This window comes from Alligator mississippiensis, chromosome 2, assembly GCF_030867095.1.
Source record: "Alligator mississippiensis isolate rAllMis1 chromosome 2, rAllMis1, whole genome shotgun sequence".
Classification (NCBI taxonomy): domain Eukaryota; kingdom Metazoa; phylum Chordata; order Crocodylia; family Alligatoridae; genus Alligator; species Alligator mississippiensis.
In genome coordinates, this window is record NC_081825.1 from 192396332 (window position 1) to 192508097 (window position 111766).

A 111766-nucleotide genomic window follows, 5' to 3' on the forward strand; every position below is an offset into this window, starting at 1 on the left:
AGGGTGATGTTGTAGCCATGATGGCCATAAGAACATAAGAACTGCCATTTATTGGGTCCAACCAATGGTCCCTCTAGCCCAGCATCCTGTCACGCGCAGGCAGAGAGAAGATGCTGAAAGGGAGAATGAACTAGGTACAACCAGGGGTTTTTTTGCACCATTCCTCTCTCACTTGCAGCCTCCAGCATTTAAAGGCTAGGAAGTTCTAATTCAGGGGCTATATCCTGAACTACCTTGCACACTAGCTACTTATACACCTATCTTCCAAAAAATTGTCCCATCCCTTTTTGAATCTGGCTAAACCATCAAGTTCTGCAACATCTGGAACCAATGTGGTCCACACTTCAATTATATGCTGTGTGAAATGAGGTCTACCCTTTAATTACATACTGTTAGTTTGCAGGGGTTTAGGTTGTAGCCGTGTTGGTCTAAGGATATAGGCAGACAAGGTTCCTTGGGTGAATTTGATATCTTTTATTAGACCAACCCAAATGGTTGGAGAATAGTTATTAAGCAAGCTTTCGGGTTCAAAAACCCTTCGTCAGGCTAAGGACGCTGCAGCAGTTGCTGCGTGCTCTTCCTGGATGGAATGAAAAGTAAACAAGCCAGGGGCTGGGCTGGGCTGGGGAGTCAGTTGCCAGGCAGATTGTAATGTATCAAAAATCCAATGTCTGTGTTTAGTCCCTGATCTCTAGTATCCAGCAGGTTGATGAAATGGAGCTCATAGGCTCGTCTCTGGGATGTGTTGTGTAAATTTCCCTTGAGGATCAGGACTGAGAGATTGGAGAGAGAGTGGCCCTCCTGTGAGAAATGTTAGTTTTACATTTACTGCCTTCTAGTTTAATTTTGTGACCCTTAGTTCATGTCTTATGAGAGAGAGTAAATAATAAATCCCTATCTACTTTCTCTTTGCCATTTAATATGTTGTAAACCCTCCTCCTCTCTCGTGTCTCTCTTTCAAAATTGAACAAGCCTGGCCTCTTTAGTTTCTCCTCATGTGGAAATCCTTTCATACCATTCATAATCCTTGCCCTTTTGTAAGGCAAAAAATTATAGTCCAGAAATGAGGCAAGAGGCAAAGATGTTTTAGGGTGATCTCTTTTTTTTTTATTGGCCGATATATGTAGTTTATCCTGAAATCTACCCAGTTGGTCCCATAAAAGGTATCACCCTGACAAATCCTTCCCTTTTGCATAAATGTTTTACACACACACACACACAACACACACACGTACATGTGTTTATGTGTAAAGTATGTGTTTATATATGTATATGTGTATTATATAGTATATTCAATATACATAATTTTAATTATGTGTATGTGTTCTATATTATATTAAATATAAGGCATATTAATATATATAATTATGTTATGTGTATATTTATGTCTATGTGCATATATGGATGTATATATATGTGCATGTGTATATGTTTGTGCAAGTGATTTTATTAAATATGAATCAGATTATATATAATTACATTATGTATGTGTTATACATGTACATGTGTATATATTTATGTGTGTGTATGTTTGTGTGATTTGTATATATATTAAATATAAATCATTACTTATGTTAATGATATATAATTACATTTCGTATATGTGTATATATTTATGTGTCTGTGTATGTTTGTGTGACTTGTATATATTAAATATAAATCATTACTTATGTTGATATATAATTACATTTCGTATATGTGTGTATATATTTATGTGTGTTTGTGTGATTTGTATATATTAAATATAAATCATTAATTATATAGTTACATTATGTGTACGTGTACATATGCATGTGTATATATATGTGTGCATGTACGTGTATATATGATTGCGTGCATGGGTTATTTATGTGTATCATATCAATCATATATACATGATATAAATAATATTAATATTGAATATAATGCAGATAAATAATACGCACACACACACAATATATATATTTGTGTGCATGTGTTATTGATATGCACCCTATTCAATATAAATTTAATTAACCATATATATCATGGGTATATATGTTTGTGTGAATGCTATTGATATATGAAATATAAATCACATTAATTATGTGTTGCGTGTATATGTGTGTGTGTCCATATGTGCGTGCTATTTATATATCTCATATGAAATATAAAGTCTATATATCACCTTTTATTATAAACCCCACCAATCATATTAAATCATGTTAGTGACAGCCTAATAAAACCCATCCATGACACGTGTTAGCGCCCCTCGAGGCGCACGCTGGACTCCGCGGCTGCTCCGGAGCTCGGCGGCCCGGACGAAGCCCCGCGGGGCCCGGCTCCCGCTGCCGGCCGCGCCGGGGCGGGCCAGGAGGGCGGAGAAAGGTGCCCGCTGGCGCCGCTCCCCCTGGCGGCGGCCGCCTCCCCCCGCGGCCCGGGAGCGGCAGGAGCCGGGAGCAGGGCGCGGGCAGGGCGGCAGTGGGCATGGAGCGCAAGGTGGCCCGGGAGTTCCGGCACAAGGTAAGGGCCGGGCCTGGCAGGGCGCTCCGTGGAGCACGGAGGAGCGCGGCTTCGCCTCGGTGCTGCCTGGTGAGGGGGAAGGCGCCTCCCGCCCCGCACCTGGCCCTGCCATGAACTGCCCGGCAAGTGAGCTGGGAGCCAGGCACTGACAAGCCCCCGGCATCCTCCTCCCAAAGAAGGGCAGGCGTTTAAACTGACCAGAACTTGTAAAGAGAAGACAAAAGAAGACTGGGGATGGGGGAAGCATCCCTTGGGGTGCGTAAGGGGGAAGAGCTGCCCTTAGTGAACAAAAGCCGCTTTGTTATGCGGGAAAAGGAAAGAGAAGCAGTCATAGCAGCCAGCTCTCAAAAGGGGAAGTGAAAAGCGAGGCCCAAAGTCCATGGCTCGGCCGTTTGCAGGAGAGCGGCATGAAAGGGCAATGTTCAAAAGGGATTCGGATCCGCCTTGACATTTGTGTGGGCAATGGTGCGTGCAGCCATCGGCAGCAGACGCTCTTGAGAAAGCTAGCCGGGCACTTGGGGCAACAGGTCACTTTGTCCCGGACCCAAGCAAAGCCTCAGCGAAGGCCATTTGTTACTTGGTGTGCAGCCACTTTTGAAAAATAAAGGCTAGCATCTAGTAAGCAAGTTCAGCCTGAAGCCTCTGCCGAAAAAGACTCTTTCTCAAGTTTCCAGTTGAGATTTTTCTTTTTCCTCAACCTTCCTTCAAGATCTTCTCTACTAGGCAACTTGGTGTTTTTTTTACCCGGCTTCTGATGAGAACATAACTGGATGTATCTGTATATTTTTATTGTTAAGCATAAACATGTCCTAAAAGCTTTTAGAAGCAATATCTTAAAATGAGGTAGAGGGACCAAGAAGAAACCTTTATGGAGAAGCAACTCCAACAACATAAATGAAGACTGGATACATTTTGCAATTGAAATTTACGGCTGACTATGGTTGTCCAATAAAAATTTCCACGTCACTAACTGGCGTGTACTTATCACAGGGTTGGGTTAGGTTAGGTAGAGCCTGAGCTTCTGAGTCAATAATTACCATCTTGGGTCTTTTACCCTATTCTCTTTCATGTTATGTATCATTTATAAATAATCTTGGGCATGAAAGTAAAAGCAATGCATGTGCAAGTAAATATTACCTTTTATTAGGAATTCAGGATCTAGCCCTTTGCTTAAATCAGCCTACAACACCAACATATTAGTCTGTTCGTTAGTTCAGAATTTTATATATTTACTCTTTTGAGGTACTGTAATAAAAATATCCAGCCATAGCCTCTGACTTTCTTATCCGTTTTATGCAATTTATATTTGATTTTTGTAATTTTATTATTTTCTCCCTTTCTGCCAGGCAGAATTTATAACAGTTTACTTGCATTTCCCTCTATGTTCCTAGGAAACCAAAAGGTCCATACAGTATCTTGAAAGCTGGTGTATCTGGGCTGTTGCTTTAATTATATACCATTTCAGTTACAAATGTTATATTACGCAGTTCAGATACTGTTCCCATGTTTTTGTTCTATTGAAGAAACAAATGTATGCCAGATGCTAAATTACTCTAGATGGTTGTGTTTTGGGGTTTAATCATTATTATTACCGGAAATTAAAAAGAATTTTGCAATGAAATTAACTGTCTTATTTAAACATCCTCAGGCAAATAATTTACTTAGTAGTATTCTACAATTCAGAGTTACACAACCACTATAAAGATGTCCTTAAATGAATGTGTGCCATTTCTGTATCAGTTGAGTTTATTTTGAATCTATATAAATAGTGTTTTATTTTCTAATGAAAATATCTACATTTATTTTTCATGTCATTCTCTGTAACTGGTGTAAGGTGATATGTCTCTTGAGACGCACAATACTGTGACTCTTGACCCTTTGGGTAAGAGCCCACATAATCTTGTAGTTCTAAATGACTTGGGTTAAGTAACCAGGCTATATATTATTTGTACAAAGTCTCCTTAAAATTTATTTATTTTCCAATCTAGGTATTTTTTCATAGTGTAAAATTGAGGAGATGTTGTAACGGCTTGTTCATCTCTGGTTTGTTTGTATCCTCCTAGGCTTAAAAGTATAGTTAATGAAGTTAAGGAAAGAACAAATTTTGCATTTATGATGTGTGTTCATACTTACATGTAGTATCCTTTGTCTCCACATCTGTTTATTCATAATGCATTTGGATATTAAACCTATATTGACTGCAGAGATAGAAACAGGAACTATTAGATTGAACTAAACCAGTGGTCAGGTATTCTGTTTCTGATAATAGCCAGTACCAGAATCTTTTAAGGAAGGGGAAAGAAACTGCAACTGTAGTATAACTTGTCAAAAACCTGTCCATAACAGCACCTAACACTTTCCAGAGGCTAGCTCACATCCTGAAATAGGAGTAGTTTATATTCTTTTTATATTTTTGTCTCCCATGTAACTCTGGATGTTCTCTGTAGTCAGATAAATGTCTCCTTAATTAAAATCTTCCAAACTTTTGTCTCTAGTGTCTTGTGGTAGAGTAGTGATTCTCAACTAGAGTGTCGTAGCAGCCTGGGGTGCCTTGAGATCCTTTCAAGGGTGCCCCAAGGTACCACTCAATGTTAGTACTATTAGGCGTACAAATATGATTCACAAAATAAAACCAGAGTTTTTAAATAGGAATTCATAATGTTAAAAACATTCTGACCTGTTGTGGTCTTTCTTAGCTCTTTGCAGCAGATGACTTGCTTCATTATTTCTCTGTAGTCAAAAAACAAGTGAAAACTAGAAGTTGGAATTGTCAGAGGGGTGCCTTGAGTCTAAAAAGGTTGAGAGGCGATGTGGTAGAGAATTCCTCAAATTAACTATGCAATGTGAAAATAGTATTTCCTTTTATCAGCTTGAAATCTTCTCTTCAAGTTCATGGAATGTTACCCGGGCCTCAAATTATGAGGAAGTAAAAATAGGAGCACCCCACTCATATTTTGCTGGCCATTATTTTCTACATCTCTATCCTAAATCTCTCTAAATCAAGCTGACAGTTCTAATCTGTCCAGTCTCTCTTCATGTGGAAGTTTTTCCATGCCTCAAATTTCATCATCTGAATACCCTCTCTATTGTTAATACCCTTTTGAGGTAGGGTAACCATAACTGAACACAGCATTGTAGGTGAAATAATGTCTTTGCCTTGAACAATAACATTAAAATTTTAATATGGCTACAACTTGTTCCTTATGCATCTTAATATTGTTTCTCTGCTGAACTTTTTTATTGCAGTCGGGCTCAGTATTTAACTGAGCTAGTTTTTATGTTGATAAATGCTCTAAACCAGTGGCTCTCAACCTTTTTAGAGTCAAAGACACCCATCCTTTGACGCGAGGCACCTTTCAATAACTTCTGTGAATTGAGCAGTGGCACCCCATTTCTAGAACCAATTGATTTATTATTGTGCTTGCCTCCTTGCAGAGGGGCTAGGCAGTAGGGGTTGGGGGACAGCCAGGCAGGAAGAGCCTGAGCCTGCCCCTATTAGCTTATCTAATCATACTTGGAGCCTGAGCCTTCCTGTATCTGCTTATCTCCTCACATTTCCTGGGGCACCCTTCAAAGGATCTCAAGTCACCCTGGCTGAGAATCACTGTCATAAACCAATGATGTGTGATATTCCTTTGTCTCAATGGTGTCTCCTTTGGCATTTAAAAGCAACCCATGATTTACCATGTGTGCCCAGCCTCCACCCCCCCGCAGGTAAGTCTGTGGGGAGGGAACGGGGGGGGACGGGGGGCACAGATCTAGGCAGAGGGAGAAAAAATTATTTGGGGGAAAGCCTCCCCAGCAGGTAAGTCTGTGAGGGAAGGAGCTATTGTGGGGGGAGGAGGGGGAGGCAGGGCAGATCTCTCCTTACTTTTTCCTTCACTGCTTACGACTTTCTCCTTCACCATTCATCCCTCACCCCAGCTGTGCAGGGCCTGTCCCTACTTCAGCCCCCTTCCCTCTCTCACTGCTGCTGCAGCTGCCAGTGCTGCCTAGCATTTGGGGGGACCACGTGCCCCCCCCCATATGTGCAGGCTGGGCTTTGCACCCCATGCCCAGCTTCAGCTGGCCCAGGAGCAGCCCAACGCCACGTGCATCCAGCCACTGGAATGAGCCTCGTCCCTTACCCGCCCAGCAGTGGGACTTGCATGGTGTTGGGCTGCTCACGGGCGGGCTGTAGCTGGGCTCGGGGAGCAAAGCCCAGCCCACAACCGCAGCTGCCTCCACCTCACACAGATTGGGGGACACATGGCCCCCAGAGCCTCCACTGGGTGCACACAGTGGCAGGAACCACCCTGCACCCCTGGATGAGTCACCCAGGCTCAATACTCCCACCACCCGCCTGGTTGGCGGGGGCCCCACTCAACTTACCCTTGTGTCTGCCTCTGCAGCACTGTCCCTGACTGTGGGAGTCTTGATCTGGCCCCCACCCCTTCCAGCCCCCATAGACTGACCTGCTGGGCTAGGGGTTGGGCACGCGTGTGCATGCATATGCACTCAGTCACCAGCCCCAGCCTTGGATTAGTTCCAAGAGGCTCTGAGATCTACCAGTCAATCGAGGTCCACTGGTTGGCAACCACTGAGTTAGACCCATCTGGGTCATGTGGTAAAGTGGGCTTGCTTGGAAAAAGGAAATTTTAATACAGCTAAATATAAGAAAGGTAAAACAAGGAACCAAGAATGTAAATCACATTTCCAAACTTAATCTTTAGTATAATCCTTAATACAGGGTAATATTTTACAAAGCACTGACTCAGAAAAGGAATTAGAGGTTAGAATACATAAACAATTGAATGTGTTTGTGCAGTGTCCAAGAGAGTGCATGTGATCTTTGGTTGCATCTGCAAGAGACTGTCTAATAGAACTAGGAGGTGTCAGTGCCAGCATGTACAAGGTGATATATCAAGAAGCGTGGTAAATGAGTCTGCCCTGAGCTAAGAGCAGCTGTGGCCAACTGCATAGTAGTAGCAGTCTGTCTAGTTTAAAGCCAGCTAGGCCTCCTTGTACTGTGCTGAAGATGGTTCTGTAAGCATGCCCATAGTGACATTGTGGCTGGAATACTCTTTCTAAAGTCCCTGCCATATATTACTTATATTATGCAATTAATTGGTTAATCATGCAATTAGTTTAGACCAGACACATGTACAAAGTAATTATCATGCAATTAACTGTTGAGTCATGCAATAAGTTTAGACTGGCCACACATGCAAAGTAGTTATCACGCCATCAAAATGTCCATCCAGCTATTAAAAGATCCACCCAGCTGCAAAGTTAGTGCTTGAAAATGTGTAGCAAGTTTATAGCTGGTTTCTATCCAATATTAATTTGAACATGTGGTAGGGCGCTAAACACTGCTCATACTTGAAAACAATATTGACATTTTGGGTTAAAAAACTGGATCTGAGGTTTAGAAAATCTGCTTTACAGTGAGAGTTTAAAGGAGGTTTGCTGGTTTAGTTTCTCAAGAGAAAATGAGGAGGTAACATGATCAATCTGTAAGTTCTTATACAAGAAAGATATTTTGACAATAAAAGGTACTTTAATTTAGCAGATGAAGGCAAGGCATAACAAAATCCATTGCATGAAAATTTGTGCTTCACACTGTCTAAAGACGGACATTGGATTTCTCCTGGGGCAAAGCCTTTTATCCTGGGATCCACTGTCATGCATTAAGTACGTGCAAAGTATCCAAATTAACGCTTCGGGCTGAGGCAATAGTAGCTAATTCTAGTTAACTGGTATTCAAGCTGCAATTGTAAAGACCATTTTTCCCTCCTTCCCCCAATATACATGCACCAATTTTTAATGCGAGTCAAACCTGGGACAATCAGCTCAGGATTAAACACAATGTCTGTTTTTAGCTTTTCAGACTACAAGCAAGAAACAGGTGTTTAGCAGTGGGAGTAAATAACCTATTAATTTGTATGATAGTTTATTCATCATGGGAACTGCTTTCAATCAAGATTGGCTGTGTTTCTGAAAGAGGTGCTATAACTTGGCCAGGTTGATTGTAGCAGCAGAGTTTTGACTTGTTTGACAAACCAAAAAGGATGAAGTTGCAGTAGTTAGGCCATACAATTATTAGGGCCTGGATAAGAGGTTTAGCAGTGTGCACAGAGGGGACAGGATGGATGTTGTGGAAGAAGAAACAGCAAGATTTATACTATGTACACTTCCCACCGCTGAAAATTGTGAGGAACAGCGGGCATGCCATTCCAAGGCCTTAAATAGGCCTATGGCTGCTAGACTCCCAAGCCACACAGCAGATTGAGAAAAAATGTGCCATTTTTTCAGGGTCACACAGGAGGGAGCAGGTTGAGTTCTGGCTCTTAAGTCTCCTGAAGGATGTGTCGGTGTGTTTTGAATACCTTTCAGAAGAGGGCTTACATTATAATATGACAGTTGCTGACTGTAAGTTCCTACACAAGGGGAATATTTGACAATCGAAGGTTCTTTAACGTTGCAGATGAAGGCATGACAAAATCCAGTGTGTGAAAGCTGGTGTTAGATGCTTTCAGGCTACAAACAGAGTATATTTGTTTCCTAACACCTGACCTGCAAGTGGCAGTTGGGTCCTCTGGGCCAGGACAGATATTGTGTAACACTAGTAAAACCAGTCTGGTTGTATGAGTGTAGTCCAATGGTAAATTTGGCACCATCTGTATTATCTTGAGTTTCCATTATGTATAATTAAGCTGAATCAAAAAGTTTATGAGTACAAGCATATGGTTTTATTTTTATGCACGCTTTGTCTCTGAAATTCATAGTTGCAGAGTGCTTATTAGTATGGTTTAATCAAGCAGTATTACCCGGTGCATAATTAAAACTTAGAAATTATATACTATAAAAAAAAAAAAAAGAAATACTATAAAAGTATCTTCTTGGAGGGAGTCATAGGAAAGTACACATAAAAGGAGAGCAAGAAGTAGCATACAATATGGTGTGAAACATTTAATAAATTTAGGATGTGACATCAGTGTTGTGAACCTAAAATAAAAATTGTTTAAATATACAAATTTGTCATTGAACTTTGTTACAGTAATTTTAGCCTGTAGATTAGACATAAATTGTTTGCCTAAACATTAAATTTATCTAAAAGCAAAACTGGTGGGATGTTTTAAAAGTCTATAGGTTTTATGGGTTTTGAAGATAGACTCTGGCTTATGGTGTATCTAAACTCTGTACTTTTAAATTTTATTTTAGTGCAGCTAGCAAAATGAAAGCCTTGTAATCTGATGCTAGTTTAAGTGAATGCCCTATTGCAGAAGGAGGAAAGAATGAATAGCAAGCAGCAAGCTCTGTCAGAATACTAAAGCTAGGAGGAGGAATCTAGTCCAGCATGGGAGTTCACGTAACTGTGTAAGAGATGCTGAAATCAGTAGTCTAAAGCCACTAATCAAAAAGTATAATTGTCTTGTGACGTTTTTGGTTGGGAAAGCATGTGCTATATTAATGAATGGCCGAAAAGGTTTCTGAAAATATTTATTCAGCAGTACAGTCATTATCAGGTAAGATAAGAATGTGATGTTATAGTATATTTTTGGAAAATTCGTATTAAAAAATATGTGATAGCAGGAATTTGACTTGGTGGTCAGTATTGTAGCATTAATAAGTTTCAAATGCAAAGATCCTATTTAGGTATGAAAAGAGTTTTTCCCATGGAATACTGTCCTTTGCTCAGGAATTTGGGACTATGCTCTGACTATTTGGTAACAGACTTAAAATGATACAATTGTATTTTCAGGTTGACTTCCTCATTGACAATGAAGCAGAGAAGGATTATCTTTACGATGTACTGCGGATGTACCACCAGTAAGTTCTAACTTCCTACTTTTCAAAGCTGCCATAGCACTACTGCATCGTTTATTTAAAGATGAAACAGTCAAAAATGTAATTAAACAGTAAATCTAAGGATAGTCGATAGAAAATTAGCTGAAGTACTAGTTTTCAGTTTTATTTAACAAAGCCCTTTAGGTTTATGATTTAACACACAAATAAATGGATGTTTAAGTTTGAGCATAGCATTAGGATTAGTTTGTCTTTGGAGACTTACAAAGTATTAAATTAATGAAAACTTCATGGATCTATAAAGTGAAAAAAATCATGTACATAATAGGCCCTTCACTAGAAAAAAAACTGTAGTATGCTTGGAGATGGTAATGATTTTACTGGCATTGTTTAACTAGTCATCTTGCTTGTTATGTTTGATTCCTCATTATTACAGATTTCTCCACTTTAGGAAAGGTACTGTATTTACTCAAATCTACGATGTTCCCCTCCCCCCCCCCCATCAACAAGGAGGGGGCAGTGAGGGGAAGAGCCTTGTCTAAGATTCAAGTACTGGCCTGGGGCAAGCCACTGCTCAGGTCCCAGCACTGGGCATGGAGATGAAGCCAGAGCAGAGCTGCCACCTGCCTTGAACCCAGATGGCTTGTGTGGACGGGGTGCACAGCAGGATGTCCAGGGGGTGGGGGATGTACGGGAGACCCACAGTGTGAAGCTTGGTGGGGAGTGTAGGGAAGACCACCCAGCCTGCCCCTCCCCGCTACTTACCTCTGGCTCGGCTGGGCCTGGGGGCTGCCACCACTGCTTCTGCCTAGTGGGCTGGGCTAGGGCCAAGGCCAGGGCTACCACTGCTCACTGCCTACAAACTGGAGCCAGAACTGGACCAAGAGCTGCGCAGAAGGTAAGTGGTGGGGGCAGGGGAGTAGATGGGAGGGGGGGGGGAGGACAGGTTGCACAGAGACAGGCACAGAAACAGGGGGAGGAAGGGAAATGGGGACAGATGGTAGATGACCAGGGACAGGCACTGGGGGGCAAGGGGTAGGGTAGGTAGGCAGTGGGGGGCAAATGGAGGGGGCAAGCACAGGTACAAGCACAGGCATGGTCCCTACCAGCACTGTTTTTCCCCACTGTAGCAGATAGGGGTGGAGAAATTGAATACAGCCTTCCAGTAATTAGACTTCATATGTGGAATATCATAAGTTTATTTATAATAATCATTTTATTTTATAATTATTTTATTATAATAAACATAATTTTCCATTTATGGAATCTAATTATTGGGAGTCATCTTAAATTCAAAGTTGTCTTGGATTTGGGTAAATATTGTATTTTAAACTGTCACAGTAGAAAGGCACTTAATGCATTTGAATGGAAATCTGCCTTGCACATTCCAGCATTTTATGACATTATGGCAAAAATATCAGTGGTGAGATGTTAGGCCAGGTACCAGTTCCATGTGTTTTGATGTTAATCAATGGTGAGACTTTGGATTTATACTGGTGAAGTGGTGGACAGAATCTGAGCTACTGTTTCTTAAGGAAGATGAGAATATTTTTTCCACTCTTCATAGACAGGTGACTCTAGACATTGTTTCTGTTCATATCTTAATTAATAGCATCTTAGTGAAGTGAAATGGAGACCCTTCCATGTGGTCTTTGTACTGAGATATAGTTTTGTATACACTCAGCTGCATATCTGATAGGATTTCACTCAGGCCTAATTGCTTCTCCGTTCATAAAGCTTTGCCTGTTACTTGTGAAATCGGGAGGAATCAGTGGTTGTTAATTATTTAAAACTTTCCTACAGTCACAAAATTAACAGATACCTCAAACATTAACTTTTCCCTCAAGTTCAGAAGTTGTTCTGCATTTTAAATAAATTATCAGACATTGCTACTGAGGTTTACTGACTGATCATAATAAAAAAGAGTGAATTTTTTAGGGGAAAAAACCCATGTCATAGCCAGAAGTTAAAATCCGTTAAATCGTAAATACCATTTTCAAGTTGGTTTGAATATTTGGGGATCTGACCTCATTTTGAGGTGTATTTAATTTCTGTTAATGTTAACTGGCTACAAGTAAAGACAAGTAAAATGCCAGGAAACCTAAATGCTATGATGACAAGCACCTTACAAGGAACAGGCAAATACTATGGTATAAATTCTTCTGCCCATTGCACTAAAGTAATTTCTTTTACACTAACGGAATCAATCTAGATTTAGACTCATAAGTCAAAAAACACAATGTGGCCCCATAAATATATCCCAGAGTTGATAAAAGCAGTATCAAGAACTGTTAGGCATGAAAATCACCAGTGTCCATTCACACTGGTTTCAGTTTCATTATAATTTTGTTTTATATGGTTTATCATCTTTTAAAATTTCACTTTGCAGCATAAGTTGAAATGAGCCAGAAAATTCAAACAAAATCTAGCTCTAACTTGGAGCAGCATGTGTCTTTTTGGATCAAAACTATAAATCTGTCCTCTGAATCCAGGAAAATGAAGACATTTACTCAAAACCTGGCCCAGATTTACTCAGAAGTTTTTCAAATGTGGGAAGAATTTCAGGCAGTTACCAAAACCCAGTAGACAGGTTAGACATAGAGATGATAACTACTGTACCTCACTTGTCTCTGGTCTACATTAAAAATGTTTTTATCAAGTCACATATGCAATAGAACTGGTTTCTATACTAGTGTTTATAAGTTACAAACAAAACATCATTTTAGTGAGTGTATTGTTCACCCAGTCCTGTGCTTTTGATGTATTTTTTAGATCCATGGATCTTCCAGTGCTGGTGGGAGACCTAAAGCTTGTGATAAATGAACCAAGTAGATTGCCTCTTTTTGATGCCATCCGTCCTCTTATCCCATTAAAACACCAGGTGGAATATGATCAGTTTACACCAAAACGGTCAAGGTAAGGAAGTTTAGAATATAACAGATCATTTCTTGTGAACACAGACCAAGAATTGCTTATTGATATGTAATTGATTCAGTTGTTTGGAGGAATATAAATATTTATATTCAATATAAAACTGGGATCAATATTTTAGTTATCAGTATTTTATTTGCCAAGAACTGCAGTTTTGGTTTGACTGAAATTATTCATCACATTTTACAAAATAGTTGTAAAGGGGGAAAACAATAGAAGAAGTGTTTAATTTTTTTATTGTAGAATAACAATTTTATTTTCAGTTTTGAATTCTAAATAGCAAAAGACAGTAAAATAAATACGAGGCCACAATGCTTCGTTCCTATAAAACAAAATATTTCAGTCAGCTAGCAAACTGAAAAAGCAAGTCAGTCACACAGGTCTAGTCATATGTGTGCCATTGCAAACAACTAACATTGCCCTAGATATTCTTTTAGGGAATAAACTCTAAGGAATGGACACACAGGAAACTTACTGTGGAGTAAATGGGCTATTTTTCAGTAAAAATGAAGTAGACACATCACACAGCATTAATACAGAGCCTACTGTATAGTAGCGTCTCATAGCAGAAACTGAGTCACAATGCTTCTGCACAGTCTCGGGCTGCTGCGCAGTCAGCGTCACAAAAAAGCCATTTGTCAGTGCTACTGTGCAGTAACGGGTTACTGCACAGTCATTTAGTACTTACTTATACAAGTACTAAATGACTGTGCAGTAACGACTATTCAGTCAGCATCTCTTGTACATGCTACCAGTAGCTCTTTCTTCTCTGGAGTAAAGTTACCACCAAAAAAATTCTAGCAAGTGACTCCTAGATATGGTTATTAAGTTGTACATTTTGTGTATTCTCTCCTTTCAGCAGTTTCATCTGGAGTTAACCCTTTCCTCCATGCAAATTGGTTCTCTATTTAGTGCTAAAATGTTGTAATAACATCTATGGAAGGAAACTAGCTTTGGAAAGTTAGTCATGTGTACACTTCTTACGATGGGGTAAAATTACTGCAGAAAAAAATTGGATTAAGTTACTCCATAACAACTGGTTTGTTTGGCCACACTATCTAAGTGTAGCTTTAGTAGTTTTTTCTTTCTCAAATCCAAGTATGATGAGTGAAAAATACTTAAACAATAAAAATGAAAATTCACTTGTCACAACTTATTATTCAATTCAATGCTATGAAAAATTCCACTTTTGCAGAAAGCTGAAGGAAGTGAGACTGGATCGTTTGCATCCTGAAGGGCTTGGAATAAGTGTGCGAGGAGGACTGGAATTTACCTGTGGACTCTTTATCTCTCAGTTAGTTAAAGGTGGACAAGCAGACAACGTTGGACTTCAGGTGAGAAAACAAATTCTTGGACGTGCCACTGTAGAAAGGCCTCTTATCATGGTTTTAGGAAAAAATCTAATGAGAAATGTTCTTTAATCTCCTTAAGCAGATATCACTTAATTACTTGTGCCCTGTAAGTCTTCCTTTTAATCAAGCACAGGAAAGTTGGCAAATCAAGCAGTGCTTTTAAAACTTTTTCCACCATTTAAGGTGACAAACAAAAAATAATTTTTTTGTGTTTGCCATATGCCTGTTCTGAAGACTGGCATAAAAGGACTACTTGAAGCACTAGTATTCACTTTATGCCAAACAACATGAAATATAAAGTGTGTACAAAAGAAGATCTTCTCCAACGAGAATGAAGAGGAGCTTTGCGAGTGGCTAAAGCCTGATATATGTAGGTCATAGCATACAGAGGATAATAAAAATGTAAATTCCACCTATTGTATTTACTTGATTCCAAGATGAGGGTTTTTCCTCATTTTAACATGGGGGGGAAAAGAGCCTCATCTTGGAATTGAGTATGAAGGGGCGGGGGGGGGGGGGGGGGGGGGGGGGACAGGCAGCTTCTGCAGCTCTGTCTGTGCCCCCAGCCTTGGATCAAGGCTGGACCTGGAGCAGCTGCCTATCCCTCCTCTCCTGCCCCCCCCCCCCCCCCCGCACCCCCTGCTCTCACCCCATGTCCCATGCTGTTTCTGCCCCACTGCAGTCTCGGGGGGGGGGGCTGAATGCACCCCTCCTCACTTATCTTTGCACTGGCAGACTCCATCCCTGCTCCAGCCTGGGGCTAAGAGCTTGGCCCCTGTTCAGACCCATAGCAGTGGTGCCAGCTCCATGCTTCCACTGCAGAGCTGGGCTGGGGCTGTGCTCTGTGTCCCAGGCTAGAACAGGGGCAGAGCCTGCCAGTGCTGAAACAAAGGTAAGAGGTGAAGGCGGGGGTTGTAAGAGAGGGAAGGCAGAGGTGGGGGTGGAGACAGGGGAACAAGGGAGGGGTCCGAGGCTGTGGGCAGGCAGAAACAACATGGGATAGAGGAGGAGGGGAAGGAAGGAGGGCGGGGGAATGGGGTTCAGGGACCCTAGGTTTCAGGGAGGCAGAGGCTGTAGTGGGACAAACACAAGGAGGAAGTAAATGGGGGGACAGGTGGTAGGGGGCAAGTGGCCTCCCCCCCCCCCTCGCTTACCCATACCCCCACCTCCTCACCCTGTTTGCCCTGTCGCCTGCCCTACTACATGCTTCCCCACCACTTTACCCACCAATTACTGCCTCTCCTCCCACCTGTCCCCCCTCACCTCCTCATTTACCACTACTTTCCATGCTGCAGTGGCAGTGGGGATGAATTTAAGATGATCCTTCAATAATTAGATTATGTGGAAATTATAACACATTTGTAAATTTACTACGTATCAAATTTTCCATCAGATTATTGGAAGGTTATCTTGGATTTGGGTAAATACCATAATAAGGAAATAATTTTTAAGTATAATTCTATTTTATGGTAGATTGCATGGAGTATTTGTGCCGAAAAGTAACAACCACAATGGTATTGGAAAGAGGTGCCATTGGACTGTACTGGAAACAACTAATGGGAATGAACAGAAATTAATTAATGGCAATTGTGTTAAACTGCCCTGAAAGGACATTCTATATAATCCATGGGCATAACAATTAGTTTCTGCTCCATAGGTAGCAGTGGTCAGCAGCAATGACTGAGCCTGTGGTGGGAGATGTCACTATTTTTGCACCTCTCCCTGTTAAACAGCACGCAGGGCTGGTGCCCTGTTTCCCCTCCCCTACGTAAGCTACTGCCTTCAGCCATGGTGCTGCTAATCATTTTTCTGTTTTGCACTTTGTTTCAAATAATAAGTTAGTCAGTTTAGTGAAGTTCTTCAGTCAGCTGGAATCTTAAGCTTGGAAGTTGTTCTTGGAACATCCAGGACCGTTAAGGTGACAGCACACTTGCATGGTGACAATGCTGGTGGGAAGGACCAAGATGACATCACCTGATATTTGCTTGCCATGGCATTCTATGCCGATTAAATTAGGATAAAGGAAGCTGACTGGAACTCTGAGCAGTTGTGCTAGTCGTACCATAGTTCAAAACTTTATTTGTGTTTCCCAGCCAAAGGCAAAATATGAACAAAGAAGGAAAATCCCAGAGGTTTTTATGGTGAATTTGTTAGACTTGGTTATATGTATTAATGAACAGATGGTGCTTTTGGCTAATCTGTCTGGCTCGCGTTTGTTGGTATGTGGTGTTAAGGATCAGCTCGAGGTGCCTTCATAATAGGCGGTACTAGACACTTTATAAAACCAAGTGAATACAGAGAGTTGACAGGCAACCCATTGTTCTAAATTGCTGTCTCATGGTAAAGCCAACTGCTTCTGAAATTTCACCCATCTGCATTATTTTACTAAATCTCTACGCATTTTCTAACCTGAAAATGCTGTCTGAGAAAGGTATAATGATCTTTTATCATAACATCAGTTTTTGACCCTGCTTTTTTTTATTCTAATTCATTTTGCATGATGATTATTCCTTGAAATGGTCTCTGTATTACTTAAGATGCTTGATTAATCAGGGCATTTCATGGAAGCATTTGTAGTCTTGATCTTTTTCCTTCAATTTTTCAATTTTTTTTGAATGGAGAGCATTTAGTCCTTTCATGCATTAATGTATTTCATCCCTCTCTTGTACTGCTTTCTCAGATAGTCATATCTATGGGGATTCTGTTGAGTACAAAGGATTTGAGATTAGCATGAATAAAGAATATACAAAGCTGGAAATTTGAAACACATTTTATACGATTATGCATCTTGATCACTGCGCAAATTCTTTTTCTTGAAATGTAAAAGCAAATGAAAGATATTATCTCATTCCATGCCCTTCGAGTCTTTTTTAGTCTCTTACTTTATTAGCCCTAATAAAGTCGCTTTGCACCTTTAAACAAGCTCTGTCACTCTTTTGCATTCACTTTACATTCACTTTTTACTCTAAGGCCCAAATCCTGTTTTGACTAAGTCATTTAAGTATGACTTATCAGGTCTAAATATGGATATGTGAGAGGCACTTTGTTTCTCGTAAACTTACTATTTTAGATTCTGTTTCCACTTGTGCAGCTAGTCTTGCCCTTCCAGGCATGCTCAAAAGAAATGGACTACTGCCACTTAAGTTTTGTGGCAGTGCTATTCCATCTGGGAAGGTATTTAAGTCTGTAAATTCCCAGGAATTTGGTCAAAGGAACACAAAGGTGAGGAACCCCCATTATTTAGCCCAGTAGTCTAGCCAGTAGTTAACCTTTTCAGGTTGCAGGCCAGAATGATCCAGCTCAGGTTAGAAGTGGGAGGATGGTAGGACCTGGCTGCTGCCATTTCTTCCCACCGTAGCATGCCACAGCTGAAGCTCCCCTGCTGCCAAATGCCATTGAGGCCCCATATCTGTGGGCTGGATCAAATGACACACAGGCTTTAGGTTACTAACACCTACTTAGGTTAGAGGTCTAAAGAGTAGGAAACCCACATTTTAACCTCTTCCCCCATCAATGGGCTTTGAATCCATGTCTGCCACTTCCCAGCAAAGTGCATTAATCACCAGGCAGTTGGCTAAGCAATCCAAAAGTGCTGCTCATCAGCCCTTCTGTTAAAGCTGACCCACAGGGTAGACAAGAGGGGAAGTTACATATAGCCTGAAGGAGACCAAGTTGGATGGCCTTTTATAGTTAGTGGAAGAAAGAGCATGCTGCAAGCAACTGTCTGAGAAACGTTTTCTAGGTCCCTGTTCTTGGATGTGGCAAGTTCTACTGAAAGAAGCCATTCAGTTTATTGCCTTTTCATCCCTTCAACATTCTTGGGCTGGCTATCCCTGAAGTAGCTGCTTGTAACCATATGGAGCTATAGGGGTAGATGGAGAACAGAAGGGCTTCAGTAACACTTACTCCGTTTCTGCCAGGTGTCTCAGGAATGATGCACATTTGACATGGTTTTAATGTATTTATAAATATAGCTGGCAACTGAGCACTGCATATGATAGGAAGAATAATCACTATTGTTTATATACTACTACAAATCTGTGCTGTACTACTGGAAAAAAAATAACTTCAGGCTTTGAAAGAAATATCAGGGCACAATTTTTTTATAACAGTTTCTAATTAACTAAAGATCACAAGAGGAGGAGAGAAAGATTTGAATATGTGATGGATATATACCAGTGTAAATAAGAACTGGACAGATGACATAACCCTCCATATCGGTATAATTTGCATAAATCTTCTGTAGCAATGCTATAGGAAATATCAAGAGTTACACAACACTAGTACAAGTCTTGTGTGTCCACAGTTATCCCAGGGTAGACATAAACCAAAGACATCAAAATCATCTGGTCTGAGGGGCATGAGGCCAGTCTGCAGACAAAGTTGAGCCTCCCACGTGCTGAATCCAGTTTGCAGGGCCACACCGGTACAGGGGCCACATACAGCATGTACCCTGGACTGGCCTGTGCATAGTATTTGCAGCATGTGCGCCAGCTGCAGCCTTGCATGCCATATGTAGTGAATGTTGGCCCTGGCCTTGTGCGTGACAGTTCTTGGGGCTGGTCTGGAGCTTGTGCTACACACAGCGTGCAGCAGTGGTATGGGATGTGCACTGCATGTGGCACTTGCTTTGAACCAGCCCTGTGACTGGATCTGGGATGTGGGGCTGGTCTCTGGACCTTAGCCAGAATGTCCCTGGATCCAGCTTTCAGGGCCAGTCCAATGCAGGTGCTGCATGCAGCTCATGCCCCAGACTGGCTCTGTGCCATGTACAGCTAACATCAAATAGGCTCCATGCACTGTATGCAGTGATTAGGGCCAGAGCCAGCAAATGCTACATGTAGAGGCAGCACTGCAGGCTGGATGATACTGCTCTGCTTGCTGGATCTTTGACCCCCTTGTTGTAGACAAACAAGCTTTTATCCATTATCTAGTAGCAAGGTATTATAATAGCACCAACTGCCAGCAGCTATCCTTGGGTAGCTGCTCATCTGTCCATACCAGGCACCAGTGTAATTTTTCATCAGCCCATGACACTGATGTGATTTACAACAGTTTAAATGTGTTAGATGTCCAGGCCCTCAGTGATTGGGGAGCATGTCCAGAGAAAAAGGAAACCAAATAGCAGTAAATCATGTTTGATTTTCCTCTCCTATAGCATGTGAGTCAAGTGCTCAAGGGAACACACAGCAGAGACTCATGTATTCAGAGGTTTGGGACAGAAAGGAAAGGGAGGTGCATTAAAAAGCAAAACAAGGCAGCCTGATTATCCTCCTCCCAAACCCAGCATTAGTGATAGTCATACAAAACAAAAAACAGGGAAGAGCATCTATCACATTACAAGCAGCTAGCTCACACTGGCTTCCCCAATATTATTTGTCAGTGTAAACATCTCTGAACAGGAGTGAAGGTGACCAATGTGATTACAAATGGGAAACTAAATGAATTCTCAGACAATTTCAAAATCATCATCACTGGTTACTAATTTTCATTTGAAATTCTTCTTTAATGGGCAGTAGCTATTCAGTTAAAACAAGAGTTTCCTGGAGAAATATATGATTGAATGGAAAATTTCAGAGTTTTAATGTAAACCCTCATGACTCTGGTTTTCAGCAGCCTATAGATATACTGATATCTATTGAAAACTGATAATTTTAGAGCTGCAGATTAAACATTTTGGTTGCCGACAACCATTGTTGTCATTATTTTTTAAATGAAAAGCTGAGGAAAATATAAAAACAAAGCCAGTTTTCTTACTATTTCCCTCCGAATCAAAGAACATTTTTTTTTCTGTCAGTGGTCTGTACCAGTACGTGGTTCCTCTCATAAAAAAGGGAGAGAATCCAGGGTCTTGCCATTTCTCAGGATGCTGCCACATCATTCTACTCAATAACAATAGCAAATCTTCCATGTCTCAGGAATGATGCAGATTTGACATGGTTTTACTGTATTATAAATATAGCTGGCAACTGAGCTCTGCATAAGATAGATAAAAATAATCACTATTGTTTATATACTGCTATAAACCTGTGCTGTCCTACTGAAAAAAATAATAATTTTGGGCTTTGAAAGAAATATCAGGGCACAATTTTTATAACAGTTTCTAATTAACCCAAGTAGGTGTGAACTCTGGTTGAATATACAATTGCTGTAATATAAGTTTGTATAATTGTTATAGTCTCTGTACATAAGTGCTCTTAAGTTAGGCTGAATATGAGAAAATCTTTCACACTAAAATTAACTTTTATTTCCTGCTGTTCTTCTATTTTGCTTGACCTACCAATATCTGGCCTTTACTGCTTCAGACTTAAGGCTGGCCTATGTTGATGTTTGTGCTGACTCCCCTCTGCCTTTTCACTGTCCGTTAGCCAGGGAAATTTCATTGGGGTGGTACACAGAAAACATTAGGGTTGTTCCTGCATTTCCTTCCAGGCCTGAAGATCAGTAAAGGAGAGCCATAAAGGGTTAGAAGTGAAGACCCCAGTATTTCAGCATGCTGGGGGTGGTACCAGATGTAACTATTAAAAAGAAAAAGTTATAACCCTAAACTGATATTATTTTAATGGCACAAAATTATGTAGGGACCAGAGCTAGCTCACCAGAGGCTCTGGAGTTTGTTGTCACAGAGTTAAGATTTTTCACTGTGACATTGCACGGTAGCTTAATCCACTCTCTGAAAACATGGGCTTCCCATGACACTAGGCCATTGCCATGTGTGGCTCAGTGCAGTACTATGCCTGAGGAGTTTCTATATCAGTCTTTCTTATTTTTCCCCAAGGCTCAGCATTTGACCCTTTGGAAAATAACTTATTTCACAAGAAAATTTCTGTTTACTTTTTTACTAATTACTCATGAGATGCTCAAATTTGAACATGCCAACTGAGGTTAAAATTCCATATTCATAGTTAAATAGCTGCACATATCCTAATAGTTACACATCCTAACCTACTAAAATATCTATGGGAAGCTGGGCTAAGTTGGAGAAAAAACCTTTAAAAGCTCCTACTGCTGAGGCTTTCTAGGGTTATTTTAGTTCACTGACTTTCCCCCACCATCTGCCTAGAATAACCAGGGGTTTCCTGCACAATCCTCTGTGGGTTTTTTTTCCCTAAGGACTACATGGGCTTTAAAGGTACCTATACACAAGGAGGCTGCTCCGATGCACTGGAATTCCAACGCATCAGAGCAGACCCAGCATGGACCCAGAAGTGGACTAGAAGTACTTCCGATCTATTTCCAGGTCCACCCTTGAGCATGTGGGGGACTTGTGCCTCCTGGGTCTGGGCAGGGCACCCGCTGTCCCCCTGCAACCAATTGCTAAGCTGGAGGGGTGCGGGGGCCCCTGCACTTTTGTGGGACGCTCCATCCACTCCACCATCTCAGCACTCTTGAGCCGCACCTGGTACCTTGAGGTACCTAGAAAAAACATATAAAGCTGTGTCTATGGCTGAATCGCTGATTCTCTGAATAGGAATTGAATCTTCAGATTCGGCTAAATCGAATCAGGACAGTGATCTGAATCAGCAAATTGAATCACTGTTCCCTGAATCAGGCCAAATCCGAATCAAATACTGCCTGCTTCTCACACCCCTAGCAACTACTGCACTCCAGCAGCCTCCTGCATCTTGTGTATCAGCATTCCCACACTTAAAAATAATGGGAATAACATTTAAGCTCCAACAACCTTTGATTTAAGCGCTCCCACTGCCATTTTTAAGCATGTGGATGCTGATACGCAAGGCGCAGCAGCACTTTAATTAGAGCGACTCTCAGAGCCGCTCCAATTAAAGTGCCAGCTCCCCCCCTTCTCAGAGCATGTGTAAAAGTCCCCCATGAGACTTGAGGATCCCAGGTCCCTTTCCACAGAGGCCTCACATCCTGACATTACAGTACCATGGCAGTGAGTTGCAAAGCTTAAATCCTGGCCCCAGAATTTTCCAGAGTTGAAAGTGCTTCCAAAAAAAAAAAGCTCCAAAATTCTCTCTTAGGATAGGCAGGAGGCTGAGGATAATACGATCCCACACCTCAGCCCACTCTTATCTAGCCCTGAATCTTCAAGGAGGACATGGTGTTCCAGAACAGATGCCACAACCCTAACATGGGTCAGCTCATGTGGTTTGGAATATTTCAGGAACAAGTTAGACTAATATTAAAGGTAACTATATGCAGAGTATTATAAAAACTGCAGGAGGCCAGAACACGGGCCCCACCTATTTGTGTAGTCATTCTACTGTGTATGGGATTTTCAAAGCACTTAGCTCTGGAATTGTAGAACAGCAGGGTTGGAAAAGAACCTCTGGAGGTCATCTAGTCAGATCGCCTGCTCAAGGTAGGATTGTCCTTGACTAATCGTCCAAATCAAGTTTCAGTCTGACCTGCTCTTAAAAAATCCAAGGATGGAGATTCCACAGCCTCCCTCGGTAGTCTGTTTCAGTGCTTAACCACCCTCATAGTTAGAAAGTTTTTCCTTATCTCCAACCCAAATTTCCCCTTTTATAACTTGGGGTCATTTCCCCTAACCCTGTCCCCTTCAGCTACAGAGAGCCTGGCTCTGCTCCTGTTAAGAAACCACACCAAAACTCCATTGCTTTTACTGAAGTGAGAGTTAAGCCAATACTAGTTCTTTTGAAAATTCCACGACTTGCCTTCCCATCTTTTATGATGTTGTTTGTCCAGTAGGTGGAGTGAACACATCAGTTTAGAGCCATGAACAATGAGAATCAGTTCAATTCCATGTACGTGAACATTTATTTCTCTTAGGAAACCTATACTTCTATGAACGAGATTGTTTAGATAACAAAGTGGAGCACTAGAAGAACATACAAATGAAAAATACAATGTTAAAAAGTACAACAAAGAGAAGATCAAGGTGGTTACGTTCAGAATAATGGAAACTGTCCATGTTGTTTCTGTGGTATCATAGGATTCCAAGGTACTTCACTGGCCTTGAATTCCTAAATATATATATTCCCCAAAAAGATTCTCAGATATAAAGATGTAATAATATTTATCACATATGATGGCTTCATAGATTTCATAGACATTAGGGCTGGAAGGGACCTTGAAGAGGAGCAGGAAGTCGGTTAGGGTCAAAGGATCCCAGCAAGATAAGCATTCAAGTGTTTCTTGAATGAGTCTAGAGTAGGTGCATGCACCACTTCTGGAGAGAGTGTATTCCAGGTCTTGGGGGCTCGGACAGTAACGAATTTTTTTCTTATGGCCAGCCTAAAATGGTCTTGGAGGAGTTTATGACTGTTGGTCCTTGTTTTTCCTTGGGGTGCTCTGGTGACGAGATGTTCTCCCAGGTCCTGATGTACACCCCTTATGTACTTATAAGCAGCCACCAGGTCCTCCCTGAGCCTGCGCTTTTCCAGGTTGAAGAGTCCCATGGCTCTCAGCCTCTCTTCATAAGGCCTATTCTCTTGCCCTCTGATCATGCGCATGACTCTCCTCTGGACTCTCTCAAGCGTCTCAACATCCTTCTTGAATTGTGGAGCCCAAAACTGGATGCAGTACTCCAGCTGTGGGCTCACCAAGGCCGAGTACAGTGGGAGGATAGCATCCTGAGATTTACTTGAGAAGCATCTATGAATGCAAGCCAAAGCTTTGTTTGCTTTACCAGCTGCGACATCGCATTGGTGGCTAATGTTCATCTTGTGGTCAATCGTGATCCCCAAGTTTCTTTCAGCAGTGATGGTAGCAAGCGTAGCACCGCTGAACCTATAAATATGCTGCAGGGTTTTTTTCCCCAAGGTGGAGTACCTTACATTTATCGGTATTAAACGTCATCAGGTTTGTATCTGCCCACTTGCTAAGTTTATCCAAGTCAGCCTGGATCACTAGCCTGTCCTCTGGTGTGGACTCTATGCCACAAAGTTTAGTGTTGTCAGCGAACTTAGCCAGCACACTTCTGACACCAATGCCCACATTGTTGATAAAGATGTTAAAGAGAACAGCTCCAAGGACAGAGCCTTGAGGGGCACCACTGGTCATGGAGCACCATAATGGTTTGCTACCATCGACCACTACTCTCTGGGTCTGACCTCGGAGCCAATTTCCCAGCCAACGGACTGTGGTGTAGCTGAGGCCACATTTGGCCTTTTTTTCCATGTGGAGGTCATGGGACACCAGACCAAAGGCTTTTTTAAAGTCCAAATATATGACGTCAATCTCTTCTCCCTTGTCCAGGTAATATATCACCTGGTCGTAGAAGGAGATGAGATTTGTCAGGCAAGACCTACCCATGACAAACCCGTGCTGGCTATCCCTCAGGATGTTGCCCTCAGCCAGCTTATTCAGAAGGGTCTCCTTGATAATTTTCTCCAGGATCTTACCAGGGATTGAGGTCAAGCTGATTGGCCTGTAATTCCAGGATCTACTTTCTGCCCTTTCTTGAAGATAGGTACCACATTAGCCTTCTTCCAGTCTTCAGGTACTTCACCTGAATGTCACGAGTTTTAGAATATTTTTGCTGATGGTTGGGCTATGACACCTGCTAGCTCCTTGAGTACTCTAGGGTATAATCTGTCAGGACCAGCTCACTTGAAGGTGCCCAGCCTCTCAAGGTGATTCTTTACTAGATCAACACCGATACTGGGTATAAATATGCCCAGCTTTGTTACACCTTACACCGTGAGCCACACATGTTGATAGGTGTTAGTGTTTGCTCAGGTTTGGAGCAGCAGGGGCCTGGAGGGCTGAAAAGTAAGGACTCCACATGCTGGGCTTCCTCCTGTCATCTGGGACTCCCCTCCATCCCTGGGGTGCGTCCTGCCTCCCCCAACTCCCAGGACATTACTTACTTGTGGCTGCCTGCTCAGTCTGTCCCAGGGGAGCAGACAGGGAAAAGTTATACTGCCTGGCCGGCTGCTGTTCTTCTGTCCCAGAGAGTGGCTGTGCAGGTAGGTTAACCCTTCCCTGCCTGCTCCCCCTGGGACAGACAGCATGGGCCACCACAAGTAAGCAGGAGAAAGGCAGGGAGGCAGTGAGTGGGGATCTGGATGCTGGGGAAGGCAGGGGGTGGGAGGCAGTGGCCCTGATCTCGGCCAGTGGGGGAGGGGGACAGGTGGAGTGTTTACAATAAGATGTAGCCTAGAGTGCCTGTACCTTAATGTAACATGAGCTGGGTAGCACAGATCGGAGAGAATCCTGCCCTGGAGTAGGTAACTTTGGGCTGCAAAACAAGTGCTTAAAACCTGCTTCAGGAGTTAATATGCAGACAATCCAGGGGTTAAGAGCTCCAGGAGCTGCCCAAAATTACCATGTAACAGGGCCCTGAGAGGGAATGGATTCTATGGTCTAAATCTTTTCCCACTTAACACGAGTAGCTCCACTGATGAAAACTTGTGTGAGGAAATGTCCCCTAGTGTGAACAAGGGTTGCATCGTTTTAATCTGTGTAGCCAAATTGTACCAGATTTACAATGTGAGTATACACAGTAGTCTTATCATACTCTGATAATACTCTTAGGGAAATCGGAAAGAAGCTAATTCTCCGTAGGTGCATCTACATGTTCATTAATGTGCCATACTTACTGCACATTAAGTTTAGTACTTGTACAACTAAGCATTAATTAATGCACAGTAACTGGTGCTACTGCACAGTAGCACCAACCACGGCTTTTTAGTGATGGTAACTGAGCAGTAGCCTAATACTACTGTGCAGTATTGTATTACAATAGTTTTTGCCTTGCACTCTACTGTGCGGTGTTATTAGGCTACTGGCCAGTTAGCATCTCGTGTAGACGCACCCAGTATGAACATACGAAGAAGGATAATGAAATCTGTCCTGTGGACCTGTTTACTAGAATAGTACGTGCAAAAAAAGCTACATTTAAAAGAACGTTATTGTTTTGCAAAGTGAAGTTCTCAAAAGTAAGGAAGTACCAGAACTAAGGTTATTTGTGCAATTTTAATTCATCTCCCTTGTGCATCATCATTTCGGGATCTTCCTGCAATCTCTAGCTGTCGTCTTACCCCTCTGGATTCCAGATAAGCTTATTCCTTCTCCTCCACACTATTGAGGGATCAACTATAGTAGAACTTGGAGTTGTTCTCAGTTTCCATGCCTGGAATTGCATCAACCCTAGAGACTTAAGAGGTGCAACTGCAGGAAAAGTCATACTTGGTCCTTGCAAGCTTGCAACAGAGCAGGTCTAGTACAGCTAGAATCTTTAAAGTTATAATAACCTATGACTTGCAGAGGTGTATAGCTTTAAAAAGATACTAAAATGGATATTAAAACACACATCCCTAACCCTTGATGAGTTTCAAATACTGTTCCAAATCACATGGGCACTAGGGCTTCTCAGAAAAATGACTGTTTTATTCATGGTTCCAAAACCCAGTTCAGTATGAGGTAGACATAAGCATGGAAAATATCAGCCATGGAATAGAAATTTGGCAAAGTTACAGATAACTCCATAGGGCAGGGGTACTCACCTTCCAGCCCATGAGTTGTATCTAGCCCATGGGTTGGGAAGCTTGGTGGCAGGAGAACAGTGGCAATTAATATTACCATCCCTTCTGCTGCCAACTTCCCAAGCCTCACCAGGCCAGATCTGGGCTGGGTCATACTCCCTCTCCCTGTGCAGCTGGCTCAGGTCTTGGCCATGCCCCTCAACTCCCTGTATGGCTGGATCAGGGCCGGGTGACCCCTCGCTGCCCAACCCTACCCAACACAGCCGGATCAGACCCCTACCACACCTGCCCTGTGTGTCAGATCTGGCCCGTGGACACATCATGAACCACCCACCTGGCCCACAGAGCCAGAAGTTTGGGCACCACTGCCATAGGGCTATAACATGGTTACAGTGCTTCCTTTCCAATGATCATAACTGGAAGGAGGAATGTGTTGTGATTGTGGCATGGTTTTATGTGTGTGTTTGACTGGCAGCTTTTGAGTGTGTAGTTATCGTAAGTATTATAGATGGCCTGAGAAATCAAGAGTGTTTACACTAGCAGTGAACTAGGCTTATTATGCAAATAAACACTGTCTAACAATCTTAATTGATAAGAGAGTATTATATTTAAAACTGGGCTAGAGTCCTTTGAAAGAATGTATTGTCCTTCTATCTGTAATCTAGCAAACTCATCTGATTGAGTTTGGTTTCCCACCCATTAAAATAGCAAAGAAGGTATTTGTAATCAGCTTCATGAAAATATGGTGAAAATGAATTTAACCCTGGGTTGATTTTAAAAAACAAAACAAAACAAAAACCAAACAAATGAAACTCCAAAAAACCCTAATGAACTGAGTTCAAACACTGACACCTCCATCTCATATGGTCCGTATAATAAAATAAGTCTGATCCTTACAGATATATCTGCACCTCCTCCGTTAGCTAATATTTTAGAATGGTTAGCGTTGTTGCCTGAATGTTATATACCATTCAAGTCAATAAATAAATCTCATTCTAGACTTTGTCAAGGTCCTGGAAGTATTTAAGATGTTCTGTAAACCATCCAAAACACTTTCTTTTCCCTTTATACAACCCATGCACAAAAGGATTGCCAGGTAACAGTGGTGCTTAGCTTTTTTTAATCAATTGCTTTTAAAACACTGTGTATAATAATTTTTCCTTATACCTCTTTTGTCTAAGGTTGGAGATGAGATAGTTCGGATAAATGGCTACTCCATCTCTTCATGCACTCATGAGGAAGTAATAAATCTTATCCGCACAAAGAAAATTGTGTCCATAAAAGTAAGACGTAAGTAACACAAAATGCATGTACTGTCAGTGTAAAAACCATAGCAAAGTGCCATGTAGCTAATTGATGGTCTGTGGAAAGTGTTATCTGACTTACATTTTTTATTTTTGCAGATGTCGGCATGATACCTGTCAAAAGGTAAACACAGGCAGTCTATTTTCTAAATTCATATCCGTACAAATTAAATTGTATGTTTCCAGGTACCCTCTACAATCTCTAAATAATTCTCTAGCAACCTCCATTAATACACTTGGAAAGTTTATAAACATCTACTTTACAGATGACTAAACTGATATCTACTTGTTTGTGTTTGATACTTTTCATTTCCAGTCTGAAGTGAGCCAGTGTGTTTCTGAATTATCTGTGGAGTTTATCTGGGACTCTTATAAATTATATCAATAAATTCATTTAATGAAGAGCTCCACTTCCTTTGCAGGGATATCAGCTTTTACTATTTTTTCAGAGGTAGCAGTTATTGAAATTTTTCAAATTTTGATTATTGGTCTATGCTCATTTTTATCAAAATGTTGAATCTCAATAGAAATAAAATTAAAATGTTTTATGAGAATTTTCCTGTTGTATACTTGGGTGGGTAAAACAGGTATAAGGGCATGAACTGATAAAGATTTTTGCCTTTCAAAATTTTTTTTCAAAAAACAAGCAAAACTTTTCCCAGAAATGGTTTATGTTCCTTTTTTTACGGACCAGCTTTACTGTTATAATTAACTACATGCTTGCCTGGTATCATTTAGGATATCTTACTACCTAACTTTAAAACAATATAAATTTTTATGAGTATTATTTATTTGTAAGTTTAAAATAGGAGGTTATTTGGAGGTCAGTTTTAATATCAGATTCTCAATGCATGTTAAAGATGGTTTCCCTATTAAATATAAATATTTTATTTTTACTTCCAGCTCTGCAGATGAACCTCTTAAGTGGCAATATGTGGATCAGTTTGTGTCAGATGCTGGGGTGAGGCACCTTATGTAATGAACCTTCTAGGAAAACGCTTAGAGAAATTGAAATCACATCTTCCCCTGTGCTTATAGGAATGATTGCTTCTATTTGTACAGTACAATATGTATTTACAAGTGAATTACCCACCATGAATGCTGGGGGAGGGGGTCAGGCTGGGATGGAGTACCACCACCTAGCACCCCATGGCACTGCCACCTCCCAGGAGCAGGCAGGGGAAGCTTTCCCCACCATCTCCTCCGTCCCCCTTTGCCAGCACCCCACACCGCCGCTGCCTCTGAGTGATGGCCTCGACCTCCCTGTCCCCAGCCCTGCTCCTTGGAGGTGACAGCGGCGGTGGGTGGTGGCAGCGTGGCACTTGCCTCCCTCCTCTCCTCCCTCCCCCTCCCCCCTGCTCTGTCCCTACCATCATGGCAGCACTCCATCCCCGCTGTCATCCTTGACAGGCAATTTGCTAGATGATGGAAGGGACAGAGGGGCAGACGAGGCCAGTGCTCTGCCACCACCACCCTGTGCCACCACTGCCTCCAGGGAGTAGGCCCATTCCATCCTTTCTATCCCCGTGGTCATGGTGGAGCTCCGCCGTGTGTCTGTCTGTGTGGAGCACTCTGATTGGTTGTTTCAGTAAGCATTGCTATTGGTTGTGTAGACAACCAATCAGTATGCTCCAAGAGCATTAAGGCAGACACACAGAGGGATAGACTAAGCCCTTTATAGATGAAGAATGTATGTAATCCAGAAGAAATAGTTATCTCTAGACTATTTAGAAACAAAAATGTGTTATAGAAAGGAAATGACTTTTACTCATGAAAATAAAAATTGGTTCTTTTGCTTAGATTTGATAATTCAGCAAGCTGTTTTATATTGCTAAAGGTAACTTTTTTAACAGGTTACTTGGTGTAGCCAGGCTGTTCAGTTAAAGTTTAAAATTCTAAGAGTGAATGTGAATGACTTTTAACCTCTCTAGCATCATAGAGGGGTTTCAAAGCAGCAGTAAATTACATTTATACTTACTGAGCACTTCTACACAAGACATTTACTGCAGAGTAGACTAATTGGTCCCTCAGTTAACATCCTGCATCTACATACGCAGCCCTATTAAGCTGGGATTACAGAAGAAAGAATCAGTTAAAAAAAAAAAAAAAGGTAACAAGCATTTTCCAAATACTTTTAAGTAATTTTTTTGTCAGGAGATCAATATCTGATTTGTTTTTCTTCTGTCCTTGCTTTTAACTTTTCTCCACTTCTTTCATGAGATGTGGCTCAATCCTTTTGATGATCCTTCCAATAATAAAGGGCTAAATTCAGTTCTGGCTCAACTGTTCTGAAGTTAGCTGTACTTGTTCCACTTTTATATTGGAACCAGATGACATCACCTTTAAACATATAGGCTACGGACAGAAATTACACATAAACCAGTATAAGTGATTGGAAACTGGTTCAAATCTGTAACCAGAGGAGTTCAGTGGACATTAACTGCTTCAAAAATGGCCCAAACCAGTTTTAGATAAACCTGGATGGATGTAGTATCAGACTTAACTGATTTAGGTTAAATTGGTTTATTGAACTTCTGTCCCAGAGCCCCTCCAGATTCAAGTTAACGCACAGTCCCCCAACATCCCAGGATGCTTTGCACCTCCACTGCAAACCACTCCTCACAGGGCGGGCTCGCCTTGGCCCAAGCTGCCTGCTCCAGGAGAGCAGGGAGGCATGCTCTAGCACCCTCTAGCTTCTAGCCTGGGCCAATGTAGGCATGTGGCTGTATTTCCAGAATCAAAAGTGAATGTCTATTCACTTGCTTATTGGTTCAATCTAAACAGCTTAGACTAACCTACAAAGATTGAATAGATTCAGCCTCGGGCTTTTGACTGTCTGTACTTGGCTATAGAGTGTAATTCTGAGTTGTTTCAGTCAGCAGTGACTTAACTACAGTAAAGATTTCACTCATGGCCTTTTTTCTTTTGATGCAGGAAGGAAAAGGCAGCATGGCAGGGCTTACTTCATCTGGAGGAAGAGACAGTAAAGAGAAGAAAGTCTTCATTAGTTTGATTGGTATGAAGGGTATGGGATGCAGGTAGGTAGACTTAATATGCTTTGCAAGAAGCATGAGTAAATTTGGAGTGAGGAAATCCAAGGCAGTTATTACTAATATTTACATTTGTGTGTTATCAGGAAATGTATTTTACTAATATGAGATAATATTTGTTACTAAAGTATTCCCCTATCTTTGTCATTGTGCTATTTAAACACAAGTGAGATGTCAGTGTAGGTGCCTACATGCTAAATTCTTGCAGTCAAGCTCTTAGCATCAAAATAATTAAAAAAATGTATTACAAGTGTGGCTGGGTCCTGCTAGAGCCAGGACTACTGATTTGCTGATAATCCTTAATAGCTATCCTGTTTGGAGGCAGACCTCCAGACAGCACACCCTGTCCCTTTAGGGGTGTCTCTAAAGAGAAATCAACTCCTTGAGACCAGATATAAAACAATACAATGGTCAGCTGGTAAAATAAGTATCATGATAATACAGACATTCCTCATTTTCTCCACAAAGTGAATTTAAACTGAAGTAATTTTTTTTTTAGTGAATCTTTATGTATAGACTAGCCATTGGATAGGCAAGTAGCAACCTGTGATTGGATTAGTACAGGCACAGTTTGAAGCAACTCTCTCCAGGGATCCTGGTTTTCTCTGATTTAAAAAAATCCCCAATTTTCAGTTAAAAAAAGTAACCCCAAATGCACATTTTCCCATGATTTAAATGAAACACCACTAATATATAGATACATATATATCAGTGTTTTGTATATACGGGTTAGTAAAAGCCTGAGCATTGAATGAAAAGCATATAACGTGAGCATATAATCAGTATGCTTTTTACATTTTCAGTTTAGTATAATCCAAGAGCCAGTTCCCTTGATGTTGTAGATCATTGTAGCTTCATTGACTTCTGTGAAGGTACACATCTCCTAAGGATCTAGTCCAAAATGTTTTTATTAATGATGATAATTTTTTATTCAAGTAGTTATCATTGTGAAGGCTCCTTATCCTGCAAAACAGACACCTTGAAAAGGAGAGGGGCTATTCAGTTCCACAGCACTTAAAGCATTCTGTACTTAATGAGCATTGTTTACATTAAAGCTGGATATGTGAATCCCTCCATAAGCATGTGGCGAGGGTTTTTTCATTATGTCTTTTATTGGATCAGCTGTGAATTAGCTGTAATGTAACTGTCTAACACCTCTCCCAACTATAGAGTGGGTCCAATAAAAATCCTTGCCTCTTGTGTATTTCCTGGGCCACCATGACTGCAACATCACTCCAACCATAAGCATATAGCTTTTTTTTTCAGTCCAAAAGCTATGCACTTAGAGTACATTCTATATTCTAGTGATGATGACATTAAATCCAGTGGGGCAAATCCTTGGCTGGTATTATTGATACAGCCTCCCTGACTTTATTGTAGAACTTCTCCCATCATGTTTTCCTCAATCATTAAGTAACACAGGAAACAAGTAGGCAGATTTGCCTAAATTAGAGGAGAAGAGCACTCCAACAAGCATGGCATTTTCCTTGTATTGTGTTATCCTATAACGTTGTTTGTTTTTTCTGTTAATTTCAGCATTTCCAGCGGTCCAACGCAAAAACCAGGCATCTTTATTAGCAACGTTAAGCCAGGTTCTCTTTCTGCAGAAGTGGGGTTAGAGGTGAGTATATTCTGCTCCAGATAAGATCTTGTTTTGCAATTATTTCTTATGATCTTTTTCAGAAGCCAAAAATGCCACGCAAAACGGTAAAGAATGAAGTGAGTGTCATTCATTATTTTTAATTGTTTCTTTTAGGTTGGTGATCAGATTGTTGAAGTAAATGGAGTGGATTTTTCAAAAGTGGATCACAAAGAGGTAGGGAAAATAATTTTGTTTTAATTTAATTCAAATGTATTTTGTGTATAGAAAGTCTCTAACATTAAAGTGTACACTGTACCTTACACTGCCCACCCCCAAAGCATGCATGCCCTGTAGATGCCATTTAGCAAGGGATGGACGTATGAATGAATGCTGCATAAAAGATGTAGACACTGAACTCCCATTGACTCTAAGCAGATCTCTTTGAAAATCCAAGCCCCACTCACTCTTCAAGAAAGAGAGAGGAGATGAAACTATTTAGTGTAGCAAAAAGAAGATGGATATGTGACTTGATTGTGATACTTAATTAGATTAATAGGGAGAAAGTACTGGGTACAAAAGGACTAATTCAGGAGAGAAAGTCTGAATGAAAACGAATAGTTATAAGGTAAAGCTAGACAAATACAAATTAGCAATAAGGCAGAAATATAGTGATTAACCATTGGAACAAAGGGAGAATCCATCAGTTCCCCTCTATCTTGATGTCTTCATATCTGTCAAACAGAACTTTTGGAGCTCAGTATAGGGATAACTGGATGAAGTAGCCTGGTCTGTGATGTACAAGAAGTCAGATTAAGTGATCTAATGGCTCTTTCAGGACTTGAAACTATGAATATAGAAACCCTTCTACTTATTCTGTGTCTGTCATCTTTATATATCAAACTGATTTTTTTTTTCACTTTCTTTTGCAGGCTGTGAGAGTGTTAAGAAGCAGTCGTACGCTGACTATCTCTGTAGTAGCAGGAGCTGTAAGTAATAAGTGTATCAAAACAGAAGTTTTATACAAAAGTATTAAATAGGTCCTGTGGGTAAGAATTAGTAAAGCAGTCTTTGTTTCAGGATAGTTCATATTCCATTTGTTGAGTCTTTAACCTAAAATCTACTGAAGGCAGTGAGTCTTTCTGTGAAGTCATTGGTCTTTAGGGTACAGACAGAAGTGACAATTTTCACCTGATCTGGACACAGTAAGCAGCCTATAGATGTGACCAAACACAAGTGCACGGCTGCAGACAGCTTAAAAAATGGACAGTCAGGTGAAAATCTGATCCCTCATTGCATGAGGTATCAGATAAAGATGTTTCAAAATGAACATCTTCTGTAACTTGTGTTTGCACTGCCTTCCAGCCTGTCACTGTTTTCAGAATGGGACGGGGGAAAGAGAGCAGAGGGAGTTCAGTCTGGGGATTTTTTCAGTCCCCCTGGATGGTAGGGCGGTTGTATTGGAGCCCTACGCATCCCCAGGGTGGGGGGCGGGGTCCAATTCACCCATCCCACCCTTCAGCCCCAGCTGGGGAGCCCCAAGAATGAGCTCCCTCTGTTGCCTTTCCCTCTCCCATTCTGAAAACAGCCAGAACTGGTACAGAGCCATTGCCACTGGTATAGGAACCTGGCTGCATGCTCCCAGCCTAAAGCTAGATTCCCCTCCCTCTGGAACCAACAGTGAACTTCTGTTTGGTCTGGGATAATGTAACTCAGGATGCTTGGCAGAAATTGTTCTGGGTTACAACTGGGAGCTGCACTTCTGTCTGCAAATCATATCTATAATCTTAATCCAGGTTTGCAGGCAGAGACAATAGCTAAAACTCTGAACTGAGGTAGTGGCAAGACACCAGGTCAAGTTCTACAGTCAGTTGTACCAGTCTCAGCCAACTGATATCAATCACTCTGATTCTTCTTTCATTGGTATAAATCACAAATATCTACACTGAAATCAGTCATATTGAACTGGTCCACTGGAGAGAAGATTCAGACTCCTATGTACTGAATTTTCTAGTTCACTTACAGCTGTTTTGTAGGCCTGTGCAAAGCGGCTAGTATTCGCTTGAGATTCAGATTCAGCCAATTCAGGGGTAGTGATTCAATTTGTTGATTCGAATCACTGTCCCAAATTGATTCGACTGAATCTGATTTGAAGATTCGGCCGTCGCCAAATTGGCTGAATCTCCAAATCAAACAGGCCCCACCCCCACCTGCTCTCCCAGCCCTGTCAATGGCTGCCCCGCCCGGCCCCAGCCTCCTGGCTCTTTATAAAAAAAAAAAAAAAGCCCAGCATTGACCATCTGTTGCCAGGCAGGGGGGCGATTCCCACTGCCCCATGCTGCATGGGGGGCTCTGTCACGAGCCCCTATCCCCCGTCCACTTTCCCAGCATCCCAGCTGTTTAAAAAAAAAACAACCAAAAGCCCCCACTTACCGGCTCACGCCAGGTGGGGGCACAATCCCCACTGCACTCCGCTGCCCCACTCCACCCCTTGTGGCTGTCCCACCTGGCCCCACCTCCTGGCTCTTTAAAAAAAACAAAAAAACAAAAAACTCCAACTCGCTGACTCCTGCCAGGCTGGGGGGGGCTATCCCTGCTGCCCCCTAATACCCCATGCTGTGTGGGGGGCTTTACCATGAGCCCCCATCCCCTACTCTCTCTGGGAGAGTGGGCAGGGGTTGGGGGTGCCCATGGGGGCTGGGAGAGCAGGCAGGGGATGGGGCCTGGTGGGGTCCCCCCATGGTCCCTTCCCCTCTCCCCCCTCCCCCACCACCTCCTACTTACCAGCAAGGTCCAGCTCCCTGGTGGTGGTGAGCAGGGACTGCCCGAATCTACGAAGATCTCTGAATCTTTTCTGAATCGATTCAGACCTTTTTATTGTTCTCTTGATCCAATTCGGATTTGAAGATTTAGCCGCCGAATTGGACCGAATCTCCTCCTAATTGAATCAGCACTTGAAACTTCACACAGCGCTACTGGTTTGTGCTGCTCCAGAGGAATGAGCTGTAGCAGAATAAGGCCTCTTCCTGTGTCTCAAAGACTCCAGTGTGATCTGGAAAACCTAAGGTCCTAAGGTCAAGTGGCTCCCTTGACCTGCTGGCCCTCAAGAAGCATACCCACCTTTGAAAAACAGAATACGGATCCTACACTTCGGGAAAGCAGAGTTTTCTCACTCGGAGAACTGATGGGCAGGATCCCCTGGAAGGCCAGTCTGAGGTAAAAAGGAGTCCAGGAGAGCTGGTTATACTTTAAAGCAGGGGTGGGCAAAATGCGGCCCGCAGGCCGGATGCAGCGCACCAGACCATTCTGTTTGGCCCACAAGGCCCCTAAAAAATGTAGAAAATTAATATTTATCTGCCCCTGGCTGCTTGTCACATGGCCCTCAATGGCTTGCCAAAACTTAGTAAGCAGCCCTGTGCCTGAAATAATTGCCTGCCCCTGCTTTAAAGAAACCTTACTGAGGGCACAGGAATTAACCATGCCCAGGAGGGGGAGGCCTGCCTCCTTCCCGTGTTCTTTGCCTGTGGAGCCTGTAGCTGTCTATTCCAGTGCTTTCCCCCTTAGGATCTGGGGCTTGTGCCCCACCTTGCCCATCCTTACTTACGCTCTGCCACAACTTCCCCACTCCATGAATATCCCATCTTTCTCTTGATGCACTCTGTGCATTATGGGTGAAAGAGAAGCTGCAGTAAGCGCATCACAGCTTTTTCAAACTTCCCACTTTCAAAGAGTTCTCCAAACTACAGATAGTTGCTGGCTATTTTTGCCTAGGATCTATCAATTCTGAGCGTGAATGGAGTGGAGAATACAGTTCTCCTAAACAACAAGTACTGTTTAGTTGAAACAATACAAATCCATTTTGACTAGGTTTTTACTGTTCAAAAGGTCTGAAAAATCAGTTCCGTTGTGTTTGCTCTGATAACTTTAGATGAAAATGTTCCATACCATTTAACAGAAAAGTAAGTTCAAACAAGAACTGGGAAAACAAAATAGCTAAGATGTGGTGATTGGTCTAAATTCTGCAACACTTCTGCCCCTCTTAATTCCTTGTTCACTCACACTGAATGTAGATGCTGGCATTTGCCCATCCACTCGCTCACAGCACCTCTGATGCTGCCTTCTGCTGTTGCCATTAGCTTTAGTAGGAACTGAGGTTGCACAGCTCACAGGAGGTGCACAGCACACCTCCACATTGAGTTTCAAGTCATTTAAAATGACTGTAGCAGGGATGTAGTGATCATGACCGTTTGGTTCCAGTGGTATAGATGTGACTAGGAAGAAACAATGGGAGGAAGCTCTACAAATATACAACTGCCCCAGCAGCTTCAGAATGATTTGTTAGGGGAGCTAAGTGCACTATAATTTTTGTGATTTCTGTTTTAATGGATGGATTGCAGGGAAAAGAGCTTTTCATGACCGAAGAAGAGCGGCAGAGAGAGGAGCGCCTTCATGAACTGGAGCGTCAGGAATTAATGCATCAAAAGCGGCTTGCATTAGAGACAAATAAAATCTTCAAAGAACAGCAAGAGAAAGAGAAGCTGTAAGTACTTTAGAGGAAGGGGTTATAATTCACTGAGCTTTGACTTAAAAATGGCAATTATGACCAGGGAAAAAAATGTGAGAAGACTCTAAATTCATGTTAACTTTTTCTTGCTTCTAGAAGATTTTCTCCTTCCAATTTCCTTCTCCCTCAGCCCTGTGGACATTTTGGAACTTCAAAACTAAAGTCATTCAAGGGTATGGCTACACTACAGTCTGCAGAGTGGTGTACAGATACTTAGGGTTCCTAAGCAAGCCCAACTACTGCAGGCGGTTCAGGCACAGAAATAAAAAGCTCTGCTTGGGCTAATTTACCCAGCTTCTCAGCAGACTGCACTGTAGATGTGCCTGAAACATATCACCTCCATATCCGAGGAAGGTACCAATGACATCTATATAAAACCATTCGATAACAAATAAGAACCACCCTTGTCTTGCACTTATCACACCTGAATCTCAATCCTTCACCTATTGTGGGGGGAGAGAGCCAGCAGCAGTTGAGAGTACATATGAAGTTTCTAGCTGTGATCCCTTCTTGGCAGTGAGGATATATAGCAAGAGGAGCTGGGAAAAGACTGGAATCTGGTATGCAGGAGAGAGGTAGGGGAGGGGGTAGGTTAGTAGAGTCAGAAATGGTGACAAATAAAACCACAGCAGGTGGGAGTATGTTGTGAACCGATAATACAATAAGAAATAGCTAGACCATATTTTAAGTTAGCACTACCATGTGGCCACAAACCATGTTAAGTACTTGTTATGCTTGTTTCCTGAGCATGAGTTATATAAGGATGAATTGAGCAATAGGTATCCATGCCTAGATTATATTGTAGAGAAAATGGTTGTTTTTAAGCACTTTCATTTACATTTACCAAGGTCTCTCAAGAGTACAAAACCACAAGGCTACAATTTTCTTGCTATCTGAATTCGGTACACTGACCACAAAATGAATTTCTTCAATTGAATTGTTTCTTAGCAAACCAATAAAGCACTTCCCTTGGTCAAATTACCTTTTTATATTATGCAAGACATTTAGCAAGACAGCTAAACGTGAAAGCTTGGCCATATCAATCCCCTGGCATTTCTTTGAATGCTAAGGACAGCCAAATCCAGGCATTGGTGGCTCAGTAGCTATTGGTGATCCACAGGAACCTTGCAGTTTCAATTGAAGCTAAGATTCTAGGATTTCTTTGTTCAACAACAGATGCATGAAGGTAGGTGGTATCCATCACGGCAGCAGTGATTTGTCACTTTGTGTGGGCAGCTTACAGTTATAAACACGAACATAGGTATTGGGGAGAAAAAAATGATTCTTCAGCTTCTTTGGCCTTCCTCCTCTGATCCTACCTCTGTTCCCTAATATTCCAATCCCCCACTGCCTGAACTGTCAAAAGGAGAATCATATTATCCACTTACTGTTCACTCTTTTGAAGCTTCCTTCATGGTGTATTTGTGTTCTCATTTTCTTTGGACTCTGTTGCCCCTGAATGCCTTCTTTCCCCCTTTACCTTCTTTTCCTCATGCAGTGTGAGCATAGGCAAGTTCTAAAGCCTGTATCTTTCCTTACCGACTTTTCCCATCCGTGCTCCTTTTCCAATGGTCTTTCTCATGCAGCTCCTTCCACTTCCTTCAGTTTGTCCAAAGCTATTCTAGTTCTTCTAATTTAGATGCAATTTCTGCTTTACTCTCAGCAGTGGTGTTAGGCTTGCTGTAGGAAAAAATGGATAATAATTATTGTTACATGTAACTCACAGAAAACCTGAGGCACTGAGTAATTACGTTATTTTCCTTAACTTAAGAGCCTGATTTCTCTTTAATATTGGGAACCTTTTCCTCCAATGTGGCTGTATAAAGGAGGCTTTAAAGTGGGTGCATCTACATGTGCTATTAGCACACAGCAGTAAACTGCGGCACATATTGCACTGGAGTTTATTGCTCCTAGGCCCACTGTTTGAACATGCACCTAGGACTGCAGCATGTTGAGCCCAGTTGGAGTAGCCCCATCTGGCAGGGGACCCTGCTGAGTCAGCCTGCCAACCCAGGGCTGTTCTGACTTGGCTCAACATGTTGCGGAGGGGGTGGCTGGGGCACAAGAGTGCTTTGGTGTGGGAGCCGTCTGCTGGCTAGCCCCAGACTGAAGCATCCTTGTACCCCAGCCAGCCAGGTCAGCATCTACATGTGTGTTGCTGTGCATGAAAAAACTCTGCAGCAGCGTAGTACTTGTACTACCCTTTTAGTACTTGTATTTACAAGTTCTACCCTGCTGCAGAGTTAATTAGTTTACTGTGGCCCAATATAGATACGTAAACATGTAGATGCGAGACATTAACTGTGGAAATAATTAGTCAACTCTGCAGTAAATGTCATGTGTAGATGCACCCAGTGAGTATAAATGTAATTTACTGCTACTTTGAAGCTCCTCTGTGATGCCAGAGCAGTTAAAAGGGCTCATAGCATAAATAAGAATGAAGGCCACAAAGTTGGATATAGAGTCCCAGTAGTCTGACTTTCAGACAAAGTTAAAAAGTTTTATTCTTGCTTTGCATCTGTTTACTATGACTTTACTAAGCTTGTGGCTGCATTTAGTACAAGGTATGTTTTTATTGGCTTCTGAAAACCACAGGAAAAAATTATAGGTTTTTTCCCCAGTTAATATTAAAGTTGTTTGAGTTAAAAATCTCTGAATTCAAAGCCTTAAGAGCTACACACCTGACAGAAATGCCACAACTATGGCCAAGATAACTATTGGCTCCAAAACGTATCTTGGTTATCTATTTATGTTAAAAGTAAGCCAATTAATATGGGAGCAACAGGGTCTGAATTATTGAGAGACATGTTGGGTAGGGCTTGATGTGGTGATTTCTGTTGCAACAGAGTACTTGGTTAAAAGGTGTGGAGGCCCACATTCTCTTCTCATCACTACTGTCTTCCCATTAATTGACATATTGTGGTGATTTTTCTCCGTTTGCTAGAAAGAGGTGAACTCTCCAAAGCCAGATGAAAATTTTCAGTCAAGTAGGTTTTTTTTTTTACTGAAAACTGCACCTTTGGATTGAAAGTATTCTGAATTCAGACTGAGTTTGGTAAATAATTTCAACAAGAGAAAAATTCATAATAGTTTGACATTTCATTTTTTAAATGTTAAAAAAATAACAAGAGGCAAGGATTTCTTAGGGTGATATCTTTTATTGGCCCAACTGTATGGTTGGGATAGAGTTAGACAAGCTTTTGAGTATCAAGTCATTCTTCTTCAGGTCCGAGGAGACAAGTTAGTACAGCAAAAGTAAAAACATTTGGAAGAGGGGGAAAAGAAATTCCCAGGGGCAGCAAACAAACAATTAGCAGAAGAAATGAAGCTGAAAACTGGGAGATCCAGGTCTATCAAAAGGAAGGATGGTCATTATCACCTTTCTTGTGTGGGAAGAATTTAGGAATCAGGTGGATATAATGTGCCTTAAAGCCAATATCAGTGTTAAATCCTTGGATCGTAGTGTTCAGCCAGCTTATGAATTTTTGTTCCCCACTTACCGTTTTAAAGGTATTAGGTAGATTTCCCTTGTGCATGAGAAAAGTGAGGTCAGAGAGGGAGTGTCTGTTCTGTGAAAAAATGTACTCCTAATGGTGTATGTGTGTGTCTGCCCTTTATATTTTTGGTGTGAGAGTTCGTTCTGATGCATAGTTGCTGTTTAGTTTCATCTATATAGTTGCCACGAGGGCATGTGGTGCATTGAATCGGATACATCATATTTTGGAAAAGGCATGTGTAGGATCCATGGATTCTGATGGTTTCATTATGTGGGATGTCGATTATTGTAGCAGTGGAGATGTATTGACAAGTTAAACATTTCTTGATAGAGCAATGCTGTGCCCCACTTGATGTCTGTTGAGCAGTGGAGAGTTTGCTTCTGATGATGAGCTGGGTAAGGTTAGGGGGTCGTTTGAAAGCTAGGAGTGGAGGGGCTGGAAATATTTATCTAAAGGTGTGATTTTTGTCGCGTATAGGCTGTAGTTGTTTAATTGGTTCCAGTGTGAAGTGGTAGGTGACCACCAGAGGTGTGCAATCACTGGAGGGTTTGCTTTGGGTTAAAGTGGCGTATTTGGATAGCTCTTTCAGTTGTATAGTTTATTTCTCTACTGGAGTGTCCTTGTTTTATAAAGGAAGATTTTAGACTGCAGGTGGACATCACAAGTGTTCCCCTCAGAGCATTTGTTTTGGTACCTAAGGGTCTGACTGTAGATTACAGCTTTATGGTGAGCTTGGGATGACTCTTGGTCTTGTAGGCATAGGAGTGGTGGTCCCTGGGTTGTTTTATATATATGTAGTAGTTTGTAGGTGCCATCCCAGTTGCGGATTGTGGTATCTAGAAAGTCACTATTATTGTAGGAGCATTCCAGAGAGAATTTGATTGAGGGGTAATAGTTGTTAAACCTGTGGTGGAAGTCAGTAAGTGAATTTAGTTCAGATGATGAAAATATCATCTCTGTAACACAGGTATGGGGCAAGGTTCATGGTGCAGTTTCCTAGAAATTCTTCCTCCATGAAGAGGTTAGCATATTGAGGAGCCATCTTTGAGCCCATAGCTGTGCCCATAGTTTAGGATGGGTTGGGAGAAGTGTCAGTTTTTGAAAGTGAAGCTGTTGTGGGTGAAGATGAAATGGATGATATGTGCAACATATTGTTTCAAATCTGTGTGTGCCTCACCTCAGTCCCTGGAAAAATCATGGAGCAGGTCCTCAGGGAACCCATCTCTAAGCACTTAAAGGAGAAGAAGGTGTTTAGGAACAGTCAGCCTGGATTCACCAGGGGCAAGTCATGCCTGACCAACCTGATCGCCTTCTATGATAAGATGACTGGCTCTGTGGATGCAGGAAGAGCAACGGACATGATATACCTCACTTCAGCAACATATTTGCAAGCAAGCTAAGGAACTATGGATTGGAGAAATGGACTTCAAGGTGGATAGAAAACCAGCTGGATCATTGGGCTCAAAGGGTGGCATGAACAACACATTCCCCCTGGCAGCTGGCAGGGCACAGCTGTGCTGGCGGCGGCGGGAGCACAGCGGCGGTAAGCACGGAGCTCCTGCAGACGCTACCAGTGCTGGTGGAGGTGGGGGGTGGTGAGCACTGACCAGGGGTCGGCGACCACTCACAGGTGCTGTCAGCAGCAGCCATTAGGGATTGCAGACCACCCACACACGCCACCAGCAGTGTTGGCAGTGGAGTAGCCAGCAGCGACCGCACACAGGTGCCGCCAACACTATCAGCGGCACCTTTTTGTAGGGGGTGCACGCACCCCCTATGCATCACCCCTGAAGGGGAGTAATCAATGGCTCAATGTGTAGTTGTCAGCTGATCTCAAGTGGAGTGCCTCAGGAGTCAGTCCTGGGGCTGATTTTGTTCAGTATCTTCATCAATGACCTGGAAGTTGGGATGGAGTCCACCCTCAGCAGGTTTGCGGATGACACCCAGCTGAGTGGTGTACTAGATATGCTGGAGGGTAGGGCTAGAATTCAGAGACCCCAACAAATTGGAGGATTGGACCAAAAGAAATCTCATAAGGTTCAGTAAGGAGAAGGGCAAAGTCCTGCACTTAGAACAGAACACTGCACCACTACTGGCTGGGGACCAACTGAGTAAGCAGCAGCTCTACAAAAAAAGACCTGGGGGTTACAGCGCACCCTTGTTGTGAAAAAGGCTAATGGCATACTGGGCTGCATTAGTAGGAGTGTTGCCAGCAGATTGAGGAAAGTGATTACTTCCCTCTGTTCACAACTGGTGAGGACACATCTGGAGCACTTTGTCCAGTTTTGGGCCCCTCACTACAGGATGGATTTGGACAAATTGGAGAGAGTCCAGTGGAGGGTAGTGAAAATGGTTAGGTACACCATGTGGAATTATACAAGTATGCATTTGTGCAAATTTGCACATAAAAGGCATGACCATGGATAAGTGCATAATTGTGCTTAATTTAACTGTGTCAGGCTCTATGCCTCCACCTCCATGATTGTGGAGCACAGAGCTGTGCGGCTGGACAGCCTGTTAAGTGGGGAGAGGAGCTCCTGCCTGCAGGAGGGGGTGGACATAGGGTTTGTTGGTGGGTGTGGAGGTGTGTGTGGGGTTTGTGGGTGGATATGGGCTGTGTACCATTGGGCCAGGCCAGCTGACTCAGTGCCCCATATGGGGCTTCCAGCTCTCCAGTGGGAAGCCGCACGTGGAGGCAAGTAGGAGCCTGCCTGGCTACAGAGGTGAAGTTGGGGGAGGGGGGGGGATGCAGAATCAGAGTCAGAGCTGCAACAGCTGCCTGCTTCCTCCTCTGCTTTGTATGCGAATATAACTTAATGATTTTTTTTTCCCCAGGCTAATTGTGGGGGGGAAAAACACCTCCTCTTATATTTCAGGTAAATACTGTACTGTTTCTGTGTAGCTGTCTCCTCCGGCCTGAAGAAAAAAGGCCCGCATTTGAAAGCTTGTCTAAATCTTTCCCAACTACAACTAAAGAAATCCTTGCCTCACATACTTCCTGAGCCAGCATGTATAGAGCATCCCTAAAGCTATGAAAATATGCTAATTCTTTTTTTTTCCTAAGTAAAGTTTTGAGACCATATTCACAGAATCAAACTAAGAACATTTTTAAAATTGGGGGAAGTTTGTTTTGGCCAAAAAATTTGAGGCATTTTTATTTTGGGTCAGTGGCTGCCTCCCATGTAGTTTAGGCTCCAAATGAAAAATCGGGTTTTTTGTACAACCATGATTTGCAAATTTCACACAAGCAAGTAGGGGAAATGACTACGGATCATGTTTTTAAAGGTATTTGGACACTTAACTGTCATTGATTCAGAAATTGATTAAAATATGTGGCCTTTGCAGAAGTTCTAATTTTTCTGAAGTTTAACCTACAAGTTTATTACTAAAAGCCTAGACGACTTTCCTAAAGTTGTCTAAATCTGTGAAAATAGAAACTCATCACAAAATATGTCTCTGAACTTAGTGACTCTTTGAATAATAAAATATTTTCCTATATTGTACACAATACTTTGGCAGTAAGCAGAATGAGTCCTACTCTGCCAGTACTGGATGTTTTCACATCAGTGCATCATTAAGCCATATGCATTTAGCACCTCTCCTTTATTTTGTTTACAGGATTAGAAAGAGGAATGTGTCTGTATTATTTTTGTACATATTTTTTCAAGATCTGTCATTGTGCCTCTTCCATTGCCAATTTTGTAACAAAGCATATGGTTCCTTAGCTTCTATTTTCCTTAGTTAGCAAAATTACAGCATGAATTCATTTTGGACCTCTGGTTTAAAGTTGCAATTGTGGCAATTTGCCTTGAGTTTGATAGGCCATTCTGCTTCCTAGTTGCCAGTCCACTTAGAAAGAAGCCATTCTTCCATGCTTGTAATGGGGAAAAACACTGAGTATTACTTTCCAGTGTCGATTTATCTTTAGGCTGAACTGCACAGAATCAAAAATAGCATAAAGAGCTTGTTGAGCAATGAAGAATGAGTTCTGAAGGTAGTTGACAGGGCAAAGTGACTTCAGAATTTGAAGATCTGCCTCTGTCCATAGAGGCCCCAAGGCTTCTGAACTGAGGCAGTGAGGGCCAGGGATTGTAAAATAGGCTTCTTTTAAATTTTGGTATTTTACCATTCAGATTATCCCAGTGCAAGATTTTCTCATCTGTGTATTTAATTTGTTTTATGTTAGTATCTATGTACGAGGGTGGTGTATTTTTATCATAGTATGTCAATTGTTCTGTTTTGCAGAAGAAAACAGGAGATGACTCAGAAGACTGCAGAGGAAGAAGAAAGATATCATAAAGAAATTGGACAGTAAGTAATTGCCTAGGTACACTAAATACACTACATATAATGACCAGTTAAATATACTAGACTTCATGAAAAGAATTCTGGCAATATCTTTTAAGCAAACATTCCTGTTTTGTCAATATGCAAATCTTTACTAGTTTTTTTTCTTTTTAACAAAAAAAAATTTCAGTGAAGACTAGAAAGCTGATTTTCCTTTCCTTTCCTTTCCTTTCCCCACTGTTGTCAACTGCAAACTCCAAAATTAAGGATGAACAGGTGAAAAAAAATTCAGTAAAACTCCAAATTATTATTCAACCAGCTGACATGTATTATTTATTATAGCCTGTTTGTTCTCAGTGGTGGCAGATAACAGAAAAAGGAGCAATGGTATTAAGTTGCGGCAGGGGAAATTTAGGCTAGATATTAGGAAAAACTTTCTCACTAGGAGAGTGGTAAAACACTGGAAAAGGTTACCCAGAGAGGTTGTGGACAGCGTTCCCTCTAAGCTGTGCGGCGTGTGTGGTTGTGCAGGCATGCCTGGCAGTGCTGTATGAGCATGTCTGCGTGGCCACGCATGCCACACAGCTTAGAGGGAATGCTGGTTATGGACTCTCTAGCCAGGTCTTAAAAACCTACAAGGATGGAGAAAGCCCTGGCTGGGATAATCTAGCTAGGGATGGTCCTGCTTTGAGTGGAGGGTTGGACTGGATGACCTCCTGAGGTCCCTTCCAACCCTAATTTCCTATGATTCTGCTCACTTGGAGTAGTATTGGATTTTCCAGCATTTGCTTCTGGGGACACTGATACACGAGACGCTCCAGGCGCTTTAATTAGAGTAGCTCTCAGAGTGTCCGTCCCTGCCTCACCCCCAGAGCATGTGTATAGACAGCCTTAGAGACTAACGGATTCAGAGAGGCATAAGCTTTCATGGGCATCTGATGCATCTGACAATGTAAGCTGTTGTCTGTGAAAGCTTGTGCTTCTCTGAACCAGGTGGTCTATAAGGTGCCACCCTACCTTGGTTTTTATCCAACTTCAGCCCAGCATGCCTAATTACTTCTCTAAGTTAAGATAAGATAGCTTTCTAAAAGAGATGTTACAGCTCAAACAGAAGCTCATATAAAAAATTGTTGATGGAGTTTAAGTTCTTTAACTTGTCTTGTGCAGAGTCAGACTAGAGGATCCATAAGTATTTCTCCTGGCCTTAAAATCAGTCAAGGGTGCTGAGAATTGGCTTCTCCAGAGCATACCCCAGTGTGACATCAGACCAGTTCATGTGGTTACTATGCATATGTAACTGCAGGGACTTGAATTTCCTTCAACTTCTATGAACCTTTCCCTCATCTAGGTTATTGAGAAAACTATTGTTACAGGCCATAAACAGCATCAAAATGGCTAGTTAGCAGATTTGCACACGTTTTACCATAAGTCATGTGCATTAGTTCTGCTGGTGAATAAAACAGTAGACACAAATATACAATAAGAGTTATGCTTTTTAAATGAATTGGATGGAAATAATTTGTAATCAAAAGTAACAAAATATTCTTTGAATTACGTAATATTTTAAAAATCGGAACATTAAGCAATATGTTTTGTGTTTGTTAGGATAACAGCAGAGGAAGAGAAATTTAAGAAACAATGGGAAGAGGACTGGGGACCTAAAGAGCCACCTAAAACTGTAAAAACTGTGACTGCTGAAGTTCACCGTGCCCCTTCTCCTAAACACAGAGGTAAGCAACAGATTCTGTCCTGTTCCCTAAGGAAAATGGTGCTGGAGGAACAGTATCAGTCTTGGATATATAGAATATTTCATCAGTTCAATTTTAACATGTTATAGACATGAGTAAAGGTTAATACTTCTTAATTGTTTGCAAACCTATGAGATGTGTGCTTAGTGGTATCTAGGTTACAAATCCTACCACCAGGCTTAACTGTAAGACTTGTTACAGCCTCCGCAAAAAAATATGTTGGCCTGGAAACTGAGCTATGCCACCTAGAGATACTGAGTCTTCCCAGCCAGGACTGAGGTGCCATTCCCAGCCAGGACTGAGGAGAGGTTTACTTTGCTGTTGTCCATATTATTTTTATTCAGCAGGTTCTGTAAGCCTCAGAAATGTCAACCTCTGGCAGATTTCCCAAGTAGTAATGGTATAATTTTCATTGAACTGCTCTCAATTGGAGATGCTTTTATGCTGAACACTTAAAAAAAACAAACAAACTGGTGCCTCAATGGGAGCTAAGCTGTTTTATGAAAGTCTGCCCCAAATGCTTATATGCTGGATGTATGCACATGTATGTGTAAATCTGAGAAAATTTCATAAAATGTGCTACATGCTCTAATTTAATATCTATGAAGAAAATATTTTCTTCATAATAGATTACAGGATTTAGGGGCATTTTGTTACCTCAGAGCCTGATGTCAGTATTTTAACTCTTTATCTAGTGAGTAATCAGCTATGGGGACATCATTTTCATGATTGGTGTCTGACCTGGGAGAGATCTTGGGGAAATGGAGTGGTTGAAGGTAGAAATTTAATAGTCAGCTTTCAAACTGAGGTGGAGTAAGTGGATGCTCTCAGTTCATGTTGGGGAGAATGGGAAGATGGTAGTCTCCCTCTCTCATATTTTTTCCTTAAAAAAAATAAAAATAAATAAAAATATGGAATTCATGTTTTTGGCTCAGAGGGGTAGAACCTCTTGCTAGACAGTGCTCCTTCAGTCTGCCTAGCAACAGATGGCAGCAGTGCACAGGGCAACCCTGATTGGCCGACCTGGACTGCTCAGAGTCAGCCTGCGCCTTCCTGTAGCACAAAGTGGAATTGTTTTGCTTCCTACTTGGCTAGAGTAGTAGGGCATTTTTACACATGTAAGTGTCACTGCAACGCTTGCAGTTGTATAAGCAGTGAAATGTGTGTCAGCGCTGAGAAAATGATGGCACTGCACTTTTGAACTAAAACACATAGAGGTGCTTTAGTTCAAAAGTGCACTGCCACCATTTTCTGTATGCTGGCGTGCATTTTGCTGCTTATACAACTGCACGTGATGCAGTGCAACGTGTGTCAGCTTGTATGCAGAGCAGACTCGATTAATCAAGTCTGCTTCAAAGCGGCGGATCTCCAGTGCATTGCAGGACAAAAAAGTATGTGTATAAATGTCCATGGAGTCCAGCCAGAATTACACACTATTGGGGTAAGTGAGGAAGAAGCAGGAGCAGTGCATCCTGGGATGCTAGAGGACTGCTGTGACTTCTTTTAGAAGGGTAAGTTGTACAGACATTCACTGTCCCAGGTGAGAGTGATTTAACACTGGTTGCTCCCAAGTTATTTTTTCCCTGCAGCAGTCCAAGTCTTGAACATCTGTACACTCATGTTTTCTTCTGAGAGACCAGCAGCTCTCCCAAGAAAAAGAGAATGTCTGTATGTGACTAGTTTTAGCAGTTTAGCTTTTTTGGACTTAGGTGATGGAAACTTCTTAAGGTCACCCAATAGAGAAACACATGTATGGGAACAAGCCATTGACCTACTCAATAGTTACTTTGTAGCTACCATTCTTCGAAAAGGGCAAGTGGGGTAACCTTGGGAAATCACTTTGCTTCTCAATGCCCCAGTTTCCTCTTTGGTTAAATAGGGGTGATGTTACTTGCCTCCTGCAGAGTGCTTTTGAGAGCTATTCATAAAGAGCATAATGTAAGAACTAGATTTCATCATTATTACTGTATTTACTTGAATCCAAGATGAAGTTTTTTCCCTCATTTAGCATAGGGAAAAACAAGCTTCGTCTTGAAGTTGAGTATCAGTGCTCTGGCTCTGGCACCAGCTCAGCGCCATGCCCAGGCCAGAGATGCAGCCTCTGCCTGCACCAGGCTGGACCTGGGGCCAGAGCTACTGTTGCTGTTGCTGTTGCTGCTGCAGCTGCTACTGCTGTGGCTGCTGCGGCTGCCAAGAGTCAGCAGTATCTGTGGTGACTTGGGTCAGGAACCACTAGCTAGGGCCAGGGTTTAGGTAGCAGCGGGGGGTTGGAAAACAGGCAGGGATAGGGCAGTAGCACGCATAGGGATCAGAGGGGTGGGGATGGGGCAGCAGCATGTATCGGGGATCAAGCAGTAGTGCATGTCATGGAACAGGCAGTGGATTGGACAGCTAATGAGATATGGGGGTGGGTGGCAGTCTAGGGAATTAGGCAGGGGGATTGGGAGGTAATAAGAGTATGAAGGTATCAGGGAATCAGGCATGGTATTAGGCAACACTGGAAATTTGGGGGATTGGGAGGCAGTGAAGATCTGGAGGCAGTGGCAGTGTGGGTTGAGGATCAGGTATGGAAACAGGTGGTGGGGCACAGGGATGGGGGGTAAATAACAGGGGGCAGGCTGCCTGTTTTTCCCCCCTCCCCCGACCCCCCATGATTGGGGGCAAGTTTAAAACAACTGTCCAGCAATTAGATTCTATAAATGGAAAATTATAACCAATTTGTAATTTTTCATTTATAGAATGAATTATTGAGGTGTCATCTTAAATTCACAGTCATCCTGAATTTGGATGACTGTGAATCATCCAAATACAGTATTTGTTTTTCATGCAGTAATATGGATCTTTTTCATGTATAATGCAAGCTCATTTGTGACTGCATGCACATTCTATCCCCTGACTAAATACTTGGCCCCTAAATAAGTCACATCATCTGGTACCTAATATTCCATGCTTTTGCACCTTGTAAAAATAAGCAAGGCCCAGGTTTCAGCAAATACTTCTGCAGTTCTTGTGTCTTATGCACAAAGAACAGAGGCACCTGCTTAACTTTAAGAAAATGAGGAGACTGTCAGGCTCACTCTTACTGGGCCTACTTTCATGGTTTTATTTAAACATGTTTGTAAGTGTTTCTGGGTCAAGGGCTCAAGTCCATTTGCCAGCTTCTCAAACAGATTCATTAGCAACCTACTTGAACTAATCACTAGAGTGGAACAAATGTCCATGTCTCCTAGATGGGTTACAAGAGGTTTTTTGATGCACATGCTCTTTACTTTTCTGTTATTGAATTCCTTCCTGTTGTCCTTACTTCTTTTCTCCTCCCTGTTATTCCCTTCTTGTCACTTTTCCACCACTGAAGATTTTCAGCCCAAATTGTACGCTCTCTACAGTCCAAAACTCCATTTAAGTCAGTGGTCATATTTTCTTCGTAGGATTTGTCAAGGGAACAAATCTCCTCTGTAATAAGGTGCCATTTGTACACTAACTCTTCATAGAAGAGTTGTGCATTAGCGGTAAGAGTGGCTCAGCTCTCTGAAGGCAGTGGAAGTGCTCTGAAGCTTATTTTTAACTAAGAAACTAAATCCAGTGGTGGGGGTGGCAGGGGTGTGGCCAGATGCTGGCTGGCATGGCAGGGAGGGGATTTATCCCCCTCTGCCCGCTCTGCCCCCAGGGGGCTGCAGTGGGGGGCTGCCAGCCCCGAGTGCCGTCATTCTCTCCCTGCACAGGGCGAGTGGTGGAATAAGCTCCTTCCCTGCTCCCTCCACCAGATGCCAGAGGGAGGGGGGAAATAACCCCTCTCTGTGCCCCAGCACCTAAGGGGGCCATGCTGGCTGGCCTCTGGCCATGCCCCCACTCCTGCCGCTGGAGTGGTGAGGGGGCAGAAATTGTGACAGGGCAGCACCTGCTGTCATGGTTTCCCAGGAGCGCAAGCCTCTTCCTGGCAGGGAGCTGCGCTGCGGGCAGGGGTGGGGCAAGTAGCAGTGGTGCTATGGGAGGTTTGGGGGGCTATGGCTGCCCCTTCAAGCCCCGATGTCACCACTCACCCCATGCAGTCTGTGGCAGCTCTGACTGCCCTGCCCCTGTCTGCAGCGCAACCCCTGATGGGAAGAGGGTTGCGCTCCTGGAAACCTTGACGGGGGTACTGCCCCCGTCACGGTCCCTGCCTCCTCACCACTCCTGCAGCAGGGATGCGGGGTGGCCAGAGGCTGGCCAGCATGGGTGCCAGGGCACGAAGGAGGGTTATTTTCCCCCCTCCCTCCAGCATCTGGTAGAGGGGGCAGGGAAGGAACTTATTCTGCTGCTTGCCCCATGCAGGGAGCAATCGGTAGCGGCAGTTGGGGCCGGCAGACCCAGGGCTGGCCACCCCCCCCCACCCCATATCACAGATTCCCTGCAGCCGAAGATGCATTCTAGCACCCCCCAGCTTCTGGCCTGAGCCAATGCAGACATGTGTCTGCATTTTCTGAATGTCTGTTCACTTGCAAATTGGTTCAGTCTAGGCAGGTTAGACTAACCTGCAAAGATTGAATCAATTCAGGCTCTGGCTCTTTGAATGTCTGTCCCTAGCCCTGGAGATCGGGAGATCTGGGTTCCATTACTGACTCTGCCACAGCATTCCTGCATGACTTTGGACAAGTTGCTTCATTTTGTGCTTTGATTCCCCAGCTAAAATGGGGAAGATGACACTTCCTTTCTCTCACTTGTCTATTTAGATTGCAAACTTGGAGGCAGGGTCTTTCTCTGACTACATGCCCTCCTAGAGCTGTGCCACAATTGGGTAATATTGTCATATAAATGTAATACTGCTGTTTTATAGGAAGGGGAAAGGGTAGTGTTTTCCTTTTAATCTGGACCAGATCATTGTTGATGGTCAAATTTGTGAGTAGTCACCATGATCCTCCCCCACGATGATCCTCCCCCAGCTTCAGTGCACTGCAGGTGCTTGAAGCTGCTTGGAGATCCTTTATTTCATTTAGGTAATTCCTGATGTACCTAATATTGTAATGGCATGTAAAGCCTTACATCATTGCTTCTTCTTTATTTCATGGAAGCCTCTAGTTGCACTCTCATTTCTGTCTCCTTATTTCCTTCCCCCTTTGTTTCTTTAGTAGATTTAAAGGGAATTGCACGTGACCAGCTTACAGCGGATGACATGGATGGAATGAGCATGAAGCAGGACAAACAGGTTTGCTGTTCAGCCATAGCTTCCTGTCCTGATTCAGATTCTTCCTATACTTCACTTCCTCCTGACAGTCTGTTTTGACACTGAACTGAGTGTTTCCTATTTTTCTCTGTTTCATGGGTAGGATAGTGTCCGTTTTATTTGAATAGTAAATGCTAACATAGTTACAGAGCTGAGAATATATATTGCCATTATTGTTCTCCAGAGATACCTGAAATGAATGCAAAGACTGTGGAGAAGAACAAAAATGAGAAATCAGTGTAATTAATAGTGTTATTTATCAACATCAGATTTATTAATAAGTCAATGGATTTCTTGTGTGGTTCTAAATGGCTGTTTATTTTTACTTTAAGGATGTAGCTTTTAGGAAAGTATTTTAAAAAGAACATAAAGATTGAGAAATGGAGATTTTTTTTCTCTCGGTGTTTCTCTGCAGCACGCAGGCTTGAATGTTGTTTAATCAATAACTTGATTTTGTTCAGTAGGTTATGGCTAAACGATTGTCATGATCACTCTAAAGCATTGGGTATGACTGTAAATTATGGCACTAAGAGTGACTGTGTCTTGAATAACTAGCTCATATAAAATATATCAATAAAAATTAAGATGAACATATCAGTACATGTACATATAAAGCCTTTTGATCAATGCTGTTAGAAAATAATTGTCATTTCTTACCAAAGTTTTGTTTTTACTCCTCAAATAGTTTTTAACCTGTTGCAAGTATATCTGGGTTGTTCTAAACCACTATTGGACTTTTCTTCAACAAACAATTTTCTTTGCATTTTTATAGCTTTTGGATGGTTTTATCGGTATGAAGGAAAATTTCCAACAATCCGCAAGGTATACAGCATATAGAGGTGTAAATTAGAGTTTGCTGTGGGTTTTGTGTTTACCTTTCCTTCTTTCTCTCTTATTCTTCAAATAAATGGTATAATAAATGTACATTTATTTGTAACCACTGCGGCAAGTATCAAGCTCCTTTACATCACATGGACTCAGAAACTTCAATTTTTTTTTTTTACTTAATATATGCATGTGTAGATGGGTTTTTCTGGAGTGTGCCTGTGAGGTCTGATCCTTTTGAAGTACTGAGTGATTTCAAGGGGAATTGAGAGCTGGCAGCTTCTTGAAGGAGATGCTCATCCTGTTGTATGTCTGACTCAATAGGGTAGACAGCACAAATTTCACACTATCTGTAAGCCATCAAAATAGTGCTTAACAGAGATCTTCCAGAAGCAGAAATTCAGTGAGAATTGACAGCTTAGTTTTTATTATTGCTTTTAAAAATCTCCCAGTAAGTGGTGTCCTAAGTGGTGAGTAGGCTTTTGTGCAGGAATAAATTTCACACATAATGGATGAAGATAATCAAAACATGCTTCTAAAGTTTGATTAAAAGGATAGTATGGTTTGAAGTATTACCTTTAAGTCATGCAGTACTGTTTCAAATAACATCCTATTCCTGTTCTCACTTTCTGTTTCCAATATTTTTTGACACTTACAGAGCTTCTGCCATTGTTGTCTAACCCAGAGGTTGTCAACTGGGGGTACACATACCCCCAGGAGTACTTGGAAAGGTACCTGGGATTATGCGCGGGCAGACGGGGATGGAGTACCACCACCCACCACCCCGCGCTGCCACCTCCCAAGAGCAGGACCGGGGGAAAGAGGACAGTGGCTCCCCTCTGCAGTCTGCACAGGTGCTGCCCAGACGCAGTGGGGGGCTGGAGGGAGCTCGCGCGTAGCTGCTGCTGCTGCATGCAACCCCCCACCTTCTCCCCCGGCTCCGTGTCCAGCTGCTGCCACCCTCCCCCCCACTCCCTGTCTGGCCACTGCCACCAGAAGGGATACACTCCTTAAAAAAGGTTGAAAACACCTGGTCTAACCGGTTGATGTTCAGAACTGGTGGTGCCATCATATGGCCAAATCCTGCATTGCTCATATATCAGTTCTCTTACAGTTCTAGGTGTGCAGAGAAGTCAGGATAACAACTTTAATGTGAGCTTCATCTATCACGGACACTATTGAGAACAGGGGTGGCTAACCTGCAGCATGAATGCCACAAGTGGTGCACAGTCTCTGTGTGTGGCCCACAGCAGATAAGGGAGGGAGCAGGGTACACAGGAGCAGATAGGGGAGGAAGCAGAAAGCAAAGTAGCAGTTTTGTCAGGGAACACAGGAAAGGAAGCAGGCATCAGAGCAGCAAATCAAACAGGGAGCACAGGGAAGCAGAGAGCACAGGACGCATGAAGCACTCGGAAAGGGTGCAAGTCTAATTTGTGTCATGTCTGGCAAAAAGGTTGGCCGCCTCTGATATAGAGGATCCTATTTTACTACCCTGCCAGAGGAGAGATGTCAGAGTTATTTCCCTATGCATAAACCAGGTAACAACTGCACATTTTAGATATCACTTAGAACTTGTATCTCAGATGCAAATGACCACCATTTATACAGTTAGGTTATGTAAGAGAAAAACATGATTCTGTTTTGAAAGTGCTAACTTGTTAGAATAAATAAATGACTCCCCTGTGCACCTCTACATTGATATTCTTTAAGCATCTACATTGCTTTTGTAGACCTTCAAAACAATTTGAAAATATTAATAAAAGCCTAATGCAACTCTCTTGAAGTATATTGCACAGTGGGTATGTCAACATGAGATACTTTCCTGTGCAATAAACTAATCTACTGCACAGTAAAGTGGCACTGTCTACCCATGTGCACCATTTACTAAGCAGTAGATACTGCAGAGTAATATTCATGTAGACAATGACAAATTTGCTCCTTGTCAGCCTAAGCAGCAGGGGGCCACAGGGGATAGGGAACTCCCTCCATGGTCCTGGTGCTGCTCAGCTCCCCCCAAGAGCTGGGAACCAATCAGCGCCAGGACTGGGGAGCTCTCTGCCCCCTGTCCCAGCTCCTGGCTCAGAGCTGGCTGCTCTGGAGGGTGAGCGAGGGCTGAGAATCCAGCTCTCATCTGTCCCCTGGAGCATAGAGTGCACCATAGTTTCATAGTAGTTTCATAATAGTTAGGGGTCAGAAAGGACCTAAATAGATCATCTAGTCTGATCCTCCGCCACTGGCCGGAGCACATGCTGGGATCACACGACCCCAGACAGGTGTTCATCCAACCTCCATGTGGGGCTGCTCTGGGGGACAGGCAAGGGCTGGATTCCTAGCCCCCACCCACTACCCAAAGCAACCAGCTCCCTGCCAAACAGGGCAGATGCTGGTGGCCCTGTTTCTCCCCCACCTCCTCCCACCTACCCAGCAGGAGGCTCACTGGCAGCTATTCCACACTCGGGACAGCTCCTGGCTGGGGGCTTCCTGGCAGCTATGTCCCCCCACAGGCTTGGGGCCAGGAGAGCTCTGCTAGCTGCAGGGGCAGCTCTCTCCTGGCCCCGTGCACATCAGATCCTTTTCTAATGTTCATGGGGCCAGGAGACAGCTGCTACTGCAGCTGGCAGTTCTCTCCTGGCCCCATGCCTGCTGGGACCAGCCCTGTGCCCCCTGCCATCCCCCAGGCTAGCACCTGGGGGAACCTGGAGCTCCCCTGGCTGCTGCAGGGGGGCAGAGAAGGGCAGGAGCCACCCTGTACCAGGCTGGTCCTATTGGGAGCAAATCTGCTCCCAAGAGGGAGCACGTATAGATTTAGTCCCAGGAAGCCATACTGCTCAGTAAACCTACTATGATTTATTAGCACATGTAGATGCGTCCAGTGTGAACCAAAAGCCTAAAAAAGAGTATGATCGAACCAGTTTTTGCTTTTTAAAAGTGTTTTTAAAATATTTGAAACTGGGAAATATAATTCATCTTGCTCAAAAACTGCAAACTAATTTTTATAAAATATTCACTTCCTCTTAAAGATATTTTTAGTTCAGAGCAAAACCCAAGGAACAAATTATGAATCCATAGGAAAAAATGGAAGGGGTAATGCTAGTCTTTTTTTTGCTTATAATAATGCATTTGGCTAGTATTGGTGGGTATTTGTTTATCTTTTCTAGTACTAATAACATACACAGTTCAGTTCAGTGTAAATCTGTATAATCAGAAATAAGATGTTAACTCCTAGCACATAGAGAAGAAAAATGTGTGTCTTTTTGTAAATAATGAGCTAATATCTTAGTAACTGTAAGGTGCAAACTATAGGTAGTTCTACACAAGACATGAAGTCATTGTAGTACAAATGGTAAAAACACAGGCACAAGACATTGGTTTTGACTGAAGAAGCATGCAACTACTGAAACATTTGGAACACATTAATCTTACCTGTTAAGACTACTCTTTCCATCAATAATAAAATTAACTGAAGCAAATAAAATATAACTTCATTGTACTCATCAGTTTAAGGTACCAGTTATTTGAATGTGGTAATTCCTTTAGTTTTTTGTTTTGACCAGAAAGTAGAATGTTAGAATCCTTCCAAAAGTTCCTTGCCAAGATTAGACATATGACCCAATACCTTTTCTCCAGTATTGTACAAGGAATGGCAGGGTGGCACCTTAGAGACTAGCTGGTTCAAAGAGGCATAGGTAACAACCTACTCTGTCAGATGCACAGTTAACTACCTGTTTCCAGTATTGTAGGACTGTTAAGTTTATCCTTAGTTATACAGAGATTGATTGTTGCATGCTTTTTCATTGCACCCTTGGGTTCCCAAACTGCTGAGAAGTTCTGCTGGCATAAAAGAGGAACAGCTCATGCTTTCCTCAGTATACTGCTTGTACTCTTCCAACCAAGCCTTGCTGCACTGGAAGCCACCTACCTGTAGCAAGCCAATTGATTCCTCTCTGCTGCACCTTGGTCATGAACATGAGCACAGCAGGGGTCCCCTGCCCTACCAGTTGACCTTGGCAAAGCCAGCTGATAGTCACTAAACTCTCAGCTGGCTTGCAGGTTTCATGTAACACAATTAGGACACAAACTTCAGAGCTTCTATCTGAAAGTTTCCATTGTATTAAAAGAGACTATTTTTTTCTCAAACGTGTAAGCTTTAAGATCATTTTGTACAGTGTTAGCACTTATTTTTAAGGGGCCAGTACATATGAGGTACCTTTTAATCCTCTGGCTGCCATGAATGTTCATTTGTCATCCCTAAAATTCACCACAGTCTTCATGTTGCAGTCTCCTTGCTTGGGGGTGATTCAGTTCCCTCTGACTGAAATTTCTCTTTACAACTGCTTGTTCTCTCTCTTGTTATGCATGTCATGTAGTATTTTTACTGTGTGAAGCAAGAAAGGCTCTTTACAAAGTTTTGACTTCTGCCTGTAATACATGAGCACCTATCATGTGAATGCCTTCATTGTATCAGACAAGGTTCTTTGGGTAAATCTGATATCTTTTATTAGACCAAATAAATAGTTGGAAAAAAAATTCTTAGAAAACTTTTGGGCTTAAAAACCCTTTGTCAGGCTGAGGAAGCATCTGTAGTTGGTGTGTGCTCTTCCTGGATGGAATGAATAGTATCATGCACTTACTAAAAAGAAGTAATTTATGAATAGTGTAGTGCTTCTTTCAAACCAAATATCCCACGCTTCAGTTTTTTCCTCTCCTGTACAATATTTAACTGCTTTGACCCATGCAGGAAGACATATAACCTCTCTGAATAGGGGCAAATTTCATTTCATGTATCAGAGAACTTAATTCTTCTAAGACAGGTGCTTATGTATCTGAAGGCTCAATGAAGCTGAAAGTTTGTGGTGTTTTTAACTACCATTAAATAGACATGCTGTACTTTTGTGTAATTAACAATTTCCCAGAAGGGGAAAGAAAAAAAGAAATCAAAGAGTGACGATATGTGTGAACAGAAGAAAAATAAAAAGGAAATGGAGTTTGAGCAAAAACTTGCCAAAGAAAAAGAAGGGATGTTGGAAAGAGAAAAACAGCTGAAAATTAACCGGCTTGTACAAGAGGTATGTTGTTTTAGGCTCTGTGCTATGTTTCTTTACAATTTCCTTCTTCTTGTTCCTGCTTTCCTTGCTGAGGAAAAAAACCCTTTTGACTCTAACAAGAATATTGGCCCCAGCTTAGTAAGTAAAGCAAATACCTTCAGGCCACCCCTTCCAGCCCTGTGCATGTGTGAGGATCCTGTTTCACTAAAATGCATCTTATTTATTACATTTAAAATATCTTGCTTAACTGGGACCTTGTTTGTTTGAGGATGGTGGTACCTCAGCAGAACCCATTATGGATGTTCAGTATACCTTGCATCAGAGAAGACTTACCAAGCAAATGCTGGAAATGGTGCTCACCACTTTCCTTTTCTTATTCATAAGAACCTACCGAGTTCACAGCAGAAGTGGGCTGTGTGGCAACTCTTTCAATCTTGCAGGTTCCCCTGCGTACCTCCCTCCCACCCCCCGTTGCTGAGGGGCTCTGGTGGTCCTGCTGCTTGTTGCTGACTGGCTGGGAGGCAAAAACAGTGCCATATTTAAAACAGTGTTTTTTGCTTCCCTGCCAATCAGGAGCAAGGGGCGGGGCCCCTCTGCCAATAGCGGGGTATAGAGGTGGTGGCGGGGCACACACGGGGGAACCTGCAGGATTAAAGGAGCTGCTGCACAGTCCACTTCCACCATGAATTCGGTAGGTTCCTACTTATTCATATTTTGTTGCCCAGCTGCCTACAAAGATGAAAAACGGGAATTTCGTGCAAGAGAATTATACAAAGTAAAGAATTCCTAATAGGAAAAAAAGGATACAAAGAGAATGTTTAAATTGAAGTAACAAAGCATAAAACTCTGCTAACCGTAAGCACTAAAGTTGTGACAATTATTTAAAAATAAGTATATGACAGATTTAAGAAAGATAGAACCTTAAGTCAGGAGACATGAGAAAAAAAGAAAGTGGTACTTTTCAGGTTATTTGAATAGAAGGATCTTATCTAAGGATCTACATTTTTATAAGTTAAAAAAAAATGTATCCTCTTGACATGTCAAAAAGAGACAATGGGTCAAATTTTTGCTGTCCTAACTCTGAGCTGAATGGGGTATAATTACCAGAGAATGTGTTCCAGTGTCAGAGACTTAAATAACGTACAAGAAAATTAACTGTGCTGTTGCAAACATATAATTGATGTGAACCTGCACTTCCTAGTTTATGAGATCGGTTCTCACCCTGATGAGAAGTCCAGTTGGTTTAAAGATTACTCTGTTGGTGCACGTAAAGGTTTTCATGGATGAGGCTATTGGAACAAGTGAAAGAGGAAGTGAACTACCTAAGCATAAGTAGTTTTGCAAAAAGGATTTTAAAGTACATTTTCCATGTTGAATCTTATGTGTGTTGTAACTATCTTTAACTTTTTTCTGCAATTCTGTTATAATTAAGGTCTCTGAGACAGAGAGGGAAGACTTAGAGGAATCAGAAAAAGTGCAACACTGGGTGGAAAGACTTTGTCAGACACGGTTAGAACAAATTTCCTCTGTGGAGAATGAGTCTCCTGAGGTAAAAACAAGCTCTTGCTTATTCATCACTGCAATAACTGAATGCCTTTGTATTTTTTCCTGTGAACTCAGTAAGATTTCACACAGTGTAACAAAGCAGAATCTATCCCATTCTTTCCATTTTTAGCTTTGTTTGTTAAAGATCGACATACATACTGTTAGACATTCACAGTTTTTTTTAGGGATTGTCTTGTGTGAGAAATATATTACCATTGGTAAATTTGACCATATTATATCCATTGAAAAAGCAGCATGACCACAGCTCAATGTACTGTTAGATGACTGCTAGAGTAGCTGGAGAAAAGCCATATTGAAGCTGGATACAAGGATTTTGCCACATCTTCTAATGAACTTTTTGGGTAAGATGGCTTTAAAGAAGATATCCTGGGTATTCAGGATTTTGACTGCATCCTAGTATTAGGTAGAACAAAGCATAACAAACAGCTAGACCATATCCCTTTAAAACACTTACAAGAGAGGCTTAAGAAACACCACAAGAATTGCTTGCAGCATTTCATTCAACTCTTCCCCCTCAAAGAGAAGGACATTGATGGATAGAGACAGTAGGCTTGTGGCCTTATGACCATAGGGATCTACATCCAGGGAGGCTTTCCCACCATCCTGCTGGTCTGGCTCTCCTCCCAGCACAGCTGCTTCAGTAGGAAATCTGCTTTTTGTTAAGTTCCCTTGGGGAAAACTAAGGAACTGCAACCGCAGAGGGGACCTCGAGGGATTCTCACTTAGCTATTATTGGGTCAGCTTGGAACCAAGTTCCAAAGAGCAGCTGGGTCCTCTGCTCACGCTGGCCCTGGGCTCAAAAGCCATGTGGCTTTCCAGTGTTCGAGTCTTTGTAGGGTCTCCACGAGAGGGTTGGGATTCTCTAAAGATGCCTCAAGCATTCAGTATTGACTGTGTCCATCTGGTGGATCTTAGTTTCTTTCACTGGTAGAAATGGTGGGAGCAGGATATTGGGGCCAAACTTGCATGCATTGTTAAAGCCTCCCTTTTTCAAGATAAACTTACTGTACTATAGTTGTGCTACCACTTAATTAGTCTATTACTACTTGAACAAATTAAACTGATATAAAAAAGCAAAACAGGATGCTTCTGATGAATTAACATAGCTGAGCTTTTAACAACTCTTCTATAGCATAGCTACCACTAGGTATCACACATCCACTTAAACAGCAGCAGTTCCCAGGGATTATTGATCAGCTAAAGAGATGTTAATTTTTATATGATAGTGATATCTTTTGGTACTGAGAAATTTAGTTGAGAGTATTCTTTTGTACAGAGATTCACCTAAAGAAGTACAATCAAATACAAGTAGGATACATACCTTAATTTCTATAGAGGCAGCTTGTGCCTCTGTAGCCACTCCTCATCAGAGTCCACAGGATAGTGGATAAAAGAGAATATTGGCTGACTGGACTTTCAGAAACAGCTTGACCTGTAAATAATAACCAGAATCATATACATATAGAATTCCTCAAATCTGAATTAATTACTCACTTCTGCAAAATTTGTAATTCCTATATCTGCTCTCTGGTTCATAAGCCCCTCAGCGGCATATGCTCTGTACGGACAATCTAGACCTTGTACAGCTGCATAGATTGTAAAAGAATGTAGACAGCAGAAAATCCCTTAGAATGACAAGCACATGAACTCTTCCCATATACAGCTCACATGCACACCCACACTCAGATATCTGAGACCTCACCTACATCACACATGCCATCCAGGTGGATGTATTCTGGCACATACAGGGGCTTCTAGTGCACAACTGAATTTTCCAGGATACCATAACTCTGAAATCCCTGCTATTTTAATTTTCATAAACATTAGTGCTTTTTAAAGATTCTCCATCCTGCTCCCCTTATTGATAGCCTTTACAAGCTTTTCTTCAGCCTCATGGCTTTTTAATTGCCTAGAAATCCATTTGAGAAAAAAAACTGTTGGAAAGCAAGATTTTTACTTTTGCTTTCTGTGATTACGCTATAGTTTCACCTTCTGAAATGTTAATTTTTTTTTCTTTTTCGGAACTGCAGTTATTACAGCATTCTGTGCATTTTAGCTGAAATACCAGGGAGGGTTTTCTGTATATAAAAAAGCTTTAAAAAAATATATGTGCCTATTTTGTGAATAAGAACCTGAGAGCTTATAATACTGAGTTAGTTGCATCTTAGTACATGCCATTAGCTTCTTCAGAATCCCCCTCATGAGAAGATGCACAGTTAAGACAGATTTCTTTTGTCATTACACTAGTTGACAAGTGGACGGTCTTCTGCTTCTCCTTCTGCCACATCAATGCGGAGGTTTGCAGGTGGCCTGCAGCTTCATACCACAGATCTTGATGATATTAATTTAGACGAGATTGACAAGCCTAAGAAACGTGTCCCACCTCCCCCTCCGTCACCCCACACACCTTCTGCATCATCTGCAGCTCATCCACTTTCTTCATCGAATGTTCCACTTTCAAGAGGCCCAACCCCCTCATCCTGTGCAGCTTCACAGGTGACTTCATCATCTGCTTGGATGCATGCACCCCAACCTCTTCGACCACTCCCACCTGCCCCCTTGTCTGCTCCACCTAGTGAATCTCTTCATCCACCACCCATCCTCTTAGAAGAAAGAGTGGGCAACCACAGCTACACTGGTGGCCCTACAGAGTCCTTGAATGAAGCCAAAAACTACAGTGGAAGATCTACTTTTGATCCTTTTAGCTCTCAGAATAGTGAGCAGACCTACTTACGAAGTCCAAAGGTATAATTTGACTACTTTTCTCCCCTTGTTGCATATATGTACCTCATGATAGCAATGTGTACAAATAACAAGTGGAGAATCTACCTGTGTGTGTTCTAAATCTGCTGCATGCAAAAAAAAATGTGCAGAATGCATGAGCCAATAGTGCTTTTGTCCCCATTACTCAACAAATTTTAAATGCTAAGAAATCATGTGGCACATTTAAATCAATCCTCCCAGCTATGAAACTATTAAACTAACTATGAAACTATAAAAAATAGGAGCATTGTTCTTTCTAGCAGCTGTAGGTATAATGTATGTGTAGAGTAGAAGATTTGTATCTAGATAACTTTATTTAAATGCAACTCTGATTTGTTTTTCTCAGTAATGCACAAGAACATTTAGCTTGAAATCAGGCATTCACTATTTCTTAATCTCAGCTGAGCCCCAGTAGTAGTGATCTTTTTAAGGAACATGCTTAAATAATCTTACTACAAATTCAAAGAGTTTTCCCTTTTTGAAAACAGAAGATATAGTTTTTCTGAGGGAATATTCTGATTGATCTCTTATTGAGAGAGAACTCACTAGATTCACCCCCAAGAAAGATCGTCCATGTTGAATTGTCTTTAAAAAGAAAAGTCATACATTGAATCCCACTGTGAAAGGGAAAACTTTCTGTGACTTGAGTATAACAGTGTTGTACTTTTTAAAGGACTGTAATATCAGGTACATACTGAATTTTTGTTTCAAAAGAAACTTCTGCAAATATTTCATATTAACTTCAAATAGTTTGAGTGAATTGTAACACTTTTCTGCACACTTTCTGCATGGAAACTATATATTGTGTTTGCTGTGAGGTTTTTTGCATGATCACATGGAATAATGATGATTTTGGATATATTGCAGTTGGGCAGGGGAAGGACATGCACAGAGGATCAAAATGACTTGTTCTCTCTGGAAATCAATTTAATGGAATTGCATTGGAAGAACAAATTATGAAACATTGTTATAATCACAGATAGATCAATGAGGCACTCCACAGACACAGTTTATGTTGAAATTTCAGTAACACATTGACATTAGGCGGAAACTAAGGGATCAAGTAAAGGAAACAGATAGGACTTGTCTCCCCAAAACATGAAAAACATAAATCTAGAAGTGGCAGTGTTCAAGTGATGTTGCAGCTGTTCATGGTTGCTCCAATAAAAGATATTGCCCACAAAAATCCTTACTTCCTGCCTAAACATAGAAGCCTGTTCTTTCCTTTAGCGGGGACTTGGTGGCAGCCTATATTAGGGGCATACATCAGGGCCTGGGGGACCATCTGCTCACCAAGGCACCCCAGGGAAGGACAAAAAATAATGGGCACAAAGTGATTGAAGATTGCTTCAGATTGGACATAAGGAAAAACTTCTTGAAAAATCAAGTGCTGAGGATCTGGAACAGTCTCCCCCCAGGGGTGGTACAGTCACCTAGCCTGGCGATCTTCAGAAAGTGTCTTGATGCCCACCTTACTGGGTTTATCTGACCCCAGAAAACTTTCCTGCCCAAGTGCAGAGGGGCTTGACCTGATGCTTTTGTAAGATCCCTTCCAGCTCCTAATATTCATAAATTCATAAATGTTAATAGGAAATTCCTGTATAAAAAGAAACGTAGGACTGGTCAGACTGGACCCATCCTAAGAACTGGACATCTGTTCCAGTACTCTGTCTCTGAGGGTGTCCAATAGCAGATGGTTTAAAGTAGTTGTAAGAACTCTGAGGTTGGCAGAACTCTTAGGTAGATAATATATCTAATTTTAGCGATTTAAGATATTTAGTTGGTCTAATAAAAGATATCAGATCTACCCAGAGAACCTTGTCAGCAATTAAGATATACATTTGTGCCAGGACTTTTAAAAATGGATGATTGAAGTTAGGCTTTTAAATCCTTGTTAAGCAGCAAAATAAGCTGCCTTATTTTCAAAAAATCAATAAACTGTAGATCCAAGAGGAGGTTTTAGCTCTTAGTCCATACAATATTAAGCCAAGCCAACTCTCTTTATATGTTCATAATCCAGTTGTCTTTGCAGGGTTTCACACATGTAACTGGTTGAGGATCTGCCTCGTTGCTGATTACTTTTTCAATAGCATAGTTCATATCTTTGTGGTGAAACGCACACATTTTATGTTAAGAAAAAGTTGGGGGGGGTATATCCCATCTTCTGAAAACATTAACTCAGCTATTTCTGATTTACTGAATAAATCTATCCAATTTTTAAAAATGATGTATTATTATCCTAGCCAAAGCTAATGGAAAAAAAAGATTTATTGTTGTGGCCTCACAAGTAGGCTTTTCTAATATTTATCCAAATAGACTTCCAGATCTTATCAGTATCAGCAGCTTTCTTCCCTGGCCTATTTAATTTCAAGTCTTGCCTGCTGCTTGCTAGTGCTATATGAGTGAAATTGCCTGTTAAATGTTCTTTGTCCATGAACTGTTCATGGATAAATTAAGAATTGATCTGCGATTCATAAGTATGATAATTAGCAATATGGTGCGAACCCTGTACTAAAGCTATTATTATTTAGGTTTTAAGAAACGCCTCTCATGTCAGCAAAATGACACCTGCATCCAGCAGTTCACTGGTATGTTATGTACTTTTAAGCATGCATGTAGTTTTTATAAATTTCCTGTGTAATGTTCATTCAAGGAAATTAAAAATAATGGTGACTATAAATAGTTGCAAGGTCTGATTCTATCACCAAAAAACATGCCCAGTATATCTTAAAATTTATCAAGTGGCTTCATGCAAGGTACTCTCTGCATTTATAGGATACTTACTCTGTAATATCACCTATGTATGCCAGAGGTAGGGTTGGCTCACAAATTTTAAAAAAACCCTCTCAAGAGTGAAGCTTCACATTGCAAAGTCTTCCAGTAATATATGCTCAGAACAGGTGTGTTCCTTGTGTAGCCTGGGTTCCGTGCATGTTTCTGTCCAGGCAGACAAACTGCACATGTATAAGAACACCCTGTGTGTTTTTATTACAAATTGTGTTAGTTTCACAGTTGAATATAGAACAACATGACAACACTTGGATTGTGTTAATGAGAAGGTACCTAGAGATTAAGTCATATTACAAGCAACCTGTCCTCAGAAAAGATGGTCAAATCTGTAAACAAAACTTCCAGTAATACATGAGTATCATGTTAATGGAGGTGGTTCTTCAACTTCTTCCTGTGCAGAATTCACCAATTGCTACCCTACAGATGGTCAGTTAGTTGTCCATTTCAAACTCCATATTGTAATAGAGATATATTGGCTGCTACTGCTGAATAAACCCTGAACAAAATGCGCGCCCAGTTTAGATCAATGGTTATATGAAGTGACATATTTGGAATCTGTTATGGGCTTCCACCGTCAGTGGACAGTACATATAGATATTGTGTAGAAGAGAAGGCATTGATGGAGAATCTTTACCTCTCCCAGGGGCAGCAAAAACAGATCCTTCAGCTCACAGGACTCAGATGAGGGAAGTCACAGCTGACACACTAGCCCTTATTACACACCCACAGGCTTACCAGGAAATGTGGCATAATGGATGCCATAAATTTGATTGGAAAATAGTGTCTCTGTTCTGTATTAGTTAAATTAGATCCTTTAATAAAGTTCAGTGCAGTGTAGCAGTTGTGTGAAGTGTCTATGCAAAGTAGTAGTGCAGACATTTTTCCAGGATCTCATGCTGGGAAAGGTCTGTCAGTGACAGGAACTGTTGAATACCTCCGTGATTCCAAGAACTTAGCATAGAATCTTTTCCTATCCTCTTGAAGTCTTTACATCTCAACCATCAGTAGCTTGCGATGAACAAATTAAACAGAAATTCATTCTCTTCTCTCCAAAATAGTTTCTTAAGAGGGTGTAGTAGAAAGTTCCACATCGAGAGAAAATACATATGCCTGGCATCTATCCTTTCTGGTTTTGATCCAAAGGTGCTCAAGATCTGAGTGTTCTCCACTAGGTCACTCTACAGAGTCTAGTCTCAGCAGTGTGCAACTCCCAGAGGTGTCGTTCTAATAATGGTAATCCTAAAATTTCCATGAAAAGTTTCAAAGACCCAAGTCTATGACTTTTATTCTGAATTCTAAAAATATTCCCTTTTTCTGTTACAAAACGTGTAGGGGGTGAGGCAGTTGTAACCTGCTTAGCAGAAATCATTCATATAATTTTCATAGTAGCAGCTTCTCCTATATGGGATCCATTATATTTCCTATAAGAAATGTCAACAAGACTCACTGTTGCTGGGACTGATTCAGGAGCTAAACCCATAGAGTTCCATTCTGAACTCATTACTTCCATTGGCTTTGGTGGGAATGTTGCACAAGTAAAAAGTGTAGGATGAGGCTCAATGTTTGTATGTGCCAAATGATTATTCCTCAAATGCCTCTGGTTATTTACTGTATTGTGCAGAGCCAAGGGACTCTAACTAGTGTAGCTAATGTTTGCACTTAGTCCTAGGATAAGTCATTTTAAAATACTTCTTGTGGAATGATTGTAATTACAGACCTGGTAAAGTTTTCCTTAAAGGATCATGGTACATACCTTCCTAGGGCAGAAATGTAATACTTTCACAATTCCCATTCAAACTTGCTATGTGTTTATAGTCATGGTTTTAGAATTTCTTCTGTTTCTCATTGATCAGTTAGTTGCTTTTATGGGATAGGTGCCAAATACAAGGTTAAAATTTTCCATCAGCGCTGTGGTGAACTCAGAGTTTAAGGAAAACAAGTAATTTATTAAAATATAACAGTAATTATACTGTGTTCTGGTTAGTTAACATTACAGGTCAGTTTAAGTACCTCTGAAACTTCTTTATATATTAGTGGCCATGAGTTCATAGCACTGAAGCAATTGTAATTGCATTGTCTCTGTTTAAATGATTGGTTTACAAAAATGCATTGTCAATCATAATGTTCTTAAATTGAACCCCTATAGCAGTTTGCTCCAAGTCCACCTACCCAGCATCGACCAGGGATACCAGTAGTCTCTAAGCCAGTCATGCTGCACCCTGAGTCTAATTCTATTGTCAGGCCAACAATCAAATCCGAGGCCCTGGTAAGCCTTTTGAATGTTTTATTTTTCCTGAGTGCTGCAATGTTGTGAGGTTTATTCTTGCCCAGTTGTCTTCAGAGGGTCAAAGTTTTCTGTGTATCAAACACACATTGACTTCTTCTGAGTGATCAATAGAGGTAAGTACTAAAAGTCTCCATCTGGTTCTTGACTGAGTCTCTTTCTTACAAAGGCAATTTTTAGGCTTCATCTCATAGCAGAGTAATAAGCTCTACCTCAAAGGGCTTGTAGATATTCTTGGGGGGGGAGGGGAGGGTTATACATTATATTTATTCTGCATTTCTGTGTTCATGTATCAAAAATTTAAATAAAGTCTGTAAGTGATGAAGCTAACAATGTTAAGTTTTGCCTTTACAAGGAAACATAAGCATATTTAAAATATATAAAACATAAAATAATTCTTCCCTTCCCAAGCAAAAATATATGCATTGTTAAATCGTACCCAGCTGTATACTAATAATGTGATTTTTCCTGTTAAGCAAATTACAGATAAATTATTTTTTCCCATCTGGTTTAAATCTAAATCAAGATAAGATCTTAGGCTGCTTACAGACATTAAAAGAAATAAAAAAACCCTGCACTTTACCAGAAGAAGCCATGCGTTACTTCGACCCGACTCTGTAGCGTCTGTATAGATTGGGTGCTTCAGCAGAGCTTTTTGGCGCTTGTATCTAATAACTAATTAGCTATTAGATAAAAGCACCAAAAAAGTCCCACTAAAGCCTGATCTATACCGATGTTGGGTAAGCCGGGTCCAACTAATGCAGTGAGCCTCTTCTGGGCATGTGCTGGGATCAGCGTGGGAGTGCACCTAGTTTAGTAAAGTGTTGGGTTTTTTAACGTCTGTAAGCAGCCTTTAAATTAAAAATCTTTTATCCAAATCTTGCACCTCTCCTAAAAAAAAAATTATAGCAAGGACTGCAAGTTTGGGCTCTTTTTAAAGCACCAGAGATCATGCATAGTTTTGAAGGTGAGGACTTAACCTTAAAGTCTTTACTTGGGGAAAAAACTCCAGTTAAAATCAATGTAAGTTCTACCTGAGTAAAAACTGGTGATCCACATCTGACACCATTATCAGCACTTACTCACATGAGTAATCCTATTGCATAAATTAAAGTTGCAGCTCTTCTTTTTTGACAGCATGAGTGGAGCTGGTGTAATCTCATCTTCCTTGTAGCCAATGGAAGGTCTCCTAAACAGTGCAAAATGTCCCATTTCCTTTCTTTTAATTACAAGCTCATGTTATGAATACCAAATTCTTCAAAGTTAATGTGCATTTTGGCTCCAATTATGTCTTTTATGAAAATGGCTTATTTCTACAGAGAGGCTTCGCCTTTAATAATTTATTCTTCTGTCTCAGTTTTCAACATTACAGTTAGTAAAACAGATGCAGTAACCATTTAATGATTGGTTTTGCCAAAGACTCTCTGCTGAGGGCTGCTTTATTATACATGGGCTGAAATTACTATGCACAATATTGAGCAAGCTGATTTTACAAGACAAACATCAATTTCTGCCCTCACATGAGTTTATAATTTACACTAGTTAAGATCCTTCCAATCAACATATTCCTTTCAATTGTATTAATGCATAGGCAACACATAGGGGGGGCATGGAGGGGCATGTGCCCCCCCCCCGCCCCAAGAACACTGGTACCCCCGTGAGAGCAAGGGCTCTGGCTGGTAGCGGGGCACGAAGAGTGCCAGTGCCCCCCCTGAAATTGGGTTCACTGGAGGCATGGTGGCAGGCCGCTGGGTGGACACGCCCCCCGCCAGTCGTTCCCCGCTGGTGCTCCCCCGACTCAGGAGGCACCAGTCGCCCATGTATTCACGGAAGCTTGTTTAGCTTTTTAATGCGTGAAATAGATCATTAGTTCATTTGTTGTCCTCTCCAAAGCAATTTGAAATTGCTCAGGAGGTCAGTCATCCAGCATTAAAATCAGGGTAGAACATACGGTTATAAAATTGTTCCTTTGTAAGAGAGAGAATTTACTGTGAGCATGCATCATTAACGTAAGATGAAAAGGATGCTCAAATAGTATAGTTGCCTGCTTTCAATCAGTCTTCAAGAACTAGAAGCCTCCACAGGGACCATTCATATTGCTCATTATGTAAACACACACATTTTCCAAATCTCAGAACTATTATCATGTTGCAGATGTCAGTTTCCTTTAGTCCCAAAATGCTTAATAACTAATTGGGAATTCACAGATGGAGGGACTGCATATTTTTCTGATGTGATATCATATTTTTCTGATTTTTTTCTAAAGTAAATTGCACTGTAAATTGCATTTGTCAGTCCTTCCACCCACTAACTTGCTATTATGATTTGGTTTGTTATGATTGTTTGTACTGGTTGCAGCTAGGTTCGTGATAAATTATAAAGTAGGGCTTACACAGCTATTTAAAAAGTGTGAAAAAGGAAGAAGTCTTTTTTTATCCAAAAAAGAAAAGCAGGCCACTCTATGCTCCAGAAGGCAAAATTTATACGGGCCATAATTCTGCAAATTTTAAATATTTATTTTGAGTTCTGTGCAGAAGGAAGAATGTTTATTGTCTTTCCTGATTCACGTAAAGGCTGGGATGTAGGAAAAGTTCAGTAGCTCCTTCTCTTAAATATGTGAAACAACTAAAGGCAAAATAGGTTTTATTTTCTAATACCTTCCCCCTCTTCTTGCACATGGCCTCCCATATAAAATGTCTACTGTAGTTTGATTAGTAAGACCTACATAATGCACAAGTCATCGGAGACTAATGTTGATGGATTAATTAACAGCCCAAATGGGTGGTAATGAAGCCACCCATTAGTTAAATCACCAAAAGTGATTGAGAAATAATAATAATAATAATTATTATTATTATTATTATTTTAAAATTGCTGACCATGGGCAAAAATGCCTTCCATTAAAGAGGAAGCAAGCCTCCAAGCAGAGAAGATAGTCTCTCATACTTGAAATATCACATTAATTATATTCTGACTAGGAACTCTAACTCTTCCATCTGCTCATGAACATATAAATTATTCCAATTCGTGGCTGGAAAAACATTCATAGGAGTTGAATCTCAAAAGGAGGCTTTGGTAACTCTCAGCATATGTAAGTCTGGTAGCAATGGGAATGGTATGCTTGTGCTGCTCTACAAAGCAGGGCAAGAAAAGGCCCCTGGTGAAACTGTTCAGTCTGGTGCAGAGAACTCTAGTCCTTTGTTGGGATTAGATACATTAGGAGGAGCTTCACTAAGGCAAGCCATTGTACCTGCTATTTTCTCACCAGTGATTTGATATGCAACTGGCGAGGAATATACAGGGAACAAAATGGGATTCTATAAATGCGTCAAAAGTAAAAGGGAGACAAGGAAAACCATAGGTCCCTTACAGAATTCAGAAGGCAATCTGGTTATGGACAATGCAGAGAAAGCTGAAGTATTTAAGGCCTTGTTTACTTTGTTCTTCACAAATAGTGGAGCTACATGATGATGAGTGCAGTTGGCAGCAAAGATAGGGAAAGAGACAACTTAGGGAGCAGGCAAAAGTGCAGCTCCCTGCTATAACGCATGGCACGACTTGGGTACTGTAGAGAAGGTACTGTGGAGGTTACAGTGAACTGTAAACTGAATATTAGTCAACAGTTTATTCTTGTTGCAAAAAAAAAGCCAACAGCATACTGAGTTGTATTAACAGAAAAGTTGCTTGCAAGTCAAGAGAAGTGATTCTGATACTTTATTCAGCCCTGCTGAGGCCTCACCTGGAGAAGTGTCCAGTTTTGGGCTCCACACTTCAAGAAGAATGTGGACAGTTTGGAAACAGTCCAGTGCAGAGCAACAAAGATGGGTTAGGGGTATGATTTATGTGGAAAAGCTGAAAAAACGAGTGTTGTTTAGTTTGGAGAAAAGAAGTCTGAGCTGGTGATTTGATAACAGTCTTCAAATACCTGAGAGGCAATTAATGAGAGGATGGAGACAGGCTTTTCTCTACGGCTGTAGGTCACAGGACTTGGTGCAATGGCCTCAAGTTGCAGCAGAGGAAATATAGGTTGGAGATTAGGAGGAACTTCCTGATTCCGAGGGTGGTCAAGCATTGGAACAAGCTGCCTAGAGAAATTGTGGATTCTTCATCCTTGGAAGTTTTCAAGAGCAGGTTAAACAGACACTTGCTTGGGATGGTTTAGCCACAGATGCTTCTGCCTGAGGAGCACCTGAGCCGGGCCTGAACTAGGTGACCTTGCAAGGTCCCTTCCAGCCCTACTTTTCTATGATCTTTCTCAAACACCCATCCCATAGACAAGGAGATTCTGATGCATTTGCTAGTGTTACAGGTTCTTTCTTTCCCCTCCTCCTTTGGTTGACGTATATTTCTTGAAGGAAAAATGTATTACTTCACTTTTTTCCATTTGGGATTCAAGACTCAGTTCTGTGCTATGGAGAGAAATGAAACCGGAAAAAGACCCTTGTTTCTTATGCAGTGTGCTGTATGGCAACTGATTGTCTTTTAACGATTCAGCTTTTCCTCTGTTTTGGTGGTGTGGTGCTTCTGCCAAAAACACTAATGCTGAAAATGAAGATGCATGTACCCAGAAGAGATTAACTATTTAATTTCAATTTTGTTGAAAATCTGGCCAGATGTTCAAAATAAGCCTAGACCTTTTTGACTGATCCAGTGAAATTGATGATGGAAAAATTAGTTAACATTCAATCCTGAATTTAAAAATACTTGATGTCCTAATCTATTTTGTAGGAGCAAATTCTTATTTCAGAGAAGACACAAATCTGTTTCCCTGATTTGGTACGGTTTTTGTGTGTATGGTTTATTTCCCCAATTCTGTCTTTTTTCAGAAAGACTTGGAATTTCATATGGTATCGTGTATTTGAGATCATTTCAAACTATAGCTCTTTTAGCAGGTTAGCTACCACCTGCTAAAATTAATCTGGGTCTGAAATCGGTTTGTAAAATGTAAATAGTGCTGTTTTTATATTTGATTTAACAGTTATTAATGAGTATTTTAAAATTACTAACTGAACAACCTGTAGAGGAAAAATCCACTTGAGTTAAATTAATAACCCATTCAAATTGATCTGTAAGAAACAGAATCGTTTCCCAAAAATAAGGCTTAGAATTAAAAACTTGAATGGAACGAATGTGTAAAGCAGAAACATTTGAACAATACCTCCATCCTTGTTCTGATTATCCTTTTCTTCAAAGAATTCATGGCCATTCAGTAAAATTCAGCCTCCAATATAGGAAATCCCTTGACAGAGGAGGCAGTTTTAAGTTTGCATGCTTAAGGCTCTGTTGTTATTAATCCGTATATTTTCAAAATACTTTGCAGCATTTTTGCCTTGTACATGTTGCTTGACCTGAGGGCAGTCTTGCAGCATAGACTCAACACAGCCCTCTGAAAATGTAGTGAGGGAAGTATAGCCAGATAAAATGATTTTAAGGAGTCATGTGCCATGGAGATATGCATTGTTTCTCTGGTCCTTCTCACATGGAGAAGTATAAATTCCATAAGTATATCCATTTGACATGGAATTAGCCCTGGTAGACATAAAAATCAGTCAGTGACCTTTATATGCAATAAAGATAAATTATATATTGTTAAGTAATCTTTATTTACAGGGAAAAATTAATGTCTGGTTTGGCAATTTTCTTTCTTTTGCAGCCCCAAGAGATGTTTAAAAGAATGGTGGTTTACAATTCATCATTTAGATCTAACAAAAAACAAGTAAAATAACATTTTCCTTTTCCTTTGTGTGGTACTAACCCTTTCTTTCTCTCTTCTTTGTTGTTGCTTCCTTTGAGACCCAGGATGGAATACAGCCATAATGCATGAAAACTATGAGTCAGTGTAATTTTCATTGTGTGCATGTACTTCTCATCAGCCTAAACAAAAGCCATATATGAAGAATGAGGAATGAGTAGATATTGTAGAACAAATTCTTTTTTCAACCTGTCATGTATCAGCTGGTAACTTTAGGAGGGTTTAGAGAGAGAAAACTGAAGCTAGAATTGTACAGATAGTCTACTGATATTTTCTGCTACTTGTTTCTTTGTTCTAAACCCTGCTTGTTGTAAGAGGAGTATTATCTTTCCAGAGTAAATGGATAGCATGCATTAGTACTGTTATTAGCTGACTGGGTTTTCTCTTAGAGCCTAAAGATGGAAAATACCTATTAAGGCATCTCTTTTGTCCCTTTTATGGTACACTAGTTTTCCCTGTTATGCTACTTCTAGTGCTTTATTCTGTCCAATGTTGAATAATAATAAATAAAGTAACAAGGCTTCCACTACTTTCACTGAAAAGCTGTTCCATTTCTTAATAGAGTGTACTGTGAGGAAACAGATGCATTTTAACTTCCTTGCTGCTGTTAAATGTGCCAGGTTGCATAAAATGCACCTTACAATGCCCTGTTAAACAGGGTGCATCACCATGTTCTCTGGAACACTAGGAGAGGTTTGCAGCATGAATTCAAATTCAGCAGTGAAGATTAATCCTAACTCTAGGTGTTTTCTTTTTTTTCCCCATTTCCTACCTTTCATGACCTTTATTTTAAAAATAGACCTATCAGTTGCATGGCTTTATAGATCACTGTTTCTAGTTGGACAACCCAGTTTCAATGTGGCCTATTATACAGAGTGAGCATACTAAAATTCATTTTTGTATTATAGAAGTTAAGACTGCAAATAATTTGTTCTTAGCAAAATTATTTTTTAGAACTCTGTGTATTTGAGACATGGCTGGTGTATTTGTATTGGTGCTATACAATTAATTAACTACTTTGCTGCCTATTAAATGTGAAAAATTCCCTTCAGTTCATAGAAAGGAGAATGATGATGTAACAAACAGGAGTAGTTCTGTGATTACTGATTAGACATCTTACAATTGTCCATCCTTACCATTCTCACGGAAACCTCTGCAGGCAGGCAAAGCCCAATTGACTTTCCTGGGGCTCTACAAGGGTTCAGGAACCCACCTGGAAGGAACAAGTTCCAGGTTCAAAACTAAAGCATCAGTTCCTCTATTCCCATGAGTCTCACTGCAATCAATTCAGGCTTTGGGCAAAAATGGAATACTGCATTGAGTTCAAGCAATGACAAAACATCCTAGGATCATTTACTATTACGTGCCATTGAATGGTAATGTCATCTGCTTGTATAGCATTTGTACAGTGTTTTCAAACTTCCTAAAGTTACAGAACTCTTTTGTATAACTTCTTCTGCCATGGAATCCCTACTTTATGGCCTGTGTGAGCTGATACAGAGCCACATGACCTAGCCTGGCAATGGCGGTCCATCGCCTGCTGACCCACTCCACCAGTGTCTCCAATCTCTTTGCAGAACCCCTGATGACCTATAAGGGAACCCAGGGTTCCACGGAAAACAATTCGAAAACCACTGCACTAGCATATTAAGAAAACCCACTCTTTTCTTAATTTAATTTATTTTAATTCTCTACACCTGTGGGCTTCTTTTTTGTTTGGGGATTTGGTTGGTTTGTTGAGTGCTTGTTTGTTGCTAATTATTTAGGCTGGGATTTCAGTGACCAACCGTCATTGGGTTTGACTTCTTTGAAAATTTCAGCTGTATCTTATATCTAGAACGTTGAGCTACTACAACCAATATATGGTCCAGTTCTGCCTGTGGTTCATTGCATTTCAGTTGAATGAAGCCTCGGGGGCATCTGCAAGTCAGTAAATAAATAGTCTGTGACCATCTTATCTTTCTTTACAGTTTTGGCAGGCAGTGACATTCTTTCCAGAGATACAGTTCTATAACCGGAGGGCGGGATTGTGACTGTGGCTTCAATTTTAATTTGACTGAATTATTAGGCCTCTCCTGAGTACGCAGGGCTCAGAGCCCTCCATCCACTGAGAGTAACTGGTGTCACACCTCCTGGAAAGACTTCTTTGAAACGGCTTATGCTCGTGTGGCATTTAGAAGCTTATTGGATCCAGATTGTATTCTTTTTTTGTTTGTTTGTTTGAAGATTTCTTCTTTTTTTTTTCCTTCTTGTTTAAAATGCATTTTCCCAAGAAAATTTTCATCAGGGCCATCATCTGTTTTTTCATGAAGGAAAGGGCCTGAAATGAAACAAGGCCAAGTGACTGGCCCTCGGTTACTTAATGAACCAGTGGCTCTGCTCAGATTAGAATTCCTTTCTCCAGGCTGTTTGTTCCAGCAACAAAGATGTTTGATCTGACTGCCTCTCTCAAGATCAAACACATGAAACTAACACAAATACTTAACCAGCCTCTGTTTACCTGAATCCATTAATTTCCACTTTCATTGTACAATATATCTGTATAACTTAATGGAAGGCTATTCATAATGCTTCCATATTTTAGCTGTACTAAGTATCCAATGGGTCTTCTAAGTGCATGGATATAGTTTTAGGAGTGAAATCCTGGCCTTATCAGAATCGGTGGTAAAACTCCCAGGACTTAGGATAGAGATGGGATATCATCCTAAACTTCTGGTTCGTTAAGTTCCACAACTGGCAAGCTCACTCAGCACCTATTAAAAGATTTATTAATGTCTCCCTATAACCCTGTCACTAAAAAGAGCCTTAACCCCTAAGGATCACCCTGTCAGGGAAATTTTGTGGTTACAGACAAGCCTTGCTTCCTGTGTTGAAGGTTTAGCTCAGGCTGGCTGATCGCTGGGAACAAGATGTAGTGCCCCCTGCTGCAAATGCTGTTCCCTCAGCTCCCAGATGTTGAATTCTGGTTGTGTACTGTAAGCTGTTCTACTGATCCTTCATCTGACAAAAGGGAACACGGTGAGAGAAACAGTTTCTTAAGAAATTCAAATCCACAGGTGCCTCCTAGAGTGTTTTTGGATGAACACTTTGATTTTCATAGACCAGAAACCATGGCAGGGTCAAAAGCACAGATGTCATGTGCTCTGTGTAGGAGACTGCCAAATAAGTAAGTAGCCATGCTCTGCAGTAGCAGAATTGTAAGCATTCTTCAAAATGTAGCTCTAAACATAGTGCCTAGCAGCAACTCACACTGGTCACAATAAAGATAGAGCTGGCAAGTGGTGACGTCTATGCCCCAAGGAAAGATCACACTGACATTGAGTAGGTGGAGGGGGAAGGGATGTGGAGGAGGCACACTTGATTACTACTGCCACTTGGTCATTTAACAGCAGCCTGGGGTAAGATAGGAACCTGATGCTGTGCACTTTATTAACAGATGCTAGACAGATGCTAATTGATAGACTTTCCCTTTCACAATCAATCCTCCTACCTCTATGTCTCCATATCCCCAAACAATGGCAGCTGGAATTGGTACAACTGCATTTGCTGGGTATATGAGCAAGACTTTCTCCATGTCACAAAGTCAGCAATACAACAACGTTGCTGCGTTCCACACAGAATCCATGCAGAACTTTCATCGATCACAAAGCTATCCATCCTGGCTCAGTCTGTAGGTCTCAGAGGAGGTCCCACCCTCCTGAGGTTAGATAGTCACAAACCAGAACCTGCCTGTCCGCTGATTTCTGACTGGTTCCCTACAAACCTCTCCCCACAGAGAAGGGGTAGGTTGTCATATTCCCTCCCTTGTGATGTTGTGGCTGAGGTAAATAGATTTGGCCCTGAAAGTTAAAAAGGCAGATAATCCTCTAAAAATTAAAAAAAAATACTTCTCAATATAACTACCATACCAGCACTCTTTTCAACCAAACCTGATGCATCCCCAATCCCACAGCTTCATCCTAATTTCAACCCCATCTCCCTGCTAAAATCTTCATACCTCCCACACTGTTCCTACAATTAAACCAAAAATGATCAACTACTTCCTTCCATTTTGGAGACAATTTTAATAGAACCAGAGACTCGGGTCATGGTGCCAAACAGAGTTAAACCCCATACACCCTGGGCCACTGTTGTGGAGAATAGTTTTAGGTTCTTCTACTTTTACACAGACCAAAGAGTACCATATGGTGGGAATCATGTCATTAAACTAACTACTTCTGGAGGCTAAAAGTGGTAGAAATTGACCTATCATTCTGATGAGAGACAACCAGATTATAAAAGGTACAGAGTGTTTGCTAGGCCCCAAAAGTTCCCCGTCTTCATGAACTCTCAGATTGTGGCTTGTAACCTTACCAACTAATTTGTTGTCCTAATCTAAGGCTTTTAAGTGTCTTCTGACTGTCAGGAGGACTATCTGCTTACCTGTGTGTGTCCTTCTCCATGTTATAATCATCTTTTGTAGTTTACAGGGGAGAACCTTTTCTAGGTATGGTGGGGTTTGGGGAGTGTCTGTGTGTTTCCCTGTGAGCTGCCTACAAACATGCATTATTTTATTTTCAGGGATTCCAGAAGTACATTGAAAATTTTGACCCCTATTCAATGGTAAGAGATTTTAAATGCACTACATAGATTAAGATGACATGATGTAGGGAAACTTTTTTTCTTTGCCTTTCAGATGAGAGAGAGTTCTGCTACTGAAACAAATGGTCCTTTAGATTTCTGTTCTTCCCCTGGTTCTGTTTGAAAGGAGGTTTTCTTGTGAACTGCATTTATCATCTTAATTGTTTTATACTTCTACCTTTTAAAAGTGGAAGTGACTAACCTAATATATCTTCTGATAGTTTTCACCAGACCAAGTTATGGGAAAAGATGTGCGGCTGCTGCGTATTAAAAAGGTAAACCCTGCATAAAATCAAGACAACATGATATCTTGTGGATGTTGGCTTTTTCTGAGTGCATGGTTCACATGTTACCTTTTCACTCTCTAAACTGAAATACAGCAATTGGATTTCCCTCTGACAGATGACTACAGGAGGTTAGGAGAAGGGAGAGAAGAATTATTGTTTCCACACTGCCATGGCTTCCTGCACCACTAGACTGCTCCACAGCATCTCTCTTCTTTGCCACCCCACCCATCCCTTCTTTGCCACAGCTTCTTTGCCACCCCCACCTCTTTCTGTCCAAAGCCCCAACTGTGCCAGTAGACCTAGCTTTTCATATTACTCCTAGACCCCTATGGTTCTTGAGATCTACAGTTTAAATTCCACACATAGATTAGAGGATGTCTAAAAGTGTAATCATCATTCAAACTTTAAGGCTAAGTACAGACAGTCAAAAAGCTCAAGGCTGAATCGATTCAGTCTTTGCAGGTTAGTCTAAACTGTAAAGATTAAACTGAGAAACAACTGGACACACACTTACCTTTGATTTAGGAAATGCAGCCACATGTCTACAGTGGCTCAGGCCAGAAGCCAAGGGGGTGCTAGAGCATGGCTCTCTGGTGCTTCTTCCTGCTGCCCCTAAGGTCTCTGGGATTTCCAGTCCAGCATCACAGAAGCAGGACTCTGCAGGGTTGCTCATCACTTCCTCTTCCTGTTTCCAGTTGTCTCTGGGATTTGTAGTCCAGAGTTGCAGCCAGTATTGAAACTGGTTTATGTGCACCAAACTTCTGTTCTCTTACAGGTTAAACCAGTTTCTGATCACTTAAACCAGTTTATGTGTAACTTCTGTTCCTAACCTAAAGGCTTAGTTCTGTCAGGAGAAGGTTATTCAACTTATAGTCATTACCTCGTAACCCTCTGAATCCGTATGTTAGCTGGGTGTCATATGTATACCAGGGGTTGTCAGCCGGGGATACATGTATCCCCAGGGGTACTTAAAGAGATTGTAGGGGGTACGTGCGGGCAGGTGGGTGGGGATGGAGTGCACCACAGGATGTGTCAGCGGTGTCTTCCATGGCGCATTCGCCTCTTACCTGGAGGATGGACACACCGGGTACTGTCAGCCCTACACACTGCACAAAGCACACCGCAGCATCTCCCCACTCCCTATCCCAGCTCACTGTCCTGATTGGCTGCTACCCCCTTACAGCAGAGCTGCAAGGGGCTGAATGGCCGGGGGGGGAGAATGGGTTTTATGCCTGCCCCTGTCAGTGCACGATTGGCCAGGCGTGAGGCCTGTCACCAGCCCACAGAGCTGTGACCAGTCATGGGAAAGCGGCACGGGCAAGTGAGGTGGTGTCTGCTCCATACAAGCCCCCTGCCCCATTTGGCCCCTCCTCCCAGCGTCGCTTCTACACGCACCCTCAGGAGGGCATGGGGGCACATGCCCCTGGATCAGCACATGGGGAAGGGTGGGCTATGGGCCACTGTGAGCTGGGACCAGGGCAGTGCCAGGCTGTTCCCAGCAAGGGTGTTGGGCTGGGGTGTGCTGGAAGGGAGTTTGGGGGGGGGGGTACAGCAAATTTTCGGGTGGCTGGAGACTGCCCATAGCCCCGCTCCCAGTACCACCTCCACCCACCCCAAGCTCAGCCCAGCCCAGCCCCTGCTGGGAAGAGCCCGGCACAGCCCTGGCCGCAGCCCACAGCCTCAACCTGTCCCACACCCCCGCACAGATCTGGGAACACGTCCCCATGCTCTCCTGGGGGTGCACATAATGGTGGGATCCACCACCCCTCTATGCAGCTCAGTCCTGCGCCCCACTCTGGCTGTGCAGCACCTGCCCTTGCCCCAACCCCACTCCTTTCCTCACCTTCTTTGTGACTGGGCTGGGGGGGGAGGGGGCAGTTGAGACCCCCACAGTGCAGGAGGGAGTAGGCCAGGGATATATCATTCACCTCTGCCCCTGCCCCACTCCCTCCGAACTGTGGGGATTGTTCCACAACCTGGCCCAGAAGTGAGGAGGAAGTGTGGCTGGGGCAGGCAGGCACTGCACAACTGAGGCAGGGCAGGGGGCAGGGCATGGGACAGAGCTGCAGCTCATCCGGGGGCATGTGGAGGCAAGGTGGATGCTGCCGCTAAGCCCACCCTGGGAGGGCATGGCTGGCGTGTGCTCCCTGGATCTGTGCAAAGGGTGAGGGCAGGCTGTTGCTGAGGGCTGGGCTGGGATGGCACTGGGCTCTTTCCTACACGCAGCCCCAGCCCAACCCTCCTGCCAGGAAGAGCCCAGCACCCTCCCCAGCCCAGAAGTGGCAGCCCACCCTTGCCCTGCACACAGATTCGGGGTCACATGCTTTCCCCCATGCCCTCCCAAGATGTGTGCAGTGGTGGGAACCATGCCCCTGATAAGCCACTCATGGCTCCATCCTGTGCCCTGCCCTGCCTGGGTGAGCTGTGCAGCACCTGCCCCTGCCCCACTCCCTCCCTCATGGCAGGGGTCTCGATTTGCCCCCCCCTTCCCTTATCTCCACCCTTTTCCCCACAACAGACTTACCAGCCTGATGGTGCTCTCCATGCTGCCAGGCTGTTGTCCTGGCTGCCTGTGTGCTGCACTGTGGCTGCACACATGCACAGGGCATTTATCGGCGACATTATCACCCACATCAGCCAAAAAAAGTCAATTTCCTTTATATCAGTGCCAATATGCTTATGGGACTGATGTATCGGTGCACCTCTAAAACAGCTGGTTTGAAAATTTTTGTCTAGATAATAGTCTCTCTAAAATTGTCATTTTTTTAAAAAAAGAAAACTTAAACAAAACCATATTTAATTTTTACAGAATTTCCTACTAAGAATTTCAAAATATTTTTAAAATGTCCATGTTACAGTCAATGAAAATATCTTGTTTTATTCTGATTTCTAGCAAAAGCAAAATCCAGCAGAATGGAAATTTCACAGTTCAGCTAGCCTTAATTGAAATTTCTTAGAAATACCTGTCTCATTTCTTGGGATTTCCAATCTCATCAGGAAAATTGCTATTGAGTGAAAACATTAGTTACTGCTTTCAGTGCAGCAGGCATTAATGAGACTGTCTGGACACTGTAATTATAAGACTTAAGACTCTTAGGTAAAGATGGCCTTTTCACATGTATGAATCAGTACATACCAGCATCTTCCTCACAGCTGCCTCTTTCTCTCCAATTCAGAAATGGCTCTTTATATAGTAAGCAAAAATCATCCTGATATTTGGATGCTGACAAAAATATATCAGAATATATCATTCATTGTAACATCAGGTTTAAATTAATCTGATTATTGATGGCCATAGGGTAATTGTAAATATAATTTAGAGAGGCTATTTTCCTTTCTGATTTTCTTCTTTTCCCAATAAAGAATGATGCTGTTTATTGGTTAAAATTGTACTTAATGTGGTAATATTTTGTTTTATTACTGTTTCTATTACTGTTAACGTTTAATTTATGTCAGTATACTAGTCTTTCTTGGACCTGTATCTTTGAAATAAAATGAGGAATTTTATTAACATTAACAAGATTTTCATAAGTGGCCAGTGATTTTAGTTGAGACTGATTTTCCAAATGTGCTGAGGATCCACCAAAAATGAGGCAGACAAAATCACTTTGGCACTTTTGAAAACTTTGGCCATTGATAATAGTCTAGACCAGTCAATGGCCAACCTTTTTGGCAGGTGTGCCACAAATTAGCCCTGAACCCTCTCCGAGTGCCTTCTCCTGCCCAGTCCCCTTCCCTTGACTAATCTGCTTCTCTGTTTTCTGCTCCCTACTCAATCCACTACTCTGCTTTCTGCTTCTTGCCCTATCTGCCACTGTTCTTCCTATCCCCTCCTCTGTCTGTTGTGTGCCCCACACACAGACTTCCCATGCCACTTGTGGTATACATGCCATGGGGTGGCCATCTCTTGTCTAGACTATGCCAAAGGGCTATTACTACTCATATTATTCATATTTACAAGAAAGATGGAAGACTCTGGCTCCTATTCCAGTGATTGTAAATGGTCTGTACTAAACTAGGTTTTTTCCCCCTTTTAACAGGAAGGGGCATTAGACCTTGCAGTAGAGGGAGGAATTAATTCTCCAATTGGGAAAATAGTTGTCTCTGCTATCTATGACGGTGGTGCTGCAGATAAACATGGTGAGTAATCGTGGGGGAACTTGAACTCAGCTCTACAAGCACTCCATATGCTGGCCTCACAGGTATTGCCTTCCTCATAACTGTTGTTGATAGGCACCTTATAAATACCAAAAGCAAATTAAGTCCATGAGAGTTTCACAAATAGACTCTTAATCTGAGTAGTACTGCTTGCATTGTGGCCAGACACAATTTTGTCAGTAAAATGGAAGAGCCTAAGATACTCTTAGTAATAGGAGAAGTCCAGGGATTAAAATGTCCTTCATTATTAGGAAGCTAGTTCTGCCAATCTTACACTTATTTATGTAGCAACTGTAAATCTGCAAAGCCAAGCAACAGACTTACACTGAATGGTGCATACTCTGTTAAGTAGCACCATTGAAATCAAGGGAAGGAGAATCTGCCCTTTGTGATTATTTCACATTTCTCGATTAATGTGAGGAGAGAGGCCACAAGGCTGGCAAGTGGTTATTACCTGGTGTCTGTTAGTGCCGGTCCAAATCATAATTTCTGTACTGCAAATAAGACACACGCCTTTTCAATATGTCGGCATGAAGGTGGGGAAAGACTTTTTCTAGAGTCATAGCTGAATTCAGACTGCAGGGGAACCTGACTGCATAGCTGAATCCTGATCAGGTAAAAACTGATGTTAACTGTCTCACAGTCACTGGTGAAATGGCAGCTGCTGTTGTCTGCTCAGCCTAAAGCTACTGCCAATTTTCACAGTGAGTGTGAAAGAAATAACATTGTAGCTCTGACCCTTTGAGGCTGGCAGGGGAAGAAGTATGCCACTTTACAACATGGCTACGCTTTCATTTCTCCACTCCAGCATAGAAAATCAGTTTTCCTGGTTAAGACACACACCTCAGTTTTGGAGGGCTGATTTTTGGGGAAAGGATGTGTGATGTTGTTGGCTCAAGTGTGTGAGTAAATATTGTAATTATATACAAATAAGACCAGACACACTATCAGAAATGAAGGAGCTACTGTGCCAGGCACCACAAAAACATAATAGGAGACAATGCTTACTGCAAAGACTTTACAATCTAAATGGACAAGACAGAGGCTAGGAGGATAGTAGTCTATGTCCCATTTTGGACCCAGGAATGAAGCACAGAATAACTTCAGAATAAGACTTTACCTTGCATCACACAGAAAGTCTGTTGCAGAGCTAGAAATCAAATCCAGGTCTCCTGACTTCTGGTCCGGTGTACTAACCATGAAGACCATCTTCCTTCTTCTGTTGAAAGTTAAATTTACAGAATCTGTCTCCATTCTTGACTGCAAGCTTCCGAGAACAGGGTAATTCAGAGATGACCGTAAGTTGTCTTCTCCACTTGTACCTCACTCTCTGGTTGCCGTGGATTGTCCTGATCCTGCAGTAACTTAAGCAGCACTCAGAGTGGGTGTAAGGACCTGTTTTGCTTATGAGACCATGTACAAGAGATTATGCATCATTTGAATCTAACAAGCTTCCTGAATGCAATGCATTTCTCCCTGGCTTAGCCTTTCCTTGGGAAATGTTAACATTCCCCAATTTTAGGATTCAGGTCACAAGCTAACAGTTTGCCTGATTTGACATTGATTGGTTCTGCAGCTGAAAGGCAGGAATCCCTGCTATGAAAGCATGGTTGGACACCACCTTTTCTTCCAAAACCTATTGGCTTTTTTCCCCCAGAGTCATCCCTGTATGTGAGTAATATTTAAAGGCCAGCTTCACGATGTCATTGTTTTGTGTTTTGTTAACTTTATACATTCCAAACTCAAGCCCATTGTTCCCGCAAGCTTCACCCTTAATAAGCACTGTTGAGGTATAACCACCAAACATTGTCCTTGCTCCCAAAGTGACATGATGCAGCCTTGTCAAATCATAGTGGATGATACATATGCATAGAGACATTCAGCGATACTGCTGTTTTCAGAGTTACAACTCCTAATATCAACAAGAATTGATAAGATGGACAGATTCCCTAAGCAATCTTGTGCCATTTGCTCCTTGGAAGATCTCCTCCTCAGTTATTACATTTTAATGTCCATTATAGCAGACTGAAAGCCTTTATTTGACCATTGGTAACAGGAGATTTTGTAATCACTGCCCTGGCACCCAAATTTTTTGTTAGCTTTTGTCTACAAGAAACCTTCCTATCTACATAACTGAAATACAAACTGAGGCATCTAGTTAAGGTATCAGATGATTTTCCATCTGGATAAGTTTTGAACCTGCATAGGGTTGCCTCTTTTGGAGAGGAAACTGACATAAGTGATTTTGCTTACATGATATTTTATGCTAGGCCTTTCTTTCACCAGGAGGCATAGTGAAAGGGGATGAAATAATGGCAGTAAATGGAAAGATTTTAGTTGATGCTAAACTGGCAGAAGCACAGACAACTCTATCGAGAGCATGGAACATGGGTGGGGTAAGTAAGTAGGTATTTCCCATCACCTGCATCCCCTGAAAGACATTCAGCAGTCCTGTGGGTATTTTTAATGCATTCCAGCCTTGATATATTTTCTGTGATGACAACAGTGAAGATTTTGGAATTGTCACAAAATTTCTTATAACATCATAATTTCCTTCGTAAAGATGCCCAAACTACTTCACATTTTGTCTATAATGAACATCTTCTAAATGAGAATTTATCAAGTCAAAGATGTGGAAGATGCTCAAAGGGCTTGTTCCGAAGTACTGATATTTTTTTTTTTTATAGATTGAAAGACTTGGAAGAGACCTTAAGGGTCACTACAGGTCCACCCCATTTAAGTATGAAATTTAAAATTAATGGCCTTGTTGCTAAACTAGTTCTTATAAAACCTCCAGCCTGCTGCCCATTTTCCTCCCTGTGCTCTTTCAAGCACTAGATCCCTCTATGACTTTCCATAGAGTATTGCCATGGTGATACAGCAGCCTTTTCTCTAATTTCCTGTCACATAGGGTATCCTTCCATTATATTTCTGGCTCACTGACTCCACGTATGACAGCAGAGTTTGCCCCCTTATGTTTGCCCTTAATTTGGTTAAAACTGCCTAGTGAAAACGCCCCTTTTAAGGGTCCCTGTTACAAGACGCTGTTACATTTCGTGGCTTCTTACACCTTTTCTAACAACAATGCATTCCCTATGCAGGACTGGATTGACTTAGTCATTGCAGCATCTCCTCCAAAGGAATATGATGATGAGATGTAAGTATACATACTTTATTTCCCATTGAGTGAAACAGCTCTTGCAGATATTTTTACTAAAGGAGTATTAATTATAAGTATTCAGTTGATATAATCCACACATCCTCTTGTACTGTATGGTGGCTAACTGTTATCATGAATTATACAAAGCCAACTTTAAGCTGAAAGTTTAATTACATTTCTTATTCATCCTGAATTACTGTATTTGCCTAAATAAAATAACATTTGGTCACTAATCACTTGTAACATCTTCCATAAGGCCCTGGTTAACTGAGGAGTCTAAGTCACTTCAAAACCATTTTTAAAAATAATTTAGGCACTCAAAGATATAGGCTCCTTCATGAACATTACAAATATCTAACCCAATGAAATGGTGTAAAGAGTTCCCAGGGTATTTATAAAACAGAGAAAACCAGAGGTTTGAACATGATGGGTGCCAGTTGGTTTATTTTAAAGAACTATTTTCAAAGGCAGGGCCTTGTTTTCTACGTTGCTTGACATACCAATGCCAAATAATCAGGTAGTGGAAAGTTCTTGTTAAATCTGACACCCACAGCATATAGAAGACTAGATCCTCTGTGGCTAAACCAGAATAGTTCTAGCTACAACTGAGGTTCTGACTCGGAAACTACAGTAAAATGTTTTTAATACCTATACATAAAGCAGCAAGTAAGGAAATAACTTTCATCATTATTTGTGTTTTCATATCCTATACATTTAGCCCTACTATTCCCTCATCAGCTATCACCCCCAACACAAACAGAAAGGTTTTTGAAGGCAGTGCACCTGTGTACAGACAAGGGTATCTCCTGCAGATGTAACCACTGCAGTATTCCCTCATGGTGAATAGCCAGAACTGGGTTAACATGTACTTTTTCATTGTGAGGATGCATTCTTTTCCAAAGCATGTGCCTGCCTGTGCATTGCATGCCAAAGCCTGTCTTCTTCCATGGCATGTTGGAGTGTTCTTTGGGCTTTTGCCTTTTCTAATTGTATTCAAACATGATAAGAAAGTTTACATCTATGTTCCTGTAACACCTACATGTTATAACAGAGATCAGAGCTTCCTTATACTAAGTAGTGTACACATACATACCATGAAACAACAGTAGACACATTTGGGCTTTTCTCTGGGTTGGGACTTCTAAAGTAACAAAATAGATAGATACTCTCCTAGCCCCTTTTTGAGGAGATTGTGAGACGTGTGTTCAGTCACACATCACTGTCCTGACACCCATGTAAGGTACAGATCATTGTGTTAGCTGTTGAAAAATCTAAAAATTTTCAAAATGTTTTATCTTAGCGGTATAGGCCTAAAGATTGCATATTTTTAGCTGATATAAATTGCTACACATTATTATTCACCACTGCATCAAACAAATTACAGGAAACCGTTGGCCTAGAGTTGAACTCACAGAGGCAGAAAGGAATTTGGCCCGGCACAGTCACCTTGTGTAAATCAACATAGTTCTGTTGACTTCAGTCAAGCCTCACCAGTTTACAGCAGCTACAGATTTGCCTTAGGTTCTTGGCTTCATATGAATGCTGTTAGATCAACACAATCAGGACACTTGAAATCTCATTTGAAATCTCATGTGATGCCTTTGCAATCTCATTTGAAGTCAATGGGAGTTGTGTAGGTACTTAGCAGCACTGAAAATCATGCCTTTGAGCTACACTGTGAGCTGATAGTGTTTTGTTGCATAACTACAAGACTTGGATGATTATTAGCTTGAAGAGCATGTGAGCGTTGTGGGAAAACAGATGTTTAGACAACTTGATTATAGCAACCAAAAGAAATATAATAGTAAAGAGCTGGTTGTCAGTCTGTTTATGTGATTGAACTTGAGCTCTCTTTCTCTTGTGGGTCAGTCAGGTGGACTGTGTATTGCCTTAAATGTAGTAGAACTGTCCATTTATTCTGCTAGTGCAGAGCTGCTTGCAGGATTCCAGCTGTGGAGAGTCAGCCTAGAGAGTGAGTGGAAGCAGCACCAGGTGCCCACATAACCCACTGTGCCATGGGGCTCAGAACCTAGTTGAGTAGCTTAGGCCAGGAGGATGTAACATTGCACCACTTCTTTCAGGCATGTTTTGTTAGCAAGCTGCCTTTGCTTCCCCCCCCTTCCTGCAGCAGAGACCCAGGGGAGGGCAATGAGATGAGAGTGACTAATTGTTAGAGACAATTAGAAATGAATGGCCAGGAAAAATTAAGACTACACAGCAGAACTGTTTGATAATTGTAATTTTTACTGCTCATCAACATAGTCATGATATTCCCATGATGCACTGTGGCAGCTCAGTCCATAGAGATGACTGTTACAAAATGGGCGATGTCTGTTAAGGAGTCTGGCCAATAAAAGAGAGCCATGGGCAGAAAATACCCAAACTTCAACTACCCAGAAGCACTATGGCAGTTCAGACAGATGCAGATGAATGTTAGCCTGATGAGTTTACTGATAGAAAACAAGATAATTTTAGCAAAATCAGTCTTTTCCCAGAGGAAAAAAATCAGCTGCTTCTTTTTAAAAAAAAAAATTTCTCTCTCTCTCTCTCTCATTAAAAATAAATAAATAAATAAATAAATAAATGGAAGTAGGGGTGCACCGATAGAGATTTGGGGGGCCAATACTGATAGCCGATATTTAAGGAGGCATATTGGCTGATAGCAATCCGATACAGCTACCATCAGGTGGTGTGGTGGATGGGGACGGGGGAGGGAAAAGGGGTGGGGAGGGCAGATCAACGCCCCCGTGGTGAGGGAGGGGGCAGGAGCAGACACTGCCCAGCTCTGGTGGGGGGGCGCAGGACGGAGATGAGACTTGTGGGGTGGGGGCAGCTCCCACCGCTGCTTGCACCCAGGAGGGCGGCGGCGGGGGGTGTGTGCCCCCAGATCTGCGCAGTGTGGGGCTGGCTGCAGCTGTGGGGTAGAGCTGGGGGTGGAGCTGGTGCTGCATAGGGCTGTTCTTGCTGAGGGCTGGTTTCGGAGCAGGCTCTGGCAGTGCTGGGAGGAGGCTGCAGTCACTCCACATTTCGCCACAGCTCTGCTCCCAGCCCCGTGCCACTGCCCAGTGCAGCCCTTGCTGAATGCCCTACCTTCACCCAAGTGCCGGGAAAAGCCGGGGCTGCACCAGGCATTGGCATGGGGCTGGGAGCAGAGGTGTGATGAAATGTGGAGTGGCTGCAGCTTCCTCCCAGTGCTGCCTGCGCCTGCTCCAAGCCCAGCCCCCAGCAAGAAAAGCCCTGCGCAGCACTGGCTCCAGCTCCCCCTGGCAGCTGCAGCCCACCCCACACTGCACAGATCCAGGAGCACATGCCCCCCCCACCCTCGCAGGTACAGGCAGCGGCGGGATCTGCCCCCACCCTATAAGTCATGTCTCCATCCCATGCCCCCACCCCTCCCTCACCGTGGGGGCATTGATCGGCCCCTCCATGCACCTTCCCTCCCACCTCCCCTTCCAACTCTACTCCATGCTGGCCTGCAGCTGTAACGCAGCACAGGCATTTATTGGCCAAATTATTGGCCCCAATGGGCTGATATCCAATATAGACAATATAAACGGGGTACTCAACCTTCAGCCTGAAACCCAAATCTGGCCCACAGAGCCCTGGCATTTGAACTGCAGGGATCTCCATGGGTCAAAATATGGCAGAGGGGAGCAGTGGAAACTACACATGGCTAGACCCAGTCCTACCTGGGCCTACCTGGCTCTGCAGTGGAATCAGGCCTGGGCCCACCCCGTGCAGTTCTAGATTGGGCCAGACTGCTCACTGTTCTCCACCCTGCTGCCCCACATGTCTGGATTGGGGCTAAGATGCTCCACATCCCCCACCCCTGCATGTCCTGATCAGAGCCGCCCCGCCCCACATCTGGATCAAAGCCAATCTACCCGCCCCCAGCAGATGGATTGTGACTGCTCTACTCCCTTCCCTTGTCCCCCACCCCCAACCCCGACCCTTCCACATCCAGATCGGAGCCAAGCTGCTTCCTACCCCCCACTGCCACAAACAGATGGATCACGGTCAGGCTGCACACCCCACCCCCCAACATAATCAGACCCCTGCCACACCGGCCCCACTTACCAGATGGAGTCTACTAGCCAGATCTGGCCTTCAGGCAGACCTGGCACTGCCCATCCAGTCCACAGGGCAAAAAAGGTTGGGCACCACTGATATAAAATAATCTGCATGGAGAAGTGCCAGATTCTCTGAATTGCTATGTTGGCTCCAGTCTGCTCCCTATTAGGGGTTGTTAAGCATTTGCCAAAATAAGTGTAGAGTGAAATAACCTTGTGTGAAGAAAACTGAAGGGAACAGCATTTCTGGATTATTCAGAAGAATGCCAAAGGCTTTCAGCTTCTGTCTTCTCACAGCTGTTCATGTATTGGCCTTTACATCTGTTTTTGTTATCTTTGGCTCATTGTTTGAAGAGACAATATATTACCTCTAAAACCACATGAGAGTACAATCACTTTCTCTCATCTCCTGCCTGGTGTCCAGAAATAAAACACTCATTCAGAACATTTCTTTAATGAATTGCTTGCTTCTCTATTATTCCTAATGCTGCTTTTCAGCTAAGAAATAGGAGTTCATGGTTTTCTTCATCTAATCTATCAGGACTGGCTGAGTGCATAGATAGGCAAGCACATTCAGCAACTTTCTAAGGGCAGTAGTAACTTATGCCCTCCACAACAGCACAACAGGGGCTCATTGGGAAAGGTGCCTCAATAGGTGTCTCTAAGGCATGGTACCTCCCCCCACCCCAGTGCCCCTGCTGAAGTTTAACCACTGCCTCATTATTTGGGCTGAACTGGCCCTTAGAGTTTTATGGCTCAACTGTACCTGCAATGCCTCTCTTGTTAAAAAAGGAGCGATAAAGGGTCAGGTGATGGAAAGTAGACCTGCCAGGAAAATGAGAGCTGTCTGTAGGCCAAAGGGGAAACTATGCAGAAGCCTCATGGAAAGGCAGGCCTTGGAGTCAGCTCACCAGCAACAGTAGGAGGCCAGCCAGGAGGAGAAAATGGCCTGGTAAGAAGCAGGCTAGGCTGAAGCTATGCTATGGAGGACAAATGCACCCTGGGATTTTAGAGTTTCTAGAGCAGTGATTCTCAGCTGGGGTTCCATGGGATCCTTTGAAGGGTGCTGCATGAAGGTTGAGGGGATAAGTAAGGTATGAGGAGATAAGGAAATAAAGGCAGACTCAGGCTTCAGGTGTAAAGAGATGAGCAGATAAGGGCAGGCTCAGGATCTCCTTACATGGCTGCTTTCCCAACTGTTCTGCTGGCACCTTCTGCAAGGAGGTAATTCCTGTAGTAAGTACATTCGTGTTTTTATAATGGGATATGGCTCAATTCACAAAAGCTATGGAGGGGTGCCTTAAGCCTGATAGGGGGTGCCTTGGATATTAAAGGATTAAGAACCACTGTCCTAGAGCCAGGAACACATGGTAGAAGGTGGGCATGGATGCTGCCTCCTGGGGAGGGAGGCACAGCAGCCCATGCTGTTCAGGGGAGGATGAAAAACCTGTTGATTACCCTGCTGGGCTGGATTGTTTGGATTTAGCTGAAGATCACTAGGGAAACTGGAGAGTGCAGGAAGTTGGTGACTGAACCTCAAGGGAGACAGAGAGATATTTGAGGTGGAAGGGGCTGGCTGTGTTGTTACTGTGCCTTAATAAACAGCCCAGCTCTATGCAGTTGTAGTGCCTATACCAGACTCTGAGCTCAGAAGCAGAACTGAGCAGTACTGCACCCTGTGCACCCAGAACCATCGCTACAGCAACTCTGGCTTTGGAAGTGGGGAGAGCAAAGCAGTGGCAACACAAGAAAAGTGACCAGAAGTTTACTACTGCTAAGAGAAATGTCACCTCCTTTTTTTTCTTGTTGATGTATTTTGAGTGGCCAGAATAGCACTAGGCTTTGGAGGCAAAAAAAGAAGGTCCAGTCCCCTCAGAAGCAACAGTGAACCTCCAGCCACAATTCCTGCACCATGCATTGGTGCCACTTCCATGCCCTTGCTGCTGGAGCCAGAGCTGCTGTGGTGAAGGTCCAGGGGGTGGGGACAGGTGCAGAGGTAGGGGACAAGAGGGTGAGGCACCCCCTGGCCCCATTTCAACCCCATCCTCTTAGGCAGCATGTAGAACTTCCTCCCCACTCGCCCACCCATCATTACACTGCTGTCTGAGCTTGACATTACCCGTTGTACTTCTCTGTGAGTAATGAGCTAGACAGACACATACCTACTATCTAATACTGAGTCCAAGCAAACGTGTTAAAAGCTGATTCACCTACAAGAAGCAGGCAGTGGGATTTGAGGGGTTCTTTGCATCATGAACCTTCTCTCATGTATAAACAGAGAGAAGTCTTTTGTGTGTATTATCTACAGCAAATAAGTTGCCTCGGGCAAAAAGCTGTGCAGCAGGCAGACATCATACTTAATGCTGGCAGAACCTATTTTTCTGCCAGATGTCTTGGTCTCTCTGGTTAAAAACCTGTTGCACCACCAGGCCCTCTAGGGTTCCAGCCTAGTAAAATGAGGCTGTTATTTGCTGCTGTCAGTGTGCAGATATGTCATTGCATTTCCCATTTCACTGTAAAAGGAAAATGCCATCTGTGATTCATGGTGCCTCTGTGGCTTTTCTTTTTCTGTCCCTTCCCTGGTTCTGGATTAGTTACCCTACTTCCTGCAATAAAATACACACCATATGCACAGGAATTGTATGCTGTCAAGTGTTGGGTGCTGTCGTGTCCAGAAACCTCTCTAGATCAGTGAGTAATTCCTAACCAGGTTGCTACGGTGTGCTGCACAATGTTAGCAGTGCTTGGTGTGCACACGGTTCACAAGATAACCCCAGAGGTTTCAAATAGGAACCTGTAGTATCAAAAATGTTCTGACCTGTTGTGATCTTTATGAACTGTTTCCAACAGAAGAATTGCTATAGTATTTTTCTGTAGTAAAAAAAACAGTGAAAACTAAGATTTGGCATTTTCTGAGAGGTATAATTAGGTGTGGCTTGAGTCTAACAAGTGCCTTGAGTCTAAAACAAAGGTGCCTAACCCCCAACCCATGGAACAGGACCATGAGACTCCCCACAGGTCAGGAAATTTGGCAGCCCCAAAATAGTGGCAATTAATACTACCACCCTTCCCCCACGGCCAAATTCACAACCCCCACGTGACCAGATTAGAGCTGAGCTACGCTCTCTCTCCCTCACGCGGCCAGATCAGGGCTGGGCCATGCTCCCTCCCATGTGCACAGCCAGATCAGGGCCAGGCCAGGCCCTCCACCTCCTCTCATGTGGCCAGACTGGGGACAAGTCATGCCCCCACTCTCCTTGCACAGCCAGATAGGGGGCTGGATGGACAAGGCACAACCTATCTGGCCCATGGGGTAAAAAAGGTTGGGCACCACTGATCTAGAAAGGTTTACAACTTCCATAGAAGCATTCAGCAGCTTGTGGCATTGGATTTTTACCCATGCACCCACTGGGAGAGCCAGCTACAGCACAGGCAGTTGGGAAAATGAATGAATCATCTCTCAGCACCACTCTTGATCTCATTATCTAAATAACTGCAAATTACTACTCCCATGAGGCTTGTCCAAAGAACAAGAGTTTCTCTCCATACTGTATCTTGGTGTGCCTATCAGCAACCATTCATGTTTCTGTCTTTTTATTGAGGGCTTGTTTATATCACTCTATTGCAATTTATATCCAGTGATTGTCCCAAGATTAACTTGTTTCACAAATTGAATTTACAATAGAAATTTTTATTCGTGCTTTGTCTAAATATAACTATAGTCCTCCCTAGAGGATAAGGTAGGGCTTCTTGTGTAGGTTTGCATGAGGTTTGTGTGGTTTTGCTGTCAGTCCTTACAATAAAAACCCAAATGAACTACTTAGGATTTACTTATGCCAGATGCTGCTTGTTGTAAACTCCAAAATATGTGTTCTAATTGTTTCTTTCTTTTATTCCAGGACATTTTTTTAAAGTACAGAAGGTAAAACTGAAGAAACAAAGACTATGCTCTGAAGAAAGCTGCTGATTCAAAAATGTGAAATCAATAGCTTTGCAAATTATACAAGAGAATTTTCTGACTTTAGAATTGAAGTGCACTAGAGAGATGCCTGGCCTTTAGACTCTTTGGGTAATTTATGTAACTTCAAAGCCTTCCATGGACTCAGAATGTGTAGGTACGAGAGAGAGAATTAGTAACTGAGGAATGCTGCCAATACCAATAAGCTATTCTGTAAGATTGTTAGGATCTATATATTTTTCTATAAGGCTTGTGGGGCCAAATTGTGCAAACCAGCTTTCAAAAGTACACCAGCAACTTGCCTAGAAATGGACACCAGCATATGCTCATAGGAGTTTAAAGCACATCTATTCTCACATTTCCAGTGTGATTGCAGTTTCATGTGACAGCTTGGGCAGGGGTGACTGACTGACCCAGTCTTTGTGGGGGTTTTCCACTGGGGCATAGGTATATGGATTTTCTGTTAGCACTTACAGAGATTGTCCTTGTAAATGGTTCAAGGCTTCGTTCTACTTCTTTTACATGTTTCGAATAAAATACATCCCTGTGCAAAATATTTAGGTACCACTGAAGCTTACTGAATGTCTTAGAAGGGCTTAAGTGGTTCAGAGGACTGGAGTCGTCCACTCCACAGAACTGCATTTCACCCATTTCCATTCTCAGTGAGCTGTCCTATTTAAATCAGTAGACTTGGTCACAGAGTGTGCATCTACATGTGCAATTAGCATGAAGCAATCAACTCCGGTGCATACCGCACAGGAGTTTATTGCATGTTTGCCCAGGACCGCAGTATGGTGAGCTGGGTTGGAGCAGCCCCGGCTGGCAGGGGAGCTGGGGGTCACCCTGCCAGCCTGGGCCTGCTCCCCCTGGCTCAATATGCTGCGAAGGGGCTGGCTGGGGCATGAGGGTGCTCCAGTACAGGACTAGCTGGCAGGCACTGAAACACCCTTGTGTCCCAGCCAGCCCTGTCAGCATCTACACGTGCATTGCAGCAGAGTAAACTACTCTGCCACAGGATAGTATTTGTATATGTATATACAAATAAATTAGTGTACTAATTAGTGTAAATTATTTTATTCTGGCTTAATAGTGTCTCATGTAGGTGTGGAGATGTTTACTGCAGAGCTAATTAATTAGCTCTGCAGTAAACATCTCATGTAGACATGCCCAGTATGAGGTGCCACTTAGTCTGCATTTAAATAGCAAAATCAATCTCTCAGGCACTAGTGGGTGAAGAGACTGAGTTTGTCTAAAAATAAGAATCTGATTCTGCAGCTCTTATTCACATGACTATTTCCTGAGACTGTTCACACAAGCAAGTACATGATGCAAAGTGTCTTTGAAAATATAACATTCTTATCAGTGACTATATGTCTTCTAGAGGGAGGTAGCTGTGTTAGTCTGAAGTCAGGCAGAAAAAGCAGGGCAATGTGGCACCTTATAGGCTAACTCATTCAGAGAATTGTGAGTTTTTCCAGGCTAGTGCTTGCTTCTGAAAAAATAGAAGTAGCATCTGATGAAATAGGAAGTAGGTTTCTATATGTATTCTGGTTAATTAACATCCCTTATATTGTGGATACTTTATTAACCTGATTATAAAACAGTTGGTCAGATAAAATTATACTTGTAAAAATAATTTGAAGCCATTTTAAAGGTCTTGGCATTTTCTTGCACAGAAATGGAATCTTCCTCAGATTATCCTACCCAAAAAAGAAGTGTACGTATAAATCTAAGCAATTTTAATTTTTTTAAAAATCAGACATTTTGAAACCTAGAAAGTCTAATTGAAGCTTATATTAGATGTGATTTCTCAATCAAATGGTTTCTTAAATAGCTGCAAAAGGTGTCAGATTGACCACCCGGTAGATGTTAATAGAGAGGGCTAGTCTTTTACTAGATATAAATTGGTGTGGTTCTACTGCAGAAAAAATCCCAATTCATCTAAAACATTCATTAGATCAAACTTCAAGAAACAATTACGTGAAGAAATGTATATATGTTCCATTTGGTATATTGGTTTGCATATGGTCTTTAGATTTCTGATCTAATCTATTGCAAGCTGAAAGATGTATTTCTTATGCATCCTGAATTCCCATGGGGAATTTTGCCAGCTCCAGGCATATGGACTTGGGTCTTAAATAAAAAACAAGAAAAAATAATAAGGTATTAATTACATCCCTGACTAATCAGAATCTAAACGAGTCTTGTAGTAGTAGGTTCCTTTGTGTTGAACTTCTTATGTATGAACTGATATTTGGTTTTGTCTTGTTTCATTCACATGCAGTGTTGTTCCAATATGCCAATTAATGCATCGGGGGAGAATACACATATTAGGAGTTTAAAAACACTACCTTTCAACTAAATAGCACCAAAATAAAACTATTGTTGCCAAATACAAGCACCATGTTTCCTTTTCTTTCTTTTAGGTTTGTATGTGGTAATGGTAGTTAACAGCATCTCCTGAGTATACAGATTTGAACAAGTTTAGAATAACTTATTTTACCACTGTTTGCAATGAAGACCTTGCAGGGCTGGAGAAGAAATTGTCAAATGTCAAATGCACAGTGGGGAGTTAACTTATCACTAGCCTAAGCAGAGGTCACCTCTTGCCAGATTTTTTTGTGACAAAATCTGCCCGGTTGCTAGGGGGAAAGTTGCAGAGTGCAGCTGCTGCCCAGTGTTTCCCCTGCCAGACCTTACCTGGTACATCCGTCCCAGAGCTCAAATGATCCAAGCATATGAAGAAAAAAGAATGTAGCAAAATGTGCTCCTCCTCCTGTTTTTAATTCCTAGTTTGCCACGTGTTGCTACCTTCCATTTTGTATGGTTAAAGGAACCAAATAGCCCAGAGGCACTATAAATATAAAGAACAGAGTGTTCAATACACACACATGGTGTCCTATTGTGTGCCTGTAGTCTACAGAGTACCAGTAGCACGATGAAAATAAACCTCCAATTGTGATTATCCTCTACTGTCAGGCATTGCCCAAAAATATAAATCCCTGCTACAAGAACTTACAATGTGAGCTACCAAACAGTGTGAGAGAAGAAATACTTTTATCCCCATTATATGGAAGATGGAAGAACAGAAAATTAGTGATCTAGCTTACATGGGAAACCATAGGTAACATGTAGGGATGGCACAGGGGGGCACATGCCCCCCCCCCCGAGATTGGCTACCAACTCCAGCTTTTGTGGGCAGTCGCCACTCACCACTGCCACCGGCTTGTGCGGGCGGTTGCCACATGCTGACAGCAGCTTCTGTGGGCATTCACGGCACACCACTCGCAACCCCACCGCTAACACCATCACTGGCTTCTGCAGGTGGTTGCCACTCACCATCCCTCCCCAGCCCCCACTGCCACCACCAGCTTCTGCAGGCAGTTGCCACTAGCCAATGCCAGCTTCTGCAGGTCACCGTTTGCAACCCCCACCGCTGATGACGACGCTGGCTTCTGTGGGCAGTCGCCACTCACCACCCCTGGCCAATGCTGCTGCCCACAAATTGTGCCCACCCCCCAGTCTCGGGAGGCACCAGTCGTTCATGTGGGAGACTTGTTGCAGAGCTGTCAATGGAGCCATGTTTAGTTGTTTAGTCACAAAGCTGTTCTTTCTCTCCCCTTCTGGTCTATTCATTGGTTTAGTCAGACATTGCTTACAGTGCACAAGTAGCCACTGAGGAAACAGCAGCCATTTTAAGGATTTCATACTCCCGCTTGAAGCATCTGAAGGCTTTTGAAGGAGGAGTTGCATCTGTTTGTTCTGCATCAATATTGTGCCATCAAACCTATTACATGTGTCACAGGAAGGAGGCACTTGAGAAAAGAAACTGGAACTTTAAAACCTGAAGTCTGTTTAAAGCAATCAGACAAGGAGCATTTTTCCAACTCACGTGAACTTTCAGAAGTCTAGGAGCTGGTTCCGTTCTTCACCTTTCCCAGCCATCCAGCACCTTGTGCAGGCTAGAAGGAAATGCAATTTTCAAACTACTTTTATTATTCATTTTTTTCCCCAAGATGTTAGACTTCAGGCATCATTTGAACTGCCAGCATATTGTTTTCCGATAGTTGTAACACATGTCCCATGAGCATATATCCCATAGTAAATTATTCCTGCTTTTTAGTAAGGAATCAAACCAGCTGTTCAAAGAAGGCAGTAGGTTAACTGGAACCTTGTGTCTTTTATTCTGTTGATTATACAGCATCCCCTATGGGATTATGGAAATTCTGATCTGATGCACTAAGTAGGGACAGGTCTAAGTGTCTCACCGACAATATGTCACTGCTTTAAGCTTCTTTTTTTTTTATTTCCTTTTACTCAAGTCTCAAAGGGAATATTTCTAGTTTCTCAGAGCTATTTGTTTGGTTAAGACTGTTAAGACCCACTATCTCTCTCTATGGGATAATAACATAGAGCAAGATTTTCTCAGAACTGTTAACAATCATTCCTATTCTCTCAGGAATTTCTTGGCCCTATTAGTCACACTGATGTCTTCGGCACATCCTCATACTCTCTGAACTGAAGCACGAATCACAGTAATGACTTGTGACTTCTGCATCTGCTCTGGAGTATGTGCGTGCATGTACACAGGAAAAGAATGGGATTCATGCATATTACTTCAATACAATTCAATAATTTTAATAACCCAGATTTTAGCTATAGCATTTCCATTTTACTTGTTTTCCTCTGAACATTTATTTACAGAGGTTGCACCCCTTAAAGTAGTATAATATAATATATATTTTCTATATGTGTACATATATACGTGTGTGTGTGTGTGTGTGTGTAGTCAAACCAATATAGTAGGTTCGTTTAGACTGGGTGAACATATTAATAATTAGTATTTATATCATGAATTCCTTCCAGTAATCTCAGAACATTATAAGCAGTTTTTTGCTCTACATTTGAAATGGTGCGTAATGATACCAACCCAAAAGTCATCAATTCCTGGTTCATAGATTCATAGATGCTAGGGTCAGAAGGGACATCAACATATCGAGTCTGCCCCCCTGCCGAGGCAGGAAATAGTGCTGGGGTCAGATGGCCCCAGCCAGGTGCTTATCCAGTCTCCTCTTAAAGACCCCCAAGGTAGGGGAGAGCACCACCTCCCTTGGAAGCCCATTCCAAATTTTGGCCACTCTTACCGTGAATAAGTTTTTCCTGATATCTAGCATAAATCTGTTCTCTGTCAGTTTGTGACCATTGTTCCTTGGTTCTTAAAGCAAGTACATTGGGCTTAGGGTAGATTATTATATAACAACCGATGTATGACTCTTAGAGACTGTAGGCTGCCAATTGGCAAAGCAGTGTCGGGGTCAGAAGGCATAGCTGTAGAAGTCAGCACTGACCACTTTATACAAAAGAAGTGTTCCCTACACCCAGCTTCACAGACTTCTCAAATAGGTGGATGTGGCCATGTTCTGTCTGCTTTACATCAGGCAGGTGACTCAGAGTGGTGAGCACTGGCACAAAGGATGGACCATTATTTATTTTTATTTAATTTTCAGAAGTAGCTGATTCTTTGGGGAGACAGGGATTCACAAACCAGGTGAATCTAAAGTCCCTCTTCCTCCCCTTAAAACGTTGTGGCCAAAATTTAGCCCCAGTGTCTTAAAGTTTCTTCAGTATTGTCTGTCATCTTTATCCTTTGCAATCACTTCTCTTCTTAATCAATTGCTGTCACCTCTTTTTAAATTCTGAAGTGGTTTGCCAAAATCAGAGGGTGCTGGGGATGCTCTGGGTGCACTTTTTGTTGGATTATCTATATGGTGACTGTAGTGTTGATAAGGCTCGCTGAAGACAGGCATGAATGAAAAGAACTAAGTGACAGTTTCTATAATTTCTATTGTAGAGCAGTTGGTGAGGGTCTGCAGACCCTCTAGCACAGAGATGGGAAAAATGTGGCCCGCCAAGCCATTCTATCCGGCCTGCGGAGCCCATAAAAAATTTAGAAAATTAATATTTATCTGCCCCTGGCTGCCTATCATGTGGCCCTTAATGTCTTGCCAAATCTCAGTAAGTGGCCCTCCGCCCGAAATAATTGCCCACCCCTGCTCTAGTAGCTACTCTCTAACTCAGGGACTGTCTCTGAGTCTCCTATGCTAGAGAGCACCTCTGAATTATAACTTATATTACTATGGCAACCAGGGGATTAACGTTCATTTTTTTCATGGAGAATGCTGAAATTGTTGCACCAGATGTTTCAGCAAGTTGTGCTTTTTGCTAATACTTGCAGTCCTCAGAGGTCCTAACAAGCAGCCCAGCCTGTGCTAATTGCCTAGTAGGCCACACCTGCCTGGGGCTTTGACTGGCAGCTCCAACCCAGCAAATGATGCCAGCTGACCACTGTCTTGGCATCCTGATCAGCTGCTGGAAAAGCAACTTCCCCATTTAGCTCCAGCTGTGGTAGCAGATTCTAGGCTAGCCACCAGTTCCTACTGATGGTCTGCCTTTCTGCAATTTAGTACTCCTGGTGTCCTGACCCTGCTTGCTCTGTTCTCAGACTTTAGTTTTTGGATTTTTCCGTTGGATTTAGTAACTTGGCCTCTGACTCCTGAACTTCAACTTAGCTTGTGATTTGGACCTTGCCTTTGGATTTCCCCTGGATTTAGTGACTTGGCATCAGTTTACTGACCCTGGATTGGGTCTGTGTTTGGATTCTGCCCTGTCTCTGGCCCTTCTCTGGTGGCCTAACCACTAGGCAAGAGCACCCACAACCTAATCGATTTCATAGGCATTCTGAGGATGCCCTCCCCACCCTATTCCCATTTTTTTCCTTCTCCTCATCTAAGTACCTCTCTTGTCTCTTATTATCCCCCTCCTTTTGGTGTTTCTATTTTCCCCTTTTCATTCCCTTTTCAGTATTTTTATTCTTTGGAATAATACCATATGTTCTCATGTCCACCATGCCCCAGAATACAATTCATACCATGTTTTTGAAGGGCAGAATGAAGACTTATTTCCAGAGTCATGGAAGGCAAGGACAGAGCCCAGTCTGCATCTGACTGACCCTCCCTGTCCTGCTTAATCAAAACCTGCAATGTTAGCTACTGCTGAACACTGGTCTGTCTGTTGAAAACTGCTAACAAGTATCCAAGGCTGTGAAATAAGAAGAGAAAGACCAGGAACAGCTAGCACACAGCAAAATTGCCCTAAGAAAGTTTATCTTGGTTAAAGGAATCAAAAGAAGAGATGATTGTCAACCCCTCTGGAGTGAAAAACAATGATCCAGACAAGGTTCTTTGGGTAAATGAGATATCTTTTATTAGACCAGCTAAATAGCTTTGTTCTTTGTAAGCTTTCTGGTACAACACCCTTCTTCAGGCAGAAGGAGAGTCTACAGTTGTAATGTGCTCTCCTGGATATGATAGAAGCCAGTATGGAGGAAACTGAAGGGTGTTTGTACCCAAAAGCTTGCAAAGAACAACTATTTCCAACTATTTAGTTAGTCTAATAAAAGATATCTCATTTACCCAAAGAACCTTGTCTGCCTATGTCCTTAGACCAACACAACTACAACTAGCACCCTCGAACAATAATCTATTAATTCAATTGATTTCCTCAGCTACCTAAATAGTAATGCCACTGCTGCTGCACTGTGGAGCAGGAATCAAAGCAGGGTGTTTTATCTCAGTCCAAAAATCAGCTTCCCTGCTTAATACATGCACCCCAATTTTGAAGGTCTGGTTTTGAGGGGGGGGGGGAAGGTGAATGTTGTATATGAAAAAATACAGTAATTTGAGTTTACCCAGGGACTTCAACAGGAGTGAAAGCAGACCAAACTCTTAAACCCAGCCTCCCTACAGCAAATGTAGATCACAGCTCCTGGATGGGACTTACAAAATTTCCTAAGAGTATATCTATGCAGAAGTTCTGATGGTAACACTGGTGGCCATGCTCATGCTAGCTTAATCTAGCTAGCTGAGTAATAATAAGGGTGAAGAATTTGTGGGTGTAGAAGCCCATCAGAGACTCCAGGTGAAAACTTGCATTATTAGCCTTTAGTGAAGTCTATGTCACTGTATCTTCAATTTTATCATCACCTATACTACTTATATTACAACCAGTGCAGATATGCCTACTTTTGCTACATTTGCACTTTCATTTGGCTATGTAGCCATACCCTAAGTGGTCTATAGACTTAAGTCCCAACCATTTTCAATTTGATATATGTTATTAAATCATCTAGGTGATTTTGAGAGCCTTACTCCCAACTGCACTTTTGCTTCATGTTTCACATATGTCATGCCAATGCCTGAAAATAATAGTACCCGTCTATTAGGGCTGTGTGAAACAGGCCCTATTTGATTCAGATTCAACCCAAATTAGGGACAGTGATTTGATTCATTGATTTGGATCACTGTCCCTGGTTTGATTTGGCTGAATCCAAATCTGATTCCTTGATTCAACAATTCGGACAAAGGCACAGCTTTAAAAAAAATTTCTATATACCCTGAGGTAGCAGCGCGGCTCATGATCATTGGGGCACATGGAGCATCCTGTGGGAGCACAGCGGGCTCTCCAGTGTGCTCGGCAGTGAACCCAGAAGTGGGCTGGAAGTACTTTCAGTCCACTTCCAGGTCTGCCAAGGAGTGTGCTGGGTGGTCCCCCCATTTCTTTCCCAGCTCAGTGATCAGCTGCAGGGGGGACACCCCCTGCATGCTCCCCAGTGGACCAGGAAGTGGACTGGAAGTACTTTTGGTCCACTTTCGGGTCTGCTGCCGAATGCGCTGGGGAGCCCCCTGTGCTTCTGTGGAACGCTGCATCTTCCCCAGCACTGCAGCGTTCAGAGCCCCTGATACCTAGAGGTATGTAGAAAAAACATTTAAAGCTGTATCTACGTCTGAATCACCGAATCTGTCCAAATCTCTCTGAATCAATTCGGAGAGATTAAAGGGTCTTCTGATTTGATTCAGATTTGGAGATTTGGCCACCAAATCGGGCCAGATCTCCACCGAATTGAATCAGGGACTGAAGCTTCGCACAGCCCTACTGTTTTTAAGATCAGCAGTAGCATGCTGTGCTCTCATCTGCCCTCTGGTGGAATTTGAGGGAAAAGAACTCTTCTTATTACAGCTGCTTGCTTTATCGTTCCAGCGAACAAACAAAAATATAGCACCTTGGTGTGCTCTGGAGCTGTGCACATTGCAGCAAGTTATCTGAGGTAAATATGTTCTTTGCTGCTTGAATTGAAACAGGACAGATTTGGAATGGAAAGAGGTTTTGCTAAATGGAAAAGAAATTCAAAAATCAATTGATAAAGTTCTATTTTTGCCTCTCATCCCTTTTTTTTTTTTTTTTGGAGGGCATGATTAGTACCCCTTTGAATAGAAAACATGTTTGATGTTGAAAGGATAAAGACTCTAGGCAAAAAACAAGCATTTCTTTAGAGTCTGCTGTTTCACATGTGTGTAATGTGGAGAGGAGGTCCTACACTATTAGAGTGAATCCAGCAATGAATGTAACTCCTAAGGTATTGATAAGTACAGGTTTCCCTCGCTTTATGCGGGTTCTGTATGTGCAAATTCGCTCTTATGCAATGATCCTTTTTATACCAAAAATTCATTATACGCGAGGTAAATTCACCTTATGCGATCAGTGTGGTGGAAGCCCGCAGTCAGCTGCTTTGTGCAGTGCATTGTGGGAGTGACGTGCACCAGAATATATTCTCCTCTGTGGATCTGCACTCCTCGCTCATTGTCTGCAACACGTTTCTATAGTTGCCATCCCCATTATGATAGTGCCCTGTGCTTGTGTGTACTGTCTGCTGTTGGTGAGTACCAAAATTATTTTGTAAAAGTGGTAAAAATGGGTCTAGGGGTCAGTACAGTCGAGGTCTTGGAACATATCCATATTTGTTACATTGTAAAGTGGGTTCCTTTTATGTGAGTTATGCACTGTGTTCCAGTTAGAGTTATGCGCCATTCTCCAGGAACACATGTACAGCATGTACAGCAAACAAGGGAAACCTGTAATAAATACTTGGCCACTGATAGCTGCTGAAGAGTCAGGCCTGAGGGCTTCTATGAATTTCAAATATTTGCCTACATGGCTGAAATACAGTACTGCAATTCCATATAGGCTTATCGTTCGCTGTTGTGGCAGTTGGCCTCAATATTATTAGGACAGTGAGTATCATCTTTGGGAACTACAGATTTTAAAATTGATTTGTTATGGTACATAATTACATTTGGTGGGTGCTTCTTGTTTGCAAGGTAGGAACTGTGCTAGGACTAATAAGGCTCTGCTCCTGGAAAACTTACAAGCACGTCCTTAACCTTAAGCATATGGTCCATCTTAGTCAATTGATTTTAACAAGGCTATTTGTAGGCTTAAGTGCTTGGCTGGATCAGGGCCTGAAGTTCAAGGCCAAAGAATGTATTAGCCCAGCTTGTTCTAGAAAGTTTACACTGAAGTTCTAAATATTCAGACTTGAAATGAAAGAAAAAATGGGCTGAAATGTAAATGGAATTTGGAGGGCGATAACCATCTTCTCTGCCTTTTCGTCTCTTCTTCCTTCCCTTCTCTTCTCTTACATTCCCTCACTGCTTCACTTCCAAAGGGCGGGCAAAACTGCTCAGTCTCAAATAGCTGTAATAGCTTTTTGTTTATACAGGGCTTAAAAGGGCAGCTAGGAGTCAGCCTGGGATTCTCCCAAGGTAATCAAAAAGGACAGATATAAATATGACAATTATTCTGTGCATCAGGATCTTACTGTCCTGTATGGGAATGTTGTTAGAGAGATCAAGTTTTCAGCTTCTTTTTAAAATCTCTTCCCTTTTTGTAACTTTGAGGGGCTGGTTCTTCTGTGCTTTTTCTTCTTTTCCTTTTTTTTATGGATCTGGGATGCTTCAGCAAGTAGAAAGCTAAGGTACCATATCTCTGTTGCTTGCAAACAGCTTGAGAGTTTTGAGCACAGGTAGTCAGAGCACTTAGATCATAGCTTAAACACGGTGTTTTGATTAGTTGACAGTTTTGTGGAAAGTGTCTGCCTACCACGAAAAATTTGGACTTTTCACTGAAAACAGAATTTTTTGTGGGGTTGGGGGTTTTTTTCTGAGCAAAAATATTTTGCATTTATTTTTCTTCAACAAAAAGTTTAAAATTTTCTGAGGGAGCAAAAATTATTTTCTGACCAGCTCTAAGTATAATAGCCAATGGGAAAGGAAAAATTGAATATTCCCATTATGATTATTTAGAAATAAAACAAAATATGCAGACCCCCACATTGAGAACAGATAAAACAAGGGAATTTGCCAACCATTCAATGATAATGTAAATCAGATGGCCTCACTGTCCCCTAAAAGGGAATGTTTTACATAGCTGGGGTGGAAAATGATGGGGCTATGTAAATGTGACTGTGACTGTCCTGCTCTCTAGCGGGGTGAGACAATTTTATTTTAGTGCAGTGACTTACCATCATGCCATGCATACAGATAATCGCACACAACTAAAAGACCAGAAGGAACTGGATTGATTCAGAGCATTTTTAGTGCCAACAGTGGTGTTCCTGCTCCTGGCAACTTTTTCTACTTATTCAGTAAAGAAAAGTCTGGGTAACCATATCATACCAAACACTTCAGTGAATGAAGAATGGTTACTCACTATACTTCTTTGAAAGGAATTCAGAAGTGCTGCAAGGAATCTGATTATATATGGCATCCAGTGCAATGTAACTTTTTGGAAGGTCAGTGGCAAGAAATGATGATAAGAAATACATATAAAGACCGGAGTAGTTCAGCGAGTGAGAAGGGATGCCAAATCCACTAGTACTATGCAGAAACAAGTTTATTCACAAGCAAATACATAAACATCTTGATGGTAACTTGAGGGCTGGAAGATCAGTAAAAAGTAACTCATAAGAAATGTTCTGATTGGAATAGAAAATCTAATCGCTATTTAACTTTTTCTCTACTAATTTGCACAGGATAAGGTTAACAAAATTGGGAAGTGGATGAGAGGGATTTTAAGGAAGAAAACTGTTTAAGGGAGAGAGGGGAATATTTGATCTCAAATTTTCTGAGCTGTCGATGGTGGTTTGTCTTGAATTCACTGTTGCAGTAAAGAGATTTTTTAATGAAGTCAACATCAAGATTTCGATACATCTAGCCAAATAAACACACAAGCCCAGAAACTTTTCCTGCTGTGTTGAAAGCAATTCAAAATGCACCAATGAAAGCCAGACATAAAAATATCATGATGATGTTTCTTAAATAGTATATCTACGCTGATATGTGAATGAATAAATATTGTCAAAGTAGTTAAACAACAGCAGGTAAATACTGAAATATGAAGATGAAACAAGAAAAATGTACCTTGGTTTACACCAGGGCAATACAAGTGACCTCCTGTAAAGCAGGTGATTTCTCTACAATTAAGAGCTGACTGGTAACTATACTCCAGAAGGCCAAGCCCCAAAGATGTGCTGTTCCTTGTTTATGTGTTCTCTAAATCCCAGAGCAATGACCAGCTGCACAATTTAAAATCAGTTGCATTGCCCAGGAGTAAATAAATCTAGAATTGCCATTAATCTAGGATGTGTCCCTCTTCACATAGTATCCAAGTATCTTTAACCCACATGGCATGTATGATCAACATTTCTCTATGCTCTGCTGATTACTGACTGTCAGATTCAGAATGTGGCCAAAGGAGCCCCAGGCAACTGACTGCAAATTAGGGTAGCTCTGGCTAGCTCAAAGATCAGGTATTTAACATTGCCTATGCTTCTCTGTATAGAGCTTGGCCAAAGCAAGGGAGCTGATATGCAGAACAACATGAGCCTGTTCTGTGGGTGTACCTCTGGCACACATGAGAAAGTCATCACCCCTCTGCTGTTTTCCAGCTGGACACAGTGTGATCTTGTTGTCTTCACCATCCTGCTGTGACAGAAAGGATGAGAAACAGACTTGGGATGATTATACAGGCAAAGCTCTTTCCTTAACTGAACCTTGCAACATGACATCTCCTTCCACATTCTGACTGCTAAACACAGACATGCAGAAAATTTCCACTGACTCTTGTGTCTTTCTTATCATAGAGGCCTGCTCTTTTAAAAGAACAGCATCCTATTAATGATGTTAACCCCAGCACTTCATTTTCCATGGGGCTTTTGTGAACTAGAATAATTCTAGAGCACTACAAATGATGAAACTGATTTTCCGGATGGATTGATATTCGAGCCACTGGAACTAGAGAATTATTGTTGGGTCTGCCATCAGACCCATAAGCAAATAAATGAGTCTTCTGTGCCATTAGAAAGTACAAGGAAACAGGCATTGCATGCATAAATAGTGGTATCCTCTGAAGGCATTCTAAGATAGGCAATTTATAGACATTAGAAGGACAAACGCAAAAGCCATAGTATTCACCAAGTTGAAACCTAATCAGAGTCTAGAATTGGCACCATTTCCAGGAGTGCTTTAAATGCAATATCAAGTGGCACCATTTCCAGGAGTGCTTTAAATGCAATATTAGTGCAATATCAAGTGTGACAGGCAGGGTGTTTTTTGTCTACATGGTGCTTACCAGAATCTTCTGTCAAAGAGCTGTGGAATTAGTTTGAGAATTGTCTGTGTATACACCATGTTATCTCACATACAATACACCCCAGAACATAATATGTACCTTGGTTTTGAAAGGCAGAATGAAGGGGAAAAAAAGATTTTTCCAGTGTTGTGGAGGCATAGAGCAGATTTCAGCAGACTCACCCTTCCTTTCCTGCTTAACTACAGCTGAAACCCTAGCTGCTGCTGAAGACTGGTCTCCTTGGGTGGGTCTATGATTCTGAAGAGCTAAAGCATCTCTAAAAGTGAAGTTACATCTTACACATATTATACTTAGAACACTTAAAATGCAAACACCTTAAAGCTTGTTAACTTGTGCTAAGTGCCCTCTAAGCATCTCAAAGTCACGCAGGAGAGGGTTAACTCTTAGCCATGCTACCTAGCTTGTTAGGGCAACTTCAGTCTGCTCCACAGACATCAAACTAGCAATATACACTCCTCCAAGATACACTATTCCTAGCCCCCTAGCCTCCACCCAGACCAGGGATAGAGTTCAGGTGTCAATGCCTTTAGCTACATACCTGCTTGCCAGCTCTCTAGTGGCAAGTCAGAGCTATACAAGTAAGAAACAGTATTAACCCTTAATGTGTGACTGTTCACAGCACATTCTAACTTTAACACCACTTAACATTCCACAGATGTAGTATGATCTAGTGTGTAATTTCACTAAGATTTTAAAGTAGGAAGAGAAAGACCAGGAGTGGCTAGGAGACAGCAAAATTGCCCTATGAAAGATTAGTTTGATTAGAGTAACTTCAAGACTATTAAGAAGGACACAGGATCATTAGCACCTCTGGAATGAAAAACAATGATCCATTAAGTTGACTGACTCCCTTAGCTGCATGAATGGTAATGCCACTGCTGCCACACTGTGAAGCAGGAATCAAAGCCAGATGCTTCTATCCCAATCAGAAAATCAGCTTCCCTGCTTAATACATGCACCCTACCTCTGTGTGTGGATGTGACAAAATATGGTATATACATATATAATATAATTTATATGACTCCGTCCAGTCATATACTTTAAAATATTTTTTTTTCAGTTTCTTCAAACATATTTTTTACAAAGTGCTGAAGAAACTGTTACCCAAGTACTTCCCTTCCCCTTACTTAGAGGACTAGCTTTTATGTGCCATTTAATTAAAAACAGAGCATGATTCCCTTTACAACTAGTCACTGGTTTTGATGGTGTACCCCCAACCAGATTCTCATTTATATTATAGCTGACTTGAAAATTCTTTTACACTACCAAAAGACATACAAAAAACTAGAACTCTTGGTTCCAAAATGATACCTTTTATTAGACCAACTGGAAAATTGTCCTTTTCTGCAAGCTTTCAGGATCAAAGTCCCTTCATCAGGCTCTGGAAAAAGTGTAGGTGGTACAAGAAGGTAAATAGTCCCCATAGGTAGGAAATAAACTTCATTTTTGCAGAGGGAGCTGAAGATGGAAGTCTGTCCCTCTGGGTCCATGAGAGTGTCTTTGTGAGCTGTGTTGAGTAGCTCTTTGATGTGTTGATCAGGTAGAATTCCTTCCCTGCCTCCCATCTGACACTTTCAGGGAAGGAATTTTGGAACCAAGAGTTCTAGTTTTTTGTATGTCTTTTTGTCTCAGACCAACACGGCTACCAAGTACACCCCTGAAACATGGAACATGCCGAATTTCAGCCGATTTTGGATTTTAAACTTCATTGCAGAACAACAAGGAAGTTTTTTGACCTCCCTGCCTCCCATCTGACACCTTCAGGGAAGGAATTCTACCTGATCAACACATCAAAGAGCTGCACACAGTAGCAGTGTCAAAAACAATGGCGCGACACTATTGTGCAGTAGTTATTAGGCTACTACACAGTAGCATCACGAAAAAGGTGTTCGCCATCACTACTGCACAGTAAGTCTGGTTATTGTTAATTTATTGTTTATACAAGTACGAAATAAATACGCAGTAGCTACTGTGCAGTAGTGTCTCGTGTAGATGTGGCCACTGAGACATTTCATGTGAGAGGAACTATCTTCAAAATCCTCTGACTTTGATAGCCCAGCCTCAGGGAAATGGAGTAAGTCAAGAGGCATGTTGCATAACTTATGGTGTTTGAACGATTGAGTGTTGCTCATTTGAGAGGATTCAGAACTGATTTGGCTAATTTGATAAGTAATTATCACTATATTGTGATAAGTAAATTAGCTGTTCATCCTTGCCCCACTTGCTATTCTCCCAGTGAAAGCTGTTACTGGTAAAACATGTATAATCTGATCAAAATTTAAGGAGCTAAATATTTACCTCAATTTACTCCTTTGTAGCATTTCAACCACATAATGGAGCTATGAAGCTACTGTAAGTGGGAACTGCCATTTCCATTGACACAGGGAGAGGAATCTACCCCACTCCGTGCATCTAAATGCAAAGGACATTTAGGATTTTGTCACAGGTTACACTTAGCATGTGCTAACTGTACTTAAAAGGCTAGTGCTGAGTGTTCAAGCAGTAAAACATATGCTAAGTGACATCATAGCTAGCAAAGTTAGGACTTTTCCCATGAGGAGTATACTGTATCCAGATCGTATTACCTAACATGCATTGAGCTAACACCTGACTGCTCCACAGAGGTAATTCAATCAGGAGACTCTGGTGCAGTGCCAAGGCTGGGACTATAACAATCAATTCTTTTTCAGTCCCAGCCCCACCACTGCACCAGAGCTAGCTGAAAACTCCTCGCATGACAAAGGACTGGGAACAACTAACACCTGTTTGCTGGTCCCTGCCCCCTACAGCACACTATAGCATACTGGAGTCTTCAACGGTTCTGGTACTGAGGACGTGTTTTACTTCAGTCATAATAAGCATTACTGTGCAACTGCTCAGAAAACTTTCTAATTCATAGTAAGGGTTACTGTGATCAAAATAAAATATGCCCTAAGTGTCATGTGTGGTAAGGCCCTTAGCTGTTGAGCTCCAATGACTGGAATACATCCATAGGAGCAATGGATGTCTACACATGTGCTCTGGGGTGGGAGGGTAGCATTTTAATTAAAGCAGCCCCTGAACAGCTGATGTAATTACAATGTTGAAATATCACATGTATTCAGCATCCCACATTTCAAAATGGCCACAGGAGCACTTTAACTAACGTTCATTCAACAAGGTTTAGTTAAAACACCCTTGCCACTATTTTGAAATGTGGGACGCTGAATACATGTGATGCTGCAGAATGTGTATAGACACCTTTTGGGCCTAGTTCAGATAATGGAGAACTTCCTGCATTTTATTGTTGGCAGGTAGCAGACCACTTTTCATACCCACAAATAGAAATTACTAAATTTTGTAGCTAGAGCTTCCAAATCCCATAGTTATACAATAATGTACCACATTCAGACAAATACGCACTGTCGCAAAGAATAATACTCTGTAGTGCACCTTGGATTAGCATTTTCAATGGGAACACTAAACTTCTTAATCCTAAAGGCTGGGAGATTGCCAGAGAAGCTAGGAATTTACCAGGCACCCAATTCCCACTGGTTTTATATGCAGGTTGAGTGTCTACCTGTAATTCCTCTTAGCCTCTCACAAGTCTAGCTGTGGGCTTAATTGCTGAAACTAAGAACAATTTGCCTGGATCAGGGCTGTAGTACCCAGATCATATTAATGACTGATATAACATATTGCAGGAGAAAATACAAACCATGATGACATAAAGTAGAATTTTTTTGACTAAACCTGTAATTCTGTTTTTAAAATACCCACATGTGATTTTTTAGAGATACATGAAACATGAAGTGTCCTTCTGCTCCAAATACCGGCAACTGCAAATGCAAAAAAAAAAGGGTGGCTCGAAATCTCACCGAATTGCAACACAAATACTTTCTGTTTCACAAATGTTTACAACATTTTGTCAAATAATGGCACAGCTGCAATGCACAATGAAGTTACAAATCTAAAGTGCTGTTTTTAACTATTTGTCATTGTAATACTGACATAATCCTCTAGGCAGTTCAAAACATAACTTGGACCAATTCCCAAGTGGTGAAAAACACTAGTAGCTCCTATCCCCATATGCTCTTAAAACGAGAGCCTAACAACATTTATCTATGTATGATTCCCTCCTATAGTATAAACATGGAGAAACTCTTGCATATGAGGGAGACCAAAATACAGTGCACACTATCAGTAACTTCAGCAACATTTATAGAACACCACACTGGAGCCAGTGCACAAGTTGTTTATTGGCATGCATTTGATGTGGCATTTTAATATACTCCCCTGAGAAAAACACAGCACTTAAAGTATACATACAGCAAGAAGTAAAATGTTAACCCTTTAAACATTGTAAAATAACAAGGTACAGTCTGACAGTCCAGTGATTTCAGAAGTACATCCATTTACAAGAGGATATAAGAGTAGCCAAGAGTGAATGGGAGCTTAGTTGAGATCATTTTATGCTAGGTATTTTAAGCCTGACCCTTCACAAGTGCCCATTATGTTGGGTGTCTTTGTGTTTAGTTGCCCAGCTTGAAAATAGAGGGCATGAAAACATGGTTTTGCAGCTTTTCAAAAGCATGGAAAACCTGCAAGCCAGTTGAACTCACTGGGCGTTGTAGTGCTCAGTACTTCACAGGAGTGTTCACAATACGGTGTCTCAGTTTGAATTCCTGATTCTATCCTATGGTAGGAAAATGGATAAGTGGAAGAAAAGCCTCCTGCTAAAACTACTGCTAGCTTGTGTTTTGG

General features: G+C 42.0%; 1 protein-coding gene across 10 annotated transcripts; it reads left to right on the top strand.

The window, feature by feature from the left end:
• Window positions 1-2294: 2294 nt before the first annotated feature.
• Window positions 2295-95876, top strand: USH1C (USH1 protein network component harmonin). 10 transcript variants are annotated; one of them, XM_059722616.1, is made up of 28 exons: window positions 2295-2481; window positions 10226-10293; window positions 13042-13185; window positions 14396-14534; window positions 28153-28261; window positions 28375-28399; window positions 29179-29236; window positions 31210-31313; window positions 32862-32946; window positions 33082-33141; window positions 33837-33893; window positions 37302-37444; window positions 45211-45276; window positions 46858-46982; window positions 52106-52182; window positions 57939-58091; window positions 59503-59619; window positions 61884-62381; window positions 64931-64987; window positions 67336-67455; window positions 73127-73189; window positions 77786-77827; window positions 78067-78120; window positions 82173-82272; window positions 84577-84686; window positions 84978-85030; window positions 85392-85447; window positions 93420-95876. In XM_059722616.1, the coding sequence occupies exons 1-27, from the start codon at window positions 2446-2448 to the stop codon at window positions 85405-85407; spliced, it is 2679 nt and encodes an 892-aa protein (XP_059578599.1). In that variant the 5' UTR covers window positions 2295-2445; the 3' UTR covers window positions 85408-85447; window positions 93420-95876. The 10 variants fall into 10 exon arrangements, with proteins under 10 accessions (XP_059578599.1, XP_059578600.1, XP_059578598.1 ...); XM_059722617.1 differs by lacking the exon at window positions 84978-85030 and having other exon boundaries at window positions 2296-2481; window positions 52109-52182; XM_059722615.1 differs by lacking the exon at window positions 84978-85030 and having other exon boundaries at window positions 2297-2481.
• The last annotated feature ends 15890 nt before the right edge of the window (window positions 95877-111766 follow it).

What these genes read in the sequence shown, in the direction of transcription:
- USH1C (XM_059722616.1), top strand. Translation starts at nt 2,446, where the DNA reads ATGGAGCGCAAGGTGGCCCGGGAGTTCCGGCACAAG. An exon ending in TTAACCGGCTTGTACAAGAG is followed by an intron (nt 58,092 to 59,502) that starts GTATGTTGTTTT and finishes GTTATAATTAAG; the next exon opens with GTCTCTGAGACAGAGAGGGA. An exon ending in ATTTTGACCCCTATTCAATG is followed by an intron (nt 77,828 to 78,066) that starts GTAAGAGATTTT and finishes ATCTTCTGATAG; the next exon opens with TTTTCACCAGACCAAGTTAT.